This window comes from Sorex fumeus, unplaced genomic scaffold (assembly GCF_029834395.1).
Source record: "Sorex fumeus unplaced genomic scaffold, SorFum_2.1 ptg000077l, whole genome shotgun sequence".
Classification (NCBI taxonomy): domain Eukaryota; kingdom Metazoa; phylum Chordata; class Mammalia; order Eulipotyphla; family Soricidae; genus Sorex; species Sorex fumeus.
Genome location: NW_026606134.1, coordinates 349,600 through 493,778, shown reverse-complemented (window position 1 = coordinate 493,778; position 144,179 = coordinate 349,600). Strand labels below are relative to the sequence as shown.

The window sequence follows — 144,179 nt, the reverse complement described above, 5'->3', positions numbered from 1 at the left end:
AATTTCACAGGTGCATTGTTACATGCTACAGGTCTCCTTGCAGAGAATGAGATCTGGCAGGAAGGAGGGGACAAAATATGGTGGTGGAAAGGCATAATGGTGGTGCGATTGGTGTTTGAATATTAAATGTAATCAAATATTGTGAACTGGGGCTGGATCGATAGCACAGCGGTAGGGCGTTTCCCTTGCATGCAGCCAACATGGTCGACTGGAGTTCGATTCCTCCACCCCTCTCGGAGAGCCCGGCAAGCTACCAAGAGTATCTCACCCACACGGCAGAGCCTGGCAAGCTATCTGTGATGTATTCGATGTGCCAAACACAGTAACAACGAAGTCTCACAATGGAGATGTTACTGGGCCTGCTCGAGAAAATCGATGAACAATGGGAGGACAGTGCCACAGTGCCAATTGTGAACTACTTTATAAAAGAAAAAAATTTAAAGGAGAACCTGGGATTCTCCTTGGGTGAAGAGAGCCCCTACACACACCCCAGCATTAGATAGAAAAGTCCACATGTAAAGAGGAGAGATCCTGGTAACACATGTGCCCGGGAGCCACATATATGCTCAGCCATGTGGGCACAAGCAGCACATGGGCTGGGGCAGCATATGCCCGCCCTTTATTTGTTCAAGGTGGAATTTTATTTATTTATTTTATTATTATTATTATTTGCTTTTTGGGTCACACCCAGCAATGCTCAGGGGTTATTCCTGGCTCTGTACTCAGGAATTACTCCTGGCGGTGCTTGGGGGACCATATGGAATGCCGGGGATTGAACCCAGGTTCGCCACATGCAAGGCAAGTTCCCTACCTGCTATGCTATCACTCCGGGTTTCTCCAACCTGCCCCCACATGAAGCTTCTACCTGGGTCAAAGTCTGTTGCTAGGGAGGGTGCCAAGAGAGATAAAGTTGGGAGTGATCAACGGTCTTCGAAATTCCTTTCCTGGCCTTTTGTTCCTGGTGGAGGGGGTCCAGCCTGTTCTGGGTCTATTGCTGGTGCCAGGTGAAAGTCTCATCAGGCCTCAGTTTCATTTTGTCACAGTTGGTTTTTCTGAAAATTCAGGGCTACTGATATTGTTATTTCCCAGGAAGTTCATTGCCATTGCTTTGAAGAGGGGTGGGGGTGGGGGGAGGTGTTCCCTATCTACTTGCCTACATCACTAAGAAAGTTGGAAATAAATATGCCAGAATTCCAGGTAGCTCACAGTTGTTAGAAATTGATGATCACTTTATGGTGGCCACACCCCACTCTCACCAAGACCACACGCAGGAAAGCAGCCCCCAAAAGGGAATTGTAAGACTGTCATTTAGACCACATCCAGCAGTTTGAAAATAAAGCTTCTTATTTTCGGGCTGCCAGCAGAATTGTTCTGACTCTGCCCTGCAGTTTCAGTACTGGCCTTGGGCTCTAAAATCCCTGGCCCTCAGAAGAAAACATTTACATTGGAAATGCGCCCGAGGTCTTAAGACTATTCTGTCGTGGAATATCGGAGGCAGGCAAAAAGTTCAGAAGCAGCTTTTCCCTTTCTTCCAAAAGGCCTAATCCACAGGGTTTTCACAGGGACAAAATCAAACTCTTAGAGGTAATTGTGCATGGGTTCTAACTGTGAACTTGCATAAAATCCAAAATTTCACACAACCGATCCTGTTGGGGGAATTTTACACTGATCACAGAGAGCATTCTAGAAGGGCTTGTGGAAATCAGATTGTGCAGGCCCCGAGGCTAGCTGACTCACTAACAAAATGCCTTAAAAAAGCATCCTTTCTTCCTCATCAGTGCAGCTCCATGCTTTGCTTTGTGGGGCTGGCTCTTGAGAACCATTGGCTTGCCAACAACATTCATTTCAGATTTCTGAAGTCAGCCTTCCCCTGCGCTCTCTTGCTCTCCTATTATTCTAGCGTAAAGATGCAAAAGAAAACACACTGGCTGGAGAGACAGCACAGTGGGTAGGGTACTAACCTGGCATGTGGTTGGACCTGGTTTGATCCAGCAGTCCAGAAAGACCCCCTTTCTCCACCAGGAGTGATTCCTGAGTGCACAGCCAGGAGTAAGCCCTGACCACCACTGGGTGTTGCCCAAAAGAAAGAAACCATGCAAGGTGGCTGGATGACTGAGCCCTGATCTTTAGAGAGCATGGGTGTAGGGAGGGGTAAACCTGACCCAGAACCCAAACCATAATTAGCTGTTCACAGAAATAACTCCTAAATGCCATGGCTTCCGGTTCTAGACTTTTTCTATAGCACAGTGGGTAGGGCGTTTGCCTTGCCAACCCGGGTTCCATTCCTCCATCCCTCTCGGGGAGAGCCTGAGAGTATCCTGCCCGCATGGCAAAGCCTGACAAGCTCTCTGCGGGGTCAGTAACAACAAGTCTCACAATGGAGACGTTACTGGTGGCCTCTTGAGCAAACTGATGAATAATGGGAGGACAGTGCTACGGTGCAGTATAGTTCCCTCTGCTGACTCTAGGCTTCTCTCCTTTTCCTCCTGTGCCTGGCAGTGCTACCCACCAGAACCCGTTATGTACTGGAGCTCTATTAGTGAGGTTGCAAGTGCCAGGGAGAATGCATCCTATAGTCTTCTCATCAAATCTCAGTCTTTTAGTGGGCCTTAGAATTCTCACTGCCCAATCATTTCTCCAGTGGCCCAGCTGTTTTCCCCTTGGTCTTGTGTCCTGCTTGCTGCAAATGTTCCCAGCCTATTGCCTTGAAACCCTGTTCCCTAATGAAAGTAAGTTCTTCCCTTCAAGTGGAGCAGGAGGATGGGATGAGGAAGGATTGTCTTCTTCCATCTGCAATGAGTCTCAAGCAATATCTGTTCCTCAAATTGCTGCTCGTGGAACTTACTTCTTGTGGGTCACTCTCCCTTTCTCTGAAGTGAGGGCAGCAGGAGGGTTTACTCAGCTCCCTGCCTTGGTACTTGATGAGACTCCCTGAGAGAAACCCCAGTACAGTTTGGGCGCTGCACAGATTGATGGGTCCCAGCCGTTTCGCACTGTCCCACAAGTGCAACCTCCATACCTGGTGATTTGTTAAACTCCAAGTGTGTCAATGGTCCCCCTCTGATTTATGACTGAGAAGCTTTGCTCCCAGAAAGCAAACTTCTGCAAGTGCCTCCTTTCTATATGAAGTGATGATTTGCCCAGCTTTTATGCCTCGCTAACGGGTCCAAGCTCAAGGCTCTGTTTTCTGTTGAGACTGCGGGGAAAGTCGCTGATCAGCTTTTCAGATGAACTCTTTCTTCTAAGAATAGCGATGGCATCTGACTTCTAGGTATAACTGAGGGTTGTTTTGTCCCGACATGACATTTTTTTCCAAAAGGTGTTGCTTTATTAATGCATTTATCAGACATTACCTACGATTCACAGCCATCTTCATAGAGCTGAATTTTCTAGTGTGAAAGAATAGGTGAGAGTTGCGAGCAGCAGTATCTGTCCACCACTGCAAAGGAATAACAGTGTCTGGCCTCCAGCTGTACCGTGCCTGTCTTGCTTTCTAGCCTGGAGCTTTTGACAGCCCTTGACTCCTCAACACCCCTGAGGACCCACTCAACACTTTCAAGCAGCCTGCAAGCTAGAAGTAAAGGAGCTTTAGGCTAGAGACTCGCTTGGACTAATAGGAGAAGGCAGACAATGAATAATTTTTATTTTTCCTTTCATAGCCTCATGAGTCAAGAATTTCGAAAAAGCTCTCAGAAGATCTTAGTGAGATTATAACACCGGCCCTGCAGCAATGGCCAATTCAACAGCTCCTGCTTCTACTTGCTTCTGAGCTACTCCCCAATTTGGCCTCCCCAGCTCCACCTCTGGAATTACTTCCCAGACAAAATAAACCTAAAGACAAGTCTGTGATGTTTTTAAGAACCCAAGCTAAGGTAGAAATCATTTTAAAGGGGGATTCTGTAATGCATTCACATAGGTAGAGAAACAATCCTTCGCCATTCAACTGATAACTCTGCTTCAGTGACTTTCCATGACTTCTCCACCTGCCAAATGTGTTTTTCTCTCTGCTTCTTCTTTCCATCTTTCTTCTGCATTTCAGTAACACCTTGTCAGTAGCATGCAGTCTCAGCTCTCAGCCACCTCTCTGTGTTTTGACAAATTGAGAAGAAAAGAAAAAATTATAAAGAATGTCTATTAACCCATAACTCACAAATACCATGGTTAATATGTTGCCATACTTTTATGAATTGGAAAATCTTCAAAATAATTTTGAAATAATATACAATATTTAAGCCTAAAGATTTCAATTCCTTTCCCAATTCCTAGACACTTATATTTCCCCTAAGATAATTTTTTTGTTTGGAGGCCATACCTGGCAGTGTTCAGAGATTACTTCTGGCTCTGTGCTCAGAGAGCATTCACCGCAGAATGCAGGGGAACGTTTGGGGCGATAGGTCTTGAATTTGCATTGGCCACGTGCAAGACAAGCAGCCTACCTGCTGTACCAACTCTCTGGTCCTCAAAATTTTTATAATTAGTAATCTTTATAATTACTCCTTGTTCAGAGTTCTTGGTTTTGACTTTTCCACGAATATAGGAAAAGTTTAGTAGTTTGATGTGTTGGGGGAAACAAACAGAAAGGGAACAAAGTAAGCAATATCAGTAAACACTGTTGTTTTCACTCTTGAGATTTAAAAGGAAGATTATGTATTGGGGGCCAGAGAGATAGTACAGTGGGCAGGGTGCTTGCCTTTCATGCAGCCGGCCAGAGTTCAATTCTCAGCACTTCATATTGTCCACTGAACTCTGCCAGGATTGATCTCAGAACACAGAGCCAGAAGTAATCCTGAAGCACCACGAGGTGTAGCCCAAAAACAAACAGAGAGAGAGAGAGGAAAAAGAGAGAATATCAAGAATTTAAAAATTATTACCTAAAGTGTGGTTTGCAGACCAACTATTGATCTGCAAACTGCTTTTTCAGCCTAAAGCCAAAAGTTTTTGTAAGGCAACAAGCAACGGTTTGTTTAATTGACTTTTACATTTTCTAAATTTATACATAACTTTTCATTAGCATAACTGTCTTGATGGGGGGGAACAATACCCATTTGACATTCTATTGGTCCCTTTATCTCATGGTGAACTGCATTGAATTGGGTATAAAAGAACTGGATATTTCTTAGTATATACAGTGCACTAAGCAGATTTCTATGGTTATTATTTAGAGTTCTATTGAATCTCAAAAAAATAAAATGTGGTTCTGAAATAGGATACAGTGACAGGGTGCTTGCCTTGCATGCAGCCAACCTAGATTAGATTCACAGTATCCCAAATGATCTCCAGAACCCACCAGTAGTGATGGGCACAGAGGCAGGAGAAAGTCCTGAACACTGCTTTGCCCTAATACAAACAAAATAAAATAAAAGCTGTCTATGAGATTGGCAACACTATCTTCATTTCACAGGTTGTAAGACTGTGGTAGCACAAGCCTACAGCAAGCATCATCCTCAATGGGGAAAAACTGAGAGCCTTCCCTCTAAGATCAGGGACGAGACAGGGATGCCCACTCTCTCCACTGCTGTTCAATATAGTACTGGAAGTACTTGCAATAGCGATTAGGCAGGAAAAAGATATTAAGGGCATTCAGGTAGGAAAGGAAGAAATCAAGCTCTCACTATTCGCAGATGATATGATACTCTACTTAGAGAACCCAATAACTTCCACCAAAAAACTCCTAGAAACAATAGACTCGTATAGTAAAGTTGCAGGTTATAAAATCAATACCCAAAAGTCCATGGCTTTCCTATACGCAAACAGTGAGAGAGAAGAAAGCAACATGAAAAAAACAATCCCGTTCACAATTGTGCCCCAGAAAATCAAGTACCTAGGAATCAGCTTAACTAAGGAAGTAAAGGACCTGTACAAAGAAAACTACAAAACGCTACTTCAGGAAATAAAAGAGGACATGAGGAAATGGAAAGATATCCCCTGCTCATGGGTCGGGAGACTTAACATTGTCAAAATGGCAATACTACCGAAAGCATTGTATAAATTCAATGCAATCCCTATAAGGATACCCATGACATTCTTCAAAGAAATGGAGCAAACACTCCTGAAATTTATATGGAACAATAAGCCCCCACGAATAGCTAAAGCAATTCTTGGGAAAAAGAAAATGGGAGGAATCAACCTCCTGAACTTCAAACTGTACTACAAAGCAGTAATAATTAAAACAGCATGGTACTGGAACAAAGGCAGAACTGCAGACCAATGGAACAGGGTTGAATACACTGACATCTCTCCTCAATCATATGCTCATCTAATCTTTGATAAAGGTGCAAGTAATGTGAAGTGGAGTAAGGAAAGCCTCTTTAATAAATTGTGTTGGCATCACTGGACGGCTACATGCAAAAAAATAGGCTCAGAACTCTGCCTAACACCATGTACAAAAGTAAGATCAAAATGGATTAAAGACCTCAACATCAGACCAGAAACCATAAGGTACATTGAAGATAAAGTTGGCAAAACCCTCCATGACATTGAAGCTAATGGTATCTTCAAAGATGCCACGCCACTGGCCGAGCAAGTGAAAACAGAGATAGATAAATGGGACTATCTTAAACTAAGAAGCTTCTGCACCTCCAAAGAAACAGTGACCAAAATACAAAGACAGTCTACAGAATGGGAAAGGATATTCACCGAATACACATCTGACAAGGGGTTGATATCAAGGATATACAAAATACTGGTTAAACTCCACAAGAAGAAAACATCCAACCCCATCCAAAAATGGGGCAATGAAATGAACAGAAACTTTCTCAAAGAAGAAATCCGAATGGCAAAAAAGCACATGAGAAAATGCTCTACATCATTAATCATCAGGGAGATGCAGATCAAAACCACAATGAGATACCATCTCACACCTCAGAGACTGGCCCACATTCAAAAGAACAAAAGCAACCGATGCTGGCGTGGATGTGGCGAGAAAGGGACACTCCTTCACTGTTGGTGGGAATGTCCACTGGTTCAGCCCTTCTGGAAAACAGTATGGACGATTCTCAAAAAATTAGAAATTGAGCTCCCATTTGACCCAGCAATACCACTCCTGGGAATATATCCCAGAGAGGCAAAAATGTATAGTCGAAGTGACATCTGCACTTGTTTGTTCATTGCAGCACTCTTTACAATAGCCAGAAACTGGAAGAAACCTGAATGCCCAAGAACAGATGACTGGTTAAAGAAACTTTGGTACATCTACACAATGGAGTACTATGTAGCTCTTAGAAAAGATGAAGTCATGAAATTTACATACAAGTGGTACAATATGGAAAGTATCATGCTAAGCGAAATGAGTCAGAAAGAGAGGGATAGACATAGAAAGATTGCATTCATCTGGGGGATATAAAGTAACAAAGTATGAGATTAATACCCAAGAATAGCTGAGATCAGCACCAGGAGGATTACTCCATAACTTAGAGGCCAGCAGGGTATCCTAGAGGAAAGGGCAGTTCAGATAGAGAAGGGAGCACCAAATAAAGGATGTTTGGAGGATCCTCCCAGGAGGGGAGATGCATGTCGAAAGTAGACTATGGACTGAACATGTTTGCCACTCAATGCCTCTTTTGCAGACCACATCACCCAAAAGGAGAGAGAGAACACAGGGGATTGCCCTGCCACAGAGACAGGGGGGATGGGGGGATGGGGGTGGGAGGGATATTATCCATGGTGGTGGAAAATGGGCACTGGTGGAGGGATGGGTATCTGATCATTGTATAATTGAAACCAAAGCACAAAAATTTGTAAATCTACAACTTTAAAAAAAAATAAAATAAAATAAAGGGAAAAAAAGACTGTGGTAGCATGAAGCTAAACATTACGCAGTAATAATTGGTGGTAGCTGACTTCAAGGGGGCCTCTGGGTGACATCTAATGATGCTGACCTCTGAGCATTCACAACTGTATGTGGTCAGCTTCCATATGGTTTCAGTGTAGATGTATTTGACCAACGAATATGGCAATGGTACTCATGTTTTACCTTCAAAAGTGTTATGGACTGAATATTATTCCCTCCCCTTCCCACCCCAAAACATCAGAATGAGAAAATCCCAATTCCCCCTGGGGAATGAGGTGATGAGCCTTTGGGAAGTCTCTGTGTAATGAAAATAGATTCCTTGTATCTACCAAGAAATCATTACTTTGAGAAGATATAGACACATATATATTGATTGAAGCATTTTGGTACAATAGCCAGGAAACAAACCAAATACCCAATGACAGACAAAGAAGCTGTGGTCTATATACACAATGGAATCCGATGCAAAGAGAAGACAAAATCACCCCATTTGCTGCAACATAGATGGAACTGGGAAGCATCACATAAAGTAAAATAAATCAGGTAGAGGTGGACAAATACAGGATGACCTCACTCATCTGTAGAATATACACTGTAGCACTGTCCTCCCTTTGTTCATCGCTGTAGCAGGCACCAGTAACTTCTCCACTGTGATACTTGTTGTCACTGTTTTCTGTCATATCGAATACACCACGGGGAGCTTGTTAGGCTCTGCCGCGTGGGCGGAATACTCTTGATAGCTTGCCAAATTCTCCAAGAGAGATGGAGGAGTCGAACCCAGGTCGGCCTCGTGCAAGGCAAACGCCCTACCCACTGTGCTATTGCTTCAGCCCATTTGTGGAATACAGAGAAACTAAATAGGGCACAGACAGTATCAATTTATACTGGATTTTAGAACTGAGAATACCAAGCATGGGGAACAACCTTTGGGGGAACTGTATGATATTGGCATCAAGTAACCGCAGGATATAAGGGCAGTTTTGGGGGTTCTTTTGTAGTGGCGAGATGAAGAAACATAGGTGTAACACTACTGAAAACTTACAGCCTAAACCGTAAGCAATAATAGCAGGGGGTGGGGGGGGGGAATCTGGAAACAAAGCAAATGAGTGGAAGAAAAAAAACTACTTTGTTAATAGGTTAATGCTCACAAAATGACTTTCCAGGGACCAATGGTGGAACACATTCGACATAGTAATGTATTGCAATGCAGTGGACCTTCATTTCTGTGGTGTAACGCATGACCTGCATATGTGAGGCCATCAGTTTGCTCCCAACGCCACACACACACACATACACACACACACACACGCACACACACAATTCTTTAAAAGATACTCTACTTTTAAATAAATAAACCTTGAAAGAGATCAACAAGTTGCAGAGATGCTTCCAGACCCTGAGTCAGGCTCTGTCATCTGGGTTGCCCAAAGTCACCATCTAGTTAAGAATTTAACTCCAGGTGTATCACCTCATTCAACATTTTTTGGTTCCTGGAGGGCGCAGCTGCAAATGCAGCCACGCAACATTTCAAACTCTACACCACTGGGAAACAGGAGTAGCATGCCACGTTGGATGGATAAAAGGTAGAACTGGGCAAACAATCTTGATTAAGAGAATCTAAACACATGAGGCTTAACCGATAACTACCTGTTAGTAATCTTTTCTACAAGAGTTTAATGGCTCCACAGTGTGATACAACAATATTCACACACCTTCTTCTAAGAAAATATTTTTTGATCATTTTCAGGCTGGAGCGATAGCACAGCAGTAGGTCATTTGCCTTGTGCACAGCCTGCTCAGCTGAGCGGGGTTCTATTCCTCCGCCCCTCTTGGAGAGCCTGGCAAGCTACTGAGAGTATCTTGCCCGCATGGCAAAGCCTGGCAAGCTACCCATGACGTATTCAATATGCCAAAAACAGTAACAACAAGTCTCAAGATGGAGATGTTGCTGGGCCCACTCGAGGAAATCGATGAACAATGGGAGGACAGTGTTTGTTTTGTTTTGTTTTAGCAAATTATAACAAGCAATAGAAAATAAATTATTCAAGGCCTGCTATAGGGGCAATCTTGAGGGGTGGTTGGGAAAATTGGAAATAATGGTGGTGGGAAAGTGCACTGGTGATGGGATTGGTGTTGGAATATTGAATGTAATAAATCATGAACAAATTTATAACATAAGTAAATAAATATTTAGAATAAAAAAATAAAATATACTTTATTGAGGTCTTTGGTGGAGAGAAGTCAACACTAACGGTGGGGTTTGTATTGGAATATGTACACCTGATATTCAACTATGAATAATTATGCAAATCACAGCCCCTTGATGTTTAAATAAAAATGCTTTTAAAATACACTCTGGCAAGCTCTCCTGCCCTCTTTCCATGATTTGGGGACACAATGAGAAAATGATGGTTGCAACTCAGAATAGTCACCAGAGATGGTCCACACAGTCCTGACCTTGCATTTCCAGCCTACGTTCCTATTAGACACAAAGGTCTCTCTTCAAAGCCACCAGATGCGTGGTATTGTATTACAGCACCCCAGTCTGACCAAGACCCAAGATTAGGTCACCAAAGATTTTGGTGCTTCTGCCTACCTCTCTTTGAGCATGCTGCATTAGGATGCAGCTCCCAGGAGATGTCAAATGTGAACACTAATTTAGCTCCCATCAGAGTGGGAGTCCTATTAGAAGATCCTCCATGCCATGAGAGACTTAAATCAGGATATTCCAACTTTGCTACTCCCAAATTCTGGAGCAAGAGGGCATTTGCCATGCACATAGCTGATCCTGGATAGAGCCTGAGCATCCCATAAGGTTTCCCAAGCATTACCAGAAGTAATTCCTGAGTGCAGAGCCAGGAGTATCCCCTGAGCAATGCCTGGATAAGACTCAAAAAGTCAAAAACAAAACAAAACCCAAATTCCTGACTCTTACAATCCTCTGTGTAAGGTAATGAAATTGTATTGGTTTGGGCTAATCTGTTATACAGCAGTAGATAACACAGTAGTAGAAGCATCTGACTTTGGAGAATGTTTTATTGTTTGTTCGTTTTTTTTTATTTTTGTTTTTTTTTTAATTGCTAAGAGAACTAAAGATGGAAAAAGAAATGACTTCCTTCTTGGGTGATGCAATGTGACATTAAACCAACTCTGTGTACAACCTACCTTCATCCCAGCTAACCCTAGTGCTATGCATTCCAAATGTGGGCAACCAGCAACACAGGGGCACGCGAGGAAGCAGATGCTGGAGTAAGATATGCTCTGGTCATGTTTTTATTCTGGGCATGTCCAAAAGAAGAGAGCACCATCAGTAGAGACAAATAAGAACTTGCAAGTCCAATCTCTTTTTAAAAAGAAAGAGAAAAGCTAAAAGTCACTCAACTATATACATATATTGGAGACAAGTGGAATCCAGAGATGATTGGATTTTTCAGAAGTAGGATATTTCTAGACCTTGAGGTGTGGGTGCTGTGTGACATTTCTCCCAGCTCGATGCCCTTCAGTAGTGTGGGTGCTGGTGCAACATGGTTATTGGTCAATTAGGAAGGGTTTGAACCTTGACCTTTGATGGCAAATGTGAGAGCACTACTTCATGAGGGAAAGTAGAAGGAGAGGAAGGAAGGGTAGAATAGAGGTCCATGAGGACAGAAATGGAGGGTCCAGGGCACTTTGATGGTGAGGAAGGTATAGTAATTTTGTCCATTAAAACTATGAAATGACATGGAATGACAGTACCATGAGTAGGACACTTGACTTGCATGCAGCTGACATGCGGCCAATGCATGCGGCTGACCCAGTTTCAATCCAGCCACCCATATGGTCCCCCAGAGCCTGCCAGGAGTGATCCCAGAGCATAGAGAGAGCCCAGAGTAAGCCACGAGCACAGTTGGATGCCTCCCAAAAATCAAAACAAAGGAAAACTATGAATGTGACATTTATTTTAATCATATTACAAATTAAAAATAAAATAGCAAAATTCAAATAATAAGGGGCCATAGAGATAGTTCAGAGGCTCTCGCCCTTGCCCTGCATGCAGCGTGATCCCAGGTACGGTACATCGTCCCTGAGTATCACCAGGAGTGGCCCCTAAGCACAAAGCCAGGAGTAAATCTGGTGTGCCTCCCTGCAGAATATTATAATAAAGTAAAATGATGAAAACCAGGCATGGTAATGACTTGCTACTGTAGTCAAAGAACAGTGAAGCCTTTCCTCAGAAATAAAGGGACATCCTATTCTTAAGGCATTTCTCTTCAGTGTTCTAATTTGCAAAAGAAGAATTCAGATATTGGGACAAGCCTCCTATTTATTCACTCCCTTCTATGGACTAGACTGTGCAATTACTCAACTCAACAGGTATCATAAACAATAAGGAAGTGGATGTGATTGGGTGCCAATAAAATTTTATTTGCAAAATAGACGTACACTATATTCTGCCTTTGGCCTATGGATCATAATACGCCAGTTCAATTCTAGATCATCTTTGGTACAAGTTGTAGGATGTTCTTTCTCCTCTCCTAGGTTTTAGACTGTTCCCTCGATCCACAAGATACTTTCTCCTACAATCCTTTTCTTTCTAGTCATCTTTTAGCTCTAATCAGGGGAAGCATTCTACCCACACCTCCTGCTTCCGAAATACATTTATTTTCTTCTTCATACCCTCATCTCCCTTTATTGTAGTTTTGTATTAGCTGTGAGTTGTTGGGAAGACAGGGCCTAGATTTGGCTCATGGACCCTTTGAGCCCAAGGCCAGGCCTGGCACACAGTAGGTGCTTAACCAATGAGATGGAGATAAGAAGACGAGAGCCTCTAAAACAAATACCATCCACCTCACACTTCTGCTGTCTTGCCATTTTTTCCTTCAGAGGCTTTATGGCGGGGAAATGAATTCTACTCCTGTATATTTCGTTAAACTCACAGGCAATTTTAGCTCTATTTTCTAGTGTAAGACCTTCACAATGAGGAAATGTCTGTGAAATCCATGTCTCATGCACTTTCATTCTCCTGCCACTATTTCCCCAGCAATGGCGACCTTTAAATTCAGCCTGAGTGTAAGTGGGGTTGTCAGAACATCAGGTTACATTATGCAGTGCAGCTATTTGTGCCTTTTAAGGACGAGTAAGTTCCGCTGCGAACTGCACAGCGGGAAGCGACTCTGGCCACGTTCTCGAAACCGCAGTGCCCAGGGTGGAATCCGGAAATGGGTCAAGGCAAACACAAGCTTCCTGGAAGACACTTTCACTCAACCCGGCTCCAGAAAGCAAGAGATCATTGGTGTCCACACGGCTTTCCCGCTTTGCTCCTCTCCACCGCTGGAGGGAAGTTTGTGATCGGAAAGCATGGCTTCCGTTTTCCAGAGCGCTTATTTTCGTCTTTGGTGGGGATGGGGTGTGTCTCCGGGCAGTGGAGTCAGTAAATTACAGGTCGCAACTGCGCATGACCTGGGGCTCCGAGGGCCTCGGGCTGGCCCACAGTTACCCCTCCTGTTTTGGTTTTATTTTTTTATGTTTTGCAACTCTTTGACTTAGCTGCCCCTACTATTTAGCTGCTAATATTCAGCTTAGAAATTGAGGAGCCAGGGCCAGAGCGGTAGCACAGCGGGTCGGGTGTTTGCCTTGCACAAGGCTGACGCGGGTTCGATCCTGGGCATCCCACATGGTACCCTAGCACCACCAGGAGTAATTCCTGAGTGCAAAGCCAGGAGGAACCCGTGAGAGCCGCTGGGTGTGGCCCAAAAAATAGCAGAAGAAAAAAACTGAGGGGCCAGAGACATAATACGGCAGGAATGGTGTCTGTCTTGCAAGCGGCCCACCCAGGCTCCATCCCGCCTCCTCCCGGGCACCACGCACGGTCCCCGGGGCCCCACAGAGTGATCCCCCAATGCGGTCCAAAAGCAAGCCTACCACAGAAAGAGGCCGAGCAAGGCAGCTCCGACGCTTCTTCCAGAACTTGACCACTTCATCCAGGTCGTTGCAAAAAGTGAGCGGCTTGAGGGAGGGGGGGACAGGCCCGGAAGGGTAAAATCAAAGCTTTTCTGTTCCGCCCCAGGCCCTAAGGTCCCACCTCTGTAAGGGGCGAGAAGCCAAGGCTGCGACCCGGGGAGGCGACTTAGCCGCAACGCCCAGTCTGCTCCTAGGAGAGGGCCATGTGGCCTGGAGGGACTGTGTCCTGGAACCCAGACCGTTAGTCACAATGAGTGACGTCATCCGCCCTGCAGTCTCGAGGCACGAGCCGGCGCGCCTGCTTCCTTCCCGCGCTTGGGTGGCGCCCGTGTAGCTGCTGTCCCAGACAAACGGGACTTCCTAGGAGCCGCGTCAAGCTTCCATCTGGCATCAGTCTGGGCTTCTGCGACCACCCCGACCCACCCCCATCCTCCAGAGGCCGCCTACTTCTGTTGCAAGAGGCTCTGGCTCTTTGGGGCTGATCCTGCAGCAATGTGCTCCGCGGGACCCGGGTTTCCTTCCCAGTAAACTGGGGCCAGTGAGAGGAGAGTTTCCTAAGGTCCTCGGAACAGGGAGAACAAAGCAGCAGGCGCGTGTTCCCTGAGAGCCAGCCTCGATCCCCAGCTCCCGGGAAGCGAGTAAATCCAGTTACTCACATGCTCCCATTGCAATTTCCTTCCTCACCTGACAGGGACTGCCCCGCAGCTGGCCTTCCTAAAGCTCCCCCGCACTTCCCCCAAGCCCCTCAACTTCCAGTTGATTCCCTTTCCAAACAAAGAAGGTGTGTGGGTGGGTGGGGTGGGGGCTGGGGGGGTGGTCTTGGTAGTTTAGCAGATTGTTGACAATTTGATTGTGAACCCAAAGTGCCTTAATGCCTCTATTGCTGCAACCCAAAGAGCCGAATGTAGGAAGCAGGCACTTCTAGCCTAGTCTTTCTCTTTGTTTTTGTCTGGGGGCCACCCCCGGCTGTGCTCAGGGCTTACTCCCGGCTCTGCACTCGGGGATCACTCCTGGCCAGCTATTCTTTCTCTTAATGAAACTAGGCAATATAGACTGATTCTCCTTACACTTTTGTTTCATAGCTCTGATTGAAACTTCTCTCCAATAGTAGGTTGTCATTGATCCCGTTTCCCATCTACGGAAAATGAAGAGGCAGCTTTTTTGCCGGCGGCTGAGCCTCCTTAAGCCAGGCTCTGAGTCTCTGAGACCGGGAATTCTAACGTGTGAAGTGGCTGTGGTTTCACTGTCCACCACCAGGGGATCCTGAAAACCCAGAGATGTAAACTGGTTGAACATGAAAAAACTACAGAGTTGCGTTGATCGAAACATGCTATTACTCCTTTTTGTTGTTGCCTAACTTAAGCCGTTTGTTTTCCTTTTGGCCTCACAGTAATACAGTAATATCAACTTTTAAATCAAAGGTTTCCCTCCCCTCCTCAAGACTTTTTAATTGAATCACTGTGAGATAGACCCTTACAAAGCTGTTCGTGATTGGGTTTCAGTCCTACAGTGTTCCAACACCCGTCCCTCCACCAGGGCACATTTCCCAGCACCAGTGTCCCAGGTTCCCCACCCTACCAGTCTGTCTGCCTCTATGGTGGCAGGCATCTCTCTCTCTCCCTCTCTGTGTCTCTCTCTCCCCACACCATCCCCCACCACCCTCCATTGGGCATTGTGGTTTGCAATGAAAGGCTGTGATGTATATCCCTTTCCCTACCTTTAACACTCAGTTCTCATTCAGCTTGATCATTTCCATCCAGTATTGCCATTCATACCGGTCCCTTCTCTATTTTACCTACTTTCTGCCGCCCTCCCCATGGGTTTTTAAATGTAAATCCCAGCTAATGGTTACGAACTTGAGATTCTTTTTCTGGAAAGCAGTGTCATCCCTCAGTGGATGTGCCCATTGCCCTCTTCCTTGCCAGCCCCAGGAAACTTGTGTTCTCCGCTTTTCTGATCAAACTGAGAGCTCTTTTCTCTCCTTTCACTCTATTCCCTGCCATTTTTCCCCACCTTGGAGCTCCCCAGGAATAAATATGCACATCCTTAGACGGTTTTTAGCAAATTAGGGATTAGAGCCGATTTCCCATTTCAGAAGTGAAATTCGAAAGAAGGTTTTCCAAAGTCTACTGAGCATTATATAGAGAATAGCAGAAATTGTGAAATCATAAATTTTATTTTCAAATGCCAGTGTTTTTTAATAGACAAATAATGCAAGGGATCAGAATGCCACATACTAGCAAAAGAAAAAAAACGTATTTCACCAGAATATTCTCATTGGACCATAGTGCCATCTTGTGGACTCTTTAAAGAGGATTTGCCTTCTAGTTGTAATTATATTATCTTTACTAGCCTTAACGATGAGAAGCATCAAGAGATTTCCTGATAACTCAAGAGAAGTGAGCAATCAATCAGCCAATCACACCTGGTAGAAATCATAGTGGTTGGGGTCTCTTCTTGTAAAGAACGGTAGAACCAAGACTTTGTCCCATTTGGTTCTCATCTGGAAATTTCCTTCCAGTCTTTTTCACCAAATCCACTTCATCTGTGTCACTCCGAAATTATATTCGTTGCTCTTTCATTTTATGCATGATTGCTCTTTACTTTTCACATAGATTGTGTAACCCAGACAGAACCAGTGAGAAGCCATAGACCATGGTCCTCTCCAGAGAGCAGTACTTATATGATATTCGACTTCACACAATTCCCTCTCCCTCTCCCTCTCCTCTCTGTGTCGCTCTCTCCTACACACACACACACACACACACACACACACACACACACACACAGAGCACATATTCTCTATGTGGATTCAGTGTCAATCAGAATCATCTTCTGCCTGAAACTATTGTCTCCACACACCAGTATGTCAGCAAGTCCTTGCTCATCATCTATTTCTGATTTAATAAAGAAAAAGATTGTAAAGAGGTTTCACCATTTTTACAATGGAGACACACAGGGGAAGCTAAAAACAAAATTTCATTTACTTTAAATAAATAGTTAAGAAGTCTTTTTGTGTTGGAGTCACACCTGGTGGTCTGGGGCTCAGGGACCAGATGGTGTACTGGGGATCAAACCCAGATCATCTAGGTGCAAGGCAAGTGCCCTGCGCATTTCTTCAGCCCATAAAGGAAAATATTTCAAGTAAATTTAAGTTAGATTTCTGCCCAAGAAAAACTAAGTAACCATAGAAAAATTGGGACATTGATAAATGATAGTTTCCTACACACGGTTATTATTGAAAAAAAAAGAGTGTTAAAGAGCCACAGATAGAGTGTTTACTTTTCCTTTTCCTCAGCATTAAGCAGGTAACGTTTTCTGTGGGTCTTCCTCCTGATCTAACGCACTTAGAATCCCGTTGTGTGGAAAGAGCACTGGGCCGGAATGTTCTAAATTTTGCTTTTCCAACTGAGTCACCTCTAGTAGGTCACGGGCCTGCATTGTTCCTCTTCATCAGAACAACAAAACAGGGGCTGGAGCGATAGCTTAGCGGGTAGAGGGTTTGCCTTGCATGCGGCCAATCCGGGTTTGATTCCCAGCATCCCATATGGTCCCCCGAGCACTGCCAGGAGTAATTCCTGAGTGCAGAGCCAGGAGTAACCCCTGTGCATCGCCGGAAACAGAGATAGTACAAAAGGTAAGACACTTGCCTTGCATGCAGCTTACTTGGGTTCAATCCCTGACACCCCACACCTGGCCAGGAGTGGTCTCTGCACAGACCCAAGTAAGCCTTGAGCACAGCTGGGTGTGGCCCCCACACTAAAACAACAAAAACCAATAAAAGACTAAAACAAAAACTCAGATGCTTAAGAAGTTCATTCATGTCTATCGAAGAGTAGAAGTAGATGCATCTTAGGTCAGTGCCCAGACCTCTGCTTTTATTTTTCACATTTTGGTTTGGGGGCCATGTCCAGCAGTGCTCAAGGTTTTCTCCTGGCTCTGTGTTCAGGGATCACGCCTGTCTGCGTGCTGAGGATTCAGCCCAGGTCAGCTGCATGCAAGGCAAGCGCCTGACCATCTGGACCGTCTCTCTGTCCCCTCAGCTTCCCTTTTATTGTGATGTTGGGTGTCCTGAATCTCAGGGCCTGGCCCAGGCACGCTGTCTGCTTGCGTCCGGTGTACAATGATCTGGTCCCTTCCCTGAACCGTTCTCTCTCCTGGTCGGCAATCGCAGCTGGAATTCTGTCATCTGTGTCTCCTTGTTGGGTCTGCTGCTCTGGGGGTCTGGGTCTGGGTCTCTAATTGTGTGCCAGAGGCTCCCTGTCCCCTGAGCTGCCCTCAGTCTCCAGCCAGGGCCACTGGGTAAGATACCCATATCCTGTCATCTGTCTGATGTAGGTGAGGGAGGCAAAGAGGGCACTGCCTCACCTGGGGCTTCCTTTTATTTGCATCCTTCTATCTTCCACCTCCAGTTACCCCATTTAACTGGATGTCTTCTCAGGGGGCGAGCTTGAAAGCTTCCAATGAAATGAACTAGTTCACCAGGCAATTCAGCCTTTGGAACCACTGTTTCTTTTTTTTTGGTGGGGGGGGGGGGGTCACACCCAGCTATGCACAGGAGTTACTCCTGGCTCTGCACTCAGGAATTTCTCCTGATGGTGCTTGGGGGACCATATGGAATGATGGGAATCGAACCCAGGTCGGCCGCGTGCAAGGCAAACACCCTACCCACTGTATTCCAGCCCCGAGGCTCCACTGTTTCAATATTAACTCCTGGGTTAGGCAGTGCTGGCAGGTTTCCCTACTACCCCGCTCTTTTCCCATTCTCTGGCTCTAATCTTTGGCTACCATCTGGCTATAGTCTTGGGCTACAATCACTAACTCTAACCAACTCTCAGTGGTAGGTCCTGGGCGAGGTGGTAGTTTGCAATTAAGCTCCAAGTCTTGAAGGCAGCTTGTATGATTACTTGTATGATTTGGATTCTCCTGTATTGTTTCTCTTTTGGTAAATCCATTGCACTGTTTTACTTGTTTTCACCATACACCAGTGGAGTGGAACAGGGAGCCCGTACCAGCTCGGGAAAGTCTATTGAGAAAATTCCAGAGGTTTTGCATGTTGACATACACAGGCAGCCTGTAATCAACCCCAGTGGAAATATTTTCCAACACAGGTGATTGGCAAACATTACAAAACAGGGCTTACCCACCTCAAAGAGCTGGCTGTTAAAGTTACCAACACACCATGTAGGGATATAAATTAAAGAACCATAAAATGCAAAATGAAAAAAAAGGAGAGGGGGCAAAGGAATATTAGATATTATTATGGGTCTTCAATTTACTTGTTGATTGAAACAATAAAAGGAGTCAAGATATTCTCTGTCATCTTATGATTCCATCACACACTATATACATGGCTGTTATGAAGGGGCTCTGTTATAAATCGAGGTCGTCTCAGAGTTGCCATCCCCTCCCCCCATCAATGGATAAAAATATAGCAATCCTTCCCCTACCAGCTGGTAAGTTTTGATATACATGTTTATTTCAATTGTTCTGGATTCAAACATGAGATTTCCCTCTCCAGGCTGTCTTTGTTTTTTGTAGCAATATTGGCCTCTGCTGCTCCCCATGTCCCAATTCTCCCTTTTGAAGAGGTGCTTGAGAATCATGCAAGAAGGCAGAGTTACTAATCTCACTGGGAAAATGCAGAAAATAAGAATCCAGGAATGCCTATACACTCTGCTTCCATTTCAGAGACAGGAAGAAAATCTAAGCTCAGAAACTCTCTCTCTTTCTCTCTCTCTCTCTCTCTCTCTCTCTCTCTCTCTCTCTCTCTCTCTCTCTCTCTTTCTCACACACACACACACACACACACACACACACACACACATCTTTGGGAAGAAGAGGAAAATAATGGGGATTTTACTCTTTAGAATGTAAGAAAATGTCTGGCGTGGGGATGACAAGACAAACTGGAGGTTGTAACCAAGGTTGTGTGTTTCTTGATTTTTTTAAATCCCCCTTTGAGATGTAAACAGAGTTAAATCAAAATCCTTCCTGGGGTCACTTGGCTATTGTATCATGCTTTAACTTCCCCTGCTGGTTCTTTCATACGGGCCCAGATTCCTCCACTCTGAGAATCCTAACAAAATATTTTCTCTACTCTCTCACACTGTCATCTAGTAGAAGGTGGGAGCAGCACAAATTCCAAAGTTTTATTTAATAAGAACTTAAAAGGAGAATAAAATTCCTTAACTATACCCAGACGCTGGACTCTTGAATCTCCTTTTTGCTTTTTGGGTCACACCCGGCAATGCACAGGGATTACTGGCTCTGCAGTCAGGAATTACTCCTGGCGGTGCTCGCGTAACCATATGGGATGCTGGGAATCAAACCCGGGTCAGCCGCGTGCAAGGCAAAAGCCCTACCCGCTGTGCTATCACTCCAGACCCTCTTGCATCTTCTTTTGTTAATAAAATACCAGTGTTCAAGTTTTATCAAAAGAGAAGAAGCAGGCCAAACTCGTGGGGACTAACACTGAATACAGAGTTTTTAAGGACATTTTGAGGTTGTGTCTCAGAGATATAAATAGTCAAGTCTTCCCTGAGAGAATGGTAAGCGCTGCCTTAAGGAAGTCTCTCTTGGAAGCTGAGCAAGGTGAGGGAGAAGCCCTCAGAGGACAGTGACTCTCCAACATAGTTGATGGCCCCCTAGCTTCCGTGCCCTCTGGCGACCTTCTAAAGTAGAATCACTGAAACTCCTCTTCAAGGAGTCACTGTTTTTCACAGGTTCCCGGGGAATCCTAAAAAGCAAACAGGTTTGGCATTAATGGTAAAGTCAAAAATGTGCAGGAAGGGTGTGTAGCTCCACCTAGAGGTGATATTAGATTTTGCAGCAACTCAATAGAAACACCAGAAGACAGGGTGGATGGCCAGTAGGCACATGAAGAAATGCTCAGCCATGGAGCAGCTCTCCAGCATGGCCATGGCATCGAAGACACACAGACCTAATCCAGAGCCCAGAAGCTTGTGAGCTTGTGGCAGAAATGTGAATCCCCTCCCCACCCCCGGCAGTACGGTGGCCACCTCCTCAGAGCTTATTGGACAGCCAGGTATGAGCCCGCGGTGATGGGGCAACTGCAGCCTCATGGGATGGGGGACAGAACCGGCAAATCCTTCACCCCCTACCGAGGCCATGGGTTGCCCCCCACGAGCGGCTCTCCAGAATGGCCATAGCACCAGAGGCACACAAACCAATCTTGTAATTATCTGGCTCTTGGCAAAAATCCCTCCAGACTTAATTAGTAAAATATCATGGTCACTGTCACTGTCCTGTCCTCCCGTTGATCATAGATTTGCTCGAGCGGGCCCAGTAACATCTCCATTGGAGACTTTGTTGTTACTGTGTTTGGCATATCAAATACATCACGGGTAGCTTGCCAGGCTCTGCCGTGCGGGCGAGATACTCTCGGTAGCTTGCCGGGCTCTCCAAGAGGGGCAGAGGAATCGAACTCAGGTCGGCCATGTTGGCTGCATGCAAGGCAAACGCCCTACCGCTGTGCTATCGCTCTAAATCCAAAATGGACATCAGATGGTTTTTATAACCAGCAATAAAAAACAAATTATTTCACAATGTATTTTCAGCAGTTCTGATTGTTGGGGGGAAATTCCAAACAATAATGGTGCATCTTTGGTAGAAATGATGCATGTAATCAGAGTAGAGAGAGAGTTAAGTAGAAATCATCTGCCTCACAGGCATCGGGAGAGGTAGGAGGGGGTACATTGGGGTTCTTGATGGTGAAAAATAATTACTGGTGAAGGGATGGGTGTTTGACCATTGTATGACTGAGACTTAAACATGAAAACTTTGTAAGTTTTCTCAGGGTGATTCAATAAATAAATTTAACAACAACCAAAAAATGACCTTCTTATAGTATCAACAAAAGTCATGATTAATATTTTTGTCAAAACCGTAAAAGAAAATGGAGAGGATACTGCCTTCCCCCATCAAAAATGTACAAGGATGAGAGCTACATCTTGGGAGACCATTTGTGACTTTGAATATGACAATAGCTGTCTCTTTATAGTCTTGAGCTGTAAACAGCTTAATAGTCTATTAACATTTTGATCAATAGTTAGTCTTGCCCTTGCAAGTTCCACAGTTATTTATGTTTTGGTTTGGGGTTCATGTTACTTGAAATGAACAGATGTTGTAGCACTTGAATCACTTCCTTCGCTTTGGAAAAAATATTTTGAGTAAAATAATGAAATTTCTAAAATCACTGAGAAACATAAAGTAGATAAAAAATGCTCAGTCACTTATCATCATAGAACTCCGTATCAAGACGACAATGAGGTACCATGTCCCACCAGTGAGAATGAAACTTATCAAAAATAGTAGGAACAATCTATGTTGGCATGGCAATGGTGAAAAAAGGAGCTCTCCTCCACTGCTGGTGGGAATGTTGCATGGTACACCCCTGGTGGAAAACAGTATGAAGAGTTCTCATTAAACTTAAAATCGAGCTTCCATGTGACCCAGCAATTCCACTTTGGGGTATCTATTTCCAGGACATAAAAACACTCTCTCTCAAAAGGACATATGCACACCATTTTTCATTGCTGCACTCAGTACAATAGCTAAGATATGGAATCAACCTAGGTGTCCAATGACAGGTGAATGGATTATGAAGATGTGGTATATATCCACAATGGAATATTATGCAGCTTCCAAAAATGAGGGAATCATGAACTTTTTTGCAACATAGTTGGAAATCGATACCATTTTCAAGAAGAAAGCCAGAAGAATAAAGAAAAACACAGGATGATCTCACTTCTCTGTGGTCTATTACTGGTTGAGGTAATGCAGTAAAATGGGGATACCTAAATTACTCTTGATCCCAGTGTTTAGGGGGAGGACAGAGAAGGAAAGAAATTAAGCTGGGGAGAAGAGAGCAGGAAGTAATGGGTGAACAGGCATCAGGACTTCAGTTACACTGGTGATATGGGTGAGTGATAAAGCCATATATCCAAAACACAGACTCAAAAAATCTGAAAACATGAGATCTAAACTGCAAACACTGAAACTTTATATGGCAAGTTGACGGGTGGTGGAGGAGTGGAGTTGGAGTATGAGAGAACATAGGAACACTGATGGAGGGAAGTTGACCCTGTGGAGGTATTGGTATTAAAATATTATGTGCCTAAAAAAAAGTATAGTCGAAGTGACATCTGCAATTGGTTGTTCATTGCAGCACTCTTTACAATAGCCAGAATCTGGAAAAAACCTGAGTGCCTGAGAACAGATGACTGGTTAAAGAAACTTTGGTACATTTACACAATGGAGTACTATGTAGCTGTTAGAAAAGATGAAGTCATGAAATTTACATACAAGTGGTACTACATGGAAAGCATCATGTTAAGCGAAATGAGTCAGAAAGAGCGGGATAGACACAGAAAGATTGCATTCATCTGGGGAACATAAAGCAACAAAATGGAAGACTAACACCCAGGAGTGGCTGAGATTAGTACCAGGAATTTTGCTCCATGACTTGGAGGCCAGCCACACGTGCTAGGGGAAAAGGAAGCTCAGATAGAGAAGAGAGCACCAAATAAAGGGTGTTGCGAGGATCCTCCCAGGGTGGGAGAAGTATGCTGAAAGTAGACTATAGACCAAACATGATTGCCACTCAGTGCCTCTCTTGCAAACCACAACACCCAATAAGAGAGAGAGAGAACAAAAGGGAATGCCCTGCCACAGAGGCAGCGTGGGATGGGGGGATGAGGGGTGGGAGCGATGCTGGACCCCATGGTGGTGGAGGATGGGCGCTGGTGGAGGGATGGGTACTTGATCATTGTATAACTGAAACCCAAGAACAAAAATTTGCAAATCTATAACTGTAACTCATGGTATTTCACAAATAAAAAATAAATTAGAAAAAATATTATGTGCCTAAAGCTTGGCTATCAATAACTTTGTAAATCATAGTTCTGTAATAAATATATATTTTTAAAAAGAAACACGGGTCTTCTTTTCCATAATCTTTGCTTCAACCATACTCTTTTGAAAGTTCTTCGAAACACTTGATGGCTCTCTTGACCTGATTTCGTTGTTTTCTAGACATGTAATTTAAAACTCAGACTTAAGCACAACTGAAATTTTAACTTCTCTATATCCAACTCACTGCCACCCAATCCAGGTTGGATTGGTGACTTGAGAATAGAATATAATGAGAATAGAATTTGAGGCCAGCATGACCAATTCATTCCCAAATCCCCTGAAACTGAAAGGAAAGAAATGTTCATCCCTGAAACTCAATTCCTTTTCTCCTCCCTCTTTAGTCTTTCTCCCTTAAGGTAGAGGGTAGTGGGGAAGAGAGATACTAGAGGAGGAGTTGTCACTGGGGTCCCCAACCTTCAGCGACTAGAAGTGAACATTCTGCAGGATCACTTGATCACTTGACTTCCCGTTACTCACTGATTTGCTCGGGCAGGCGCCAGTAATGTCTCTATTCGTCCCTGTCATGTGCTAGTGTAGCCCAATGGCCTCTGTTCGTTCTAGGAACACAAAGAGCCTCAAAGCGATCGTTCAGGGTCTTGACGAAGAAGTCTGACCATCTGGTAGGTGGGTGGCCACGTGATCTTTTGACGTCCTGTGGAATCCAGTCAGTAAGGGCTCTCGTCCAGCGCTGGTCGTCTCCAAATCTCATTACGTGTCCAGCCCACCTGATTTTCGACGCCTTGGCAAACAACACAGCAACCCTGATTCTTGACCGTCGGAGGTCAGAACTCTGGATTCTTTCTCTCATTTGAGTGAAGTGTGATATTCCAAGAATAGGTTCTTTCAATTCCTCTTTGGGAGACCTGAATAGCGTTCTCATGCTGTTTTCATAGGGTCCAAGTCTCTGAGGCATATGTTAATGCAGGAAGAACAGTGGAACTGAAGAGATGTGCCCGGAGCCAGAGGTTCTTAATCTCTTAGCTATTTCTTTGACGCTCTTAAAGGCGTTCCAAGCTGCTCTCTTCCTCTTGCACAATTTCAGGTGCCAGGTTATTCATCATGTTGACTTCTCGACCTAGGTACACATAACTATTGCATTCGGAGATGTTCATTCCACTGAGAGCAGATGGAATGTCAAGAACGAGACTGTTTCTCATAAACATTGTCTTCATGAGATTCAGCTGTAGTCCGAACTTTCCACACTCATGGTCGAAGTCAGCCAGCATTTGTGCCGCTTGGCTGATGTTTGGTGTTATTAGAACGATGTCATCAGCCAAGCGGAGGTGATGTAGTTCCCGACTGTCTATCTTCACTCCAATTCCTTCCCATTCCAGTCGTCGCATGACGTTCTCGAGGGTGGCACTGAAGAGTGTCGGTGAGAACAGAGGGGAATGCCCTGCCACAGAGGCAGAGTGGGATGGGGGTGATGGGGGCTGGGAGGGATACTGTGATCTGTGGTGGTCGGAAATGGGCACTGGTGGAGGGATGGGTATTTGATCATTGTATAATTGAAACCCAAGCACAAAATTGGTAAGTCTACAACTGCACCTCATGGTGTCTCACTAATAAAAATTTTTTTTTTCTTTTGGCGTCACACCTGGCGATGCACAGGGGTTACTCCTGGCTCTGCGCTCAGGAATTACCCCTGGCGGTGCTCAGGGGACCATATGGTATGCTGGGAATTGAATCCGGGTTGGCCGTGTGCAAGGCAAACGCCTTACTCGCTGTGCTATAGCTCCAGCCCCACTAATAAAATTAAAAAAAAAAAAAGAGTATCGGTGAAATGGTATCAACCTGCCGAACGCCTCTCTTGATGTCAATGATCACCTCCCTGTAGAATGGTGAAATCCTGGTAGTGAATCCGTAATACAGCTCACAGAAGAACCTGATGTATTGAGTTTGAACACCCTGTTTGGCTAGAGCTTCCATGACCGCTTCCGTGTCAACAGAATCAAAGGCCTTCTTTAAATCAATGAATATTAGACAGAGCGGCATCTTTGAACTCCCGAGAAACCTCAGTGAACTTGGTTATTGTGTAGATATGGTCGATTATGCTGAATCCTTTTCAAAAACTGGCTTGCTTGCATGGTTGTCCTTCATCTAGTGTTCTACCAATCCTACTCAGGATGACTCGAGTGAACAGCTTGTAGATGACAGACAATAGGCAGATCGGTGATAGTTGCCAATGTCGTGGATGTCCCCCTTCTTGGACAGTAGTACAGTCCTGCTGGTTTTCCACTGGGATGGAACCTTGCATTCAGAAAGGTAGCGTGTGAAGAGCCAAGTCAATGTATTGATGAGTACCAACTGCAGATTCTTCAGGTGTTCGGGTCTGACCTTGTCTGGGCCAGGTACTGTTCGCTTCTTTACTGATGAAATGGCGTGTTGAATTTCAGAAGGGAGAACGTTGGGAAGGACATATCCATCCTGCGGAATTTGGTATGTGGGCAGGTGGACGTGGCTATTGAAGAGATCCGAGTAGAAGTCATGGATAATCTTCTCCATTGCCCTTCTGGAAGATGTGATAGATCCATCAGGACATCAGAGGGCAGTCATCTTGGTCTGCCAGCACTGCTGCTCTTCTCTCTTTGAGGTCTTCTTTTATTGCTTCTCTCCACTGCTTTGCAAGCTCAGACGTTCACTTGCAGTTGACTGAGGCTTGCGCCAAGCCACATTAGCGAATAAGCTCAGGAGTTTTCAAAGACAGGTGTTTTTTTTTGTGGCTATCTCTCTCTTAGCATTCCTCACACAATCATGGATGTGCTGAACCAGTCGATTGTATTCTTCGTCAATGTTGTCAACGACGGCATCTTCACATGTTGCCACAATAGTGCCAAAGAGCTCCCAGTTGGTGGTCGTTCTGGGAGTTCTCTTCTTAAACTTTTCAGCCCTTTCTCCCCACTCTGTGAAGTAGAATTTTGCACGAAGGATACGGTGGTCCGATCCCGTTTGAATTTTGGGACAACAGCAACATCGGTCAGGCAAAACCATCGATTGAATATGATGTGGTCAGTTTCGTTGTGGAACTGTCCACTGGGAGACTCCCATGTCCAACGTTTAGATTCGGCCTTCTGGAACTGCGAGTTACCATGGATGATCTTGGTCGACATGATGAACTCAGACAGTCTTTCACCCTGTTCATTCTATTCTAGACCATGGGTCCTGATGTGGAGTTCTTCGGCTGATCTTCTCAGTCCTATCTTGGCATTAAAATCACCACCAATGATCTTTTAGAAGGTGTGGTCTTCTTTATAGAACTTCTCCAGCTCCATGTAGAACTTCTCAATTTCTCCTTTATCATAATTGGATGTTGGTGCATAGACAACAAAGATAGTAACTGCCAGCAGTGAGACACATCTATTCAAATGTAAACGTCCGATTCAGGTTGTTAGGCATTAAAATGAACCAATGCTCATGGCCAAGTTCGTGTTGACAAGGACACCGACACTTCTGACGCCTCTTTTCTGCAGGATACTCTGGGGAATATTATACTCTTCCAATTTAAAAAATGTACATAAGCAAAGCTTCTACCACCATTTTCTCCTTCTTATTTTGAATGTGCCATGACTAAGCTATGGCAGCCATCTGTGCCCATGAGGAAAAGACCCAAAAGGATTCCATTAGATGTGAAATCTGACGTTGAAGTCCTGAGTCAATACCAAATATAAAGTGAGGAGAACAGGCCCAATAAGCACTATTTACACTGGTAGTTTGGGAATTGTTTGTAGTTAAAAATCCTTTCAATCTGGAAGCTAATGGGATCATTCAAAGGAATGAAGAACATACTTTGCATTTGAGTATCCCACATTTGATCCCAAACAGTCCATGGTACCTGATCACATAGGGAGCAATACCAAATCACTGAGCCATAAGTAATTCCTATGTACAGCCAGGTGTAACCCCAAAACAAACAGCCCTGCCAAAAATATCTCTACTTATGATAATCAGTTCCATTTATATAAAATAGAGATTTCATAATTTGTAAGGACAGGTAAAGAATTTAATAAGATCCTACATATCACTATAAAGCCATAGAGTTTAATAAATTTTAGTGTCAAAGACTAATTCTTTGCCTTTTCTCTCACTTCTTTCCCCTGAATATTTAGTGAATTATATATTATCCAGTAATTAAATCAGCCACAGATTTCTCCTCATGAACCCCAAGAGCATTTTATGTAACATGAAGTGGTATAGCAGAATGGGAATGAACAAGGCAGCAGATCTTGCATTAACAAACTTTGGGTTCAAACTCCAAGTATGACACTTACTAGCTATATGACCTTGGATAAGTTGTTTAACCTTTGCTGTGCATTGATTTTCTCGCCTGTAAAATAATACCAACGTTAAAATATTGGAGTATTATCATTAAAAAAGTAAACAGTTTGTTTAGCACGGCATCTGGCATGCATCAGCAGTGATGGTATTTGCTATTGGTTGTTATTCTCACTAATCAGTAAGTGACAAGGGGCAGATACTGTATCTGACTCTCTTACCCACTGATATCCAAGGTCTGGAAAACACCAAGGACCCAACACAAATTACCCAAATGAATGCCTGAGATAAGAGGTTGTTGGATGGTAGTGAGAAAGACAGATCAAAGAACTCATGCACAAGTTTTGTGTGTTCTCGGCCCTGAGTTCCATCCCTACCACACAGACTCCTGAGCACCATCAAGTACAGTCCTGCTAGAGCCCTAGAGCACCACTGGTGTGACCCTGGTGGCCCTCAGCACCACGGAACCCAAGTATTGAACCACTTGGCTCAGTTGGCCAAATTACTGACAAGGCGCCCTAAATTTTGGCTGGAAGGCCACAAACACACACACACACACACACACATACAGACACACATACACACACATAAACACACACACTCATACAGACACACATACACACACACAAACACACACACACGAGGTTGCTGGATGGAAAGTAAATCCTATCCATCTTTTCTGCTGCTATGTCCTATCTAAAATAGTTCCTAACAAATCATGGCAAATCAGTAAACATTTATGAAATGAACGTTTGGTCTTCAATCAATCAGCGTCTCCAATTATACAATGACATGAAGTGAAAAATGAAATTCAATATAAGGGCCAGGGTGATATCTCAAGAGAATGCTCTGCATGCTAGGGGGCTATGTTCCATCCTAGCACTGCTCCAAGTCCTTGGAACACTGAGGTAGAAATAGTTACTGAGTACCATTGGGCATAAATCCCTTCTCCTTCAAAGTCAATATAAGAAACTAAACTTTATAAAGCTTTCATAAATAAGTCTATTTCATTAGTGATAATTTCATTGATTGTCCAATCCTGACAACATTGCTCTTTGGAAAATATATGTCAATGAAATTCTTGTTTCTTTTCTTTCTTAGAAATGGACTTCAAATATTCTTTTCCTTAGGTTTTCAGCCAAATCCTCAAGGAACTGTCTACAGCATAAATTCCAGTTTAGGCAGACACCTTAGGTTTTCAGCCAAATCCTCAAGGAACTGTCTACAGCATAAATTCCAGTTTAGGCAGACACCCAGTTTAACTGTCTTCAACTCTAGGCATTATGTCATTGCAGTCTTCTGCCCCCGTGCCTGGCTCTTCCTCCCTTGGAGGGGAGCTGGTTGAGCTTTCCTCCCCGCCCCGACCAGGGCTCCGGCAGCTGAAGAACTCCAGGACCAGCCACCACCATGCTGAGACCACTCTCCGCACACATGAAGGTACTGGCAGAGGGACAAAGCCATGCGGGTTCCGGGGCCGAGATCTCCAAGCCTACTCGGATTGGAGTCGAGCATCTTCCACCCAGATCCTCCAAATTCCAGTAGGTGGGGGGTCACACCCACCACCTGGCCCTCTGGCGCTGTGTAATCCCATCAACAGCCAAGACTCAGAGACTATAAAATCCAGCTCCCAGACGAGAACAGTGCAGTCTTCTGCCCCCGCGCCTGGCTGTTCCTCACAGGGGCCCCTTGGATATCTTATCAGGACATCTTTTTATGACATCTTATTATCTCATTCCTACTTTGGACAAACTTGCAGGCTATCGAATGTAGCCTGCCCACAGGGCAGAGTCTGGCAAACTCCCCGTGGAGTACCAAATATGCCAAATACCAGTAACAATGATGGGTCTCATTCTCCTAAAGAGCCTTGAATATAATCTCAGGGCTAGGATGAAAGAGACGTTACTGGGGCCTGCTCGAGGCAATCGACGAATAACAGGATGATGAAATGAAAAATGAAAATGAAATGAAATTCTTGTGCCTCATTTATTTCTCATAGTTAATACAACCTACAGTAGAAGACATTAAGTTATGTTATTTTTCCCCTTTTAGCTTAAACAGGTATCATACAGACTGAATTTTTGGACCTATATTCCAAACACTTGAATTTTTGCACTAAATGATATCTCTGTTTTTTGTGAAGTTATATAAAAGGTTTGTGAAGTTATATAAAAGGTTTCTCAAATTCACTATGTTTTCTTCTGTTTTTTTGTTAATAATTTGTTAATAATAAGTGTATTATATACTATTACTAGTTATTAGTGGGTGTATTATGTACTTTTAGTAATATATACTGTGTGATAATTAATATACACTATTATAAACTACAATTCCTCTTCAGATTCTATTATTTCTCAAACATTAGAAGGACCTCATGTGAGAGGTTATAGGACCTGTTTGTACATCACTGCTCTCTGTTTATTTGAATTAAAGTATTGCCAATGTAAAACATATTATCTTAATGTTTAATTTTCTACTATCATATCTTTTGTTCTAACATAACTGATTTTTCTTTTCTCTAATTTGCCAGAAATCAGATTAAAATTTTGTCTTTAGTTGTTCTGAATTTAGAATAATATTAACAATTCCCTTTAATATTTTATGAGAATAAAAAGGACTAATATATTCATGGTTTTTCGTGTTCACATTTAGCCTGAAGTGGCAACCATTTTTTATTTAAGGAAGACTGTTGCTGTCATTACTTCTCAGTAATAATTTAAGAAGCTCCTTATTAATAAATATAAAATTTAATTAAACCTAGATCTCACTATATTTGCAAAATCTAGTATTTAATACCACTTCAGTCAGAGCTCATATTTATGTATCTTTGAATTTATGAAAACTTTTTCACATATATTGTCAAATTCATCCAACATTGCAACTCTAGGAGAAGATTTTATCAATTTGGGAAAAAGAATCTGAGACTTGAACACTAGATGTAAGCTGAAAGAGCCCATTTGGACACCCACCCTGTTTGGACAGCAAAGAAAAGGCACAGCATCACTTCTCAAAAAAAAAAATGATCACACTGAATCTTCCAAGGAAGACTAGTCAATGCTGAGTGCTCTCAGAATGTGGGTGGGAAAATTCCTCTTTCTGCCTTGGTCTCAGCAGCCTGAAGCCATAACCAACATCCTCCCACATAGAAGCAGCCCAGGTCCACAAGTGAACCCCATCAAACTGCCAAGAGACCAAATTATTCCAATTCCATAGCTCCTGGACTGCGTGGCCACATGCAGCCGTGCAACACCTCAAAATTTCATAGAACTGTCAACCCAGTTGGACCATGGCAAAATCTCATTGGAAAGTTGCATTGGAGACTGTCAATGGGCCTAAACCATTACACGGAAGACCCCGCTAGCACTAACCAGCACAGCAGGTCCTCAGACAAGGACTTTCATAACATCATTGTGTGGTATAATTATCAGCAATGAAGTCTTATTGATCCAAATGTTGATGATACCATTTGCCATTGTGCTGTAACGAACAATATGAAGTCTATTTATTTGTGCCTGCAAGGGGCAGGCTGGGACAGTTCATGGGACAGTGGTGACTTTGGTGGAGGGAAGGGTATGCAGGCGGGAATTGGTGTTGGAACATTTAATGCCTGAAACAACGTATGAAGACCAACTTGGTAAATCACCGTGTTATAATTTAAAAAAAAAATCTTATAAAGAGCCAATTTGACACCAATTCTGGAGCTCATTCTTTGTTATTCTCTCTGCAATTACGTCTTGGAAATCAAAGACCGAAGGGAGTTTAGAGACACATTGATGAAGGGGGAAATGGCCATAATGGAAATAGACCCAAAGCTGAAGTTTGTTTAAGCCCTGCACAAGAGTTGGTTGGAGAGAATCTCCTTACCCTGTGCCAGGCTGTCTTTACCAGGGCACCTCGGATGGGGGCAGGTTGAGTCTCCCTCCCCACCCCAAGCAGAACCCCGGAAGTCGTAAACTTCTAGAACCCAACTGCTGCCATGCTCAAGGACACTCTCCACATGCTCAGACGAGCCTCACCCAAGGGGGACAAGCCTCACTCAAGACGGGATGAACCTCACTAGAGAGCAGACCAGCAGGAAAACCCAGGTACGCAGAAACCCATGACTGAGATCTCCAAGCCCACTCGGATAGGAGCTGGGCCTCCTCCCCCCAGCTCCCCAGTTTTCCAGTAGCGTGGCAGTCACACCCACAAACTGCCCCGCCTCTGGTGGCATGTAATCTGATCAGTGGCCAAGACCCACAGACTATAAACTAAAGCTTCTGGAAGAGAGCGCCACAGAATTTCCAGAGCATGCAGCCACATTATACTCTACCTCACTTACTTATCAAAAGTATCACACATTTGTTTGGTTTCTAAAACACTTGCTGGTATTCTCTTATATTCGGGCTTAAATGGCTCCAGAATGAAATACAACATCCTACACACATTTACCTCTTATTGTTGATGGGAAGGTGCTCACTGGTGGGATTGCTGTTTGAATATTATCTGTAATTAACTATTGTGAACTACTTTTATGAAAATAAAATATATAAAAATAAAATTTTAAAAAAGAATTGGTTGGATGCCCAATAGATTCCATATCACTCTAGTTTTGTCCTGGGATAAAATTTGAGCCAAGAGATGCAGTCATCAGTCCCCCATGAATCTCCTTTCTAGTAAAGAAGAATACCAAATAAACTATGCCAATGCCCCTTACTGAGGACTTGAAGAGTGGGGTGTCATTTGCTTCTGTCATCTTAGCCCCATTCAAGGCATCCTCTAGAGAGAATCCTGTTGTATTATAGGAAACCCCCGATGATGGCTGAGCAGTGCTCTCTTGAAAGGCCCAGACTCAAAAAGTCAACACCCCAGACAAGGAAGTGTCACAACAAATGGGCCTGATGAGTTCTGGGGAGAAGAGGTGGGTCTGTGCTTGCCTTGCTGAGGAACCAGTCTTTATTCTGAGGTTCGTGTGGACCAGGGAGGAAAGCTCAGGAGCACAGAGATGCATGAGGTTGTTTTTACTAAGCTCCAGATCTCATTACATGACTTTAGCCAAGGGTAGAAATGAGACAAAGACATAAAACAATTGAGCTTGTCTTGAGGCAGGTGTTCAATAAACATGGGTTTTGCCTCCAAGTCCAGCTTACGTCTCCATTCTTCTTCTCACTTGCAAAATCAAAACTGAAGGACATGATGGGGTCAGAGAGAGAGGACAATGGGTAAGGCACTTGCCTTGCGTGTAGCTGACCTTGGTTCAATTCCTGACCTTGGTTCAGTTCATGAACAGAGCTTCTGAGACTACAGAGTGTGGCTCTAAACAAAAATCAAATACTAAAAATTGATTATAATAATAATGCACGTGATTCTGACAACATAACGCTCAGCTCACACCCACAGTGGTCAGAGCTCCCTAGAGAATATTAGCAATAGGACAAGTGTATATGCGTGTGTGGAAACCCTAGACCACGTTGGGGCAAATTTGACTTGTGTTCTTCCCAATCTCCAAGTCTGCTGCAGAGTGAAACCCCAGTTTCCTTTGTGGTTTCTCACTTCCCTGTCTCAATGATTTAGCCCCACCTTGACAATTGACGCTTCCTCAAATCAGCTAGGGATCAGTTAGCAGCAATGCCAAACCAGAACACAACGTGTTTGGGAACCTGACATCACTCCCAGAGTGCTCCACCTACAGGGTTGTCTGAGGGCTTTTTCCTGCTCCCCAAAATACAGGGATTTCGGATTCCCCCTCAAATCTCTCCGTGAGACAGTCTTTGATTCCTATTCCATTTCCCTTGCTAGCTAACTCAGCTGTCAGGTTCCTAGCTGCCCAGCTGTCTGCCTCTAGCTCGGGCAGTAGACTCCTCTTGCACTCTGGGAGCACTTTATGCCAATGCCCCTTACTGAGGACTTGAAGAGTGGAGAATCCTCTTAGGAATTAAACAGTTCTGATTGCAACAGTTCTTCATGACCACCATGTCTAAGCAGCATCAGAACCTCTAGACCCCACCCTTCTTTCTTTACCTGCGTTCATGGTATACCTATTTGTGCCAAGACTACAGATAAGAGGATGAAACGGGCCAGAGCGATAGTACAGTGGGTAGGGTGCTTGCCTTGCTTGTGACCAACCCAGTTTGATCCTTGGCCCCTCATATGATTCCCCAAGTCCCACCAGGAGTGATACTTGGCCACAGAGCTAGGCGTAAGCCCCTGGGCACAGCTGGAGGTGACCCAAAAACAAACAAAAGGATGTAAGAGTCCCTGTTTATCTCAGCAAATGATCATACCCCAGATGCACATAGTTCTTAATTAGGGTATGTGTGTATGTGTGTGTGTGTGTGTGTGTGTGTGTGTGTGTGTGTGTGTGTGATTTGTGATGTGTCCTTTATATGGCACTCAAAGGACCACCCAAAACTTTCCTATTTCTGAAATCATCAATGATTCTGTTGCATTTCTCTCTGATGTTCCTTGTATTTCCGGTAAGGTTCAAAATGTTTCAGGTATGCTTAGTAAACTAATTCCAACGTACATAGCTGTGACTTTATTCAATTTCTTCTGAACCTCTAGCTGTTTAGCCCTAGAATTTTCTCCCTGCTTTCCTTCTTTCCCTTTGTCTGATTCAAGGCTTCTCAGAGATGTTTGAGGAACATCTTTCAACCCCACACCAAGTGTTCTATAAGTTCAGATCATCAGTCTCCTCGAATTTCTCTGTTTGCCTCCCCCTCTTCACTATTAAACTCACGCTCACATAATCTGCTAGAACCATCTCAGCTCTTACCAAGGATCTCTCTGTACCAGTCTCCTCATTTCAAACACTGTTGAAAAATTCCATCTTGAAAATTTTCCTTTGCATGTGGCATCACACTATTCTGCTTACTTTCTCTCTCCCTCTCTCTCCCTCTCTTTCTACCTCTCTCTCTTTCCCTTTTTTCTCCTCTTTCTCCCTCTCTCTCTATGTCTCTCTTCTCTCTCCCTCTCTATCTCCCTCTCTCTTCCTCTCTCTGTCTCTTCCCCCCCTCTCTCTCCTTCCCTCTCTCTCCCTCTTTTCCTCTCTCTTTCCCTCTCTCCCCCTCTCTTTCATTCTCTCTTTTCCCCTCTCTCTCCTCTCTCGCCTTCTCTGTCTCTCTTTATCTCTATCCCTCATTTCTTTTAAGACTGGGGGAAGACTTGAGTCACACTTGGAGATGGCCCAGGGGCTTCCCTTGCTCTGTGCAGTGCTCAGAGTACCATATGCAATGTGTGGGATCCAGAATCAAACTAGTGTTAACTGCATTCAAGGCAAGTGATTTACCATCTATACTATTTCTCCAGCCTCCAGAATTCTTTGATTTCATTTTGTTTCATTTTATGACCTTGACATGCTGAGGGATTAACCCTGGTTCTGCACTCAGGGATCATTCTTGGTGGTGCTCAGGGGACCATATGGAGTGCTGGGGATTGAATCCAGATCAGACAGGTGCAAGATAAATACCCTACCCACTGTACGTTGCTCTGGTCCCAGTCCCAGAATTACATCATCTTTAACATACATAGGAATGGCAAGATAGTCGTCATTTACATATTATTGCTTCTGTTTTGGTCACTACAGAACAACTAAGCAGCTGTTAGAGAAACTGAAAGCCTGAAGAAACTGAAATATTTATTATTAGTCTTAATTTTACTTAAATGCTTTCCCATTCTGGTGTTAGTAAATCGCAAACAAAATGGAGTTAACAATGATGCTGCTGATGGCCATTTTATAGATGAGGAAACTGGTACTCAGATAGATAGAATGTTTTAACATGCAATCATTGTCAATAATGGCTTAACTGTACTTGACTCCATGCCTATATTCTTTGTATTATACCATCTTGCCTCAAATAATAATAGGTGATTTATATGTGTCTACAAAAGTGTGTGCATGTATGCACATGCATATAAATGAGTTTGTATGCTAAATTAAATTGGTTGAGTCAATCCTTCCCTCCTATGGGGGAAATTATTGATTAATATTTTAATTGCATAAAGGGTTCTTGAGACTTAAGGACTTTGTTCAAAAGAATGCTTTTTATAAATTAAAAGTCACATTCTCATTTTGTTTTGTTATGCAACCTCTAGATTTCCTCAATTACGTTTAGTTCATTTTAAGCAAATTGCATACACACATATACAAAAAGTCGTACACATAAACAGAGACATAGATGCTTCCTTTTCTTTGATAGGAAATGACACTTATTGAGACTTTATTTATCATCTTGGAGAAGGGAGGAATTTAGAAAGGAAAGGAGGACACGATGGGTAATGTACAAATTTAAGGCTGTTAAATTTTTAAATAAGATTTCTTTAAGCCAACAATGTTTTCAGCTTAAATTGTTTTTTCCACCGCATGAGTGGTTTAGAAACTAAAAATATATTAGAGGAAAGACAGTAGAACAAATAGAAACGCTGGTGAAGGTAGTGACCATGAGTGTAGAGGGAGTGTGTTACTGTATTACTTCCTTAAATCTGTCATCTGGCAAGGTTTTACATGTGATTAATGAGAGACCATTGTTACATCATTACCAGAAGGGAAACAATTTCAATTACCAATAGAACTAAACCATAATTATTATGCAAATGATTTCAGTAATGTAATAGAATGGGATGGCTGGTCATTACAGGGCAGACAATTCAGACAATGCTAATTGGGGTTAGTCTCTTTTCACAAAGTAAATAATATTAACAGTAAAATGAATCCAAACTAATATTAGGTTTGATATTACTTATGATCAAGGGGAATGCTCTCCTCTTGAAGCAGCATTTAAAGTTAAATATCAACCATAAATAAAATGACTTCAGGTAAAAAAATATTGGGAACAAAATGATATTGAGATGATATTTGGGATTTGAGTGGAGAGGTCAATATTTAACAAGTCTTTGAGTCAAAAAAACAGACATATAAGTAGACCATCTTTAATTCCTCAATTGCCCATCTAGACTTCAGTCTAGATCTAAAGAATGGGGTTTCTGTGGGGAGAAACAAGGATGTTAAATAAATATGTAAACTGGTTAGTATCCAGTATCTGTATTGTAAACCATACTGCCCAAAAGGGAAGAAGAAGAAAGAAGAAGAAGAAGGAGGAGGAGGAGGAGGAGGAGGAGGAGGAGGAGAAGAAGGAAGAAGGAGAAGAAGGAGAAGAAGGGGAAGAAGGGGAAGAAGGGGAAGAAGGAAAAGGAGAAGAAGAAGAAGAAGAAGAAGAAGAAGAAGAAGAAGAAGAAGAAGAAGAAGGAGGAGGAGGAGGAGGAGGAGGAGGAGGAGGAGGAGGAGGAGGAGGAGGAGGAGGAGAAGAAGAAGAAGAAGAAGAAGAAGGAGGAGGAGGAGGAGGAGGAGGAGGAGGAGGAGGAGGAGGAGGAGGAGGAGGAGGAGGAGGAGGAGGAGCAGGAGCAGGAGCAGGAGGAGGAGGCTCACCACAGAGCCAGTCAGGGGATGTTGAGTGGGGGGTGATGGGAGGGAACCTGGGAACATTGGTGCTGGAAAATATACACTGGAAGAGGAATGCGTGTTGGGACACTGTGTGATGAGACCTAATCATAAACAGCTTTATAAGGGTCTATCTCAGTGATTCAATTAAAAAAAGTTTAAAAGAGAGAAAGAGATGCATCTGAGGGACCAGAGAGATAGCACAGTGGATAAGGTGCTTGCTTTGCATGCAACTGACTCAAGTCAACACCCTGAGCCCTGAGCACAAAAGTAAGCCCTGAGCACTCTGGGTGTGCCCCCCCCCCCCACATAAGAAAGGAGGAAGAAAATGCCCATCTGAAACAAGACCAATTCCAACTTTCTCTGTAGGGCACACTCCAAAAGTAAAATTGGCCTCTTATCTGAAGCCTCAAATGCTCAGGTATAGTATTTTTTTCCCTTTCTGGATCACACCCAGAAATGCACAGGGGTTACTCCTGGCTCTGTACTCAGGAATTACTCCTGGTGGTGCTCAGGGGACCATATGGGACGCTGGGAATCGAACCCAGGTTGGCCGCGTGCAAGGCAAACGCCTTATGTGTTATCGCTCCAGCCCCAGAAATAGTTTTTATTATCTTTCTTTTTGCATTTTGCATTTTAAAAAACAATGCAAATAATTAGAAGTACAGTGCAGATATGCACATGTCAAAACTAAACTTCTCTTATCCCAGCCCTTAAGCACCTTAAATATTTTTATGGTATTTATTTTTCCATTTTTACCATAATTTTTTTTTGCAGTGCTGCGATTGAACCCAAGTGCTCTACCACTGAGCACCACCACATCCTGTCTCCTCTCTATTATTTTTAAAATTTTGCCTTCCCTCACACTGCTCTCTAACTATTCAGAAGTTCCTGGGAGCGAACAATATCTCTTTAGTACTGATCCAACTTGAGATTCGAATCAAACCTGAAAGCTTGGAAAAGATGGGGGAGCTCTTTGGGGGGTAGCACAGGGCAGGGCACTCGGGGGAAAAGTTGTAAGTGCCAGTTGAGGGCCCCATGGAGTGGCACAGGGCTTAGAACACCATTTGGAGAGTCTGTGAGCCTCCGCAATCTAAGAGACTTCTAGGCGTGTGAAAGCGCCAGTTCTCTGGGACTACAGAAGGATGCAGGACCTGTCGAGCAAGTGTGAGCCCCGCAGCGACTCTCAGCGAGCACCATAGCCATAACTTATGCGCAACTGTCTTATTTACCAGTTGGTAAAAAAAGAAATACACCATAGAGCCTCACCCTTAGTAAAAACACCCCGTTTCTACTTGACATTCCTTCCGTGTTGGTTGACACATCTTGAAAACGATGCTGTGTCGTATACAAGCAGAACTCCTTTCTGGAGAATCACTTATGGCTGTGAAATCTTTATCAAAAACTTGGACCTAAAAATATATATATGGTAGATGGGAACAAGCTACCATTTTTTGTAATATTAAGCATAAGAAGAGTGATTTATATACACACATACACACACACACACTAACACACACGCGGTTCAACCTTTAACAACATGTTAGTGATCTCTTATAGAAGAGCTTAACAGCCCCTGGGTGAAATAAACAATCTTCAAACATTTTCCTCTAAGGAAACTTTTTTGCATCATTTTCAGCGGATTATTCACAGAGAACAATACAAAATAATTATTTTGGTTCTGCTTTGGGGAAGGTGTAATGATGGTAGAATTGGTGCTCGAATATTAAATGTTATCAAATATTGTGAACTACTTTATAAAAATAAAAATTTAAAAATCTAAAAATAAAGAAGAGTGATGAACTGTTCTTAGGAATAGACTAATCTTAATATTGCTAAACCAGCTCAGTTTTTCCTTTTGGTTTGCAGAGCCGAGCATATCCCCAAAGCCTAGAAGGTGGTTTGGACCCTCTTCTCCAATCCGCTGCCAGCCACGTGTGGCATGGGAAGGCAGCTGCTCACCTCTAATTTCAGCAATGTTTCCCCTGGCCTGGCACCCGGGAACGGGCACAGCAGGGGACAGGCAGGGGTGGCTAAGACTCCATCAAGAGTAACATCTTCGTTGACTGCAGAACATTCCAGATATTCACTCTGGATCGCCTTCTGCCAGCTCAGTGCGGCCCCTCTCCCCACTTTTAACTCCCCAGCCCTCTACAGAAGGAGCATGTGCGAGCATCAAGGACCCTCCAAAGTCAACAAGACACTTGAGCTCCATCTCAGCTTTGCGCTGAGAGGCTCTGCGACCCGGGTAATCACTCCGGGCCCCACCAGGCCAGATACCTTCCATCAAGCAAGGAGCCAAGGAACTTGCTCCCAGCTGAGGTCCCGTTTAGCTGATTCACGTACTGTAAAGTCTGTATCAGGACACTAGGTGAATGTCTAAAGGGGACTGCTTGCCATGTGTTGGGAATTTCAAATACTGGGTATTTTTTTTTTTTGCTTTTTGGGTCACACTCAGCGATGCTCAGGGGTTACTCCCGGCTCATGCCCTCAGGACTTGCTCCTGGTGATGCTCAGGGGACCATATGGGATGCTGGGAGTGGAACCTGGGTCAGCAGCATTCAAGGCAAACACCCTACCTGCTGTGCTATCGCTCTAGCCCCTTCAAATACTATTTAGCTGAAAACAGCAAGAAAAACATTGCCAGATCTGGGCAAACTATTCAGTGAAGGAAAGTTGGGAGCATGGGTATAGATAGGAGAAAAATAAGAGGCGTGGGACGGGGCTGGTGAGGTAGGAACACTTTTCTTAAATACTGAAGAAGATTGATGAGATTTCTTTCCCAGGAAGTTCCTTTTTTCCCTTTTTGAACTTCATCTATCTGGAAAAAGTAAACTAAAAAAGGGCCTGAGATTGCACAGTGGGGAAGGGGCTTGACTTGCATGTGGCAGAGTCGGGTTCAATCCCTGACACTGCATGTGGTTGCCCAAGCACAGCCAGGAAGGATTCCTGCGCACAGAACTAAGAGGAAGAGTAACTAAGCTGTGAGCACTGCCAGGTGTGACCAAAAAGAAAAAATAAATTAAATTAACTATTGAAAGAAGGGGCCAGAAAGAAAATAGTACAAGAATTAAGGCACTTGCTCGGCATGGGGTAGATCTGTGGATCATGGCAAGGTAACCCTAAACTTAAAATAAATACACAAATTAAAAATGTAATGGAATATGATAAGTTTCAAAACAAAACAAGCTATATGCCAGGATAAAATAATATGCCATGATAAAATAAAATCTGCTTTTGAATTTTGAGTCCACCAAGAATCTGATGCAAGAAACTGTCTATCTAAAAGTATTATTATCATTTTTTATTTTGAAAGACATTTGATTGATATAAATTCTAGTAGCTAGAATTGCATGTCTTCATTAAAAATAATACAGACTTGAAACAAATGTAGAAATAAAAAATTCAAAGCATGCATATTGTATAGATCTCCTGTCTCCTGGGAATTCTTACTTCAACTAGTACTTTCCAACGTTTGGAAGAATCATTAATAAGTCCCAAAACTCAAATAGAAAAAGCACAAAACTACTATCACCAGCACAGACCTGCTATTTCACTAGGGGGCAGCATGTAATTGCAAATAATGATATTACAGATAATAAATAATAAGCTTGAGCAATGCTCCTGAATCACAGCACCAGCCTCACCAAGATCCTAAAACAACAGAAGGAACTCTAGGTGCTTTTTCACCTTAACTTGAGCAGATATATTAGCCCTGTTAAAACATCCTTTTTATTCACACATGCACACACTCTATTTTAATTTAAAAAAAGCTGACGTTCTGGACAAGAACTGAGTGCTGAAATGAGGCAAAGTGATAGACATGATAACCTTTTGGCAACAGTATTGCAAACCACAGCGCCTAAAAGGGGAAGTATCTGACACAGAGGCAGGCTTGGGGCAAGGACGGAAACTAGGGACATTGGTGTCGGAACATGTACACTGGTGGATGAATGTTGGAAAATTGTATGTCTGAAAGCCATTTATAAACACTTTCTATCTCACAGTGATTCAATTAAAATTTTTTAGTCTAGGAGCATGGTTTGTCTGAACAAAGTGTGTGTGTGTGTGTGTGTGTCTGTGTGTGTGTGTGTTTACCGTGCACATGCAAACCTCTTCTCTGAAAAGGCATATGGAAAAGTGTTCGTCATCACTTACTATTAGGAAAGTGCAAATCAAAACAGATGAGGCATATTATCCCAGTGAGAAGGGCATACATGGATAAAGCTGGGAACCATATTGGTAGGGAGTTGGTGAGGAAGGAACTCACTAGTTGGTGGGATTATCTGGTTCCACCTCTATAGAAAACAGATCGGCGATTTCAAAAAACACTAAGCACAGAGATGGAGTTTCCAAATAACTCAGTTAGCATTTCCGCTCTTGGCATCTACTTCAAGAACACAAAAACATCAATTCAAAGAGATATACACTCACCTCTGTGTTCATAGCAGCACTCAATACAGTAGCCATGACATGGAACGGCAAGCATGCAGTGGGATGTGAACCATGACCTGCCACAGTCACCACCATGAGTTGATACAGAACAACACCACGTGAGGGGATTTCAGAATCCTCTCTCCCACACCTGGCTCAACGTCAGCTAGCTTTTTTTTCCCTTTTTGTAATGAGAATAGCGCTTAAAAGAAACTGAACTCTTCTTTTGCATGTATTTCTACCAGAACTGTGAAAAGTAAAAACAGCCTATAATTTGAGGGGGGTAAACAATCCTACATGCTTCAAGAAGTTCATTGTTGAACTTATTCAAGTAGACCCAAGTAAGTCCCTTGATTGATTTGCCAGCCATCTGGCCTCTCTGGGAGATTGCTTGTGCGTCCCGCTTGAAACCGCAGTGCCAGTGTCAGACCAACCGTTGGCTGGCCGTTTGTGTGATGCAGGTGTCTGACAAACACTGGTGTTGAAGTGGCTCCTTCAAAGGTCGACACATGGCACAGGACTGGATCAACTGAAAGCCTGCTGCCCCTCCCAGTGAGCCGCGTTTGTTTTCCAAGTCCTGGACTGGCCTCCTTCTTCCTGCACTTTAAGTTCCTGCTCTGATGATTGAGGGTTTTTTATTTGTTTCTCTTTTTGTCAGTTTTGTTTTGTTTTCTCTTCTCTGCCAAGATAGAGCCCAGGTGTCACCCATGCAAGACAAGTTCTCTGCAACTGAGCCACATCCTGGGTTCTGCTCTTAGTGCTTAAACCCCCAGTCATCAACTCCCTCCTGACTCACAGCCTCCATTAGAGTGAAAGTCCAAGGCTGTGTTCTTTTCTCTCTCCATCTGTGACCTCACTATGATCATGGAAGAAGGACATCCTGGCTGTCCTAATAAGAAGCCCTGAGATGAGGTTAGTCATAGCACTGATAAACTGAGACCTGAGTTAAACCCTCGCACCAACAAGCACTCCTACTGCAAACAAATGCAGGGGCTCTCGAAACACGCCTTGGATGACTCTTGCTCCCCACACGTACGTCTCCCTGCACCCTGGATTTTGTAGCTTAAATCTTTGAGGCTCCTCAAAATGAGTGAGCGGGATTTTCCATACCTGGGCTTCTGAGACTCTCTGTGGTGAGGAAACTTCCTTCCCAAGGTTACAGATGGGTGCCTTTCTGAAATGTGACCAAAATAAAAGAGGTTCATTCGCTATGTTCTTCAGTGGTGGGGCAATATTAAATTGCTCTAAAAGAGTTCAAGTTTCATCCCATTAGAGGCTTGTCATGGACAGCCATTTATCTCAGGAAAAAACACAAGCTAACCATGAACAAAAGGGAATGCCCTGCCACAGAGGCAGGGTGGGATGGAGGGGATGGGCGGTGGGATGGATACTGGGACCCGTGGTGTGGAAAATAGGCACTGGTGGAGGGATGGGTACTTGATCATTGTGTAACTGAAACCAAAGCACAAAAATTTGTAAGTCTACAACTGTACCTCTTGGTGTTTCACTAATAAAATTTTTTAAAAAAAGCTAACCATGACCAGCATCAATTGTATTTCAGTCCAGTGACTTGCAGCATCAGATGATTATATTGCTAGTCATAATAGATAACTTTACTTTCAGATTTTTTATGTGCCACAGACAAGCATTTTTCTAGTACTTCAAATATTTTACTACTTTCATTGTAAAAATACGCTTCCTAAAATGGTTGCTACAATTATTTTATCAGCATGAAACCAGCACATTTTTACAGTGGTCATCTATATCAGTGACTTTTATGTGGCCACAAGTAGTGTTAGAAATTATGTAAAATTTGGAGTCAGGAACCAGAACTCCTCCTCCTCCTCCCAGATGCATAACAATGGTTGAATTAATTAGCATTTCTTAGATTCACTGCCTTTTCAGTGAAGTTCAGCAATATGCTATGCAACTCACTGCGATATAAGAAGGAAGAAAGAGCTATACGATATAACTCACTCCTCACTTATGACGCAGTATTTCCTGGAGCACATGGCCTCTGTCCACCTCGGAGCTACCAAGGGTATCCCGCCTGCATGGCAGATTCTGGCAAACCACCTGTGGCGTATTCGATATGCCAAAAACAGCAACAATAATGGGCCTCATTCCCCTGACCCTGAAAGAGCCTCCAATACGACAGCGTTGGGAAGGATGAGTAAGGAGAGGCTGCTAAAATCTCAGGGCTAACTTTACTTACTCAGGGCTGGGACGAATAGAGACGTTACTGGCACCCACTCGAGCTAATCGATGAACAACGTGTTGACAGTGACAGTGACAGAAAATATTATTTGAGGCACCATGACTTACAACACTGATAATGATGTGGTTTCATGACTATAGCACTCCAACACGACACCCTCCACCAGGGTCTGCTTCCCTTCACCCCTGTCCCCCTGCTACGATAAGTTTCATACAGAGGAAATTGCAGAGTTGATGGAAGAGTTGAAAACAGGGTGGAAAAATGACCTGATGTTCTGTATCAGAGTTCCTTCCACTAGAGAAACAGAGTCAGGATAGATGGACGATGATAGATAGAAATACAGAAGAGGGAAGGAAGGAAGGAAGGAAGGAAGGAAGGAAGGAAGGAAGGAAGGAAGGAAGGAAGGACAAATGAATGAACTAGAGGATGCCTAAACAAGTCAAAAATACAATGGGCAAGCAATCAAAAGTAGTCTTGGACAGAAGCAAAAAGCTGCAGCCAAAGCAAACTTTCTTCTTCCTCAGAGAACCCTCAGTTCCACTCTTGGGACCATGCCCACCCACTTTACCGCTAATCATCTTTTCTACTTGATATCAGCTGAGTGTAGAGTCGAGTCACATCTACTAAAGAACCCTCTCATCACCACCCAGATTAGCGTTTGAACAGCTGGGTATAAGTTGATACACAAAATTCACTACCACATTACTGATTGCAAAGATTGGCACCAGTCCCTAGGCTGGAAGAACACTGTGGTGATGTGAAAAGGATCACAGGGAAACTGCCAGGCAAGAGCTGGGGCCGCAGAAGGAACAAAGAGATGCCATATGTTCTGGGGAGGAAGTGAAGAAAGATAGAAACTCAGCTGACCATTCTTCTACCCTCCATCAATGTTTCCCCTTGGCCAAGCCTTTTGAGAATTAGATCAGGAAGAAGCCTAGGAACTTCATTTTCTGTGAAACAGAACAGAGGGTACAAAGGAGTAAAGGCTAATGGGACCAGTGCCATATCCTATACCCAAACAATCCAAGAAGGAGGTGGGAGGGAAAAGGATGCAACACACCCTTTCCCTGGAGAATCCAAAGTTAAGGTGGCACTCTTTAGCTTCGTTTAACGTGAAAAAAAGTCTCTTAGAAAACAAAATAGGGACTGGAGAAATAGCACAATGGATAGGGTGTTTGCCTTGCACGTGGATGAATGACACCCCACCAAAAGTGATTCCTGAGCACAGAGCCAGGAGTAAGCCCTTAGTACCCCCTCCCCCTCCCAAACACGGAAAGAAAGAAAGAAAGAAAGAAAGAAAGAAAGAAAGAAAGAAAGAAACAAAGAAAGATGTTCTTTTCATCTTTTTTTAAATTGAAAATTGAATCACCTTGAGATACACAGTTACAAAGTTGTTCATGATTGGGTTTTAGTCATCCAATTTCCAATTCCCATCCTTCCACCAGGTACATTTCCTATAAAAACTGTTTGGTTTCCCTCCTGCCACCATGCCCCCAGCACCCCCCTGCCCATCCTCCCTCCCCTTCTCTCTTTGGGGAAATTATGTTTTGTATGGTCTGCAAGGTAGATACTAAAAGGTTATCATTTCAACACTCAGTTCTTGTCCAGGGTGATCACGTGCAGCCATCATTGTTGTAGTGGTGTCTTCTCTGTTCTAACTGCCCTACCTCCACCCCACCCTGATCTTGTGGCAAGTTTCCAACCATGGGCCAGTCCTCCTGCCCCTCATTTCTACTCTCCTTGGATATTGGTCTCATACTATGTTTTTATTTTAATATATCCCACTAGTGAGACGTAGAATGATGGCACTCTCCCCATCTTCCTTTGCAAAGGCGAACATTAAAACTTTTTATGGAAGAAATGAAACCTCAGAAGAGGAGTTATGTGCAAAGTTGGAGTCTGGGTTGTTTAGTTTAGTCTGAAAGTCAAAGTGTCATGGTGGCACCACCCACATGTAAATTATTCTTGTAGTGATAGAAATAAAGATTTCTGAGTCTCATCTCAGACCAATGGACTTAGAAGCAAGAGAAGAAAACGCAGACGGTGCGTGCATTGAATGGCACCAGTATCCATGGGTCAACAGAGGTCCAATGCTAGGCTTGGGAGAAGGATTTTCCACTGGGCGGGATTAGCAAGGAAGAAGCATGGTAAGATTCTAGTTTCAGAAAATAGGCCATAGAAACATGCCCAAGCCGCAGCTCCTGACATGAGATTCCGGACAGTGACTCACCTCTTGGAATCAAAGTTCTGTCTAATCCTGTCAATGTCATCTGCATGTTTATCTTCATCATCATCTTCACTGTTATGATCCTTTTCCGCCCGAGAATTTGGTTCCCCTTCTCCCCACTGGTGTTTTGGAGAATTAGCCTGTTCCACTAATTTTCCTGAGGCTAATTCTTCTTGGAGTCTTTGGACTTTCAGTGTTCATTTTGCTAGACCCACTTTGGCATATTTTTCTACAATTTTCATGTGTTCCTCTGGATTGTAGCCATTCCACCGATCCCGCTTTCCATCATAATCAAACATCAACTGAGGTTGAATATGTTCATCTGGAGCTATATTAGTCCCTGCAAATTTCGCTCCAACTCACCTCAGTCTCTCAAAGTAGTCTTTTTTTTTTTTTTGGTGTGTCATGGCCTCACAGTTTTCACATGCTCCCTTGCAGTATTTGGTAGTTATGGAATTCTCTTTTACACCCCTCTTGTATCATTCTCCAGATGAGCTACGCTGCTTCAGTTTCTCTGGCTGTAGTCTCTGGTGCTTTAAAGTAGGTCTTTTTGATGAATCAATGTATCATGGCACTGAAGATATATACTGAGGAAGATGAGGGTTGATGTCTTTTCCTTCTTCAACAGCTTCGGCAGGAGCATTACCCAGTTTCCATCGTTCTTCCAGCTCCTGCTTCTTTCTCCAGACCTCTCTCATCATTTTCTTTGGATCCTGACAGTGGAGCAGCCTCATATTCCTCCTGGTCACTGTCCCCATCGGTGGTGAACGTCGGTGGTGAACAGGTCCAGGGTGACCAGGCCACTCTGGCTCCCCTGCAGATGCTCTCAGAGGGACACGCTCAGAGGGATGCTGTGTAGGAGGAAAAAAAATATACACATACACTCACACAGTCAGACAGACCGACAGACACAAAGACAGACAGACACTCACACACACACATACATGCATTGTCAATGTCTGGGTGTGTGAGTTTGGAGGGGCAACTGTCTTGTGTCACTACTTACTCATTCTCCTTTCCACTTTAACATTTCACCCTGAAGCTTGTCCTCAACAGCAGCCAATTTGCAACCTTGGCAGCTCTCTCTTAGAAATAAATAAGAACCAAAGGGTAATCTTTCTTTACATTGCCTTGATATGATAGTTGATAAATCAACTTAGTGGGGCCACACTGCACAGGTAATTGGACCAACAGTATTTAGTATTTTCTGCAAAAGTGATTTTGGGGAATAGATGAGCATTTATGGTGAGCTTGGTGGCAAAGTGGATTGTCCTCTATCAGGTGGAAGGCCTCCTCCAATCAATTGAAAGTCTTTGTAGGTAAAGACAGAACTCACCCAGGCAAGAGGGGATTCAGAGAAAACTCTCTTTAGTCTTGAACCACCATTCTTGCAAAGATCTGCAGTCTGGCTGGCCTACTCTGAAGATTTTGGACCAGCCAGACCTTCATAACCATATGAGCCGAAGCCTTAAAATAAATCTATAGACAGACAGCAGCAGGCAGGGGGTGTGAGGGGGTGGAGGGCAGGAGATATCCTGGAGGCTCTTTTTCTCTAGAGAACACTAATTTATACAGGAAATAAATAGTTCTTCCACATAAATTATCTAGTAGGTGGAGTATAAAAGTCATAAACGTCATTTGTGCTAAACAGCTTCCACAACCGTCTCAAACTTCCTACACTCGGGAAGGACCATAAACATTTGTGATCTCTCTTCCATTTCTCTTCATTGACTGTAACTTGGAAATTTCAAACCCCACAGAGGTGACTGATTTTTCATTACATTAAGTTTTCCATTCTAGATCTTAAAAGAGTTACCTGTACATGTGAAGTCTCTACTCCCCACTGGCCTTCAAATCAATGGTTTGAATGCAAATAGTTCATGTCAGAGTTTCTGACAAAACAAATGCAATTATTATTATTGCTAAAGCATATTTGAAATTCAGCATTGAATCTGTTGAGAATTCAATGGTGAGAATTTTGCTGGAATAAATAATGTAATGTCAAAAGCAACAGCAGTTAGAGCTGATATAATCGTGAACTCACCCATGAGGTTCCCAAAACAGCCTGCCCCCCTATTATGGATCTCTGAGAGCTTAGGAGCACTCTTCTGCTGCTATGCCTCTGGATCTTCTATTAGACACGATTCATTGACACATGATGGTTTTCCAGCAAAGACTGTCTGTCACTGTCACTGTCACTGTCCTCCCATTGTTCATCAATTTGCTCGAGCGGGCCCCGTAATGTCTCCATTGGAGACTTTGTTGTTACTGTGTTTGGCATATCGAATACATCACGGGGAGCTTGCCAGGCTCTGCCGTGCCGGTGAGATACTCTCGGTAGCTTGCCGGGCTCTCCAAGAGGGGCAGAGGAATCAAACTCGGGTCGGCCATGTTGGCTGCATGCAACCGCTGTACTAGCGCTCCAGCCCAAACACTGTCTAGTTTGTGTATTTAGGATGGGAGGTGAATGGAAGTGTACAGAGGCTGTATTCTCTCAACTTTAACTGATACTTTCAATTTAAGTAGTAGGATTTTGTTGGTAAGGGCAGAGCTTCATTAGACTGTCAAGACCAGCATAGACAACCCAGATGTTAACATAACAAAATTAGTTTTTCCCAGTTTGGAAACAACTGTTATTCCATGCTAATTCCTCTTTCTCACATTCACATGCTTGTTGTTGTTGTTTTGATTCTTAGTTGGGACTCCTCCAAGAACTCCCTGTAATTTCTAACTAAAGAGATTGTATTTGGCATTGTGCAGTTGGCACCCTATTCAAGAGTTACTTCCCATCTTACATATTCTAAACAACATACCTGAGAGGTACACAAATTTGTGATCATGTCCTTTACACACAAAAGTTGTGTTTTTTTAAAAAAAAATCTTATTAAAGAGCCATGATTTAGAATGTTACTGATAGTTGAGTTGTAGGCATATAATAATTTAACACCAGTCCCTCCACAAGGGTCAACTTTCCTCCACCAGTGTTCCCAGATTCCCTCCCCACCCCAAACTCCACTCCAGCCAGCCTGTCAATTTGACAGGCACCTTTTGAAGTTTCAGTGGCTTAGATCTCATGGTTTCAGTTTTGTTGAATCTATACACACAAAACTTTTTAATGGCTTCATCTATTTTAATCTATTATTCATCTATTGAAAATAAAATAAGAAATAGAAGGGGTGTTTCAGTCTACATTTGTTAACCTTTCCAACCCATTAGTCCAACAAGTATTCATGAGGCCCTGCCATGTGTTAAGCACAGAGACGGATATTTACACTCATATATGCTCACACATCATCTACTTCTCATGACACCATGTGGCTTAGTGGTACTGTAAAAATTTTACAAATCAAATCACATTGATATTAGCAAACATTGTTCTGTGTGGGCACCATGAAAACCCCTTTGAATGGATATTCTCCTTTAATCTCTAACAATGTAATTAAGTACATGCTTTTTTCACCTCCGATATCAATGAGTTAACTGGGACTAGAAAATATGAAGTAATGTCTTTAAGACTGAAGAGCTGATAGGAACAGGAAAAACTCTATGATCTCTGATCTTGAGTAAGGGACAACTTTTTCATCTTTTTGTGTCCTTATCTGTAAAATAGGAAGGACAATTCCATTTCTTAGGATTCTCCTAAGATTAATAAAATAACCTATATAGTAATTAAATATCCTAGTCCTGGGTCAGCACTCATCAAAAATTCATGTACCTGAATTATACTTTTCTCTTTCAATTGCCAGCACATTCATTCTAAGGGCATCTGTTCTAAGGCAACCAAACCGCAAGGGTCTTCCAGTGTACTTGCTCTTTCAAACTCTGGAAGTCCTCTTCCCTGTACTCTGTCCTCACCTGCCCTCTCAGGCAGCTTCAGCCATCCTCACTTCCTCAATATTTTCCAGGCAGGAAGTAGCCAGTCTCTTGCCGGGAGTAGTCAACTTTCTGTTCTGACTTTCCCCTCTCCAGGCTTGTTTTGAAAACCACCCTAACCTACCTTAAGCGGGGGGACCCTCTTTTCTTCACTCAGAGTGAATATCAGGGTAACCCACAATCTTCTCACACCGTTCCCAAGTTATTTATGCAGAGTTGATGGGCAGTTGATGATGCTGGCAAAAGATCCCTTCACCTTTCAGTAAGTTCTAGCCCTGAAGAAATATGTCTAGTATTCTTTATAATCCAGTGAATTTGTCTAATACTGTAATTAACTTTCAGCTTTAACCAAAATTCAATTGGAATATCCTGTTTCTTATCAAATACAACTTAAAGTTTCATTTTTCTTAGTGCCAAATGCAAAAACCTTTTATAATTTTCATGCTACTGAATACTGATCCATAATTCTAAAGTCTAATGAGATTTCAGATGAATGACTGCAAAATGCTGCTGCTTCTCCCTGTGCATTTAGGATATTGGATTACAAATCTGGAGAAGACATCAAAAGCTCCACTCCAGAGAAGTTTGTAGAAAAGACCATCTGTTTGAGCTTAAGCTGGGATGATAATTCACTGCTCCATCTCTTCAGAGTTCAGAAGTAATTGAGAAAAAGAGTCAGAGGCATAAAAGCCAAAACATCAGCCTGATAATTCAGAAATATTAAACTGGAGAATTGCAGCTTGGAGAATTGCACATACAGTTGTCCCACCACACCTTCACTCCTGTCTATAACTAATTTGGAAAAGTGGGTTACAACATCCAGAAAGATTAAATAAACTTTTTTTGGATCTCTACCCTGCAGAGGGAGGAGAAGTCATAAATGCAGGTCATTGTGGGTGGACACATCCCAGAGAGACAGACACCTGGTCTAAATGGAAGGAAGAGATAAATAATCAAAGAAGCTGGGACAAATGGAGATTCAGTCTTCCATGCCTTCCAAATAAATGCAGAAGAGGAAGAGATATAATTTTTCCCGTCCACACTCCTTTAAGAGCAAGTAGAAGATGGATATAAGTGGCACCTGGATGGAAAGAACTGAACTAAATGTCCTAAGTATGAGAGTAAAAAAGATTGCTGAGAAGAGGGGAAATCCAGGGAGAAAAGAGCCATGGCATCTTTTTACTGCAAGGCTGCCAGGAGTGAGCTGCTCAAGGAAAGGTATGCAGGAAGCAAGAGAGAGAAGGAGAGGAAGGGAAGAGGGGGTGAGGAAGAGGGAGAGAGGGAGTAGGGAAGACAGAGGAAGAGAAAGACTGAGAGAAGGAGAAGGGGGAAAAGGTGGTTGTACTCATGGAAAAGGGGATGACCTAGCTTGATCACCGAGAGCTTCAGTGAGGTCAGAGGAGGAAAACAGTGGAAAGGCACTCTGGGGTTAGTACAGAGAGGGTCTTGGTTACAAACCAAGGCATATGTTTATTATTTGGGCAGGAACTGGAGGCATTTAAAATGTTTGAGGAGGCTGAGAAAAGCATCACTTAGAGAAACATCTTAAGAAAAACAAGAGGTGGGACCAGAGAGATAGTACAGTGAGTAGGGTGCCTTGTGAGCGGTACTCCTGACACCCCATATGGTCCTCTCCAGAGCCCACAATGAGTGATCCCGAGCACAACTGGGTACGGCCCAAGAGAAAAAAATTAAAAGAGTAAAGGGGTTTTAAGATGGAGAAAATATGAATTGGGAGTGTCCGGAAGCAGGAAGATTAGTGAGAGTCTCCTCTATCTAGCTTGGGAGGAGAAGCCGCTTTCATTATTGCAATTGCAGAAGGACTGGAAGGAACATGACATGTGTATAGTGCTGAAGAAGCAAGAAAGTTCTTCTATCTTTAATCACCTCATTTAATACCAGAAATTAAGGGCAGTAAACAGCTCAAAGAGAGACTCCCGATAAGACAGACAGTTTGCATCAATATACGTTAATTAAATTAACACAAGGAAGACTGCGAAGGACTTGCTGGCTATACACAGGCAGGCAAGGGGAGAGTCAGGAATGAGTCATAGACTCCAAGAACCAGATTAATTCACTCATCAAATATTGATTGAGCTCTTACAATAATGCCAGAAACTGTTCCAGACTGCAGCAAAAAAAAACTTGGTAGGCAAAATCCTTATCCTTGGGGGCTTCCTAAGCCAGTGCACCGGGATGCTCCCTTGCCATACAGATAAGCAAGTGACAGGATAGGCACGTGCAAAGGCAGAGACAGAAGAGTAAAGGGCCAGTGCGAGTTGTCCCCAGTCTGAGGTGCAGTCTGAGGGTGTCTTCTTTCTGCCAGAGACCAGATGTAAAACAGGTAGCAAAGCCACACGCAGCCCTGACAGAAAGGGCCTGGGGTCTTTAACAGGGAGGAAAAATCCCTGAGGGGACACCTATCTGTTGTATTTTAGGAGCCACAAGTAGGCTAGTGCAGGCAAAGAACCTCCACAGGGAAAGTGGGTAAAATGTATCCCCAGAAACAGCCTTATGAGCCTGGTGAACACCTCCGACCACGGGGTGGAGAAATTCTTTGTTAGAGGGTCAAGAGCGATCACTGGAGCCCAACAAGAAAGTCCTACTGGTGGCTGGACAAGAGATAATGGTGGTTTGGAAGATACTAGAAAGACAGGAATGGCCATATTGCCAATATGTGATAAGATAATTGGCATCAGATTTCTTACTGGATTTTATGTGTAGTGGAAGGAAAAGAGAAATTAAGAACTCTTTTAAAAGTTTTGGTCTGAGTTTTTGGGTCAATATTTGTGCCCTTGCTGGGATCAGGAATGGTGGAAGAGGAATAAGGGCTTTGTTTAGAAGCTACTGCCTCGGGTAAACCTGCTTCATTCAAGGGGAGCTGCACCATGCTGCAATAAGAGAATATGATTCTGGGTTTAGAGAAATCAGAGTTAGAAATGGTAATTTTAAATGGCTTCACTATCACGAAAAATAGAGAATATGGGAGGGAGAAACTGGTTCTTTCATGTATCAATATTTATGAAGTTTTCTTAACCTGTGCCAGACCATTTCTAAGCTCTGGGAGACCAAACCAAAGACATTAACTCCTTCTTTGCAAAGTACTCAATGGTTAGTTAAGAATCCAAGCAAGAATCCAACCAGAACACTATTCTATAATCAGTTCTGGAACAGAAACACTCAGGGTTTGTTCCAGGAAACAGTAGAGGGGTATTAAATTTAGAAATTCAGTGAAGTCTTCCTAAAGATGAAGAGAATTTTTATGGAATGAAGAAGGTTTGTCTAACAGAGCTGGAGAAGGGGATGCCTATGGAACGCAGCTGGAGATGAGACTGGAAAGGCAAGCAGAGGATCTATCTCAAAGCCCTGATGGGTCATGCCCAGTTCTTTCACAGGCAACAGGAAAGTTCTATTTTAGAGAATGCAATGAAAAATACAAATGCACTTATCTAGAGAGTACAGAAAATGGAAGATTATAACTCCAAGGCAGGTCTTTATATTTTAAATAATCTTTAGTAGTACAGATCTTTCTCCTTCAGAAAGATCATTGCTGAATCCACAGACATGAACTCAGGGCTGGGGAGAAAGCTCAGAGGGGTGGAGTACGTGCCTGGGATTCACAAAGGCCCCAAGTTGAACCCTTGGTCCCATATGGCTCCCTGAGCACACTAATAGGGAAGCAACTTTCCCCTTCACCCCTAACCTTTCACCTCCCCGCCACCAAAAAAAAAGAGAAGTGAACTAATTGGCCAAGATATCAGGAAACAGGAAGTGCAGACAAAAGAGAAGTGGGAAGAGAATAAGGTGCAGACAGACCCACAGTTCAAGGACTAGAAGAAGAGGGGAGCTGGCATGGAAATCAGGGGCAAGACAATCAGGATAAATGAAAAATGGAAAAGCACAAGGTCACCGGGACCAAAAATAGGGACACTCCATGAAGGAGACTGTGGCTGGCAGGTGAGACACTGAGTCAGGTGAAGGAGGTAGAAATGGAGGGAGACCGACTTAGAAGGACCATGAGAGAGGGAGCAGAAGTGGAGAGCCTTCATTCCCAAGCCTGTCCTATATTTTTGATTAATACCTACCTTGTGTACTCGACCTTCACTTGACCTTTCCCCCTAACTTTCTGTCCTCTCTCTCCGAGTCACAATGTGAGCTCTTTCAGAATGACAAGATATCCTGCCAGCAGCAATTCGAACATTCCTCCAACTTGTAAGCCCATGAACTGAATCACCAAGATTTTATCCATAAGCAAATGGGTCAAAGCTTACCTTGATGGAAGAGATGCTGCCATAGTTACCTATGACCAAGATTCTCTTTAAGAACCCCCGTGGCTTGGAATAATCCTCACTAATTTGGCTGTGACTACCACCATGAAACTGGCCAGGAAGGGGGGTAGGGGGGTTGTACAATTTCCTGCCTACTTTCACCATATACAGTTTATCAGTTTGGGTTATTGTTGTTTTACAGGAAAAAAAGAAAAGAAAGGTGTTGGTTTTTTATTTTAAACATTGGTTCAAAAAAAGAAAAAAAGATGAGTCTCCTTTCTTCTAACCTGTAGAGGTGTCATTTGGCTAAAACCATCTATATATCATCTTTTCCTCTCATTTTCTGGCAGCCAGAATTAACTCAATGGAAATGCTGGCAAACTTTTGAAAGAGACATTTGTTTTCTTTAATGTCATGGCCATATCTAAATTGATTGATCTCTGGCTTTTAATATAATTGGATCTTTGAATATCCAAATGTCACTAATGCAAATTAAAAGCAATGACCCTACTCAATAAACTGGAATGATATCCATAGTTATTATGTAATAAGTGATGTTAATCAAAGCTCCATCTTCATAATTTTATTTTTCAAGACCAATTGTTTAAAAAACATGTGGAAGCAAGAAGGGAATAATTGGCCAATTACTCCAATCCCCACTATTTATAATGGTAGCAAACAGCACAAATAGCAAGCAAATTAAGTACATTCCCCTTGAGCCCATCAACTACCAAATGATGAGGGCTTTACCTCCCACGATTTGAATCGCTTTTTTTATTGGCTTGTTCTGGACCTGTTCCTCTCCCCTGGCCCTTAAAAACAGCCTCCCAGCTTTTATTCTTGCTCCTCTTAATGATATCCTCCACATTGGTCGTAGAATAAGCTCTCCAATGCAAAAACCAAACCAAGAATTCTCAAATATAAAAACCAAGTTTCAGGTAGCACCTGTTTGTGGTCTGTAAGAGCAACTGTCGTTGTCACTGTCACTGTCACTGTCCTTCGATTTGCACTGTCCTCCGATTTGCACTGTTCATCGATTTGCTTGAGCGGGCCCAGTAACATTGTGACACTTGTTACTGTGTTTGGCATATCAAATACGTCACAGGGAGCTTTCCAGGCTTTGCTATGCATGTGAGATACTCTCGGTAGCTCCCTGGGCTCTCTGAGAGGGGCGGAGGAATCAAACTCGGATCGGCCATGTTGGCTGCATGCAAAGCAAATGCCCTACCTGCTGTGCTATTGCTCCAGCCATGCATCTATAAATTCTTGATCATCTCTTACAGGACTGCTGGTTTCCTGGTTCCTACCTGTGGGCCCTGTTAGCCTTAGGCTCACAGAGTGACAAATGGAGCATAAATGCCTTGGAGGATTGTGTGGAAGTCAGCTCCTGTTTGACTCCACTTTCTCGTGGGTGAATTTCCTTTGGGGAGCTTCCAAGTCCTTGTCTGTCACCTCAATCAAATCACACCTCAGTCCTCCATGTCTGGTTTTCTAACTTCCACATTTGGTCAGAGGATGTGGTGACCCACCTTGTCCTTTCTCTATTTGTAGGATCCTTGTGCAAATTTAGCCAATCTTTTTTTCAGACCTCTGAAAACTTCAACAAATTACAGGATCTTTCTAAAAGGGTTTATTATTTATCATTTCCAATGTCAAGACATGCCTAAATTCTTATGATTATATAAAAGTGAAGCTCCATTATGCCTTTTTATGGTCACCCCTAAGTAAAAACTACTCCTATACCAGACACTCTATTATACATATATATTTTGAATTTGTATAAGATTTAACTCACTATATTTATATACACAATAATTATGGATATTAAATCTTTATATCTCAGTTTGCAAAACCACTTTTGAAAAACGATTATTGATATTATTGTTGTTTACAGTTCACTATTGGACAACGAGTGACTTAGAAAGGAAATCAAAGAGGAAATCAAAAGATTCCTGGAAACGAATGAAAATGAGGACACGAGTTACCAAAACTTATGGGACACAGCAAAAGCTGCATTGAGAGGAAAGTTTATAGCTCTACAAGCATTCCTCAGGAAGGAGGAACGAGCACACATCAGTAACCTAACCTCCCAGCTTAAGAGCTTGGAGAGGGACCAAAAAAGGGAGCCCAATCCAAACAGAAGGAAGAAAATAAAACTCAGAGCAGAGATTAACAAGATGGAAACCCAAAAAACAATCTGAAAGATAAATGAAACCAAGAGCTGGTTCTTCGAGAAAATAAACAAGATCGATAAGCCTCTAGCAAAACTCACAAAATAAGGGAGAGAGAAAACCTCAATAAACCAAATCAGAAACGAAAAGGGGGTGATTACAACAGAAACTACAGAAATTCAAAGGATCCTCAGGGAGTACTCTGAGAAGCTTTATGCCACGGAACATGAAAACCTCGAGGAAATGGATAAACTCCTAGATTCCTATAGCCTCCCAAGGCTGAACCAAGAAGACCTGGAATACCTGAACAGACCTATCACCATCAAGGAAATTAAAACGTTAATAAAAAGTCTCCCTAAGCACAAAAGTCCTGGCCCAGATGGATTCACCAGTGAATTCTTCCAAATCTTTAAAGAGGACTTACTCCCAATCCTCTTTAAGCTTTTCCACGAAATTGAAATATCAAAAACACTTCTGAACAGTTTCTATGAAGCAAATATCACCCTGATATCAAAAACAGACAGAGATACCACAAAGAAAGAGAATTGCAGGCCGATATCCCTGATGAACACAGACACAAAGATCCTCAACAAACTATTTCCAACGACTCATCAGAAAGATCATACACCATGACCAAGTAGAATTCATCCCAGGGATGCAAGAATGTTTTAACATTCGGAATTGATCAACATAACCCATCATATCAACAAAATAAAAGATAAAAAACCACATGATCATATCAATAAATGCAGAGAAAGCATTTGACAAGATCCAGCACCCGTTTATGATTAAAACTCTGATCAAAGGCATTGAAGGAACTTTCCTCAATATAGTCAAAGCCATCTACCACAAGCCCACAGCAAGTATTCTCATTGGGGAAAAACTAAAAGTCTTCCCTCTAAGATTGGGCACAAGACAAGGTTGCCCACTTTCACCACTCCTATTCAATATAGTACTGGAAGTCCTGGCCATTGCAGTTAGGCAAGAGAAAGGTATCAAGGGAATACAGATAGGAAAGGAAGAGGTGAAACTATCACTATTTGCAGATGATATGATACTATACTTAGAAAACCCTAAAGATTCTACAGAAAAGATCCTAGAAACAATAGGTTGGTTTAATAAAGTGGCAGGCTACAAAATCAACACCCAAAAGTCCATGGCTTTCTTATATACAAATAATGAAAGAGAAGAAATAGACATTAAAAAAAACAATCCCGTTCACAATAGTAACTCAGAAAATCAAGAATCTCGGAATCAGCTTAAACAAAGTGGTGAAGGACCTATACAAGGAAAATTACAAAACACTACTTCAAGAAATAAAAGAGGACACTAGGAAATGGAGACACATCCCCTGCTCATGGATATGGGGGATTAACATGATCAAAATGGCAATACTGCCCAAAGCACTATACAAATTCAATGTGGTCCCTCAGGATACCCATGACATTTTTCAAAGAAATAGACAAAACACTCCTTAAATTCATATGGAACAATAAACCCCCACGAATAGCTAAAACAATTCTTGGGAAAAAGAAGATAGGTGGCATCACTCTCCCCAACTTCAAACTGTACTACAAATCAGTAGTAACTAAGACAGCATGGTACTGGGCTAGAAACAAACCTGCAGATCAATGGAACAGAGTCGAATATTCTATCACAGACCCCCAAATATTTGACCACTTAATCTTTGACAAAGGAGCAAGAAATGTGAAGTGGAACAAGGAAAGCCTCTTCAACAAGTGGTGCTGGGAAAACTGGATAGCTACCTGCAAAAAAAAAAAAATGAATTCTGACCTCTGTCTAATGCCAGGCAAAAAAGTCAGATCAAAGTGGATAAAAGACCTCAATATCAGACATGAATCCATGAGGTACAGAGAGGAAAATATAGACAGAACTCTCCACAACATTGAAGCTAAAAATATCTTTAAGGATGAAACAGCACTGACCATGCAAGTGAAAGCAAACATAAACAAATGGGACTACATCAAACTAAGAAGCTTCTGCACTTCAAAAGAAACAGTGACAAAAATACAGAAAGAGCCTACAGAATGGGAAAGAATATTTACCTAATTCCCATTTGATAAGGGATTAATATCCAGGATATACAAGACACTAGTAGAATTGTACAAGGAAAAAACCTCCAACCCTGTCAAAAAATGGGGAGAAGAAATGAATAGAAGTTTCCTCAAAAAAGAAATACAAATGGCCAAAAGGCACATGAAAAAATGCTCCACATCGCTAGCCATCAGGGAGATGCAAATCAAAACAACAATGAGATATCATCTCACACCACAGAGACTGGCACACATTCAAAAGAACAAAAGCAACGAGTGCTGGCGTGGATGTGGGGGAAAAGGGACACTATCACTGTTGGTGGAAATGCCCACTAGTCCAACCTTTCTGGAAAACAATATGGACATTCCTTCAAAAACTAGAAATTGAGCTTTCTTATGACCCCCCAATACCACTTCTGGGAATATATCCTGAGGATGCAAAAAAGCACAGTAGAAATGATATCTGTATCAAATGTTCATTGCACCACTGTTCACAATAGCCAAAATCTGGAAACAACCCAAGTGCCCTAGAACAGATGACTGGTTAAAGAAACTTTGGTATATCTACACAATGGAATACTATGCAGCTGTGAGGTGAGATGAAGTCGTGAACTTTGCTTATAAATGGATAGACATGGAGAGTATCATGTTAAGTGAAATGAGTCAGAAAGAGAGGGACAGACATAGAAGGACTGCATTCATTTGTGGAGTATAAAACAACATAACATGAGGCTGACTCCTAAGGACATTAGATCTACAGGACAGATAGATTGCTCCATAGCTGGAAGCCTGCCTCATGAGCAAAGGGGAGAAGGCAGCTGGAATAGAGAAGGGATCACTAAAAAAAAGATGGCTGGAGGAATCGGTCAGGATGGGAGATGTGTGCAGAAAGTAGATAAAGGACTAAACATGATTAACCTCTCAGGGTCTGTATAGCAAACCATAATGCCCAAAAATAGGAAGAGATTATGGAGAATCATATCTGCCATGGAGGCAGAGGGAGGGTGGGAAAGGGGGGTTATACTGGGGATATTGGTGGTGGGAAATGTGCACTGGTGGAGGGATGGGTGTTTGATCATTGTGTGATTGTAACCCAAACATGAAAACTTATAACTATTTCACAGTGATTCAATAAAATTAATAAAAATATTATTGCTGTTTGTAAGTTGTCTCGATGGACCATTTCTTGGGGTCAGTAAAATTATAGACTTCTCTAACTATAACCAAAATCCAAATGAATGAATACTCCAATGAACTTGTTACTTGTTCTGTAGCCAACTCTAATAGATAATTAGGGAAAGAAACTAACATTTACAATTCTATCAGAGTACATTTCAGGAGTTACTAAATCATCTATAGACCACAAGCATACATATGCACAAATAACATGATACCTCCATTCTATAATCTATGGAAGACAAGATTTTCAAACTTGGCCTAGTTAAGCCCTTTCATCACTTATAGCCCAATTCTTAGAAAATCTGAAAAAAAAATGTATTCATCTAGAAAAAAGTACATGAAAACCAAGTTTTACATAGGACCGAGAAGATCAGCTGAAGAATTCCACATCAGGACCCATGGCCTAGAATGGAAAGAACAGGGTGAGAGACTGTCTGAGTTCATCATGTCAACCAAGACCATCCCTGGTAACTCAGTTCCAGAAAGCCGAATCTAAACATTGGACATGGGAGTCTCCTGGTGGACAGTTCCACAATGAAATTGACCACATCATATTTAATTGACGGTTTTGCCTGACCAATGTCACTGTTGTCCCAAAGTTCCATATGGGATCAGACCACCATCTCTTTCATGCAAAATTCTACTTCACAAAGTGGGGAGAAAGGGCTGCAAAGTTTAAGAAGAAAAAACTCCCAGAACGACCACCAATGGGGAGCTCTTTGGCACTATTGTGGCAACATGGGAAGATGCCGTCGTTGACAACATTGATGAATAATACAATGAACTGGTTTAGCATCTCCATGATTGTGTGAGGAACACCGAGAGATAGCCACAAAAAGACGCCTGTCTTCGAGAACTCTTGAGCTCATTCACCAACATGGCTTGGTGCAAGCCTCAGGCAACCACAAGTGAATGTCAGAGCTCGCAAAGCAGTGCAGAGAAGCAATCAAGGAAGACCTTAAAGAGAGAAGAGCAGCAGAGCTGGCAGATGTGGCAGAAGCCGGAAAAAGCATTCGCAACACCAGCCTGTCCTTCACCAAATACAAGACCAAGATGACCGTCCTCCAATGTCCTGATGGATCTATCACATCTTCCAGAAGGACAATGGAGATTATCCATGACTTCTACTTGGATCTCTTCGATAGCTACATCCATCTGCCCACATAGAAAATTCCGCAGGATGGTTATGTCCTTCCCCGTGTTCTCCCTTCCAAAATCCGATACACCATTTCATCGGTAAAGAAGTGAACAGCACCCGGCCCAGACAAGGTGAGACTTGAACACCTGAAGAATCTGCCATCGGCATACATCAATACACTGGCTTGGCTCTTCACACGCTACGTGTCTGAATGCAGGGTTCTGTTTCAATGGAAAACCATCAGGACTGTACTACTGTACAAGAAGGGACAACATTGGCAACTATCGCCCAATATGCCTATTGTCTGTCATATACAAGCTGTTCACTCGAGTCATTCTGAATAGGATTGGCAGAACACTAGATGAAGGACAACCATGGAAGCAAGCAGGGTTCCTAAAAGGATTCAAAACGATCAACCGTATCCACATGATAACCAAGTTCATTGAGGTTTCTCGGGAGTTCAAGATGCCACTCTCTCTAATGTTCATTGATTTAAAAAAGGTCTTTGATTTTGTTGAGACTGAAGTGGTCATGGAAGCCCTAGCCAAACAGGGCATTCAAACTCAAATCATCAGGATCCTCCATGAGCTGTAGTACAGATTTACTACCAGGATCTCACCATTCTACAAGGAAGTGATTATCCATGTCAAGAGAGGGGTTCAGCAGGGTGATACCATTTCACCGAAACTCTTCAGTACCACCCTCGAGAACATCATGCGACGACTGGAATGGGAAGGAATGGTAGTGAAGATAAATGGTTGGCAACTGCACCACCTCCGCTTCACTGATGACATCGTTCCATGACACCAAACATTAGCCAAACAGCACAAATGTTGGCCGACTTTGACCATGAGTGTGGAAAGGTCGGACTACAACTGAATCTCAGGAAGACAATGTTTATGAGAAACAGCCTTGTTCCTGATGTTCTGTTTGCTCTCAAGGGAATGAACATCTCCGAATGCAACAGTTATATGTACCTAGGTCGAGAAGTCAACATGACGAATGACCTGGCACCTGAGTTGCACAGGAGGAAGACAGCGGCTTGGAACGCCTTCAAGAGCATCAAAGAAATAGCTAAGAGTATGAAGAACCTCTGACTCTGTGCACATCTCTTTGATTTCACTGTTCTTCCTGCATTAACATATGCCTCAGAGGCTTGAGCTCTATGAAAACAGGATGAGAACGCTATTCTGGTCTCCCAAAGAAGAATCAAAAGAGCTATGGTTGGAGTATCACACTTCATTCAAATGAGAGAAAGAATCAAGAGTTCTGACCTCCATCGACGATCAAGAATCAGGGATGCTGTCTCATTTGCCAAGGCGTCGAAAATCAGGTGGGCTGGACACATAATGCAATTTGGAGACAACCAGTGGACTAGAGCCGTTACCGACTAGATTCCACAGGATGTCAAAAGATCGCATGGATCTTTTGACCACCTACAAGATGGTCAGACTTCGTTAAGACCCTGAACAATCAGTTTGAGGCTCTTCATGTTCCTAGAACGAGCAGACACCATTGGGCTACTCTAACACACAACAGGGGCGAATGGAGACGTTACTTGTGCCCACTCGAGCAAATCAATGTGTAATGGGATGTCAGGTGATCAAGTGATCATCTAGAAAATTCAGAAACTGAAATTTTATTGAAGACAAGATGGTAGAACACTTTAGAAATATAATGCTGAGCCCTCTGACAGCAGTAAAAATATCTGCAGGCCCCACAGATAGGCAGCTAGCAAGATGAGAGCACTTTAAATATCCTTCCCTAGGTGGAAGTGCAGTACTCACTCCCAGGTCTGCCTACAGGCCTAAGTCTGGAGGCTGTGTGTTGAAAGTTTAGGTTAAAGCATACCAAAAAATCTTTAATCACTTCATAAGATTTAAGGAATCTATTTAAGTAAACATCACCTCAGAGAACAGTGCTAATTAAATTACCAAGGAGTCTAACCCATTTGGCCTGAGATGAAGAAAACTTGAGGTCCTTTTTCACAAGACGGTTCCTCTTGTTCCCAAACAGCAAGTGCCTGACAATTCAGCACTCTTTCTGCCTTTGCTCTCAGAAATACAGAGCCCAACTGAGCTCCCTGCTGGAAGCACTGCCTGCCCCCCAACACCCCACTGCCACTGCAGGATAACCTTGACTTGTTGTTTCTACCTGGCCACAAGGAGCTTAAGTGTACTGAATTACAACCATCAGAATCTCCTGAAGCACTCCCATTCCTCTGTGTTTATCTGTCAACTATTCTGTACTCTGCTTCCCCAACCAGTTAGTCACCATTTTCCCCTAAGCAGTACCTGTGACTCTTAAAGTCAAATTCCTCAGAAATCTCTGGATTTGTATTTGTAAGTGACATACTGCTTTTCTCCTTCCCTTATTCCTTTTGCATATTTTACTTCATAGCAATGTCCTTTTTGTATAGACATAGGATGACAATTAGTTCTATGCTTTTGTAATTTGGGAGTTAATTGACTCAGAATAATATTCACTCCTGGGCATCTGTTTCCTTGACTTAAGCCTCAGTTGCCTTAGTTCCTAGCACCCCAAAAGCAGGGTCCTGACGAGGAACTGGACGGACCCAGGGCACACTGTGAGCTACGCTGGAATTGAAACGGGTCACACCAAGTGCCATAATACTTAACTATAAGTTACAGCATGCTCATGAACAAATTCTGTCATGATCCAAAAACAACTGTACAAGGACCCTGCTAGGGTTAGGAAGGGCTCATCTGGCCTGAGCACTGCAGTATGGGATCTATAGCAAGATGTCCCCAGGAGAGCCACCTCTAAGCTTAATAGTCTCTTACTGTGCCCATACAAGATGGACTAATATTATTAAGAAGTAGAATTAAGATAAATGGTTAAATGGTTGTTGGACTAAAGAAAGGAGAAACATACCCCCAGATGGTATTTTACCCTTGAGTGGATCTCCTGGCTTCAGGAGATTTTTGTCTTGTCAGAAGGAAGGGCTTTCATATGTTGATTGATCTACCTCATCTGAGTGCAGTTTCTACACGGAAGTCTTGGAGGTTGGGCAAGAGACCAAGGCTGGGAGATGGAGCTGGAGAGACTAGCATGGGGGACAGGAGGAGACGGGAATGAGGAGCAGGGTGAGACTGGAATGGGGCTCTTAGTTAGATTGAAACACGTGTGTGGGGAGAATGGAATAAACGGCAACTGATCACCAACTATCCTGGAAGCCCTGTTCCCTCCTTTACGCGTCCGTTGGCAGCAGCTGCAGGTCCCAGTGGGGAAGTGACACATGGTCACCTAAGGCACGTGGCGGGCAAGAGAGACCACATCGCTGCCTCCACTGCTCACTTATTTATTTTGTGATTACACACACCACCAGCTACAGCTCCAACATACGTAAAGGGCATGACAACAGCCACTTCTTTTTGCCAATTGGCTCCTTTTAAACTTTCTAAAACCAAAGTGGAAATTCTACATAGACTGTAGAAAGTAATATATCACCACATTTCATTTCAGCTAGACCCAGATATGAACCTAACACAGTTATTCCTTTTATTATTATTATTATTGTTGTTGTTGTTATTATTGCTTTTGGGTCATACCCAGCGATGCTCAGGAGTTACTCCTGGCTTTGCACTCAGGAATTACTCCTGACGGTGCTCGGGGGACCATATGGGATGCTGGGAATCAAACCTGGGTCAGCTGTGTGCAAGACAAATGCCCTACTATTGCTGTACTATTGCTCCAGTCCGCTCCTTTTATTATTTTTAAAAATGTCCTCGGGGGCCTCTCAATCAGTGCTCAGAGGCCGACAAGGCCAACTTCTGGCAGTGCTCTGGGAGCCATGCAGTGAAAGGGATCAAACTTGGGGCTTCGCACACACAAGGCCCATGTTCCAGCCCTTCGTGCATCCTGGGCCCCTTCTTAGACCTAAGGCTTTTTAAGCTATCCCAGGCTTATTTAGAAGGTAAAAGTCTGTTGTTCCACCACTGTTAAGCCCTTTGGAGCTCATGATTCTTTTTTTTTCTTTTTGGGTCACACCCGGCAATGCACAGGGGTTACTCCTGGCTCTGCACGCAGGAATTACTCCTGGTGGTGCTCAGGGGACCATATGGTTCCCCAAACCAAGCTGGGAATCAAACCCAGCTTGGCCGCGCGCAAGGCAAATGCCCTACCCGCTGTGCTATTGCTCCAGCCCCTGGAGCTCATGATTCTTTAACTATCCTCATACTAGATACCACAGAAAATTTTGCAAGCGCCTTCCCCCAAACAGGCATATACAAACCAGGCTGCACATGCTTTCTTCTTTTTAGGAGGGGTGGAGTGTTGTGGGCCTCCTGGCTATTCTCAGGGCTTATTCCTGGTGATGCTCAGAGAACCATAGAGGGAGCCAGGGATCAAAATCGGCCTGGCTGCATTAAAGGCAAACACCCTATTCTCTGTACTATGGCTCTACCCCGCGTGTGTTTTCCGCCCTCCTTCAATCTCACCAAGGTACCCCAATGAGTTTGCACGTCTAGGAAACAACACAGCCTCTGAATGCTCTTCATCCTGTCTTTGTTCCAAGCTGGCTGATGTAATGGATGCAACAGGTGCCTCATGCAAGAGATGAGATGTCCTCTGGCCCCCCTCAGAGAGTCTGGGCACTGTGACTCACACAAGGTAGGGGTGATAGTACAGCGGGTAGGGCGCTTGCCTTGCACGCAGCCAACCTAGGTTCAATCCCTGGCATCCCATATGGTTCCCCAAGCACTGCCAGGAGTAGTTCCTGAGTGCAGAGCCAGGAGTAACCCCTGTGCATCACCGGGTGTGACCCAAAAAAGCAAGAACAAACAAACAAGCAAACAAAAACCCATCCCCTTGCCTAGAGTGGGGACAGGCCCTGTGGTGTAATTTACACTCCATGGCTTCCCTGGGGTGAGAGCCAAGATCACACCTATGCTGATATTTTTTCTTCCTCCTCCCACCCCTGCAATTTTTATTGAAACATCATGATCTGTAATAGCATCTAATGTTCCATCACCACACCTACCAGGCCACAATGTTGGAGTCCCACCACCAATATCTCAAGATCTCCTCTCACCCGGTTTACACCTCCTCTACCACCACTGCTCAGAAAATTCAGTTCTGAGTTTTGGCCAGCTTTTAAAGTTCTGTTACCATTGGTCATTAGTTCTTCCCTTACTAAGTTTCTTTAGATGCCACACATGAGCGAGATCATTCTGGAACTGTCACTATCCTTCTAACTGACTGTACTTGGCATGCTACGTCTGGTTCCATCTTTGTTGCAGTGGATGGCAGGATTTTCATTTCTCTTGCAGCTGAACAGTATTCCATTGTGTGTGTATACCATTTTCTCCATCCACTCATCTGTTCATGGGCTGCTGGGTCATTTCCACATCTCAGCTATTGTGTATAGTGTTGTAATGGACACAATGCTTCCTCAAAGAAGATATCTAGATGGCCAATAGACAGGTGAACATTTGCTTTTCATGACTTACTATCAGGGAAATGTGAATCAAAATAACAATGAGATATCACCTCACAGCGGTGAGATTGGCACGCATGAAAGTGAAAGCACACAACCAACCAGAGCTGGTGCTGTTGCAAGGTCAAAGGAACTCTTCCACCTATTGGTGGGATTGTCAGCTGGTGCCATCTCTACAGCAAACAGAGTGGAGACTCAAAAACATTAAGCTCTGAGCTTCCATCTGACCCAGCAACTCCACTGTTGGTTTCTTCTTCATTCTCCTCCTCCTGAGGGCAGTCCCTCAATACAACACTCTCTGCCAGTCCCCTCACAGGCACTGCTCTGAGAACTCCAGTCCAGTTTCAGGTGGGGTTAGCGTTTGGTTATTTGTCCTGAAGAGAAATGCTGGTCAGTTATTTTTGTGTTGTCCTGTGGTTAAAACACCAAGACTTAAGGAAATCAAGCCCAGGACCAAAAAAAAAAAGAAAGAAAAAAAGAAAAAGCAGTTTTTGGTGTCATATCTATTGCAGGGTTTGATCCTCTTGTCAGAAGAGGCTGGTAAGTCCTAGGAGGAGCTTGACACGGGTGGCTCAGTTCCTCAGGCTCCCTCCCTCACATTCACCCCTCTCACTTTCTCTCTAAAATGCCTTTCCTCAGACTAAGGAACACCCTTCTGGATTCTTCTAGGACCTGTAGCCAGTGCTCCACAGAGGGCTGTGTGGAGGGGAGGAGAAGCAGCAGGGTACAGATAGGTAGCAGGAGGCTTCAGCCACAGCCCTGGGTGGGCGGGGACTAGATGGAGTTTGAGGGTTGCAAGCACAGCCCCCAAGATGAGGTGGGCACCGTGAGCACTGACCGATGCCTGGAAGGAAGAGTAGGTGCCGGGTGGAAAATGCCGGGCCAAGAGCCACAAATGGAGAGCCAAGGACCGAGAGGGTAGTGCCAGGTGCGGGCTAGCACTGCTGCCTGCCTGGGGAGATAGCCCAATCCACCTTGGCCAAATCCAGAGAACTGCTGGGAACGGCTCCAGCCAGCGGCACTGGCTTTGTTCCTTTGCACAGATAAAGGCCGGTCTGCCCCACCAGCAGGGAAACAGATTAGAGAGACACAGAGATGACGGGAAAGGTGAGGAGGCAGAGAAACCAGTTGGGAGGCTTTTGCAACCATCTCCAGGCCTTGCTTATCACATGTCAGCACTGCTTGGAACGGTTTCCACATCTGAAAACGTGGGATGGGCATGGGGGGCTATTCATGGGGGCTGTTCAGGAAGCCAGAGCTAAGATTTCCACTGAGGGGGGCTGGTGTCAGAGTCCACACGGCACATCCATGCTCCCCTGCATGGTCTCAGTGCCCCTTCCTGAGACCATCCAGAGGAGGCACTCTGGGCTCCGTCCTTGTGCAGCCAACCGGAGTGGATAGAGGCGAGGAAACGAAATGAGCAATGTTTGCAGGGTGAGCACAAGAAACGGGAAACTTATTAAATAGGTTTACAGGTCACACTCTTCCCCTTGGGCAGGGCAGATTATCTGCCAGGAGACAAAGCGGTGAGTACAAATAACTGAGGTTTCTACTTTCAGAGAATCAAAGGAATGGGAATTAGAATTAAGAAGGGAGGATGCCACTTCAGGGGTGAGAACTCGATCTTCGTGTGAGACACGTGGAATATGTGGAGACCAAAAGACAGCCTAGGGAAATGTCTGAGCATGTGTATTATTGGCCGAGTCTCTCTCTCTCTCTCTCTCTCTCTCTCTCTCTCTCTCTCTCTTTCTCTCCACCTTAGGTAATAAATCTCCCTCCTCTCTGTCACTTGTTTTATCAAGATCTCTTTCTCTGTCTCTCTGTCTCTGTCTCTCTGTCTCTGGCCAGAGAGATAGTACAGAGGAGCTTGTCTTGCATGCAGGCACCCCTGGGTCGATCTCTAGCACCATATGGAAGTGCTATCACTACTGGGACTGACCCTCCCCACCCCAAGCAAAGAGCACAGAGCTTGGAGTAGCCCCTGAGCACTAAAATGTGGCTGAAGAAACAAAATCTAAACAGATTGTTGCCACCGCCAACCACTCCTACTGCCCCAGTTATACTTGTTTGTATTAAGAGGCAGCCACCAATAGACACAGAAGACTGTGTCATTTATAATAACATATTGGACACAAGTCAAACATCTATTAACAAGGATCACCACGGAAACCTTCCCCAGGGTTCTGTATATTGAGCCTCAAAGAAAGAAGATTCTCTGTGTGGATATGGCCACCAAGATCATTCCTAAGTGTGAAACTCGGGCGAGCTGCATATTTGAGTGTGTCAAATCTGCATCTTCCCCTCTGTGCAGAGAGAGCCATGGGAAGACGAGGCCTGGACACACTGAGTGTCTGGCCAACAGCCCGGACAACAGGGCAGGAGTCCCAGTGGCCTCTGTTTTGTAGTCTCGTAACTGCTACGAATGCTTAAAAAGGGAAACTCAATATGAAGGAGCGGAGGTGTTTCCTCAGGAAGAAATGGAAGGAGATAGTTTACAGACGAAACCCACAGTGAGAGGAAAGACCCAGCAGCGCCTGCTGTCCAAGCCTTGTGCCTGCCCCACAGAGGAAGGCGGCTGACGGCAGGAAGGGACACGGGGATGGGTCAGGAGAGCGGAGTCAGGACAGCACAGAGTAAGACAAGGCACCACCTCCCTTTCGGTCGAGCCAGAAATTAGTGGAATTTGCCAAGTACTTTTTTTTTTAAATCCTCAGTTAGAGCAATAGCACAGTGGGTAAGGTGTTTGCCTTGCACGCGGCTGACCCGACCCACCCAGGTTCAATTCCTCTGCCCCTCTCGGAGAGCCCAGCAACCTACCAAGAGTATCTTGCCCGCACACGCCAAAGCCTGGCAAGCTCCCCGTGACATATTCGATATGCCAAACACAGTAACAGCAAGTCTCACAATGGAGACGTTACTGGGCCCGCTCGAGAAAATTTATTACAACGTTATGTACAATAGTTAAGTCTGGAAACAACCTGAGTGTTCACCAATAAGTGATTAGTTAAAGACGTGGGGTATAGAACAAGCCAGGAGAAAGACAAGATGGATGAGTTAACTTTCATGTGGAATATAAGGAAACAAAGCAGAGGAACAAGCAAAATAAAAATGAGGGTGCAGGGTCATCATTGGTGATTCACACCAGGGAGCACGGCACCCACGCTGGCATCTCATGCTCCGACTAGGGCTGCAGGTCCGCCCCCGTTCCCGTGCCTGGGTTGCTCCCACGCTCTCTCCCACCTGGTCCCCGCACTTCCCCGTGCCCGCAGCCCCTCGCTCTCCCGCATCAGCCCTTGGCATGGCCCAGGGCTTCCCCTCACCATGGCAGCAGCTCAGCAATGCATGCTCGACTTCATGCTTGACACCAAAGCTGATGGTGATACCATTCCTGGTCCATTTTCCAGGAGCAGGGCATGACCGAGTCAGAGCACACCGGGCAAGACCATGGCTACTTGGTGACATACATGAGCAAAAAATGGCAGCTTCTTTGCTAATTTGAGAATTTACCCACCTGGATTGCTGTTACTGAACCTTCAGAGCTACAACGGGGACAACGGACGCATGAAAGAAGTGGACAGCCTTTTGAACAAAGTAGAAGAAAGAATGAGAGAACTGAGTCAGGACTGCCCTGAGTGGGTGAAGCAACTACCACTCACAGTTCGAGGAGGTGCCATTGACAGGTACTGGCTCACCGCTGATGGCCGCCTGGTTGAGTATGACATAGATGAGGTGGTGTATGATGAAGACTCACCTTATCAGAACATTAAAATTCTGCACTCTAAGCAGTTTGGGAATATCCTCATCCTGAGTGGGGATGTCAATTTGGCGGAGAGTGATTTGGCATGCACCCGAGTTGTCCTGGGCAGTGGCAAAGATGATTATACTGGCAAAGATGTAAGGTGGGAGATGGAGACGGGAGCATATTATGTGAAACAGTCAAACGGAAACCAAAGATGATCACTGTGATAGAGATTGACCAAATGGTGATTGATGGATGTAAGAAATTCATGCGAAAAACGTGTGATGATGTCTTAGACAATCTTAAAAGAGACCGCTAGCAGGTTCTCACAGAAGACTGTACTCCAGTACTGAAGAGGTAGGCCACAGAAGGGAGGGAGTTTGACTACTGATTAATGATTTGACGGTTGTTCCCATCTCCACGACTCCCAAAGAAGATTCCACGCGGGAATTTCTGAGACTGATTCTTGACCTCTCCATGAAACAAGCACCGAAACAAGACAGGAAATATTTCACAAAGGGCAACTGCGTCAATTTGATGGAAGCCCTGTCACTCTATGAAGAGCAGCTAGGGTGCCTGTATTGTCCTGTGGAATTCTCAAAGGAAATCGTCTGTGTCCCTTCATACTTGGAATTGTGGGTATTTTACACTGTCTGGAAGAAAGCTAAACTTTGAAGAGCTTGACCCTCAGAGCACGTGTGCTGCAAATAGCCTTTCTGAACTTCCTATGCTGTACATGCCATCAAAATGAGTCAGGCAATTGACTGTGAATTCCTTCAAGTTTTTATTGTACTTATTTTTAATTAAAAAAACATGGAAAATGTCTATTTTGATGAGCTAGGGTGTTGTTTTTTGAAAGTCAGCTGAAGGATGCTTAAGCAGCGCCACAAGACCCGCTCATGCACTGAACATCTAGAATGTGATTTTTGTTACTTTTGTTCTGTGTGGGTTTTTTTTTTCTTTTTGTTTGTTTTGATAGACTTCAACTTTGGTTGTTCGGAGGAATGAACATTTTTTTTTATTCTGGAGGAAAATTCTTGATGGTGTTCCCCCACTTCCCCCAGCCCTTCCCCCCGCCGCCCAAATTGACTTAGATGTTAAAATTTGGTGCTTTTTTTTTTATTAAAAAAATTTTTAATAGTGAGACAACATGAGGTACAGTTGCAGACTTACACATTTTTGTGCTTGGGTTTCAATTATACAATGATCAATTGATGTACTATGATTTACTGTTCTTTTTTACAGTAACAAGTCTCACAATGGAGACGTGACTAGTGCCCGCTCAAGCAAATCAATGTACAGTGGGAGGAGAGTGCTACAGTGCTACTATGATTTACAATCTTGTCAATTATGGGTGTCTGTGTAAAGCATTTCAGCACCACACCCATCACCAGTGTACCCACTTCCTTCCCCCAAGGTCTCCCCCTTTCTTTTTTTTTTTAAATTTTTATTAGTGAAACACCATGAGGTACAGTTGTAGATTTACAAATTTTTGTGCTTGGGTTTCAGTTTTACAATGATCAAATGCCCATCCCTCCACCGGTGCCCATTTCCCACCACCACGGATCCCAGTATACCTCCCACCCCCCATCCCCCCCATCCCACCCTGCCTCTGTGGCAGGGCATTCCCTTTTGTTCTCTCTCCCTTATTGGGTGTTGTGGTTTGCAAAAGAGGCAATGGGTGACAATCATGTTTAGTCTATAGTCTTCTTTCCGCATGCTTCTCCCATCCTGGGAGGATCCTCCCAACACCTTTATTTGGTGTTCCCTTCTCTATCTGAGCTCCCTTTTCCCCTAGCATGTGTGGTTGGCCTCCAAGCCATGGAGTAAAATTCCTGGTACTAATCTCGGCCATTCTTGGGTGTTAGTCTCCTATTTTGTTACTTTATGTTCCCCAGATGAATGCAATCTTTCTATGTCTATCCCTTTCCTTCTGAGTCATTTTGCTTAACATGATACTTTCCATGTAGTACCATATATGTAAATTTGTATGTAAATTTCGTGACTTCATCTTTTCTAACAGCTACATAGTACTCCATTGTGTAAATGTACCAAAGTTTCTTTAACCAGTCATCTGTTCTCGGGCACTCAGGTTTTTTCCAGATTCTGGCTATTGTAAAGAGTGCTGCAATGAACAGACAATTGCAGATATCACTTTGACTATACATTTTTGCCTCTCTGGGATATATTCCCAGGAGTGGTATGGCTGGATCAAATGGGAGCTCAATTTCTAATTTTTTGAGAATCGTCCATACTGTTTTCCAAAAGGGCTGAACCAGTCGGCATCCCCACCAACAGTGAAGGAGAGTCCCTTTCTCACCACATCCACGCCAGCACAAGTTGCTTTTGTTCTTGTGGATATGGGCCAGTCTCTGTGGTGTGAAATGATATCTCATTGTTGTTTTGATCTGCATCTCCCGGATGATTAGTGATGTAGAGCATTTTCTCATGTGCCTTTTAACCATTTGGATTTTTTCTTTGAGCAAGTTTTTGTTCATTTCGTTGCCCCATTTCTTGATGGGGTTTGAAGTTTTCTTCTTGTGGAGTTCAACCAGTACCTTGTATATCCTTGATATCAACCCCTTGTCAGATGTGTATTCGGCGAATATCCTTTCCCATTCTGTAGACTGTCTTTGTATTTTGGTCACTGTTTCTTTGGAGGTGCAGAAGCTTCTTAGTTTAAGATAGTCCCATTTGTCTATCTCTGTTTTCACTTGCTTGGCCAGCGGTGTGACATCTTTGAAGACACCATTAGCTTCTATGTCATGGAGGGTTTTGCCAACTTTTTCCTCAATGTACCTTATGGATTCCGGTCTGATGTTGAGGTCTTTAATCTTGAAAATTCTTGATGGTGTCCCCTCACTTCCCCCAGCCCTCCCCCCGCCGCCCAAATTGACTTATATGTTAAAATTTGGTGCTTTTAAGAAAGATTTTTAAAAAATAAATAGCAGTGCTTCAATTAAAATTACAAGAGAAAAAAAATGAACCAGTGGGAATTGATTTAAAAAAAAAAAACTGAGTTTGAGACCCAAGAATGTCTATAGGAGATGAGCCTCTGGCCTTGTACGTGGTAATGCTGGTGCAACCCTCAGCACCATGTGAGTCCTCTGAGCACTGCCAAGAGTGATTCCTAAACAGAGAGTCAGGAGTAACTCCTGCGTATAGCCAGATATAGCCCAAAAATCAAACAAACAAAAAATAAGAAAAAGAAAAATGAAAAAGAAAACTGAGGGTACCCAAGGAAAAATGGCAGAGAGGGAACACTGGTTGGGGGCAGCAAATCTATCATGACAGATGCACAAATAAAGAGAATAAATCAATTAAGTTTTAATGAGCTTTCATTTAGTCAAATCTATATTGAATATTATAGAAAGAAAGAGGAAGAAAAAAGAAAGAGAAAGAAAGGGAAGGAGGAGGAAGGAAGGAAGGAAGGAAGGAAGGAAGGAAGGAAGGAAGGGAGGAAGGAAGATTTTGTTTCTAAATGTTTGGGGATAACTGTATGTGATCTCACAATAGTATCTCAGGAGATTTAACAAGGTCTCCGAGTGTGTCCTTCCTGAGCCCCCCCACCCACCAGAGTCCAACTCACCTCTGTGCCCATGGCCTCAGGGAGCCAGTGCAGAGCAGAATGGACCTTCCCTTTCCAACTCCTCGCCCCACCTCCTGCTCTAGGGAAAACTGGGGAAGGAGAGAAGGATTTTTGGGGTAGAGAACCATAGGTTCACCTATCAGTCCAGAGAGGGGTAAACTCAGACTAGGAGGGAGCATGGACATCCTGGACCCAGTGCCAGACTCCAAGCAAGACAGGGAGACAGAGCGACACTCCCTGCACGGAGGGCCCGCACAGAGGAATGTTCAAGACACAAAGAACTAGTGTCACCCACCCCATTATTTGCCAGGGAACATAGCACTGGTCAGAAGAGTCCAGGCCCTGAGGTGGTGGTGGTGGTGGGAAGCTCTCCTTTCTTCAACAGCTAATAGCCCATGGCCAAGAATTGAAAGAGGATGAAACTGATGAATCAACTAAGCAAAAGCAAAAGCAACCATTGCCCATAGACAACAGAATTGAGGAAAGGAGAATTGAGGAGGGGGTGGGAGAAAAGTGAGGGAAGTGTGCTAAAGGGTGGTGGAATTTAGCCTCTATTTTTATTTATTTAGTTATTTTTAACTTTTTTTAATTGAATCACTGTGAGACAGACCCTTACAAAGCTGTTCATGATTGGATTCCAGTCATAGAGTGTTCCAACACCCGTCCTCCACAGTGTACATTATACAGCACCAGTGTCCCCAGGTTCCCTCCCATCACTGTCCACCCCCACCCCCTGCCTGCCTCTATGGCTCTATGGCAGGCACTTCTCTCTCTCTCTGTCTCTCTGTCTCTGTCTTTCTCTTTCTGTCTTTGTCTTGCTGTCTCTGTCTCTCTCTCCCTTTTGGGCATTATGGTTTGCAACATTGTAGTAGGTAAAGGGATATTCTTGATAACCTTTCTGTATCAAGACCCTCTCTTTTTAACAACAAAAAAAGAACTGGTAACATTATTAAATAGTTTTACAGATCACAGTAATGCATTTCTTGTATACTTCAATTTGGCTAAGACATGCATGTCCAATTTCTCATTCTCAACCGGATCAGACTTGCTTTGAGAATGCCCGGGTGTAGGCATAAGTCTCTCTTTCTTGGCTTCCTCCCATCAGGTCAAGGCTGGGATGGAAAGGCAGTGACTTACAGGTGGGATGAGAGCAAGGAGTTGCAGAAGCTAGAGGACAGGTCAGGAGAAGCTGAGAGAAAGCACTGCTCAACTTTATTTTATTTCCGTGCCCAGAACTGAATTCCCTAGACGTCAGACAGAGAGGTTCAGTTCAAGAAAGGTCAATAAAATTGTCCTGTGCCTTGACCAGAAGGGGAAAAAAACCCCAAATGTTGAATCAGAACCAGACAGTGTGGAAGGGAACAGAGGCTAAATAAATAAAGGTGTTTTAAGATAATGCCTTTCTTCAATGTTTGTGGGGCTCAGAAGCTGACTCAGGTTGCTCCTGAAGGAGACTGGTTTTCTTTCATCCCAGACTTGGAACCTAACCGTCTTCGTAAAACAAAGGTAACCTTTGGAGCTGGGTGAACTGGCAGGTGGAATGATTACATTAGGATAAGAGAGGGCTTTACATACATTCAATTAACCTCATAAAAATGTTATAAATTCCACCCCCCAAGCCCCACCAAGTTCAGCGATAAAGTTAATGAAGTCTATACACATGTAGATTTTCAACGTGCCAGAAACTTAGGCTCTGTCATAATGCAATGTTACTTCAATAAAAATGAAGAGAAAAAAATCAATTAAAGACAAAAACAGTCTTAAGGCTGGACCAAGAACTCAAAAGACTGAAATTCAGACTTTGCACGCAGGAGGTTCACCAAGAGTAGCCCCTGAATACCACCAAGGAACCTGAACCTGAATAGCACCAGGGAAAATAGACAGGGTAAGAATAGATTACCGAAAAAATAGATTATTGTTGTTTCTCTTGCCTCTGAGTGATGGAGTAATGCCCCAGCTCCAAGCTGAATAAAGCAAATCAAAGCTTATCTGATATTGTAGGCTATGTCTGGAGGCAAGACATTCTCAAAGGCAGGGGGAGAGTCAGTGAGAGAATTATGAACCGAGGGGCAACGGATGACACGCTTTTGGTTGAGGATTGTAAGTGCAATACTAGCAGGAAGAGTAGAGGGGAGTGAGTCCAAGGGCAGTAAGAAATCAGATTACCTGTGACACTGAAGAAAAAGCCCAGTTGGTGCATCGATTTACGATGGTTGCGTCTAATAGGGCAAAGAGTGGATGCTGACTGGCTGATCCGAAACTTTAGAGGTTGAGGTTGGTGTTGACTCTCACCCCTAGAAAGGCCTAGAGTCCTGGAATGCTCTTTGGGGACCTCCCCCACTCCAATATCCACCTGTTTCGTCTTCTCGTTCTCCTGGTTCAGATCTTCATCTTGATAGAAACTAAAGCCCATCTGTATTTGCCGCCCCGCTGCCCCCACTCCTGCACTTCCCTTACACTCCTTGTGAGCACATCCGGCCATGTGCCGCTTTCTCCCCAGGACCTGGTTCACAAAGTGTGGCTAAGCCCTCGAGGCATGTTTCATATCTGTTCTCAGTCCCCTGAGGCAGCAGTATCCACCACTCCTCCTCCTTGACGTGGTCCCACGCTGGTGCTCTCCTGCCCTGCCTCTCCTGCTCATCTGGTCACTTCCCTCCAGAATACTGCACTTTTCCCAGGCTCTCCACCTTCCTTTAAAACATCACCCCTTTTCTGGGCTACATTATCCAGCTGCAGATAACTCAGATCCATAGCTGACTCCAGATGTCTGTCCACATCAGCTCACACCAGTATGCATGCTCTAACTCGCATACATCTTCCTCTGATGAATACAGCTGGGAGCACCTTGATGATGAATGCATCATGGTGGCACCTTGAGTCCAAGGATCAAAATCTGCTAACGATGAATTGCTGACTTGAGAATCACATGTGATTCATAAACTTAAAAACGAAAAAAAAGTGTTTTCAGGAAATTATTATGCTTTGTGTGAAAAACAAAAAGTAAACTATAGCTGAAAATAGCAAAAACAGTTAAATGGTAAAGATAATGAATAGGGGTGTGAAGAGTTGGGTCACACTTGGTGTTTAGGAGCTACCCCGAGCTCTGCGCTTGGAATGACTCTTTGTGATACTTAAGGACTCATATGTAGTGCCAGGGATTGAATCTGGTCCGCAGATCTCTCTGGACCAATGGCAAAGATTATGATTGCTTTGAAATGGATTAAGGGCTACTCAACAAGTGGCTTAAGCCATGGTCCCAGAGACTCAGAAACAAATCTAAGAACCCAGTGGCTTTTGGCAGAAATGCGTCCAGACTCCACATTACGTTACCGGCCCCGGGCCTCCCTAGGTGGGAAACGGTGCCAATCCACCACCTGTTCCCCCTGGCAGCTCGGGGGCGGCCATCTTCCAGAGGCCAATGGACAGCCAAGTAGGGGCCCACAGTAAGGAGACACATTTGGCCTCATGGGATGGGGGTGGAGCCGGCCCTTTCCTCCTTCACTCCGAGACCCCAAGTCACAGCCCATGAACGGGACCTCTGGGTACTCAACAAGCTGCTTAAGCCATGATCGCAGAGACTCAGAAACAAATCTCAGAACCCAATGGCTTTTGGAAGAAATCCCTCCAGATTTATTTATTAAGATTTCAGAATTCCAAAATTGTGTGACTGCTACCATGGCAGGGTGACATAATATGCTATTCATAATCAGCAATATAAAATAAATTGTCTAATGTTGCCTTTTCAATAGATGTGAGCATTGGGATAAAGTCCCTAGTGGTGGGATTAATGGTGGATCTGATGTCGGAATATTGAATGTAATCAAAGTAGAGAGAGTAATGTGGAAATCATCTGCCATACAGGTAGGGGGAGGGTGTGGAATGGGGGGTATACCAGGGGTTTTGGTGGTGGAAAATGTGCACTGGTGAAGGGACAAGTGTTTCATCATTGTATGACTGAGACTTAAACCTGAAAGCTTTGTAACTGCTCTCACGGTGATTCAATAAATAAATTTATAAAAAGAAAAAGAAATGGATTTTTAAAAAAGAAATATCTGGTAAAAGTTTACATGTGAAAACTCTGACTTGGGAAATTTGATATGGTAAAAATAAGTATATAATGAGCCTGAAAAGAAATCACCCATAAAAAAAGCTACAATCTTTATAAATTGGACAAAGATAAAAAGAAAGAAGTTGAAAAACCCAACCTTTGTAGTAAAATATACACAAGAAATATTTTATCCTGATGGAAATACTGTTATAAAGTAAAATGCAAACAGATAAAATATAGCATCTTGAAAATGGAGCAAGAAATTAAATTGCCTTAATGGAGTTCACCCTAAAATAAATCTTTGCCACAAAATTCATCAGTGTTGATATCATCTTAATGGAAATGTTTATGTTCAAGAACAAAGGAGAAAAATACAGCAGGGTCAAAACAGACTGGAATTTAAAATGATGAAATTAAATGTGGGTTTTCAGGGGAACTTCAGAACCTCCCAACCTGGACTAATTCATTTGTTTGTTTTGGGGCCACACCTGGAGGTGCTTAAGGCTTGACTCCTGGCTCAGCTCCGGGCAGGCTCTGGGAACCATAGGGGGTCCCATGGCTGGAGCACATATCAGCCAGGCAAGCACCCTATCCACTGTACTACCTTTCTCGCCTAAATGGAACTCACTTTATAGCCCCCTGAATGCTCACTTATGGGTGAGGTATCTCACCATAATTCCTTGCTCATCACCTTCCTGTTTTCCATGTCAAATCTCATCTTGCCTTTTCTGATTCCTTATGACCTCCCAATCCATTAGTCCCAGCCCATTTCCACAGCAACTCCTGCCATCATCACTTCTAGACACAGCTTTCTTTTTTTTCTTTTCTTTTTGTGTCACACCCAGCGATGCACAGGGGTTACTCCTGGCTCTGTACTCAGGAATTACTCCTGACAGTGCTAGGGGGACCATATGGGATGCTGGGAATCGAACCCAGGTCGTCTTCATGCAAGGGAAACGCTCTACTTGCTGTGTTATTGCTCCAGCCCCTAGACACAGCTTTCTTAACAGGTCCCACTATCTTCCTGATTCCAACACACTGCCGAGAGAGATCTTTCAGAAATATTGAACTCTGATCAACAATTCTTCACAGAATCACAGGATCCCTCTGCCCTGTGCCAGGTTTGGAAGTCCATCATGGTACTTCAACCTCCAGCCTCAGTCACACAGTCATTGCTATGCCCTGCCTCTCTGAGTCTCCACTTGCCATCCTCTCTCTCACTCAACAGGCCACACCTACTTCTTTCACCCTACATCCCTACAGCTACCTTCACCCTGATTCTGAATTTACTAGAACCCTATAGTAAGGGATTCCTATCCACACCTCCCTCACTAGTATAGCACTAGTCTATCTTGTCTATCTCTCACACTAAATGAGGACATTTCCAAATGAGGACATTTCCAAAGGAAGACCATGCCTTCATCACCACCATATTCTCTATTTCATGTACAACAGTTTACCTCATGTGTAACAGGACCTCCATGCATTTGTTAACTAATGAACAGATTTTATTTAATTTTCACAAATATCCTGCAGAACAGGCACTACCCTCATTTAAAGAAGCTCAAAGAATTTAAGTGACTTGCTCAAGTTCCCGTATCAAGTAAGTAGCAGTTAAGATTTAGCCTACACCAGTTTAACCATGAAGGGTATGTTTGTTCTCTCTGATTAACCATTCAGTGCTTCTCCAAATAACAGAGGTAGCAGACGTGGTTCCTATAAATGTGATATTGAGAGTCAATAGGGGAAAGTGATAGGCAAAATTATAATTACAACATAGAGGTCTTGAAGTTGTAGAGGCCTGGGCAATGAGTAAGTGCAGAGAAGGGAATGCGGGTGGAAAGATAGAACGGGGGTAAGGCCCTCGCATTGCATTTGTCCTGCCTAGATTTGATCCTCAGCGTCACATATGGTCCCCTGAACACAACTAAGAGTAATCCCTGAATACCACTGGGTACAGCTCCTCCCAAGAAAGAACGAAAGAAAGAAAGAAAGAAAGAAAGAAAGAAAGAAAGAAAGAAAGAAAGAGAGAAAGATTAAGAGAAGGTGAAAGAAGGAAGGAAAGAAAGAAAGAAAGAAAGAAAGAAAGAAAGAAAGAAAGAGAAAGGGAGAAAGAGAAAAAGAAAGAGAGAAAGAAAGAGAGAAAGATTAAGAGAAGGCCATGGGGGAAAGGGGGCAGGGGGAGTGTGAGCATTAGGTTTAGGGTCCAAAGGATGAGAAAAAGCACTTGTCAATGTTGGGAGGCATACCCTGGGCAGAAGGAAAAAATGAGTTCAGTTTCCTTATACATCAGACACTGCATCGGAATAAATTTAAGACATTAATATTCTCTCTGAGTGTAGTAAAGATGACAAAGAGGCAAATGCCAATTTTTTGACATTTCAAAAACACTAAAATGATTAAATGTGTAAGAGTCCAAGTGCCAGCGCGGGTGATTTCTCAGAAGCATCGCACATTATGCTAAAAGTGCCTTTCTTAGAGGCTGCCAGAGGCTCTGGCAGGCCATTATGGACGTATTTCTTCATGTCTTCTACCTCATCATCCTATTCTGCTGGCTTCCAAGGGCTAATTAAAATTGTACACTGACTGCCAAAGTAAATGCGCTTATATTAAAATAATAAGTGTTTAAATTAAATGGCTCAGAACGGAGTTTGATTCCAAGTTGACACACAGTTCTCTACCTCACCCCATAATTTTGGGAGGGAGAAGACTAAAGACCTAGCTGTAAGATTTAATAAAGAGTGAGTTCTTCCTGATATCTGCACTGATTCAAAATAATCTTGAAGCTTTAAAACTTACAAAAAGCATCTTCCAAGTCATTGTTCCATTTTATCCTTTCAATAGACTGAAATAAATGCTCTGAAATACTTAGATGAATAACCTATATGTGAAGAAAACACTGGTTGTTATTAAACCTGTGATTCCCATCAATTTCTAATTCTTTGTCTTAGAAACTGACAAAGTTTTATATTTATACTAAGATTAATGAAAAAGATATTGGTAAAAGTCATGAACTAGATAGACATTGGACTTGTCCCATTAAGAGTAAGACTTACTACCTGGTAACTTCTCAATAAACAAATTAACCTTCTGATTATTATACCTAACACTTATATACAGAAGTGTAAGCATATATTCCTGCTTGTGAGGCTCAAAGGACTGACTTGTTCTTCGTCTTGTGAGGAAGGTTCAGAGGAATCTTCCAGTTCCTTTGTAATGTGCCTGCCAAGTTGAGGGCAGGGGCTGGGAGTGGAAGGGAATATGGGGACACTGGTCGAGGGAAGTTGACACTGGTGGGATTGGCACTGAAATATTTTATGCCTAAAACTCAACTATCAATAACTTTGTAAATAATTGTTCTTTAATTTTTAAAAATTTATATCAAAAAAATCTTCTCATTCCTAATTCTTCATTCTGCCCCCAGACCAGTCTAGTCAATGCCCTGCATCACTCACTGTTTATTTCCTTATGATTCAGCCCTGAAAACTGAAACTCAGTCCCGAAGTTCTACTCTTCACTGGAAAGCACACCTTCCTGCCTTCCTCACCCTGGACTTGCACCCACTTGCATGGCTTTCAGTGACGGTTCTCAGCCAACCCATCTTCTGAGGCCTCATCAAATGCCAGTTTCTTTGAAGCTGTCCTGGCTCCCTTCACAGCAGAATGATAAATCTCTTGGTTGAATGGCCCTGCCACTTTGTCCATTCCTCTCGGGGGTACTTAACACGCAGCATTACAATATAATGGCTTGTGGACGGTAAACATATCTCACTTACCCTTGTCACGCTCGGGGTTTCTACAGTACCTGACACACAAAATACAGTCAACAAATGCTTCTTTCATAAAAAATACTAATGGCTGTTGATTAAAGTGGAGCAATTTCAGATAAATGTTACATGTAGAATAAGGCACTTAAGCTCACTGGATAGAGAATAACATTTCAAGTTGAGGCCAAGTCAATACCACTTAACTTAAAATAATCTTAGGGGTACCCCAGCCATTATATTGTAATGCTGCGTGTTAAGTACCCCCGAGAGGAATGGACGAAGTGGCAGGGCCATTCAACCAAGAGATTTATCATTCTGCTGTGAAGGGAGCCAGGACAGCTTCAAAGAAACTGGCATTTGATGAGGCCTCAGAAGATGGGTTGGCTGATTTGAGGGTCTAGCCACAAATAAAGATCCTTTCATCATTTGAGACTGACTTGAGGTTCTAGCCACAAATAAAGATACTGCCCATTTTGGCACAGAAACAATTTTTAAAAAAGCCAAAAACCCAATACCTCCCTGCAAAGACATAGCCTAGTTGAAAACAGAAATAGAAAAGAAGTTCTGGGCCAAAGAGATACTATAGCAAGTAGGGTGCTTGCCTTGCATGTGCCAAACTAGGTTCAATTCTCAGTACACTCCTGATGATTCTCAAGCACCATCAGGAGTGACTCCTAAGCCAGGAGATTCCTGAGCTTTCAAGAGAAAATCCAGTTCTACTATTCATAAAATAAAACATTACCTATATGATACCAGTAGAGAGATGATATCATACCAGTTAGACTTGCTTTGTGGAGCTCTACTAAACTGTGAAAAGAAAACAAAGAGCAGAAAATTGAGAGTGGAACAAAATCAATGGAATCAACTTATTTTCGTACCCTTTAACTACTTAATGCGACTTTCATTGCCTACATTAAGATAAAGTAGAAACTATGCATGAGGCATATCAAGATTATAAAAATACCAAATCAAATTGAATTACATTTAGTGCTGCTTAGAACAAAGAGTATCTAGCTAGCCATGTTCAGATCACGCACTTTAGTACATAATAGTAACATGGAATATAAGAGGCTTACAGCTCCAGGAATTTTTTTTATCAATTGGTGCTATTATATAGCTAATGATGTGGACGAAAGGCTAGAGGGAAATTTAAGAGGTAATAGTGATTAGGATCTGATTTAATCCCAATTTTCTTAGCAATAAAATACTTACTTGCAGATTATACATGCTAGATTTCTTATTTTTGGGCTTTTGAAGACACCTGGCAGAACTCAGGGCTTACTCCTGGCTCTGCGTTTAGGGATCGCGGATCACTCCTGGCAAGTCCAGGGATGGAAACCAGGTCAACATTGCACAAGGCAAATGCCTCACTCGCTGTGCTGTCACTCTGGCCCCCGGCCTAGATTTTAACTCCAGCATCTATTTGTTATCAATGAGCATATGCTCAGGGGAAAGTGAATAAATGTTATCACCAGGTGAAGACAAAGCATAAGATCGAAGGATAAAAATATCTTGAGAAAATATTTAAGTCATAATCTCACAATGGAGACGTTACTGGTTCCCACTTGAGCAAATCGATGAACAATGGGAGGACAGTGCTACAGGACAATGCTAAGTCACAATAAATATTTTTATTGATATTTTGAAGAACCAATCGCCATTCTCCACGAAAATGTTCACCTTAGTTATAATGTGTAATAAGCACCCTGCTTAATCTGAGGTAAAAGCTTTTCATGACTTGAAATCGATACTAAATTAGAAGTGTCAGAAACAACAGGAGGCTTTTACATCCAAATATAAATTTAGAGTATTGAAGACAATGGAACAGATACATATAAAAAGAGCAGTTTAAAAAAAAATCTTTTAAGCTAGAAGGCAGAAACCTTAAAGAGGATTATTTGGTGATTTTGAAAATCTACTGTGCATTTACTGTATGAAACCAAAGAGAGAGAAAGAAAAAGAGATATGGCTTGCATAAGAGGAGATGAAACTTGAATAATAGATCTTCATACAACCCGAAGAATATATCCACTTTTAACAAGCTCCAGAACCAAAAGGAGAAACAAAAGAAAAAGGTGTTGAGAATGGAAACACTGAATCCTGAGCAGAGTGAAAGCTAATTACAAGGATGCAGGTATGTGATCACAGCCCAGTGGTAACCCAACAAGCACAGGAGATGAAAGGAAAGGAAACTCAGTCATCTTGATCTGAGAAGAGTTCAACCTTCTCACCAACGGGCGACTCGGCACCAGGGAATGAAGAAAACGGAAGAGCAACGGGTTTGGGAAGACAAAATTCCAAGGGGTGAGCAACATCAGTGAGGTGATAAATAACATCTCTGACTCCTAAAGTCTAAAATTAAAACCTTTGCTAGCTGAACTCATAAAGAAAAATTTGTATAGTCAGCAACAAATTTACTGGAAAATTTGAGCTCATTCTGCAAATAGATTCTTGTTAATTAACTGACTAAATGATGAAAACCATTCTAAACATGACACATCTATTTTTTATACGGATAATGAAAAAAATGTACAGTGTTCTTTCTCCTCAAAATGAGAAATCTGGGATGAAAAAAAGCTTGCTAAGTCATGATGGTGCTTTTCATCTATTATTCGAAATTTCCCAGAAATTTAAAATCTAATATTTATGTAAACCTTATATTGATCACAAATTAAATACTAGATAGCTAATAAAACATTCATTTATGTTCATATACTTTTATTATAAAAATAGAACCTACAGAGCAGAATATCTTTTATAAAATATCCCTTTTAAATAAAATACTCTTCAAAAGGCGTTAGTTATAATGGTTTCAGTACTAAACTTTTGCACCATAGAAACACTTTCAAAAACAAGATTTTGCTCATGATCATTTTGAGATAACTTGTAATAATGGATACATTAAGCGATAGCACAGCGGGTAGGGCCTTTGCCTTGCATGCGGCCAACATGGCCAACCCGAGTTTGATTCCTCCGCCCCTCTCGGAGAGCCCGGCAAGCTACCGAGAGTATTCGATATGCCAGACACAGTAACAACAAAGTCTCCAATGGAGACGTTACTGGGCCCGCTCGAGCAAATCGATGATCAACGGGAGGGCCTTTACCTTTACCTTTCAGAATCAAAGGCACATTATTCGATTTGTGCTACAAAAATCAAGAAAAAAACTGGGTTAATATTCTTTAGAAGTCCATGGAATAAAGTCCCAAGAGGATAGATATAATGAGTATCTATAAAAAAAATGATTGCTGGAGAGAAAATATTGTTACTGAAAGTCAAAGATTCAGTAAGCTCAGGTAAATTTACTGCCAAAGCTTGCTCTGGGCTCAGCAGTATATTTTATTTCTTTAGAACACTGGTTGCAAAGATGTTCCAATTCTTAAAAACAAAAACCACCAAAACCATTAACTCAAATGCTTTGAAGAATGGCAAATGAATTAAATTCAGCACTACAGTTCGAGTACTAGACGTGTGGTAGTTACGGTTTGGAAAACAGGAGTCAGGTACTGCTTGCATAAGTTTTCAATGAAGACATCCTGAGTTAATAAAAACCATTTTGTGGTCGCATCTATACTAGCCAAATAACTGTACAGCAGTGGTCATCTCAGACACAAGTCTGATCACTGTTGTCACAAACTTGGTCATTCAAGAGAAAAGTTTGGAGAACTAGTTGAAAAGACCAAAGGCCTGAGGCCTGGGGTGGGAAGCCCATGGGCAGGGCTAAGAACTAATGCATAGATGGTAAAGATCATAAAGAACCTTTCCCAGTCTCGCATGACTCTGATGTGTCATCAAGGTTACTGCTTTGAATTCCCAGCTTTAGGTTTTGGACCCAATTCCAAGGTCATTATGTGATTCGGGATTTCATACTTTGCTTCAAATCTCCATGGCATAAGCGCAAGTTGCTATTTTTTAATCCAGGGGTTCAAAAATCTGAGGAGTGTGAAAGGATTTGGGAAAGAAGCCAGCGGGGTAATCTAGACAATCCCTCACAGAGAGAGAAGTGAAGTACGGGAGGTTCCCACGTGTGACCTTAGGTCAAAGAGGCTGTAATTGCTGAGTCAGAGTCCAGGCCTGCTTTTGATTCATCATCCTTTCAAATCACGAATGTTCATGACACACTTGCTGCTCAGGAGTATAGGAAACTCGCTTTCAAATCAAGAGGGTGCTATAGCAGAGTGCTAGCAAGAGACAGAATGCTTTATAACGCGAAGCTATTCCATAAATCAAAGGACGCATTCAAAGTCATCACTGCAGGGCGCCTTTTTCTTTCCACTTCTCTGGTAGGACAGGTGTCATCCCACTACCAATGAAAGACACAGTGGGCCAGAGTTTATAGTTTCATAGGATGATTACCTGCAGACTAGATACATGATTCATACACAGTGGGTTTCGTGTACTTTATGTAGTCACAAAATCACAATGATGAAATCTTTAATAAAAGATGAACAATTTTTAAATTGTGCATCTACAGATTTTCCATCAAAATTTTAAATAAAGTTTTTTACAGGGGGGGGGGGCTGGATATGGACATTCCTCAAAAAGCAAGAAATTGAGCTCCCATTTGAACCAGCATTACCACTTCTAGGAAATACAACCTAGGGGCCCAAAAACACGCAGCAGAAACACCATCTGCACTTCTATGTTCAGAGCGGCACATTCACAATATCCAGAATTTGGAAACAAACTGAGTGCCTGAGGACAGATGGATGGATAAAGCAACCACGGTACATTTATGCAGAGACAGAGAGAGAGAAAGAAGTGCCTGCCAGAGAGGCAGTAGGGAGTGGGGGGAGGGGTGGGCAGGAGGGAAACTGGGGATATTGGTGGTGGGAAAGATACACCCATAAAGGGACAGGTGTTGGAATATAGTATAACCGAAACCCAGTCCTGAACAACCTTGTAACTGTGTATCTGTTATTCAATTAGAAAAAATATAAGTGTGTCTGTCGGGGTGGGGTGGGGTAGGGGGATTAAAGTGCTTGCCATGTATGTAACTGACCCACCCCCTGTACCACACACGGTCCCTTAAGCATGCCATAAGTGATCCCTGAGCAGAGATTCATGAATAAGCCCTGAGCACAGCTGGGAGTGGTTCAAACTACCTGTCCCATTATTTCCAGAAACAACAGCTATGTGGTGCATTTTTGCCATGGCATTTTCCTTTATTGTACTCCTGTGTTCCTGAGTCTAAGAATATCTGCTAGGTGTATTTCACAGCAACTGACCTGGTATTTGAGACTGCTGTTCTGCAGTTAATTCTGGGAGGAAAGATTCAGGCAGGGTACACACCTAAGAATACTTGTAGCAATTTACAGCATCCCTTAAATTTGTAGCATCACAGTTAACATGTCTGTAATTTTGAATATATATCCCTTATTCAATAGCTTGTCTAAAACTGGGTGAATTTCTTCTGCTTCACTTTTCTCTACCAGAACTTTCGCCCACACACTGCATGCTAAGGCATAAACTCACTGTTGACCCAGTTCATGCTTAAACTGAGCTGCTATAGTTCATACTTGAAATATTATTTGTCTTAAACAACTCAGAATGCTACAGAAATTGTTATGTTTATGAAATACTTTCTCTTTGTTCCTAAAATTTTCAGAGCCCACTGCGTGGTGCTCAGGGCTTACTCTTACTCAGGGATCAATTCTGGAAGGTTCAGGGGACCTTATATGGTGCTGGGGATTCAACCAGCTTGGCTGCATGCAAGCTAAGCTTACCCACTATACCATAGCTCTGGCCCCTAATATTGGTTTAAAAAATATATGCCGTTTTTCCCCCTTTTTACAATAAACATTATAATTCTTTTTCTCAGAGAAGTGCAGGTTCAATGCTCAATAACAAGACTTCGAGTAACATGACTCAGAAAACCTATTTGTAAAGACTCTTTCCTGAATTCCAAGTCGGCTGCAATAAGTTATCATTTTCATAAATTATTTTATTTTCTAATTAGCAACACCTATACCAAAGAGTGTTCACTGAAAAATAAAATGGACTTTATTATTTTGCCTTTAGGGTTACACCCGGCAACGCACCAGGGTCACTCCTGGCTCACGCACTCAGGAATTACTCCTGGTGATGCTTGGGGGACATATGGAATGCTGAGAATCGAACCCGGGTTGGCTGCGTGCAAGGCAAACACCCTTATGCTATCGCTCCAGCCCCTAAAATGGGCTTTTTAAACACACTATCTAGCACGCTGAGTTTATTATGGTACGGTGGGGATTTGCATGGAATCCCATCGCAGAACTGCAGACAGCAGCTCCAATAAACAGAATCAATGAAAGTGACGCCCCAAGCTCCTGCAGACTGCACTTGCCCACCTTTGCTTCCCCGAGACCTGCACACAACTGCCCCCTCCACTTCTTGGTTGAGAATTTAAAAGGACAGACACAGCCTTTGGAACACGGGCTCTTGGCTCAGGAACGTAATTAGCAAACGAGAGAGAAATCTACACGGGCTGACATAGGAAACAGTGCCCTTCCCTTCAACTCCCAGTTGGCCTAAAGGAAGCTCCCAGAAGCCCAGAGAAGGGCTGGGACAGTAAATGAGAAGTAACATAACAGGCAAGGAAAGTCCACTCCTCTGAGACAGTAAGTGGTCGGGGCAGGAGGGGTGGTTTTGCGCTTAAAAACACACAAGAGTGAGCTAGAGCAAAACCAGAAACACACAGGAGTGAGCTGGAAGAAATCACAATGACTTCTGAAGATCTGCCCGCGTGTTCTGGCCGGCTTCGTCAGAGGCCAGGTTCCATCGATTAACCCGCAGGGGCTTGGGGAACCGTAATCCCGCGGACCCTTCAACCGGGCATCCGCCTAGGGACCCCCGACCCGGCTCTCCGCTGCCCGCCGGGTCTCCCAGCAGCGGCTGGCTGGCTCATGCAGCGCGGACCCAGGGGCCTCCCACTGCGGCCTCGGGAGCGAGCGCCGCATCTTCGCTGGATGGGTGCGATCCGCTCTGTTCGGCCAAAACACAGCACGAAGGGTAAACGGGGCCACCGAGGCACCGGCGGGGGCTAACGCTGGCCCGCCGGGGCGGGGGGAGAGGCACGAGGTGCCGCCAAGTGGAGGGCGCGGACAGCAGCGGCGGGCGGCGGGGGTGGTCCCGGGCCCCGCGGGCGCGGCGTCGCGGCGGCTGCCGGGCCGGTCCCGTCCCGCGCGGTGCCGATGGCGCGAGGCCCGCGGGGCCGGCCCGGTGGGGGGCGGCGTCCCCGCGCCCCCCCCGGCGTCCGCTTCCTGGCCCCCGCGTCCTTGGCACCGGCTCCCGGCCCCCCCGCGGCAGGGACGGTGCCAGGCGGGCCGAGGCGATGCACCGGAGACGCAGCCCGCACCGCGGCTGCTGCCCCGGGCCGGGCGTGGCGGAGCTGGAGCCGGGCCCCGGGCGCCGCGGCCGCGCGGGCTGCGCCAAGGGCGCTCCCGGCCACCGCCGGCCGCCGCCGCCGCCGCCGCCTCCGGCCGGGCCCCCCGCGGCCGCCGCCGCCGCCGCCCCGCCCGGCCCCGCCGCGCCCCGGCCGCCGTCCCCGCGCCGCACGGAGCCCGGCGCGCGCCACGGCGACGGCCGGAAGAAGATGGCGGCGGCCGTGGCGGCGGCGGCGGCGGCGGCGGCGGCGTCCGCGGGCCCGCACGCGCCGATGACGCCAACGGTGCGCGCCGGCCGGCGGGCGGCGGATGGCGGCGGCGGCGGCGGCGGCGGCCCGGGCTCCGGCGAGGGGCGGGGCGAGGCGGGGAGGGGGCCGGCCGGAGGCGGAGGCCGCGCCGGAGGCTGGCGGGAGGCGGCGGCGGCGGCGGCGGCGGCGGCGACAGTTTGCGGTGCGCGGAACATGGCGGGCGTGGGCGCCGGGGCCGCCTCGGGGGAAGGCGGCGGCGCGGACGGCCCCGAGCGCGACGGGCGCGGCGAGGGCGAGCAGCCGGGCGGCGGCCGCGGGCCGGCCAAGGCGCCGCCGCAGCACACCGAGACGCTGGGCTTCTACGAGAGCGACCGGCGGCGGGAGCGGCGCGGCGGCCGCGCAGGTGAGCGGGCGGCGGGCGGGCGGCGGGCGCGCGGGGGCGTTAGGCCGCGGCCGCTGACAGCTCGGCGGCGGCGCTGCCTCGCGAGCCGCCCCGGGAAGGCTCCTGGGCGCGCGAGCCGGGCCATTCGCTCGGCCGGGAGGAGCCGGGACCCTTGCCCCCGAAATAGCCAGGGACCCCTCCCCACCCCGGGCCGGGCCCACGAGTCGCCGCCCACCGCCGCGGCCCGCAGCCAGCGACCCTGCAGTCCAGCGCTCGCCGGAGCCCGCTCGGGATCGCACCGGGAACGGGAGCGCCTCGGGAGCGTAAGCCACCGCATCACACAGTAACAACAACAACAACAACAACAACAACAGTAGCGATCGTGATCACAGAAGGGGCAGTTGGCTGCCCGGGGAAAGATGCGCGGTACTTGGAGAGTTGTGCCGGGAGAGGAGGACTTAGTTCTGGGTTTTCCCGAGGGATTTTGCAAAGTGGCGTGTTTGGGTTTTTTGGGGGGTGGGGGGGTTCACGTTTCTTGCTCACAGTGGGGAGAGAGGAAGATTGAGAGTCGCATGTTGCATCCGACCCGGCGATCACGAGTTTAACTCTTACATAACTTGAGTTGTGAACAGTCACCAAGTCCAGGAAGTTTCTTCCACTGCCCCTTCCCTCCCCCCCACCCCAAATCACCTCTGATGGCCCGTGCCTGCAGGAAAAGGGGTGCCGGTTCCCCGAGCATTGACCGAACTTAGGCAGGGAACATGTAGACTGCTTCCATGCCACGGGGATGGTCAGGTGCTATCCAGGTTCACTTGCGAAGTTTTCACACGGATGAAGAGGGACCCCGTCTCTGAAAGTCAAGCACAGGCTGTGCCCTGTCCAATCCTTTTCAGCTAACTACTTAAAAATTCTCAGCCCTGTTTGATGTAGGTGTCAGTTAACACTTGGTTTGGCCAAGTGTTGACTTTCTGATTGGCAGGATCAGAGTCGAAGTATTACTTCTCCCTTTTGTCCGTTTACTTAGACTTGACTATTAAAAGCATCCTGGTACAGTTAGAGACAAACGTGGCCAGGTTGGATTGTCATTTCTGTCTGCGGCTTCTGAGTTTCAAGAAAGCCTGTAGTTGACAAGCTTCCTTCTGTGGTTTGCCTGCACAGAAAGCCAGGCAGGAGAGCCCAGATGCTTGGGCTCCTGGAGGAAGCGGGTACATCCTTACCTAGCCCTGTGTTGGGGGGCGGGGGGCGGATTCTGGGTGATGGGATTCTGTAGATGCTGTTCAGGCATCCCCACCTGTTTCAGAAGCTCGGATTTCCCGGCCTGGATTGCTTCTCGCGTTCAAAATGGGCTTCGAGCCCATACTTGCAGGAAGCCCACCAGCCTGCGCTGTTAGGGTAACCCTCAGTGCCTCCCCAGTGGCCCCTCTTGGAGAGGAGGACTTGAGTTGGAATGCCAGGAGTATGTTTGGGCTGGAGTGTCCAGGCACTAGTTGTGTGGGGGTGCCAGCTGGCCCCTTGGTTTCTGTCTTGCTCTGTTGGCATCCATCCTCCAGCCTGATACTACCTGGGTGCAGGCTTCCGTCCCAGAGGTGAGGATTCTTCCAACCCTTGATCCCAGCTTCTCCAGCACTGCTCCCTGCAGCATCTTGCAGCCTCTCCTTCCTCGCCTGGCTGTATCTTAGAAAACCCTGTACCCCCTCACTACTCTGGCTGACCGGTAACCGCTTCTGGCGGCCCCCACTGGGTCTGTGCGAGAAGTATTTCTGCTGGCATCCAAGTACGGCACTGGTTACTTGCTACTGTTTTACATTCTGGGGCTGCTTCCGTCACACAGGCCACTTTCCTTTTGAAAGTCGTAATCTGTGAGTCTGGTGGCCTGACCATCAGTTAGTTCCAAAGTCCCCTTTATCATTTCTTGCCAAGAGTGGCGGGCTCTTATAAATAAGGCCTTTATGTGCTCTCCTTACCACCAGGTTAGAAGCTTTCCCCAAACCTCCATTGGAGTAAAAGAAATCAAAGTAGGGGGTTTGGTTCCTGTCTGTGTACATGCATATATTTCGAAAAGGCGAATGAAAGCTGGCTTGTGTTTCTGTAGCTCTCTGTGCCATTGTCCTTGCTTTTCCAACTGTCCTGCCACCTGTGCTCTCTGACTTCTGTGTAGCCTGACAGGAACTGCTGCTGTACCTGGGGCTGGTGTTTAGACTTTGGCACAGCTCTGAGTGGCTGGGGGAACCCCCCCACCCCCGACGCCCATCCTGGTCGTCTCTGCTCTCTCTGGGAATGGTAGTTGTGGGGTCCACGTTGCCTGTGGCCCCTGCTGCAGCCCCCCCCAGAGCAGCACTCCGTCTTTCCCTCCCCTGGACTCTTCAGCATTCCCAACTCCTGCTGTGTTTCTGCACATGCTATCACCCTTGATGCATCTGTACCCATTCTCAGTTGGGGAATAGCTTTTACTTTTTAATTCTAAAAATATTTTTCTTGGTTTGGGGGCCACACCCCCTTGTCCTCAGGGACCACTCCTGGCTGGGTTTGGGAGACTCTCACCCGGGTTGGCCCCTTGCAAGGCCAACACCCTACTTGCTCTACCATCACCCCCACTCTGTCACTGGGAGAATTTCTGCATCGCCCTATACCCTGGTAGGAGTCTAGGCCTAGCAGTCAACTTTGGACGAAGAATTAGGCAACCTGTTCTTTGCTTGGCAGGCCGGATCGCTCTGTAGTCTCTGCTTGTTTGCAGTGCTTGCCTAATCCAGTTGGCTCTTTCATAACTCCACTAGTGAAATATTCAGTGTCTCAGTGGGCTGTATTGGCCCTGGAGACTTAATCGGAAAAGACTGGGTGTCAGATCAGTAACAGAACACCCTCAAGTGGGGCTGAAGCAGTGTTGATAACGCAGGACTAACAGGCAAAGGTGCCGCATGTAAAACAGAATTTCTGCACACAGATGTGGGGAAATGTATCGTTTCTGCTGGGAGCTGCACCTGATTTTCCTCTTCTTTTTAATGACTTCACTTTTTTTCCTATGCTTTTTGGGGTCACACTCGGCAGTGCACAGGGGTTACTCCTGGCTCATGCACTCAGGAATTACTCCTGGCGGTGCTCGGGGGACCATATGGGATGCTGGGAATCGAACCCGGGTTGACCCCGCGTTTGATTCAAGGCAAACACCCTACCCGCTGCACTATCATTCTGACCCCTGACTTCACTTCTTGAACTTGAACTCCAGTTTACTTCTCTGCCGCTACCCTTTAGGCCTCTTGCCCTCCCTCCGTCAGAGAAGGAGCAGCTGTAGAAGAGTGAAGCCTCATTCGGCCAACTGTTCTCTGTAGCAGGTTCCACTAAAACAGTGAGTGTGGGCTGTGGAAGCAGAACAGGGGTCCGGGCACGCGGTGCAACAGCCCAGTGGCATTTCCAGCCCCCGTGTTGCCCACGTGGTCCTGGCCCCGCAGAACCTGAGCATCGCTCTTAGCTGCCCAGCCAGGCTGCCTCCTTGCGGCCAGTTAGGATCAGGACAGAATTTGAGTGGAACACCTGGCCGCCTGAGTGTGCCTGGTATTCGTGCGATTGAGAATTTTGCTTAGTTCTGACAGATACTGTTTTTACTCAAAGATGTTTGCCTTTCACTGGTCCTTGCCTGCCACAGAACCTTTGTCACGGCTGTCCCGGAGGCCCCCAGCTTTCCCCGCGGCTCTGACTCTGAAATTAGACTCGAGAGTCAAGTAATTTCTCATTTACAGAGGGAAATAAAAATAACTGTAAAGCTGGCTGGGAAATTCCTTGGAGTAAACACAATGCTAATGATCCAGACAAAATAAAATTAGTCTCTTTTCTGACAAACTGTTCATGACTTTAAAGATTCTGACTTGCTTTGTTTGATACTTCTAAACCAAACGAGCCTTGGAAAGTCCTTCACTCTGGTCTTCGACCAGTTCAGTGCCTCACTTTTAAAATTGTTTAGCTTCGATCTGTTTCGCTCTACAGAACTCCGCCCACTGTGGGGAATGCTTGTGTGAAGAGTTAACGCTGTTAGGTCAGGGGTAGTTTGTGCCCGTTTTTAGTGGGTTTTTTTTTCTGAAGTGGGCTGGTTTGGGCTACACCCAACTGTGCTTTACTCCTGGCTCTATGCTCAGTGCTCAGAGATCACCCGTCAAGGTTTGTGAGTCAAACCTAGGTCTGCCACATGCAAGTGATATGGTCCTATCCAGTATATGATCGAAAAGTCCTATCCACTGTATAGCCTCTCTGGCCCTACATCATAACTTTGTAATCTGGTGATTGTTGGGGGAATATTTTTCTTTTTATACCCCTTTCATCTAAAACTTTATAAGTATATGAATATTCTGCCTATCCTTGACTTCCCTAAATGAGACTCTGACTGGTCGTATCTTAAAAACTGGAAGAGTCCCTTTGCTGTTGTCATGATTCTTAGTTGGCTTTGTACAATGGTGAATTTGGGAATAAACTTAAATTTAATATCTTAGTGTAGCCATAGTATATTATTTTTATATTACTTAAGACTGGAGCGTTTCATGTTTCATAATATTTTCTTAATAGCCAGTGTTACTCTCCAGTGTTTTTTTAATGGTCTTTACTATTTTAAGAATGATATATTTAGATGTATTCCTGAACACGTAAATATATACGCGATTACTCACTACTTTTAATTAATACTTTTTTTATCCTGGGTTCTTATTGCTCAAACAAACTCTCAGAAGATAATTAAGCATATTTCTTTTAGGGATGAGGAAGAAGCAATTCATAACTATACTCTTTCTCAATTTAAGATAGAATCAGAGCATTTCTATGAGAGATGAATATTGATTAAAATACTGTAGAGGAATTGATTTGGGTTTGTGATTGGTGTTTGCTTATCATTTCTCATTACTAATTACTAATTGATTCTTTTAATGATGACGCTCTTATTTATACTAGAATTAGATTTTCAGTTTTAAGAGTGAATTATACTGCTTTTTGGTATAAATGCTTACTGGTATATTGCTTACTGGATAAATGAACTGAAATTGGTTGACATGTATAAGTTTGTATAAAAAATAAACAGCTGGATCATTTTTGGAGAATTTGCTCTTCAGTTGTCTAGGCAAATATGTGGCAAAAAACATGAGAATGATTCTTGCAAAGCAGTAAAATACCAGCAAGACATGGAAAACGTTAAGGTGAACTTGGCAAGCAGATTTCTTAAAGAATGGTACCCCCCGCATCCCCGAGTTGAAGAACAGTAGCTTTATTAAATCCACCCTACAGCACAGAACATGTTAGTTGAGATAAGTCTGTCGAATGCTGAGTATTGTTTCAATAATCAGAAACCTTGAGACAGCCACTTCCTTCCTTACTTTGCACTGTGAGTTGCATTTTATTAGGGGCTGGTGCATCTCCCGCAGACCCTATGTTGGGAGGGCGTCTGCAGAGTGGGCCTGCGGGGAGAAGTGCGCCTCTAGTGGATGGTGGTGGCCACCCCAGCTGCTGGACCGGTGAAGCTTCTGCTCTGAACGTGTGGTTGCTTCTCTGTGTCTACAGGATGAGTTTCTCCCAGCTCTGTCCATCTCTTCCCACTCGGAAGGCGGATTGAGTGTGATTTTATTTTGTTTATTTATTTATTTTTGGTCCTTGCTTTAGCTGTGCTTGTTTGCAGCTCAAAAGGGGTTTATTTTGTCCTTTTCAAACGGCCGATCATGTGCCGGGTCAAGCCCGACTACAGCATAATTAGAATGCTCCTCACCCAGACTTTCACTCTGCATGGCTTTGCTTGAATCCGAGCATCTGTGAGCACCGTGATCGGAACACAGACGTGAACACTGAACCACCACATGTGGCACCCACATATGTATACGTGACTTGGGCCCGAGTGAGCATGCGGAGAGTCTGCCTGCCAGGAGTGGCTGGGGGTGAGCTCTGCACCCCCAGTGCACTTGTGGCACGTCAGCTCTCCGCACCATCCTGAGTCCGGTAAAGAAATACATGTGGGATTCCTTTTTCCTTTTCAGTAAACTATACCATATGCGTATGAGCAAGCCGCCTGACCCAGTGTTCAGAAAACTGATGATCTTTTTCGTTGCTTGTACTTCGAACCTAATAAAAGGAGAGTAAGTCTGCTTTTGCACTTTCAAGTTCATTTTTCACTGCCTGCCCTTTTCCATACTGCAGGCTCAGTCCCGCTCCTGAGGTACATGCCCACTGCCCACAAGGCTAACCTTTCTTCTCTTGCACGCGTACTTTGGAGGAACCACCACCATTTCATTTGGTCAAAGGGCCTCGAGGCCAGCTCAGAACCGGGACGCTAGTTCTACAGACCTTAGGTTTTCTTCGCTCTGTCAATCTTCGTTTATTTGTTCAGAGAACCCGCTCTTGGTTTTCCGAATCCTGGTAGGAAGTTGGGCGTGCTGGAGAGGAGGTGCTGGCAGGTCAAGCTTGTGAAGTGGGGGGTCTCTGAAAGGGGGCAGGGGTGACTGGTGGGAGTGAGGCGTTGGGCTCTGTCCTCATGTCCTGTACAGAGTCTCATCTCTCTCTTTGACATGGCCCGGTCGGGGGATTTTCTGTGGAGGGTCGGGGGGACAGGCAGCGAAAAACTCCCCAGAGAGGTGTGTGGGGAGACCCTTCTCTCCAGGGGAAGATGGTGAGATGGTGTCTCCTTGCTCGACTCAGTGATCCACATAACCCTGATGAGCCTCGACTGGGAAAGCGTCTTTTAGGAAGATGATGGCCTCACTGGTTCTCTGAGGTGGCCGAGAGAACTGGTAGGAAAAGCCATACCGCTCCCCCAGGCTGACTCTGGGAAGGTTACAGCCCCTCTCGGTGTGTCTCAATATTTTAGATTCTTCACCTAAAATACTCCTCTTACTGAATCACCAGCTGAATGTGGTGCTGAATAACCCATCAGCCTCCTGATAACTGATTGGGAGGCAGAAAAAAAGTCGATTTTCTGTATTCCTGATCACTGCCTTTCTGTTGTCTCCCCGTGTCTCTCCCTCAGCTCAGTCCTGTGTCACTTTTGAGACCCTGAGAACTTGGACTGGATAGGACAGTCCCCAAACATTGACTTTTCTGGTGTATTGGAATGAGCCTTTCAGTTTACACATACTAGCAGTTTCCTCGTCAGTCTTTGCTGGTGGTTTGGTGGAGTTGTTCAGAGTTATACACTTTTTGGGGGGTTTGATTCTCTTGTATTAGTCTGACTTGGGGACCCCACTAGTGTCCCCTGGTAAATATTGTTCTTTTGTTTTGTGTCTTCTTTTCCTGTAGGGCTTTCACTGTTGAGATTCCTCAGTGCTGAGCTAACAAGAGGATACTTCCTGGAACATAATGAGGCCAAATATGCAGAAAGAAGAGAGAGAGTGTACACCTGCATGCGAATACCAAGAGAACTGGAGAAGGTACTGTTTGTTTTTATTGCCATCGTGTTGAATGCTGTCATATTCTGTTACTTGAAAGTAGTGAACAGTGTCAGTTGAGCTGTTAAAAATATGAGAAATAGGGGCTGGAGCAATAGCACAGCGGGGAGGGCATTTGCCTTGCACGCGGCTCGACCCGGGCTCGATCCCCAGCATCCCATATGGTCCCCCGAGCACCGCCAGGAGTGATTCCTGAGTGCAAAGCCAGGAGTAACCACTGAACATCACCGGATGTGACCCAAAAAGCAATATATATCTCAAAATACTGTAATGATAACTAAAAAAAACAGACGGAGTAACATTCCCTTACAGGGAGAGACTATAAAATAATGTATTTTTTTTCCTTATGTCAGCTCTAGTGATTCTTAATTGTGCTGCTTATTTAGCCTACTGTAGTTTTTTTTGTGTCCCACCCAAGTAAATACTGTTGTATTTATTTAAACATTTTTTCTCAGGAATACTTCACTTTTGTACTCTCAGTTCCCTTCAGTTATGTTTTAGTATTTAGCACAACACATTATTTAATTTCAGCCTTTTGGAAAGTTTAAGTTTCTCAGAAACCCTCATGTAGGAAACGCTCAATGAGATTTTTCAAAGAAGAGGCTAGTGTGTTTCACCTTCAGAAGACATCCCACAGTGTAAGCGTGAGCACAGTGAGCCGAGTCATCCCTGAGTTCTCTCCGTCTAACGAGCCCAGATCAAGCTGTGCTTGTGGCTTGTTCCTGGCTCTGCCCGGGGCTCACCTCTAGCAGGGCTCAGGGGACTGTAATAGGTGTCGGGGGTGAAGTTGAGTCTGCTACAGACAAGCCGGCGCCCTCCCTCTGCCCTCTCGCTCCAGGCCTTCCTGTCATGTTTTTATAGTGATCTAAAATTTGCAACATTCCCATCACTTTTACTTTTGTTTGTGTCTGGCCCACACCTGGTGTGCTCTGGGCTTCCTCCTGACTTTCTAGTCAGGATCACTCTTGGTGGGCCCAGGGCAGAGGCGCTGCAGTTCCTGGGACACGTGGACCACCCTGCAGAGCCGGGCACCTCCAGGGCTTTTCTGCGCCCTAATGGCCCCCGACTCCTCCCTCCACCCCCACTTTTGGGTGGTGCTGGGGTTCTCCACACAACCTCATCCTGGGCAAGCCACCAAGCTGCATCCCGGCCCGCTGGGACTTCCTTCAAGCACTCTCGCATGGGTTTGAGAATCAACTTCTTTTCTTCCATTGATAACTACCGTGTCATACCCAGTACAGTGCGGGAGACTCCCCATCTCCAGGCAGTAGTGGGACACCAGCTGAGTGTCCCACCGTCTAGTCAGTTCTCACTCTGACCCAGAAATAGCATCAGGGCTTTACATTGTCTACCCAGAAAGAGCGTCCAGTTCTTCTCTGTAACCCAGAAATAGCCTCGCCTCCAGCCAGCTGACAACTCACTCCAACCTACAAGATTCCCCCTTGCCATGTTCAGATGCCCCTTTTAGGTGGGGGTCGTCACCATGCCTATAGTTTAGCCATCCCATGAGCCTGTCCTTGCCGGAGCCACCCACTGACCTCAGGAGCAGATGCTTTCTCCCTGCAAGTTTGCTCCCAGGCCTAGTCAGGTAGCAGACTTGCACAGGCCAGTGGCAAGTCGCTGCCTCCCGGCCCCTGCAGCCCCTGCCCTCTCCCCCAGGGGTGCTACCAGCCCTCGGGCTCATGTTTTGGGGAGGTTTTCTTCCATGGAATGGTTTGATGAACGCTTTGACCATTGCCTACTGATCTGATTCAAGCCCCTTTGCAGGTTCCACTCTCTGTGGGTCTGTCCCCTGGATTCCAGTCCCCATCTCTTGTTGAGGTCCAAAAGTCACCTGTTTGTATAGGAAACCCAAGACACCGTTGTCTTCGGTTTTGAAATCCCAAGGCTGTTTTAGGAGCAGTGCCAGGGAGCAGAATTCAGAGCAGATCTTTGTGTTTCTGAGTGCCTTGACAGAAAGCACCAAGCTGGCATTGTGTGGACGCTATTCTCAGGACAGGCTACCAACAGCCCTCCACGCTCTGCTCCCTGTTTCCTTCTAGGGAGAATACAGTGGGATTTGCCCGCACCCCACGGCCAAAAGCGGGCGCACCCCGGGCGTTTTGTCAGCTGGGAGGTGTCTTTCAGGAGCCTCTCTGGGCAGAAACCAGCCAAAGCCACATAATTCCATCCTGTCCTCTGTGGAGCGTTCAGAGTGCACTTCCTTCTCATGACCGTGACACTGACACAATGAGCTCTCTCACAGAAACGTAAACGTTTGTCATGAGCATGCCATTGTTTTCTTGGCAGGAGACCCACGGGCCTAGATGAAAAGTTTTCTGACAGGTCCGTGTGTCCGTTGATGGGTTGGTGACCCTAAGATGCATATTTTTAAATATTCTTATTGATCAAGAGTAGAAGTTTGCATGTATTGACGGTGTTAGGGGTTAGGATTGTTCTGTGAAACTCGTTTCATTTGTCTGTTAACATGTAAGGCAGAAAGATTGAATTACCATTGCTCATAACACAGTTACAATTTTTATGGGAAGGACCATGCCCAGTGGTGCTCAGGCCTCACTCCTGGCTCTGTTCAGGAGCAGACCAGGGTGCTCAGGGACCATATGTGTGCCAGGGCTAGAGCTTGGGTTGACCGTGTGCATGGGTTCCGCATGGTACCATGTCTCTGACCCTACGATTCTTTCCTAAACCTGTTTCCAGGGAGAAGGGATTTAGGCTTATAGGCCTATTTCAGATGTACTTACTTAGACTGTCCCTTGGAAGCCTTTTTGTGTAAAGTACGCACAAGGATGTCAGATTTCTCTGTTGCTAGAGCTGTTTCTGAGACTAAGGTACATCTTTGTAAAGAAATGAAGGGTGAGATTTCAAATTTAATTTCAGACCTAAATATCCCGTAGGACATTGTGAACGCAATCTTGTGTTACAGAGACCTGACAGTGGGCTGGGGGCATGACACCTGAGTAGTGCTCCGGGCCTCAAGGGCTCACCCGGGGCCCAGGAGGGGGCCGTGTGCGTTGAGCTCCGGTCCCAGGTCTGGGAAGGGGGTCATGTGCGCTGAGCTCAGGCCCTGGGTCCGGGGAGGGGGCCTTGTGTGCTGAGCTGAGGCTGGCTTTCTGCGTGCTGGCTGGGCGTCCGTTCTAGTCCTGTGCGCTCTCCCCAGCCCCAGGCCGGCTTGTCGTGTGAGTCACGCTTCAACTCAGCTTTCTATTAGAGCTGAGTTGGCTATTAGATTAGTCTGAGTTCGTTTTCGTTGTTCGTGTGTGTGTGTATCTTTATAGTGTCTATTTCAGTGTATAATACATTGCTCTTCTTTCTTGGTTTTGGGGAATGCTGTGATATTTCCACCTAACCTTTACAGGAAGAGGAACTTGATAATTAAAGAGCACGTTGCTTGGAGAGCAGTGAATCCCTTACAACATGAAACGAACGTTTGTACTTTAAAATTAAGAGAAAGGTCAACTCAGTATTGCTCACTGAACCTGTTTACTAATGCATAGTGTTGTCAGCTGATAAACACATTGCACCTGCCATCCAGGAAACAGGAATTGCCTATACACTGCATTTCACCTTTGGACCTGTTATTTGAATGTATGGATGTAAAAATTTGGAATGCTTTATTAACTCTAAGGGATATTTCTCTTCTACCCAAAAATCTCTTTCTCTTTCTTCAGCACCCACCCAGTCCCCCAACTCCTGTGCCCACACCTCTCGTGGAGCCTTGTCATGCACCTGCTTGTACTGTGGATGTGGTTCCCCGGGTGCAGAGGGGTTAAGGGCAGACATCTGAAGCCAGCCTGCCTCGACTTGAATCTTGCTCCACAGCGTATTAGCTATGAGGCGTTGAGCTGGTCATTCTGGGCCTGTGCCTCAGTTTACTCATCCATAGTTAGTGGTGTGGTCAGCCTTCTGTAAGTATTTCTAAATCTTTTACACCCTTTACTCAGCAAGCTGGTTGGAGCATGGTCTGCCCTGGAACAACAAGCAGGACTTTTGGGGCTTGCTTGGTTGGTTTGTTTCTGCAGCTCGACCAGCGGTGCTCAGGGATCACTCCTGGTGGTACTCAGACCATTCGGGATACCAAGGATTGGGCCTAGGTTAAACTTGAACAAGGCATGCACTCTCCCCGCTGTCCCCTTTCGGGTTTCTTGTCCCTGGTTTGCATTTCCACGGCCTCTGCAGCTGGAGCAGCCAGCATTTAGGGTGTGACGGGGCAGCCCTGGCTCTTTGTCCTCTTTGACTCTCTGGTTGGTTTGGGGGTGGAGGGGGCGGGGGGAGGAACAGGGGCAGTCACACCCAGCAGTGCTACTCCTAGCTCTGCAGTCAGGGATCCCTCCTGCTGGGGGCCGGGGGACTATCCGGGTTGCAGGGGATGGAACCCAGGTTGGCTGTCACTGTCTATCCCTCCAGCCCCCAGGAATGCCTTGCTGCTTTGACTCCTCCTGTGTCCTTGCTGCTCCTTTACTTCCTTGTTCGGGAAGGCTTCTGGAAGGCAGTGTCCTGCCTGCCCTGTCAGGTGCAGAGCTGGGGAACCCCTGTAGGGGGCGGGGGCTCTGCTTAGCCTGCGGGGCTGCTGGCTGTGCAGAAAGAGCTGGGGAAGGTGTGTTCTCCCTCTGTGCTTTCAGTGTGTGGTCAGAGAGTAGATCTCCTGCCTCCTGCCGCCTCTCCCACAAGGCCCTCGGGCACACGGGCACGTGGCAGGGGCTGATCCTTGGGCTGATAAGGAGGGGAAGGAGAGACCCCTTTCCTAGAGAGGGCGCACCTGCAGAGTGCTTGCTCTCTGCTCTGCACCAGGGACATCTCACCTTTGGCATCCATTTCTGTTTGAGTCATCAGGCAGGTAGCATTGGCACAGAAGAATTAGGTGCCAGGCAAGGGGCTCCAGCACTTCAGAGAAATTGGCATTAAATTCCTCTGCTCGCCTGCGTCTGTTCAAGCTCCCTTCCTCCCTCTGCCCGTGGGGCATCTCATCCAGACACCTCTCACCCTTGTGTGGGACCCATGCACCTGATACTGCAGCTTCTCATGTGACCCTTATCACTTCCTCGTTAGTCCTATATAAATCCAGAACTGCTGAAAATGGTCAAGAAATACACACTGTTATATTTTCTAAAGTTCCCTAATATCTTTAGCACTGTCCTGAGTATATTTACATCTTAACTTAGCTGCAGGTGAGTCACTCAAAATTAGTGATTTTCTCAGTCTGTATTCCAGATACTTTTATAATGTGGAGGCAAAGATAAACATAAAACCAACTTTGAGCCTGGTAGAGAATACAAAGTATATATGATTTTAAGAGAAGACAGAGTGGTAGGCTGTTGAAGAGTGCACTTCATCTTAGCAGACTGCTCTTGGGGGAGTGGAGGCACTGCTGGGAGCTCAGGAGATAGTGGGGTTAAGGCACACGCCTGCCTGGCATGTGGCCACCCCGTGTGACCCTCAGCACAGCCTGTCTGCCTGCTAGCTTCAGATAATTTCTCTGCTCCCTGTAGCCCCCTTGCTCTCTTTGTGTGTAGAGGGATGAACTTTGGGATCCAGATGAAGAAAAATGATTTTGGGAACTACACTCAGAGGCAGTCATTTACAGGCTTCCTGCTCGGCCAGACTCTCGGGCCGTTGTTCTTCCCACAGTGGATGCCTGCTTGTCACTTTGTTGAGAACTCCTGGAACCGAGAAGAGCGTCACAGGCCCTGTTCACTCACGCCAAGGCTTGCTGCCCCTTCGCCCGGGCCCTGTGCCCACTGCCCTGTGCGTGCACTGCTCCATTCGAAACTTCTCCCTTGCCCAGGAGAGTCTCCAGGAGCAGGCATCCTTCAGGGCGGCTCGCCCCTCCACCCTGCCCTCCCTGTCACCTGGTCTCACAGAGCTCACCTCCCGCTCTCAGCAGGTGCCCTTATGCCCCTCGGGGTAGAATTGAGCACGGTCTGATCCCTGCTCTCAGGGTAGACCCGGGGCTCTGGAGAGGGAGCCTCAGAGTGGTTCAGATGCAGTCGGGGTGCTGCTGGGTGAGCTGGGAGGCACAGGGCAGGATCCCTTCGTGAGTGTGTGACTTGGGGCACCTCCGAGTCATTGTACTGCTTTAATTTTAGCCATAACATTTCTGAAAGTTTTGAAACGTTTTGCTATCTTAAGATGAAAGCAAGAGGTAGATATTCAACCCAATGGGTAGCAGATTTTTCTTGCGTTTGTTATTTAACGAGAGAGATTGCCACAGATGGAACCACATATATGAGCCACCTCCTGGACCCAGGAAATAGATTTCAGAAAAGGGAAGAAACCTTGTTTGGGGCCATAGAGTCCTGACTAAGGTGTGTGCTTTACCTGCATTCCACATTTCTGGTAAAGCCCTGGAGCCCCCCTTAGCTCCCCAGTTCCCCAAATTGGCGCCATTTGGGAGACAGCCCCCTTCTCCCAAATAAGCCTTATTACATTGTCATCAAAGAAAGGCAGAGCTTTTGGTTTGTTCAGAACCTAATTATTTTTCAGGAGAATGTGAAAGCCGGTTGTGGACATTTTCAGAAGCTAATGATGGCTTGGCACACCACGTGGAGGATCATGCCTCCTTGGGCTTTCTTAACTTGGGGATCAGGTATGGAAAGTTTTGGGTAAATCTAGTTTCCTGTGGCTCGCATGGTGACAGCTGTCAGCAGTGGAACTGCTGTTTATGTGTTGAGGCTGAGTGTCCCCAGACTGGACAGGACCCTCCTAATGCTCAGGAGCTGGGCCACCCTTTGGGTGTCTGGGGGACCCTGTGATGGGGCAGTAATCCTAAACTGTTCTGCTGTGATTACTGCCCTGTCATAGCATCCCCTGGAGCCAAGAGGGTGGCCGGGGCCTGTGCAAGGCCCTGGCTGTTGTCAGGCTCTGTTGCTCAGAGCCTGAGAAGACCCTGAACCCTGGTGTCCTTCCCCAGACCTGTAAGACGTACCTGGAAATGTTTCATTTCATCAAAAAGTAAGAGCTGCCTTATTGATGGAGATGATGATGACTTTTTTAAAAAAATTACAAGTTCTCGGGAATTTTGATCAATCTCTGAGAATGAATTTTAAGCAGAAAGCTTGCGGTTTGCCACTGGGTGGTTTTCAAGCCTGTATGTGCACATGAAAACCTTCCCCATGGTTCTGGGAAGATGCCCTGAGGACCTGCCCCTCCTGCTCACAGTTCAGGCTGTGTGCCTGGAGCCTCCTGCCCCAGCAGCAGGTTCAGTCTGAGTTCCCCATCCCCACCCCCACCCACTATTAGTGGTGAAATTTAGTGAGACCAGCTTTGCATCTTAGAAGGCAAATAGAAAATACCAATTTCTGTTCCATGGAGTAAATGACTTTAACGACGCACGTTTCTTCTGGGTTTGGGGAGTGTGCGAATGAATGTTCGTGTTGTGAATTGCCACTGAAAGTATATTTCTTTTCTTTCTTTTTTTGACTTTTTGGGTCATACCCGGCAACGCACAGGGTTACTCCTGGCTCTGCACTCAGGAATTACTCCTGGCGGTGCCCAGAGGACCATATGGGATGCTGGGAATTGAACCCAGGTCAGCCGCATGCAAGGCAAATGCCCCACCTGCTGTGCTATCGCTCCAGTCCCTGAAAGTGTATTTCTGATACGACTGTGGTCAGCTTTGGGTCATGAAACTCCTTTGCAAGACTTGGACTTTCTTCAGACAGTGACCATGTTTTATTCAGCTATCAATCACAGTCTCTGCGGCAGTAAAGATGTTCAATAAATATTTCATTGAACAAGAGAAAGTGAGTCAAGCCGTGGGATGCGTTAGGCCTGGGAAGCCTGTGATTTGCTCACAGAGCGGAAGCGGGAGAGCCCAGCCCTTGTGGCTGAGTCCTGGGGAACACTTCCACTCTCTCAGCTCTTAGTTGGTTGTTTGGTTGGCTTTTTCAGACAGAAACAGTCGCCCGGCGTTTGTTGTCACCTGGCAATAACAGTGATCAAACACTATGAACAAACACCTCAGAGGCACTCCTATAGAAACACCCAGGAGACAGACAGCAGTGCCTTACCCGCGGCCTTGTGCCTCGCTACCACCCGGAGACGCCCCGGGCCAGAGTGACAGTATTAGTCTTCTCTGGCCCCAGCCGGCCCAGTCGGCTCCTTGACATTGTTTCTGAGTGGTCTCTCCGGCCCCGTGTCACCGAGGCCCACACACCCACCCAGACCCATGTTGCAGCCCTCTCCCTGTGTCTCCCCGCACTCAGCCATGCTTGGAGCCGGGAGCGGAATGTGAGGTTGCTGGGCGCACCCTGGCCTTGTGCACTAACGGGCCCTGCCATTTCAGGCCTGTGGGGAGTTCACAGGGATGGCACAGACCCGCTTGCCAGCATGGAGGCCGCTTCCCGAGTCCTGAGCTCCGTTCTGCTCCAGCCCTGTCGTCCACGTTCTGGTTTCCTCCTGTTTTGGTTACTTGTGAATCGACAAACATTGGAAGTGAGGTCTGTCCTGGGGCCTGGTTTTGCTCAGGCTCCCTGAGAACTGGGGCCTGTGCTCCCCACCACAGGACCTGGCAGCGGACCGAGGTCCTGAGGACTCCCGCTGCGGGGCAGCCCAGCCTCTTCAGGAGAGCTTTCCAGGATGGCAGCTGGGTTAGACCAGGCAGCAGTTTCCTGAAAGGGGGATGAAGGCACTCCCGAGCGAGCGTGTGACTGTAGAGCAGAGGGACCGAGCTCTTCCCCGTGGCCCTGCCTCCCCTGGGCTGCCCCCTAGGCCCACGGGAATGGGGCCATCCTTCCCGCCCAGCTCATTGCCCTGCCTGGCTGCGTGCAGATCTGGTGGCCCCATCCCGCTCCCTTGCCACCGTGCCACCAATGGGAGAGTTAGGGCGGTCTCTGTCGTGAGGAGAGGCCCCCACTTCCTCTGCGATTGGCTGTCCAGGATGCTAAACTAGAAGTGCTCTGCATCTGGGGGTGAGGTCTGCGCCCTCCCAGCCATGCCTCTGGCCAGGGCTGACTTTCCCCCAGGAGATGGTGATGTGGCCGCCTCTCGTGGGCGCCCTGTTTTCTGCCCCCGTTGTCCCAGCGCCATGGCTGTGTCTCCACAGGGGTGGTGATCCCGGTGCAGAGCTGGGGTCTCTGAGCTAACCTGGGAGTGGCACGGAGGGCAGCAGCCCCCTGCTGCATCCTGCCCGGCACCTCTGGGGTGAGCGTCCTCAAGGAGCGTGTGGTCCGAGGGAGAGAGCCTCTCTCCCCTTGGGCAGCCTTGTGTCCACTGTACACGCTCGGGGGCTTGCTGGCAGCATCCTATTTGCCGGTAACTGGGAAATGGGGCCCAGTGACAGGTGGCCTGTCGTCGGCGTTTCTCCGGCATTCCTCCCTGTCCGTAACAGAGGAACTGCAGAAGTGCCTGCCGACACAGACAGATAGATAGATAGATAGATAGGTGAGCGGGCCAGGGATGTGCTGTGCTCCCATCTGGGTATGGAGCCTGGCCTGTGAGGCTTCTGGCTGTGCGCACAGAGAGATGGGTCTACTTGAAATGGTTTTGCAAAAACAGTCCATCGTTGCCCTTCTCAGAAGTGGGCCCCTTTCGCTCTGAGTACAGCCCAGGTGCAGAGCTGGAGGCGCCTGGGGCAAGTACCATCAGGGGTGGTGGCCGTCCTTACTTAATCTGTGAGTTCTCAATGGTCACCTTGTCTCTCATCTTCTGTCTGCTCTCTGCTGTATCTGTCCACATTTAAGCGCATCAATGCCCTCTTAAATCGGATGAGCACCCCCCACAGCCCCATGACGTGTCAGAGACTTACATTCTGGGGGCCTCAGGGTTGGGACCGAGGGAGAGGAGGATGCAGTCTTGCCCCGACTGCGTGGCCCAACTGGGGGCCCTTTTCCCTGAAGCACACACAAGCACTGTGACTGGATCCCCACAACCGGAAGGCTCCTCCTCTTCTCCCAGTGTGGCTCTAGATTATTGGGTAGAAGTGTATCATTTTACACACAGGAAAATGCCACATGGACATGCAGTGAAAGGGGAGACCTACAGATGGCAGCTCTGCCTCCTGTTTGCTAAGAATCATGCCCCCTTGTCTTGTATCATAGAACTTCCATATACTAATTAGATGGCAAGGACAGGTGAAATGGTATTGAAATGAGTCATTGCCTCTTTTTAGCACAAGGAAACTGTATTTAAAGTCAGAATATACTGCAGTATTTCCCACCCATGAATCAGCTGATAGAAAATTAACAGCACAGTTTGAAGAGTAAAGTCAGCAAAAGTCAGTAAAGTCAGTTAAACAGTGACTCGAAAGTTTTTCTATAATGCCTGAAAGTCGGAGGAAATATCCCGATCCATATCAGCTGTTTTGAACCTCTGGTTTTTGAGAGAAACTTCGAGAGAGGATAAGCCGGCCACTGGAAAAAGACCTTCAGACTGGCACCTTTTTTTTTTTTTAAGTGGGTGGTTTGTTTTTAATCAGTGTAGACTCAGACCTTCTCACGTAGGTTTCATAGCTATCCTACAGCCCATAGCTAAGTTATGAGAAATGGATTTCGCACGAAGTTTAGAAATTCCTTGGTTATGTGAGTTTTTGGGTCTGTGCTTATTTAAAGACTGTTTGTTTACGTTGTACCCTCCAGCTCATGATCTTCGGGTTCTTTCTGTGCCTGGACGCGTTCCTGTACGTGCTCACCTTGCTTCCTCTGAGAGTCTTCCTGGCACTGTTTCGCCTCTTCACTCTCCCCTGCTACGGCTTAAGGTAAGTTCAAGGTAGACCATGAACCCTTCACCATCATTCCCAACTGAGTGATCAGGTAGGTTTGGCAGAATAGGGCTGATTCATTCATGCTTTCCGTTAGCCTTTGACCCTCAGTGCATTAACTCAAATGGTTTATCCTTCCAGCACTATTGCACAGGCTTCCTTGAAAGCAGGAACCTCGGGAACATATCATTAGCTGAAGGGGCCGAAAGCAGTCATCATCTATCATGTATTTGCACGGAGGAGTGTTTAGCATTCCAACCCCTCAGATCACCTGCCACATCATAGCAAACACACCGTGAGATCCGAAGTAACTCGGTAGTGCAGCCGGGGATGGCACACGTAGTCAGTGTCAGGCAGTTCTCGGGGAAGGTCGCACGTGCTGTTGTTTCTAGAGTGGCTCTTGCTGCCGGAGGCTAACCACAGTGTTTGCTTTAGTTGTGGAAGCTAAAAATCTTCCCTGAATTTCCTTTTTCAGTTAGTGGAAGTAGGGACTGTGTCAGTCTTCTGAAAAAGAAAAGTGTCACGACACTGGAGCTGAGCAGGGCAGAGCTGTCTGCTTCGTTTGTGGGACCTTGGTGCTTTCTTTCCCCGCGTGGCTGGGAGCCGCTTTGGCCCATGACCCAGGGCCCCCTTCCTCTGACTGTGCCGGCTCATTCTGGCCCTCGACTTTCTCCCAGCCCCTTTGCCGCCGCCGCCGCCTGGCGTCATCTGGATGTGAGAGCTGGGAGTGGGCTTAGGCTGGGAGAGGGGGCAGTGCTGTCAGAGTCTCCTGAGGAGCCCGGGCTTTGTCAGCCCTCCGGTCCGAGGAGTATGTTGGTGTCCCTGGGGCCTTGGTTTCGGTGAGATCCCTCTGATTCGTGGACTGGGGCAGAGCGTGAAGAGGCTTGCTCCTGGGGAAAGGATCCGAGCGCCCGCCCACCCCACCGCATCTCCGCAGGGAGCTGCCTGCCCGATTCCCCGCTAGCGCACAGGGAGGTTCTCCAGAGTCCTGCATCTTGGCAGTGAGGGTTGGGAGACGTAGGAGGAGTTCACACGGCAGAGCCGCATTCCCTGCCCAGTGAGGATCAGAGAAGAGACAGAACCAAGGGAGCAAAAGCCTGGGGTCAGGGGCTCACAGCCTCAGCGACTTCCCTGCTTCGGCCAGTAGCCATCACAAGGCGAACGTCCTGATTCTTTGGTCAGATGCCAGCTCTCTCTAATCTCTCTGGGTTGGGCTTTGGCACATCCGGGCCTTCATGTGTTGGAGGAACATCAGTGTAATGGGCTTTCTCTGGGGGAGAGTCTTCTGGGCGAGGGAGCCAAGAGAGTGTTTTTTCACAGGACCCCCGGGCAGCATTTCGCCTTCCTGTACCAGCATTCTGGGTTAAAAGGTCCCTCAAACTCCCTGTCTCCTCTCTGGCTCCTTTATCTCTGTCTCTGCTGCCAGTCGTGTAGATTCTTTAGGATGGGTTTTTTGGGTTTCTTCTGCATATAAAGGCTACCCTTTTCCCACATTATTTTAAAACACAGTCTGTATTTATGTAATATTTTAAAACAGAATTTCAAGTCTTTTCTATTTTTAACTTTTTTGCGGTGGCGGCGACAGCGTGTGCACCCTGAGCTTATGTGTTTGCTGTTTCTGTGACTAGATAATCCACAAAATTATACTTTATGTGAACCCTGATGAATATATGATGGAGTTTTAGAGAAAGCACACCAAAAATCACTGTCATGGAACTGAAGCGATTTCAAAAATTCAAGAGTCTAGGCCAGATTTTACAGAGTAGGAGAATACTATCTGCATGTTTGTGCCATAAGTGTGCTAAATCGAGTAATTCGTGCTCACAGGAATATGGGTTACAGTATTCACTTTTCCTCTGAGCTGTTTAGAAAACAGTATCTTTTGAGTATTAAAAAGAAAAAACACCAAACTTAAACTATTTGAAGCTTGAAGAGAACAGTGTGATAACGTGGTGTTAGCATAGCAAATACATTTCACTTTGAAAGAATTGTTCATCGGAAGCGGCCAAATTCTGCCCTCTTATAGTCTTTCTTGCAGTGATCTTGTTAGAGACGGTTTTGTTTTTGTCTTGCCTAAAATGTACCGTGCTTCATCTTTGTCAGCAAGCAAAGGGTGCTCTTGCCTTCCATCCTGTTTTATTTTTTTCCAAAGGGAGGAGAAATGAAAGACAGCAGCACACAGGTTGACTCTGTCCTTTTGTGTGTACTCCTGGCCTCCTTTTTCGTGTGGAGTTGTCGAGCGAGTCTGGGCGTCCACGCGTGGAGCTGCTCTGTCCCTCTGGTGGGGAGTCGCTGCCTCAAGTCCTCTCAGTGTGTTCTCTGAACCTCTTTCCAGGGCTGACACCTGCAGTGGTGCCTGGTTGGGTTTGGGGTATTTTGGCAGTGCTGGCGACTGAGTACATAAAGGTTCTTGGACTTTGGATCCGGCAGGGCCCGGGTGAACCAGGCCCCTGGGGAACCAGCTCCCTCTCCCCCTGCCGCCGGGAGCCCTTCTGATGGGCATGCGTTCAGCTGGGACTGGGTTTCTGCTTTTGTTTCTTATAATGAGGACACGCTTAGCTTGATTATATGTGGCCTATCCTTGTTTTTTAGAAGAAAAGTTTTTGTTGTTGTTGTTCGTTGTTTTTTTTTTTCTTTTTTTTTTAAGCAAAATTCTGTACCATGCTCAGGAGATGTTAAACATCATTTACCCCACCCTCCAAACTTATGAAATATAGAATAGGTCTATTTTTGTTTGTGTGTTTAGTGATTTTCTGTCTGTCTCTATCTGCCTGTCTTTCTTTTTTGTAGGTTTCTTGGCGTTTTGTGAATCTTCTTTCCTTCAGTTTGCGTAGGTCTCGGTCACATTTGAATCGAGGGAGACTTTGGAGAAGGTTGGTGCCTGGTGCCTCAACAGTCATTTTTGAAAACTCCTTGGGCAGTCAGCTCAATGTGGAGCGCTGCTCTCGGGCCGGGAGCAGATGCAGTACGTGAAGCCGTTTCTGACCCCACCTGTGCTTTTGGCATCACTCTCCCGCGAGGTTTAATTGGTAGATTTTATTTTTGAGAGGCGTGTGATGTCTTTTATTTATTTTATTTCATTTTTTTAGCATTCACCCATGAAAACTTTAGGCCCCTGCGCAGTGATGAATTCCAGATTTCCGAAAGTCGCTCGGTTTCCCAGGTTTGCCATATAACCCGCTGCGCAGACGTGCACGCCTGCTTCTCTTTCTTGCCGCCAGCCTTGCTCTGCCCACAGACCCAGCTGCTCCTGGGCAGCCAGGGACGCTTGGGAACGCTCCCGGGAAATGTCTGTCCTTCCCTCCCGCCACACCCACCCCTGCGTGTCAGTGGAGACTCTCGGGTTTTGTGGTCCCTGATTTCTCACCTCGGCGCTCGAGTAGCATGGCCACATGATAGCGCTCTCTCTCTCTCTCTCTCTCTCTCTCTCTCTCTCTCTTCCCCCCTCCCCCTCTCTCGCTCTCTCCCTCCCCTCTCCTCCCTCTCTCTCCCTTTCTCCCTCTCCCTCTGTCTCTCATCAGACTGCAGGGCGGAGCACTTCCACTTCCTGGATAGAATGGAGTGTGGTGTTACAAGCACTCCTCGTGGTTTGGAAACCCTGATTTTTCCTTCTGTTTTCTGACCCAGCAGACACCAGTACAGACACATTCTGATTTTTGTGAGAAAGAAAACCAGCATCGGCAGGCCGAACTACCCAGGGACAGGCTGTGCCTCAGGAAGCATGATTCCCTGCGCTTGGTCTTCTGGCTTGAGCTCCGCTAGTGCAGGGTTTGGTGATGTCCCCCATCATGGGAGGGTCAGCGAGGTGCTCTTCTTTGAAGGCACGCGGGGGTCTGAGCGTGTCATCAAGCCCCTCACTCATCACTCCCAGAGCTGAGCACAGCTTTAGGAGACCTGGGGGTTTTCTGTGCTAGTGTTGGAAATCGTTCTGAAGTCCAAGGCAAGGCTTTAAATCAGTCAAGCCTTCCGTAGCTTTTTCTTTTTTTTAAACTGTCAGGAAAGCAAGATTTAAAATCATTTTCCTACTTAAGGAAAACCTCTGTCCATACTTTATTTGAATTCACTAAAACGGTGAAGGGGTTTCTCTTCAAAGGTCGGAGCCGGATCTAGTGTTGGGTTTGTTTCAGTTGTGCTTGTTTCTTCGTTCTCTAATGGACCAGACGTTCCTAGCCATGGTGGGAGTCGGAGAGAGGCCAACTGACCAGCCTGTGTGTCCTGCCATGAACTGTCCCCTGCTGCACCCCTCAGCCCCCTGAGTCCATGCAGGCCACCCAGGCGGGCAGTGGCCTTTCTCTTGCCCACTGCACTGCCTCTTCTTCCTTCTCTCCTGCTGCTGCCGGTGTGTGACTTGAGCTGAGGTCAGTGTGTTCTCCATCCCGGGAGGAGAAAAAGCCGCTCGCCTCCCGTCTCTGCCCTATCCTCTGTCCGTCAGCCTCAGGACCCCCGGAGCTGCTGGGGCCCCTGATCCAGGTCGGGCATTCCAGTGGGCCAGTGATGAAATTGAGGAATCGAGACCTTTTGCTTTCTCTCAGAAGGAGTTCGTGGAACAGCTGTGCGGTGCGGGGGCTGGCGAGCAGCGTGGGTAAGGCAAACCTGGCTGCAAATGACCTGTGTTCAGTCCTGGGTAACGCTTACAGTTCCCCGAGCAGAGCCGGCTGTAGCTCCCCAGCCCACCCCCCAAAACAAGCCTGTACCTTTACAAATAACGTTTTGTTTAATACTGGTGAGAGCTCACAACCAAGACTGTAACTTAGACGAGCCGCTTTCTCTTTTCTGTTTTGAGTTTTCGGGGGAGGGGTGGCGGTGGGAGGGTCGTGCCCGGCTATTCTCAGGGCTCACTCCTGGCAGGCCTGGGGCTATGCATGGGGTGCCAGGGGTTGAACCCAGGTTGCGCACGCTCCAGCCTAGATGAGGGGGTGTCCCATTTCCCCTCCCAGCTTGCTCTACTCATTTATGTATTCATCTGGGATTTTGAGCGTTTGCAGAATGAATTGCCAATCTTAAGAGGCACTTATCAGGAAGAATGTCAGCCTGAGAGGCTAGTTCAAAGTTGATTGGCAGGATTGTGGATAATCTGCTTATGGAATTGGAAATGCTTATCAGATAGGCATCTAAAAATACCCTAGCCCATAAGGAAACAAATCCTGGGACCAGTTCAACTTGTTCTGTCCAGGGAAGCTTAATATTTTAAGGTTCAGTCTTTTCTCACTCAGAAAGCAGTGGCATGTACAGATGTCTTTTAAGGTTCTAACTTAAAGCAGATTTGATTTCAACTTTTCTTTCTCACTGAAAAGGATGATTATATAAAAGTATGACCCATTTCTTACAAGTTGTGCTTGTTTTATTCTTTGAGTACTACTACTTAAATTTAAATTTTAAAGCCATAGTATCTATGGAGCAAGAGCAACCATGTCTGTTAGCAACTGGAAAGTTTTCCCCAGAGCAGGGGCTGTAGAGAGAGCAGTCCAGGATCCAGTAGCAGGTAGTCCTGTGGTTGTGTTTTCAGAAATAAAGAACAACAATGATAAATATGTTTTGTAGCACAGTCATCTGTCTAATTAAAAAGACGGCACAGTGATGAAGTGTGCGGTGCCTGGGGAGTGATAGAAGAGCGAGTGTGCTACCTGCATGTGCCCTGCTCGTTCAGTCCCTGCCACCAGCCACGGCCCCGGTGGCCCTGAGCATCACGGGGCCTGGCAGCAGCGTGTCCTCGAAGCCTGGCATTCCGCCATTCAGTGGGTTGACGGCATTACAGAAAGCCGGCCTGAGGGGCCTCAGAGCTCTGCTTGGGAGCCCCTCAGCCCCCGCCCCCCCGAAAGAGACAGATTGTGAGGACATGGCCTCTGGGGCTGGACCGCCCAGCTCGGGAGCCCTGCCCCCGCTGTCGCCACCCTCGCCTGTCCCTGGCTGTCCGCTGGCATCCAGTGGGAAGGGCAGTGGCACCAGGCAGAGCGCTTGCTGCCTGCCCCGTTACCCCTGCGAGTTGCTTTGCTGCGTAGGGCAGACGCTAGCAGCTCCCTGTCGCGTGAAATGCAGCTCAGTCCCACGCGAGGCAGAGACGCTGATGCAGCTCGCATTTAGTTTCCAAGAGCAGATTCTCTCTTCAGACTGTGTGGCATTGGGTTCTTGGGGAGTCTCTATTTCAGTGCTTGGTAGCATAGATTTCTCACGCTCCTTTAACTGAACATGATATTCGTTCATAGATTAACACGCTGTTCCTGTGTGGCAGATGCTTATTAGGAAACAGTTTAAGCATTTAGAAGAAGCCCTCTTCTCTTGATTTATAGCCAGTGTAGATGACTGACATTAAAATTAATTTTAATGTCAGTCATCTACATTTAATTCGGTAGATCTAATACTAAGTCTTCACCTTTGGTTTTCAAAATCACAAATTAATAAGATCCACACTACCCTATTTTTAATTTTTACCTTTTTTTTAAGTTAATAAACTGTGTCATATGGTTCTTAACTTCAGAGGCCAGGATTGTTGGTGATTAGTGATTTTCAGCGTGTGCTCAGCTCTTCCTGCACTTGGAGGAGATTGGATGGGGCATTGTGGCCAAGGCATCCGCTTGTCCCTGGCCTCGGCTGGAGACAGCCGCGCTCCGGGCAGGAGCTGTGCCTCACATGTCTCCTCTCACTGTTTGGATTAAAAATAGGCTCGGCCACGGCTTTCACAAGTGTCATATCTCACTCTCGAGTAAGATAATGGACCTGTGTTCCAGATCCCAACTCTCGGTTGTGGTCTGGAAGACAAGAGGTGGTCCTGACGGGCTTAGTGAAGGGGCAAAGGGCCGGAGTCGGCCAGGGTCAGGGGTGCTGGAGCTGCGGAAAGCGAGGCAGAGAGTGACGTGGGCCTGGGTTCAGCACTGCCCAGAGTGTCCACCTAAGAGGAGTTTCACTTGATGCAGCCTGTCTGGCTCAGTCTGACTTGGACAAGTTCTGGTCCGTCTTCCGGTTTAGGTTCATTAGGTTCGGCCCTGGGTTTGCCCGCCTTCTGCTCTCTTCCTTGAGCTGGCATACAGAATTTGCCTCTGTTCCGGACTTGCTCAGAGCCATGCCTGAGTTCAGCCCTGGACTGTGCGCTTTGTAGAGAAGAGGAGTACGTTTTGCGTCAGCCGGCCACTGAGTAACCAGCGTTCTGTTCTGGATACCGTCTGGGAGATGCGGCTTTGTAGAAGGAAGGAGCCCTCCCTCAGGGCAGACCAGACCCTCAGCGGCCCTGCTCGGAGTTACTGGGTGTCGGGATGGGGATTCCGTAGCTTGGGGGTTGCAGTGCACGTGACAGCTGTCAGCATAGGAGCCGGAGCTTTTTCTGTCCTGAGAAACCAGCTTGTAGGGACAGGAAAGCATCTTCCCAGGCTGGCATGGAAACCGAGACCCAGTGAGAGAACACTTACATTGCTTCTTCCGGGGTGTTTGGGGCAACACCCAGCAGTGATCCGGCCTTACTCCTGGCTCTGCACTCAGGGATCACTCCTGGTGGTTCTTGGGGTACCATATGGGATGCTGGGGATTGAACTCGGGTCAGCTGAGTACCAGACAAGTGCCCTACTCACTGTGCTATCGCTGTGGCCTACCTTGCTTTTCTTTTCCTAATACATTTTCACTTAGATGACTTAGTAAGAGGCTTCTGTTCACAGTTTAGATTTAGCTCAAAATAAAGATGGATTCTGCTCTTACTAATTAGGGAAAACATTTTCAGTTCATGTCGCAGAAAACTAAAGCACAGGGAAAGGTGCTTGCCTGATATGCAGCTGACCCAGGTTCAGTTCCTACACCATAGACGGTCTCCCAGACCCCACTGGAGAGAGAGGAGAGTTTCTATAATAAAGACTCTGCCCTATTTATTTTATTTTAGTATTATTTTTTAATTGAATCACCGTGACATACAGTTACTAAGCTTTCATGTTTTTCAGTCATACAATGATCGAAAACCCATCCCTCCACCAGTGTCCGCATTGTACTCCCGCTTTCCACCTTTCCCCCTGCCTCTGTGGCAGAGTTTCTCTCTCTCTCTCTCTCTCTCTCTCTCTCTCTCTCTCTCTCTCTCTCTCCCCCCCCCCCCCCTTTTGGGCATTATGGTTTGCAGTACAGATACTGAGAGGCTATCACGTTTGGTCCTTAGTCTACTTTCAGCACATATCTCCCATCCCGAATGAGAATCTGCCCTATTTAGAAAAAGTCAGGGTAGAATTCGTGGAAACCATGAATGTGTAAGATGATTTCCTAATGAGTGAATGTAACTTTGAAACGCCACATGGTAACTTCTTCACCAAGAGGTCCATCGGACACTGGCCTGACCTGTGTGGGCTCGGGGCTGTCTCGCCCTTTCCTCAGGAAGTGCCATTGGGTATGACCCCTGCAGGAGCAACTGCTTGAGATTGGTTTTCAGAATCTCTTCTACACATACACGCATGTCACTAGCACATGTGTATCACACCAGGCTTGTGGTTGTGAAAGATGAGAAGCCTGGTCGGACCCTGTTGAGTCGTGGCCATGCTGCCACCCAGTCGCTCCATTGCTGTCAGATGCTTCCCAAAGGAGTGCAGCCCGAGAGAGCCAGTGTACTGTCGAATAGACAGGACAAAGTGCAGACAGTGCTTAGATGCTTACAAGTGTGAAAGGACTAATGGGAAGGCTTAGTGGGCCTCAGAAGGTGAAGCTCTCTCAGACTCCTGGGAAGCCTTTGCTGAGCAGCACTGGACGCAGATGGCCGCCCGCTGGATCATGGCTTCAGATTGCCCACTTATAACAGCAATTCTCATTTGAAAATGTTTGTATTCAGGGCCAGAGTGATAGTATATTGGTAAGACCTTTACCAAGGCCTTTAGCATGTGGCAGACCTGATTGGATCACTGGCACCTGATTTGGTTCCCCAAGCACTACCTGGAGTGATCCCTGAATACAGAGCCAGGAGTAACCAGTAATTGGCGCCAGGTGTGACTCAGATACAAACACACAAACAAATAAATGAAATGTCTCTGTTACTGCTTTCAGGCAGAGCACGACACTCTAGTGAGTAGTCATAACTTCCCTCATTGAGTTGAAATTTTACAGATCCAGACCAGTGCCCATTGCCCGTGTACGCCAGTGTTTGTCCACTGAAGATCGCTTACTTCCAGAACACGTAAAGTAAGACTCAGACTGTCCTGACTGTTGTGTTCCAGGGATAGACGCCTGCTCCAGCCCGCCCAGGTGTGTGACATTCTGAAAGGGGTCCTTTTGGCTATCTGCTATTTCATGATGCACTACGTCGACTACTCCATGATGTATCACCTGATACGGGGGCAGTCGGTCATCAAGCTCTACATCATCTACAACATGCTCGAGGTGAGGTGGCTCCTAGGCCGCGTCGGGCACGGGGCTTCAGACCTTGGGTATTTTGCGCAGTCACCCCAGTGACTGGACTCAAGGGCGGGCCAGGACTTGGGAGCTTGGGGCTGGAGAGGCTTCCTGAGAGCTGTGCCTTTGCTGCTGGCCTGGCGTCGTCCAGGCGGTGGCTCATCGGGCTGTCCCATGGGCTGTGCCCACTGCAGCACCCTCGTGAGGATGGACGTCACAACGCTGGGGAGTCTGTCTTGCAGATCCATTAGAAACCCCTGTGCACCTTAGCCAAAGCTTTAAAGATTCTGAAGAAAACGCTAGTTGTGTTCTTATGTTTGCTGTCAGGTGTTAAATTGTCCTGAATTTTTTACATCGAACAGACAAATACGGTTTCTTCGTTGCTCGACATGCTTAACAATTGCTATGCGTTCTGTCACTTGAAAGCAGCCTATGAAAAAGATTGCATTTCTACAGAAATCAATTTAAGCAGTTATAGAAAATGATTCCACCTTATGGGTGGAATTTTAAAAAATTTTTTAAATACAAAGGGTTTTGGTTTTGGTTTTTTAAATATGCTCTTTTAAATATGAAGCTACCTTGGGTTCTGTAATTAGCTTTTGGGATGCAGGTGGCATATTCCTCTGTTGTTATCTGGGGACATAGGTCTGGGGTGCCTCTCAGCTTGGTTGCCCGTGAAGGGATTGTTCTAATGAGGAGGCAGAGGCAAGGGTGTCTGGTGAGGGCTTTGTGCCTCATCGCAGAGTCCTGGCCCTTCTACGACTACCCATCTCAGCTTCTGACTTGGGGCCCATTGCCCCTCAGGATGCTGACGGGGATGGGGGTGGGGGCTGGTGTTTGAGTAGCAGAGTAGCCATCCCGCTGAGGGAGGCGCGCCAGGCCTCCTCTCCTCTGCTGGCCTGCTGCCCCGGGACACTGTTTACAGACTCAGCTACCAGGTCACAAGGGGAGAGGCCGGAGGAGGGGCTCCAGTGCCTGCTGACCCAGGATGCTGTCTAGTGGCATCGAAGTGTCACACCCCTGGGATTGGAGGTGCCGCTGAGTTTTAGAACTGTACTGAAATCGACTCGAAGAAACCACTTTCTGTTGATTTTTCTTTTCTTTTTAGGTAGCAGACCGTCTGTTTTCATCATTTGGACAAGATATATTGGATGCTCTATACTGGACAGCCACAGAGCCTAAAGAAAGGAAAAGGGCCCACATCGGGGTGATTCCTCACTTTCTCATGGCTGTTCTCTATGTCTGTATCCTTTCAGACTCCCAGGAGTCCCAGCAGTCACTGTGTACTCCACACTCTGAACAGAACACGTCCTCTGGTTTGTGTAGCTGCCTCGCAGATTTAGAGAGCGAGAGTGTGTGTCTGTGTGTGTGTGTGTGTTTGCGCCCGCACGCGCGGGCCCTCAGGAGTGCGTCATGCGATGATTTCTCATGGTGTCTCTGAATGTAGGAATGTAGGAATGTAGAGAATGTAGGATTAATGGTTGAAAAGTTAAGGGAATTTGTGGAATGATTAGTGTGAGAGTCAAGTTTGTGTGAGTGCAGTGTAAAACAGTTGCTGTTCTTACGTAACTCATATGAAGCTGAATATAATTCAGCGACTTGTAGACACTTTAGGAAAGTAACAGATGAACCTATATTTATCACAATTCATTCCACTTTTTAAAAACTTTCTGAGGGCCTCTTTCCCAAGCTTTGCCTTGGTACGGGAGGTTCCGGGTAGCTGTGTTCTGCAGTGACCTTGGGGATGGCCTGGCAGCAACCCCCTCCCGTGCATGGTTCCTGTGGATTGCCGCCCCCCTGCTCTGCCAGATGTGTCTAAGCTACAGCCAGTAGGGAAGTTACAAAACTAATGGAATGCTTAACCAAGAATCGATTAAAAGCAGACTCACCTTTTGTTCCCACCCTTCACTTTCAAGATTTTGTAAGCCCTCCTGATAGCGTATGAAAGCAGACATTGGGTTGGTTCCTTGACATCGCTTTCTGCTAGTTCTGCACGCGATTCTTATTCTGGTTCAGGCAACAACTCTCAACGTAGCTTTTAACTCACACAACAAGTCACTGCTCACCATCATGATGTCTAACAATGTAAGTATGAGGTTTCAGTTCCTGTCTGTCAGGTACATGAGCACCTGTCCCGCAATAGTCTGACGGGGTAAAGTAATGTTTTCTCTCTTATTTATTCTCCAGGACACAGTATATCCTTTTTTTTTTTTTTGGAACTGTTATAATGATGAAAATATTTCTGTTTACTGTTTCAGTTTGTTGAAATTAAAGGAAGCGTTTTCAAGAAATTTGAAAAGAACAATCTTTTTCAAATGTCAAATAGCGGTATGTAAATTCAGTTCTACTTGCAGCTTCCTACAGTAGTATTTTGCAGTTCATTTCTAAGCTCTGACATCACTTTTTATGCAGGCTGTTGTTTCTTTCCTTTTCAAGTTTTTTTGGTTTGGGGGCTACACCCAGCCCTGCGTAGGGCCTGCTGCTGGGGACCAAACCCAGGTCAGCTGCCTGCGAGGCAGACAAACGCCCTGCCCACTACATTGTCTCTCCAGCCCCCGAAGTGGTGTTTCTTTGATATGAGCTGTGCATTCTCTCACTCAGCATCTTTGCCGTCTCCTTATTATTCTGGTTACTATCACAGCATGCTTAAAACGATTAAAAAAATTGCGAACATTTGTCCAGCAACATAGCATACTTCCAGAAACTTCTCATCAGTACAGAAATTTCTTGGAAGCAGGTGTTGTGAGTTCATCTTGTGAAGGTGGAAACAGAAACATGAGTTTGACTTCCACGGGGTCATTCCCGTGGTGACAAGCCTCACCTGCCTCTGTTCTGTTCATTTAGTTTTGCTGTGCGGTTCCTTTCTGATCGTAGGTGTGAAGGCGCAGAACTTCCTGTGGGAACATTGCAGTATGTGTCTGCTAAGGAGCACTGTTCAGCTGTTAAGGGGGGAACAGAATCGCTGCTATTTTTAGCTATAGAGATGAATCGCAAAAACATTATGCCAAGCAAAAAGGAGGTCAGACACAAAGAAATAATTTTGTGTGATTCCATGAGTTTTATCATCAAAGTTAATTCATGATGATAAAAGTAAAAGAGAGTGATTGCTTATGGGGATGAGGCCGGGCTGGGAAGGAATGGATCCAAGGGACCTTCCTGGAAGTATGGCGTTGTTCCTTACCTGATCGTTTTGGGCGGTGCACACACAGCAGTGCTCAGGGGCCCCTCTTGGTGGTGCCAGACGTCTAGATGCAGCTCCTGCGTGCAACGTGTACTTCCTCCTGTGGAACCTGTTTTATATTTTAGTTAGCAGGAAGAGTGGCCCAAGTTAAGCACCATCCAAACTTAGTCGGAGGTTCACTTAGAAAGCGGTCACTTCACTGCTGAATACTTCAGAAAAGGGGGAAAGTAGTGGCATCTGCAAATGTTTAAGCAAAGTAACACTTGGAATCACTGAACAGACACAGGCTAGATGTGAACAAAAAGAAGCATGCCCAACAGAATCCAGTCCGGATGAGCGTCTAGGGCCAGGTGCCTCTTGGTTCTCAGCACTCTTACCGAGGTCTGTGCTGTGGCGCCGTGCATTCATACTGGCCATGAGTGCCACCGCGTTTTGTGTGGGGTAGAAACTGGGGGGGGGGGGGGGGGGGGGGAGGGTCAGGAGGTGCTGTGATCAGGTAGGGCATGCTGGATCGCCGGAGAGTCAGGCGTTTATTCCAACTTACAGCGGTCTGTAGGCCGCCCCACGAGAAGGGTTTCCCTTGGCGAAGGTAAAGCACTTGGTGCTGCAGTGCAGTGTCTCTCCCTGTCTCCTTCAGCTTTTATAGGCATTTGATGCCGTTGCAGGGAGTTTTGAAAACCTTTCTCTAATTTTTGAAAAAAAAAAAATCTGGGGGCTGGAGTGATAGCACAGCGGGTAGGGTGTTTGCCTTGCATGCAGCCAACCCGGGTTCAATTCCCAGCATCCCGTATGGTCCCCCGAGCACCGCCAGGAGTAATTCCTGAGTACAGAACCAGGAATAACCGCTGCGCATTGCCGGGTGTGACCCAGAAAGCAAAAGCAAAAAAAAAAAAAAAATCTGGCCTAACGTTGCTTGTGGTGCTTAGACAGCCCAGGGCCAGGTCAGGCCGGGGGTCACTCCGGGCTGCTGTGGCGGCTGAGGGTTTGCTTCCTGGACAGGCATTGGCGGCTGGGCATGCAAGCGCATCGCAGACGCTGCCCGTCACACAGCAGCTGCTTTCTTTTCTGTGAATTTGCCTGTTTATCTCTCTCAGGAGTTGAGCTGCCGAATGCATCTTGTAAGTTTCACTGCCTCATGCCAGTTTAATGTTGAAGACTGCATTTAGACGTTTTAGAGTAACTTGATCCCTTGCTGTCTGTGAGTTGACCATTCGGGGAATTGGCTTGAGGACAAAGAGAGTGTAGTTTATTCAACCAGACTTGGAGCTTTCATCCTTTCCCCTGCATCTGAGTATAGAACTGTGGACTCTGTCTGCTTCATGTTCGTTTTGGATCACTGTAGTGGTACTCAGGGCCTGCTCCCCAGATTAGCTCTTATGGGTTGCTTTGCTGTGCCCAGGGAACCGTGTGCAAGAGAGCAAACCTGGGCCCTTCGACATGCAGTGTGTTGCCTTCAGTCCTTTGAACTGTTCCCTGGCCCGGAACCTAGAATGTTCTGACTTAATATTTGTGACATGAGAATGTTGACCGAGTGGTTTCATGTGAACTCTGCATTCAGAAACATCCTATAGGAGGTCTGTTGATGCGGAATAAGGCTCCAGGGCTTGAGAGAATAGCCGGTGGGTGAAAGAACTGGCTTTCCACGCGCACCTGGTAGATCCCTGGCACCAGGTGGTCTCTTCGAGCACCACCAGGTGTGGCCCTCGAGGCTCCTAAGCCCCTCAAAGATGGTCCAGCTTACCCCCAGCTCCGCAGTCCGAGCAGCACCACGTCCTCGGATTGAGCAGTGACCCGCCGGGAGGGGCCCAGCTCAGGGCCAGGGCCTGTAACAGACCACTTAAATGACAGTTGGAAACACAGCAGCCACCTGTTTTACATGTAAAACGTGCCTGTAAAATTTTTTTATACCCTGTTAATGCTAATATAGTAGGGAAAATGGGACCCAACATCCTAAATATCAGAAATGTTTTTAATGAATTCATCTTTGTCTTTAAGTTCCTTGATTAAAAAGAATTCCCCAATAGTACAACAGGTAGAGCGTTTATCTTGCTTGCTGCCGGTCAGATTTGATATCAAGCACTTAGTATGGTCCCCTGAGCACAGAGCTAGGAGTAACTCTTGAGCACCACCGGGTATGGCCCAAAAAGCCAAACACACACACACACACCCCCCTTTTGGGGCAGTTTTAGAGTTTAGTTCAGTGTTAACCATGGTAACAATCTATTCTTCTCAGAAAGGTGATTATTTACCTGTGTTATATTTTATTTAGCTAAAATCTGTTTTTAGATGTGATTGCAGTATTAGTGCTCTCTTAGCTAGACGAGGGGGTTTCATAAGGTTGATGCTTCTGCTTGCAGTTTTACTGGTTACTCAAAATTTTATTGGTGCTACTTTTTTTTTCTTTATAAAATTTAAACATCTATCATGTTCCCAGAAAGTATTGGAATAGATTGATGATTTGAATACTTGTGAAAATGTATTTAAAATTTTTTTTACATAGTAGAGTTACTGATGAAGTCAGTGTCTTAACCAACAGATCATCCTATATAAAAATACACCTGTCTTATGTGAATAATATATTGATTTTATCTATTTGAACATAATGTCATTAGGTTCTAACGATTTTTATCTGTTAATTCTTTTAGATATTAAGGAACGATTCACAAATTATGTGCTCTTGCTAATAGTGTGTTTAAGAAACATGGAACAATTTTCTTGGAATCCAGGTAACTCTCAGCAAATACAGTGCTTTCTAGAAAACTTTACTCTCCTTTTTTTCTTGGCAGCTGTGAGTTTCGGGGAGGGCTCTCAGTCTGTGCTCAGGAGGCTGGAGGAGCCCTGCCAGCCAGGCGGTGCATGGGTTCGTGGGGACCCCTCAGAGCCACCCAGGCAATGTCAGGGCCTGCAGGGCTGCACCAGATGGGAACTGTGTGGTGTGGGGGATGTGACCCTGTCCGATACCTTTGCACCTGTATCATCTCCCCAGCCCTCTCCTCTTGAACAACAAAAAAAATTATTCCTGTAAACTATATGTACTCACTGCTGGTTTATAGATACTTGTGAGAAATCAGAACAGATGTAAAATGTAATCCATGATCTTGGGAATATAGTTAAATACAGTTCCAAAAGTTATTTTCTGGCAGGGGCCCCGTAAGATCAAATAATCTGCCGTACAGTAACAAGTTCTAGTCTCAGTCGCTCCCAAGACCGTGTGTCTTTGGACAGCCAAGCCCTTCTCGGTCCACATCCTCTGGCCTCTGGCTTCTCGGCTCATCCTACACCAGCTCACGGGCTCCACCACGGCAGTCCTGGGCCAGTGTGACTGCAGAGCTTGGGGGTCTGCAGGCCTTTGGCTGGGTGGTTGTGCCAAGTCGGGAACCCAAAAGTCTCCTGACTGCTGGATGTTTGAAATTGTGTCTCACCTGTTTGATGTTGACTTTGAACCCATCATCCAGTGACTGCGTGTCAGATAAACCAGATGTGAAATCTGTTTATCATTCTTTCCCAGCTGAGAACATTTTTTATGAACATTTTTTAAATGAAATTACTGTTTCTAGAAGCTTGCCCTAAATGCCCAGGATTATAAGTAACAAAAACAAGTCCATGCTGATTGCTCCACACATTCCACACTTCCCTCTTGTGACTCTTACCACGGTGAGAGAGATACTTTTTCGGGTAGATACGGAACGTGGAGTGCAGGTAATTAAGGAAGCTGCGCCCCCAGGTCCCAGTGTGTGACAGGCACCACCGCAGACTGCCCCGCGCTGCCAGGGCCTGAAATGCTGTAGGTCTTTGGCAGGCGCTTGGCACAGAATTGGCATTCTCATACATGTAGCGAAAATACAGAAGAGCAGATCTGACAGAGTACACCCCTGTGACCGGAAATAAAGGATGGCTCTTTCTTTATCTAAGTCCCAGAGACCAAGGTCAGAGCCTGTCCAGTGCCGGCACATGCTCCTGACCGGTTCCTACGGCAGTTTACAGCTGGGGAGTGTGCCAGGAGCCCTGCTCGCCGGGAGGGTCCCTGTGGGCTGAGGTCTCCTTCGGCCAGATCAGCATGCCCTTCGCTGCGTGCTGCCCTCTAGTAGAATCCTGCTCTCACCTCAGGGAGATTCTTGAGTGTCTACGCTGGTCTGTGAGTGGTGAATTCTGAATTTTGGGTGTCGCAGATTCTTTTCATGTGAAAGTTAATTGTCTCTTTCCCCCTGTACTTTGTAGATCATTTCTGGGTGTTGTTTCCAGATGTCTGTATGGTAATCGCATCGGAGATTGCTGTGGATATTGTGAAACATGCCTTTATCACCAAATTCAATGACATTACTGCAGATGTATGTATTACACGAAGCAGCCCAGCGTTAAACGTCTCCCTTAATACAGAACAAGTAACAATTTTAGGTTTCTTGATTTTAAGAAGATAATAACAGAGTACTACTACTTGAAAGTTAGAATTTCAATTCAGATTTCTAAAAATTCTACTAATGAAAGTATTTTTTCAGCTAATCAGTCCTGGTTATCAAAACTTTTCTCTCTAGCTAGAGTTGTAAAATCATTTTTTTTAAAAAATTGATTTCCCTATAATTTTGAGTAGGTTTCTGATAAATCCTAGAAGACAAAAGCCTGATATATCTCTGGTGAAAGCAGTTGGTGAATTTTTCAGTCTTTAACACAATGGAGGCAGTTACATTGTAGAATTTCCAGAGATACATTCATTATATAAAAACATGCGAACCAGCATTACCCAGCACATCCTTCCCTCAGGCCCAAAGTGAATGGTAATATCAACAGTTTTCTAGATTTTATTGGGGTTGTCATTTGCCTTGCTGGATACCTACTATTTTATTTCAGAAGACAGATTTAAAGTGCAATGCAGCTGTAGCTGCTGCAGTGTAATAATTGAATGATAGTCTTTTCAGGGCTTGCTTTGTTGTTCCCCTTCTTTTAGGGGCCATGTCCAGAAGCGCTCGGTGCCACTGCATTGCCAGGGGTCAGACCTTGAGCACCACAGGCAGAGGATAGCCCAGTTTCTGGACCCATCTTCTCAGCCCACTTTTCTGAATGCAGAATATACTTGAATTTTAACTTTTTTGTAAAGCACTATGAAATAGTTATTTCTTTTTTTAAATTTTTTTGGAGGTTATTATTATGGTCTTTTTTTTTTTTTAATTTTTATTAGTGAAACACCATTAGGTGCAGTTGTAGATTTAGAAATTTTTGTGCTTGGGTTTCAGTTACACAGTGATCAAGTACCCATCGCTCCACCAGTGCCCATTCTCCACCATCTATGATCCCAGTATCCTTCCCACAACCCCCATCCCACCCTGCCTCTTTTTTTTTTTAAATTAGTGAAACATCATGAAATACAATTGTAGACTTACAAATTTTTGTGGTTGGGTTTAAATTATATAATGATCGAGTACCCATCCCTCCACCAGTGCCCATTTTCCACTACCATGGGTCCCAGTATCCCTCCCACTCCCCCACCCCCCCCATCCCACCCTGCCTCTGTGGCAGGGCACTCCCTTTTGTTATCTCTCTCCTTTTGGGTGCTGTGGTTTGCAAAAGAGGAATTGAGTGGCAGTCATGTTCGGTCTATAGACTACTCTCAGGATGCATCTTCCATCCTGGGCAGATCTTCCCAACACCCTTTATTTGGTGCTCCCTTCTCTATCTGAACTGCCTTTTCCCCTAGCATGTGTGACTGGCCTCCAAGCCATGGAGTAAACCACCTGGTACTTATCTCGGCTATTCTTGGGTGTTAGTCTCCTATTTTGTTACTTTATGTTCCCCAGATGAATGCAATCTTTCTATGTCTATCCCTCTCTTTCTGACTCATTTCGCTTAGCATGATACTTTTCATGTAGTACCACTTGTTTGCAAATTTCATGACTTCATCTTTTCTAACAGCTACATAGTACTCCATTGTGTAGATGTACCAAAGTTCCTTTAACCAGTCATCTGTTCTCGGGCACTCAGGGTTTTTCCAGATTCTAGCTCTTGTAAACAGTGCTGCAGTGAACAAACAAGTGCAGATGTCACTTCGACTATACTTTTTTACCTCTCTGTGATATATTCCCAGGAGTGCTATTGCTGGGTCAAATGGGAGCTCAATTTCTAATTTTTTGAGAATCGTCCATACTGTTTTCCAAAAGGGCTGAACCAGTCGGCATTTCCACCAGCAATGGAGGAGGGTCCCTTTCTCGCCACATCTGTGCCAACACCAGTTGCTTTTGTTCTTTTGGTTGTGGGCCAGTTTCTGTGGTGTGAGATGATATCTCATTGTTATTTTGATCTGCATCTCCCTGATGATTAGAGTTGTAGAGCATTTTCTCATGTGCCTTTTTGCCATTTGGATTTCTTCTTTGAGAAAGTTTCTGTTCATTTCATTGCCTGATTTTTGGATGGGGTTGGATGTTTTCTTCTTGTGGAGTTCAACCAGTACTTTGTATATCCTTGATATCAACCCCTTGTTGGATGGGTATTTGGCAAATATTCTTTCCCATTCTGTAGACTGTCTTTGTATTTTGGTCACTGTTTCTTTTGAGGTACAGAAGCTTCTTAGTTTAAGATAGTCCCATTTGTCTGTTTTCACTTGCTTGGCCAGTGGTGTGACATCTTTGAAGATACCGTTAGCTTGGTTTTGCCAACCTTGTCTTCAGTGTACCTTATGGATTCCGGTCTGATGCTGAGTTCTTTAATCCATTTTGATCTTACTTTTGTACATGGTGTTAGGCAGAGATCTGAGCCCATTTTTTTGCATGTAATTGTCTGGTTTTGCCAGCCTAATTTGTTAAAGAGGCTTTCCTTGCTCCACTTCACATTTCTTGCTCCCTTATCAAAGATTACATGATTGTATGTTTGGAGGGAGATGTCAGTATATTCAACCCTGTTCCATTGGTCTGCAGCTCTGCCTTTGTTCCAGTACCATGCTGGAACAAATTATTAATTGTTACTGCTTTGTAGTAGAGTTTGGAGTTAGGGAGGTTGATTCCTCCCATCTTCTTTTTCCCAAGAAGTGCTTTAGCTATTCGTGGGGCTTATTGTTCCATATGAATTTCAGGAGTGTTTGCTCCATGAAAGAGTTATTTCACCATTTACTGTTTGGGCTTTCTCACATGACAGCCAGAGTGAAGTCCTTCTCCCTTGGGTCATTTTCCCAGCATCACAAGTCAGATTTCATAGGAACTACTGTAGTTGTTAGTGAGAGTGACCCTTTACAAATACCTTTACTGTCTAACAACTGAGTTCTCTAGTTTAGTTTTCTTTTTTTTTTTTTTTTTTGGCTTTTTGGGTCATACCCGGCGGTGCTCAGGGGTTACTCCTGGCTCTGCACTCAGGAATTACCCCTGGCGGTGCTCAGGGGACCATATGGGATGCTGGGAATCGAACCCGGGTTGGCTGTGTGCAAGGCAAACGCCCTACCCGCTGTGCTATTGCTCCAGCCCCTCTAGTTTAGTTTTATATCTTGCTTAGCATCCACTCTTTAAAGGAGACCTCATTATTGTTAGATAGACAGTAGTAATAATCTCTAAGTGAGTCATTGAAGTTTAAAATCTCAGCATTTTTATATGTACATTATTCTCTTAAAAATAGTCATTCTTGGGGATGGAGTGATAGCACAGCGGGTAGGGTGTTTGCCTTGCACGCGGCCAAGCTGGATTCGATTCCCAGCATCCCATATGGTCCCCTGAGCACCGCCAGGAGTAATTCCTGAGTGCAAAGCCAAGACGTAACCCCTGTGCATTACTGGGTGTGACCCAAAATTTTTTTTAAGAAGTGATTCTTTTAAAAATTTTAAGCTCCAGAACCATAAATCATTGACTATATATCCTTCTCGTGCACATGCAGATGGGGGAGACGCACTTTAGGAAAGCAGAGACATGTAACCCAGATGTCTGCTTGATTATGTCATTCTTTTCCCAGGTTAATTCCTGAGCATTTTATCTACAAAGACTAATTTTGTTTTTGTTTTCTTATTTTTTAGTGAGACACTATGAGGTACAGTTGTAGACTTACAAACTTTCGAGTTTAGGTTTCAGTTATACAATGATCAAGGAGGTAAAGGACCTCTGCAAAGACTAAATCTTGACTGTTGTCTAGTCGTACCACAGTTTGTAGTACATATTTTTGTAGTATATGTATTTTGTACTTACGTAATTCATATTTTTTCTTACTTGTCTCAGGTCTACAGCGAATACAGAGCCAGCCTTGCTTTTGACCTTGTTAGCAGCCGACAGAAGAATGTAAGCATTGTATTAAGGATTTTCCCCCTTTCATAACTGAAAGGAAATCAACAGTGGCTTCATTAAGCATGGGGTGCTAGTTCAGGGTAGCAGCATAAATGTACACTTTTTCCAGTTATCTGCTTTCTCAAAACTAAATGTTTACAAGTCCACAGAAATAATACTAATCATCCTAACAGCTAAAGTGAGAATGTTTTTTGCAGTGTTGTAAAACTCCTGCAATTTTGCGTTTCACAAACTTCTAAACTTGTAGGTTTTCACCCACAGTAGCAGTTTCTCTTCTTGCTCCCAGCCGCCCCCTCCTTAGAGCTTTCTCCTGGGGGTGATGGATAGTACTTTCGTGGTTGGTTTGGTTTGGGCTTGGGCGTGTTGTGTGGGGCCAGTTCCCCGCCACGGGCTGCTCCTGACTCAGTGCTCAGAGGAACCGTGCAGTGTCAGGAATCCAAGCTGGGTCTCCTCTGTGCTCAGCGTGCGCTTCCAGCCATCAAAGCCGACTCTCGGCCATGGGTGCCTGCGTGGGAACCTTTCAACCTGTCACCTCCTCTCTCTGCAGGCGTACACCGACTACAGTGACTCCGTGGCCCGCAGGATGGGCTTCATCCCGCTCCCGCTGGCTGTCTTAGTAAGTCGCTCCTCTTTGCCTTCCATCAGATGACAGGTCACTTGGGATAATAGAGTGTTGACAAGTAGCTCTCAGACAGTTTCCTTCCAAAGGATCTAATATAAAACCGGAGGTCAGTAACTGACGGCTCAGGAAGCTGGGTTTTAAATCCTAGCACTGCCGTTTGGTTGTTGAGCCACCCAGAAGAGGAGAGGTGATAGGAAAGAACTCTGCAGGCCGTGGCTTGGCTAACACGAAACGCTGTTGGTTGCTTGTTTATCTGGGGGTGGGTGGGGCAGTCCCCACTCAGTGCCAGGTCTGGCCCAGGATTGATCACGTGATCCCTAGGCCAGACCCCGCCGTGCTCCTGACAGGGTTTGCAGGCCAGTGCTCAGCTCTGGGAGCTGCCCGCTGGGCCCAGCATTTTTCTTTTGACTGTCAGTACCCAGCAGTGGGTGCTGCCGTGGCCACTGGTGGAAGTGGGGGACACATATCAGCAGCAGTGGACATCTGGGGGACATGCAATGCAGCAGCATTCCCAGGGGGAAGCGGGATGGAAGAGATGCAGCCAACATGCTCCAATGAAGAAGTACTCTGTGCCCATTACAATTGCCCTCAAAATTCCAAAGTATTTACAGTAAGAATTTACATTCTTAGATTCAGGGACTGTACTGCTTTCTGAATCCAATAGCAGCCTTTTTAAAGTCATAAAGTCAGTGAAATCCAAGAGTACTGGGGTAAGATGCTTGCCATGCATGTTGCCAGCCTTGGTTCATGCCCAGCTCGACATGGACCTCTGAGCACTGCCAGGAATTGCACCTGAGCACCGCCTGGTATATCCCCCGCCCCAAATAAATACCATAGCACCAGACTTTACTAAACAAAAAAAAAAAAGAGACAGGTCATCAACCTTGAATATTTAAATGAATCGTTCAAAACAGCTTTGCAAATAGTTGCTAACCACATCTGGCTATAATAATGTTAATATTATTTGTATTTGATTATATTCCTTACTGGCTACATAATCTCACATGAAAATAAATGAAATCTTTTTGCCAAACAACATTTGGAGTTGTATAAAGCGGAAGTCAACTTAGAGAGGTAGAAAGAAGTTGTCTGGCAGACCAACTGTATTAATGGACTTACCTGACTTTCTAGAGGACGAATGATCATTAGATTTGAAGTTATTTAATTTTCAGTGTGACTTTCCAAATAGAATCCTAAAATAGATATGGGATAATATCCCAAGTTTTATAGTTTTTTTGTTTGAGTCCATACCTGGCAGTACTCAGGATTTATTTCCGGATCTGCACTTAGGAATCACTCCTGGCAGTGCTCAGGGGACCATATAGGCATACCAGGGATCGAACGTGGGTCAGCTGTGTGCAGAGCAAGCTCCCTGTTTTCTGGACTATCACTATGACCCCGAAGTAGTTTGTTTAAGGTATGAAAAACCAGAATTCTGGGGAAATGAAATATTTTAAAGAAAAAGTTTAAAAGGTTGGTGTAAAATGAAATAGTCATCTTTTTCTAGTCGTTTCCTGCAACTAGGAAACATACTACATACAGTGTGATGACGAACCTACATAATCTGGCTGATTTTTTATCTTGTTTTTTGGGTCACAGTATCAGTGCTCGGGGCTTACTCCTGGCTCTGCACCCAGGAAATCACTCCTGGCAGTGCTCTGGGGACCATATGGGATTCTGGGGAATGAACCCAGGCCGGCCATGTGGAAGGCAAACAAATGCCCTACCCGCTGCACTGTCGCTCCGGGCCCCACCTGGATGACTCTTTTTTTTTTTTAAACTGATTAAATAGGATTTTCAGTGGTCCTCTTCTGCTGACTGACTTGCTAGAAAGCTCTCTGTATGATTTTTTAAAACACAGCATTTAAAGGATTCCCTCGTCTTTCATTCTTTAAGTGAGCTCATATTTATATGGAGCCCTACCAGAAGACTTGAACTCGCGTCGTACAGTCTGTTATCGGCCATTGCTGGCGCCCTCCTGCTTCCTGGACAGGAGCTCGAATTGTGGGATCTGGCGAGTTTCTCCTGCAGTGCAGAGTAACAGCAGGGAGCCCTATGAAATGTGTCCAGGCCTCCATAATCAAGTTAATTTTTAATTAAAAGCCCAGGAGTGGCAATATTTCCTTCTAAATGTTACCTTAAGTCCTAAATGAATTTGTACCCAAAAGTAGTTGACAGAGGTCCTCCATAAAGGTTTCATGGAAATAAAGATAGTTACTAGATAAAGATACATACTAGATAATAATAAAGTCATGTGATCCTGATTGTGGTCATTAATGACCTTTCATGAGTAACGTCCTGGGGCCACCTTCATCTACATCTCTAGTTTCTGTGCAGCTGTAAGACCTTCCTACCCCTATCTCAGAGTAAGACTTGATTGAATATATGACAGTTCATTTCCTTTATATCCCATTTTTTTATTGAAAGCATTTTTAAATGTTTAAAATATATCTTACGGTTTTTCAGACACTCCAACAAGCTCTTCCATTTCATAATTTAACATAACTAGATAAGATGTATTTTTCTGATTTTCAGTTTCCAGGTAGTAGTCCCTCCTACGCTCCAGTATCTGGGCATGCAGACCTGAACCAGTAATGCATAAAAATACTTTTGATAACACATCGCACTGGGTTTATTTAGCACACTTCCAAGGACCAAGCTATTCTCTGTAAGAGTTAATAAAATACTTAACTGTTAGCTATTCAAAAGAGACAAATTTTTCTTTACAAAAATTAATCTTGGGGCAGGAGTGATGATAGTACAGCAGGTAGGGAGGCTTGCCTTGCATGCGCCAACCGGGATTTGATCCCCAGCATCCCATGTGGTCCCCTGAGCCCACCAGGAGTGATTCCTGAATAAAGAGTTAGGAGTTACTAACCCCTTGGGCCATACCCTGGGTGCTCAGAACCTTCAGGACTATGGCAGATGGAACTTTCAGGGGCTGTAGGGTGATGGGATCAAACTCAGGTCCCTGCAGGTTCATGGCCTGTGCCCCTGACTCTGGCCATCTCCCTAGCCTCTCATTTATTGAAGCAACACAGACCACCTGCAGCTCCCTCTCCACTGCTTCTTGTGAGTTGCGGGGCATTCTTGAAAAGACTGAGAACCAAGGTCAGCAAAAGCAAGAGGAAGAAAAGTGCCTGGCAACCAGCTCTAGCTCCAGTGGGAATGCAGTGAGCGAGATGAATTTATTTGGCTTTCCAGAACAAACACATCTTTGTTTCGAAACTCAGCTGATACCCATTTCTCTTTTTCTTGTTGTTTTAAACTTTGGGGGTTTGGAGCCACAGTCTGCAGTGGTTGGGGGTTACTCTCAGCTTTGCACAAAGAAATTATTCCTGACAGTGCCTGGGGGACAGTTATGGGGTGGTGGGGATCGAACCTGGGTCGGCCATGTGGAAGGCAAATGCCCAACCCGTTTCCCATTGCTCCAGCCCGTTTCCATTTCTCTTAAAGACAAGTAGATATCATTCACGAACCTGACATATTGTCTGACTGCAGAGTTAGCAGTTGAGTGTGTCATCAGCATAGGTACCCTTGATTTGTGGGAACAAATTCAAGTCTGCCACAGAAATGGCAGAGAAGTCCCATCTTGCTAGGAAATGACAAATCTAGAACAGCTTCCTTAGATTCAGACTGAAGCTGCCAAGAATATTAGAATCCTTGTGGGAAATCTTAATTTTAATATTAACTAATAACTCTGGTTGTTTTGTTTGTGTGTTTTTGTTTTGGTCTGTTTCTGGCTAGCTCATCCGAGTTGTAACAAGCTCAATTAAAGTGCAAGGAATCCTGTCTTATGCCTGTGTCATACTCTTCTATTTTGGGTAAGATGAACTCTCCTGAATGTTTGGGGTTATAAAGTAGATCCTACGTACAAGATGTAATGGAAATTAAGCGCCACCGGATCGCATCACACCCATCTAAGTGCCTAGAGCCTCCCTTAGCCGACTCTGCCGCTAAACGTATTTGTGATCGGATTAAAATCCAGGGAAATTGAATGTGTTGCTACTTGGTACTTGTATTAATAGAACTTTACATTTCATTCTGATTGCTAATGAAATAATTTACCTAAGTCCCTCTTGCTCAGAATTTATTCCACCCCTGTTTTCTTTTATGATACGGTCTTCCATTGTTACCAGAGACTTTTCTGCATTTAATAGTATCTTTGCATTTCTGTTGTGTTTGCACGTGAGTATTTAGCACTTGGCTCTGTTTTTGCTCTAAGCCACTGTAGCATGAGCCCAAAGGAGATGCAGAAGTGTCATTTCTCTCTGTGACTGGCTGAACTTTTCTCTGCAGCCGTTGTTCCATGCAACTTGCTCTCTCGTTGGGGGTGAGTGTTCACCTCAAGGAAATGCAGACTGTGCATCCCTTCTCTTCATCAGGATGCTTGCTCTAGAAGCACAACCAGGGAAGTGACCTAAAATACAGAATTGAAGGGCTTTGGCGGCCTTTGTCATATAATAAACCCATTCATTGGACATGCTGTAAACTCATTAAAATAAAATTATTGGGGAACGTGAACTGTTAGGGCAAATGTCTGTGATGAGTGGTCATCTAAAACACGGCAGCTGAGCTAGCGACGCAGCTTGATGGGCCGAAGTGTGCGGGGCTTGCCAGGAGCCTGGGTTCATTCCCTGGATCCTCATGGTCCCCAATACCTCCGGGAGCAATCGCAGGCACAAATCCAGGAGTGGCCCTGAGCACTGCTGCTGACCCACAAAAAAATAAAAATAAAAACACTGATAATAAAATAGCCAAATTGGCTGCCATTTCGCCGTGCCAAGTGTGATTCTGGGCGCTTGCTGAGATCCCGGCCTGGTCAGACTCACTGGACAGGAAATGAAGAGCTGCACAGGTGCTCATTCAGCAGGATGAGTCAGGGTTCGAACTCACACTGTCCCTTATTTGGGGCAAACTATACTCCATTCCACCTCTAAGTGTCCATTTGTAACCCAGATAACTGCAAGATAAGGCGTCATGCTGTCTGTCTCTGGGGTGTGGGATTTTTTTCTTTTTGTTCATCAAATGTATGTTTTGTGGTAAGAAAATAACGGTGAGCGGTGATACGTCAAAGCTGTGTCATGGCTTCTCACTATCAGAAACGTGTCTGGGAAGAAGGTTGGGGACCTGTGCTTGCTTAGGGACTCACCCTCCGAGGTGGCGCCAGGACCTGACGGACAGCAGTGGTTTACATTTTCTTTCTGGTTTTAGGTTGATATCCCTGAAAGTGCTGAATAGTATCGTGCTCCTGGGGAAGTCGTGCCAATACGTCAAAGAAGCCAAAATGGAAGAGAAGTTGTTTCATTGTCCCCCAACCAGCACTCCAGGCAAACCCCCCACCTCCTCGCAGAGCAAGTGTCCGCCCTCCCAAGGTAGGAGCGCAGCTTCTCCTAGGGGGCCTCTCCCGCCTGAAGCCCCACCGGAGGCTTTCATTTGTCTTCACTGTGTTCAGATGTTCCTGTTTCAGTTCTCAGCCCTGCTCGGCCTGGCACAGGCCCGAGGATTACACTCCTGCACAGTCCAGTTAATGATCCTCAGTTCCGCTCCCACAGGGCCCAGGGAGACATAAAGGCAGGAGAGCCGGCTCAGGGGGCGGGGGGACCCCAGCAGGACGGGCACAGCACAGAGCAGGCTGGTGGCAGGGACCCCTGCTGGGAGCGCCGCTGACTGGGCTGGGCTGTGGCTGGGACTCCTTGGGGAGGGGCATGCTTGAAGTTTTCCCAGGGGAATCTCAAGCCTGGGAAGAGCAGGAGGCGTGTGGACAGGGGAGATGGAGCTGGGGAGCACAGGCCATCCGGGGGGCAGGGGGTGATCGTGCAGCGAGGGGGGGGTCTCTGAGAATCCCAGGGGTCCTGGCCTGGAAGATTTGGGGGAAGAACTGGGAGGTGGACTTCATTTTGTCATTAGCAGGTTCTCACCATGGCGACACTTCCTCGTGTGACGCTTAGGTGAAGGGGTGAAGGGCTTATTCTTTTTCTTAAATTTTATTTAATGAATTTTTGGTGGGTTTTTTTGTTTTGTTTTGTTTTTTACTTTTTTTTTCACACCCAATGATGCACAGGGGATACTCCTGGCTCTGCACTCAGGAATTACTCCTGGCGGTGCTCGGGGGACCATATGCGATGCTGGGAGTCAACCCTGGGTTGGCCACGTGCAAGGCAAATGCCATACCTACTGTGCTGTCACTCCAGCCCCGAAGGGCTTATTCTTACATGTGCGGAGGGTGGTGAGCACCTGTTGGGCGTCCTGGGCTGACAGGAATGGTCCCGGCAGGTGAGCGAGGGTCCCACAGCCGAGGTGACTGAGTAGGCGAGGGGCGGGGACATTTGCAGAGCGGCGCCCATGGGGCCTGGACGAGCAGCCCCAGAAGCAGCCTCTCCGCATGCTGATGCTCGTCTGGGCGGGGGTCCCGTTTCAGGGGGCAGCGCCCCCGTTGTGTGGCTCTCCAGGGAGCTCCAAGAAAGCCAGCCACCCACGGGGCAGGTCCCTTCTCGGTGTCGGTGGTGGCTCCCGGCCGCTTCCAGCTGACCATCTGCTCCTGCGGGCCTGCCCTGGCCCTTGCTCTCTGGGAGTCTCGGCTGTGGTGGGGCAGCAGCCCGTGGCCATCCTAGCGGGCACACCCAGGATTGCTATTCGGCGGGGCACTGGCCGGCACTCGCCCAGTGAGCCCTGGTCAGCGGTGCATGTCTCCTATGGGGCTGTGCTGAGAAGGACTGAGCAGGGCCCTCCGAGCTGCTGGTCTCGAGGCAGCGCAGTTTTACAGCAGACCCGGGTTTTGTTCCCAGGAGGTGATCCCTGAGCACAGAGCCAGGAGTAAGCCCCAGCACCGCCGAGTATGACAAAACTCCGCTCCTCCCAGAATAAAACAAACCCCAAAAATGGTGGGCCTGGGTCCCAGCACAGCTGCCCCCAGGGCCAGGCTCCATGGTCTCGTGGTCAGAGCACACGCTCAAGGTTTGTTTGTCGCTGCTTTCTCTCCTCCTCTGGACCTGGAGGTGAGATGCTAAGCTTTGCTGAGCGGGCCCGTACCTAGCACCTCGGTCGTCTTGGTCTGCTGAGCTGTGTCCTGAGCAGAGGGGCCAGTGTTGGTGTTGGTCTGACCTGACTCCTCGAGGGGCATTTGTCCAGGCTCCCATCCTCGCAGAATTGTGCCGGGCCATTACTGTGTGGCATAGCTACATAATGCCCCTTTAGATGGAAGGCCTGGAAGTGGCATTTAAGTCCTGGCTACTCTCCAAAGCTCACTTGGCCGACGTCTGCATGGGAAGGAAGTGCAGGCCAGCGCGGGTTCCGGCCTCTCTAACGATCCCCTCTCTCCACAGAGGAAACCCTGTCCGCCTCAGTTGCCAGCCAGCCCCTTCATCCCAAGGAGAATGTCGTTCCTTTACTCGTGACCAGCAACTCCGACCAGTTCCTGACGACACCGGACGGCGATGAGAAGGACATCAGCCAGGAGAACTCGGAGCTGAAGCACAGATCGTCCAAGAAGGACCTGCTGGAGATCGACAGGTTCACGATCTGTGGGAACCGCATCGACTGAGCTCCGCCAGCGCGGGCTGCGGCCAGGCGCTGCGATGCTCCAGTGGCACTTAAATATTTATTTAAAAACTTAAGTTATTAACGGAGAGCAAATCTAAGTATCTACCTTCCAGGCATGTGGTCTGGCCGAAGGTCAGGTCGGAGAGCGGCGGGACCTGCGCCCGGATGCTGGGCCGGGGGCGCCCTGGCCGCCAAGCGGCAGAGCGAGCGGCTCGGCTTCCCAGGGCTCCGGCCTGCGCCAGACCCTCCGCCCAGTCACTCGAGCTTCCGAACACTGAGCTTTGCCTTGTGGCCTCTTCAGTATAAGGATGTACCTGGAAAACTGTGACGCTTTGCCCGCGACACACGACATCACCGTCCAGCCTCCTTCTGTTCCCATCAGCAGTTTTCAGACTTGACTTCATCTGCCAAAGCATTTAAAAACACAAAAGTAAACTTAAGATAAATGTTCCTTCCACCAGAATGATCTTTGGAGACGTATCTGAATTAATCAGAATTAAAAAGAGAACAGAAACTCCCTTGAAGAAGACATGATGAATAGTAGCATTTTATAGGGGGGGGGGGGGGTGAGGGGTGGGAGATACCCTAAATCCCTAAATCAGTTTGTTTATTTAAAAAATATTAATGAAGGTTGCGCATCTCTAAGAACATATTTCATCGTTTTTAAGTTTACTCCATAAAGCAAAATGTGAGCTGTGTTTTAATTGCAGTAGATAAAATAGAACTCTGATAAAAAAAAAAAAAGGCACTTTTTATACTGAATAAGCAGAGAGCAGTGTTAATTTGAATGTATGGGTAACTGGTTTCCCTTGAAAACTAATCGTTTCATCAGTTGTTACACGTAAAGGGTTTGGGTTGTTGAATGGGCTGAAGAATCGTCCCTGGACAAAACTCAAAGGGATACACTTTGACTCCGGGGTTCTTAAAGCGAACGAACGTCCTAGGTGGGTTGATTGGTCAACGTAGCCTTGCCGGGGGCACATGCATTGCACTCTGCCCTCCCTGCCTCTCCTCAGGGGGATGTCCAGGCGCGCCCGCGCGCTGTGTGTGTGTGTGTGTGTGTGCGTGTGTGTGTGTGTGTGTGTGTGTACACCCCTCCCTGACTCTCCTCAGGATGTCCAGGTGCACCCCTGCTGGGGGGCGGGAGGTATATGTGAATGTGTGGGGGCAGGCAGGGCCGGCTGGAAGAAAACGGGTCTCTGGGGCGGTCTCTGTGGCAAGTGTCTGGGGGAGGGGGCCTTGTTTGATCCTGCCTCCATTTCTGCTTACGCTCTAGTTTGTGGCCCACAGCACAGGGCAAATTATTCACACCACCTTTTTTTTTTTAATTTCTCCAGAAACCTTCCTTTGTTTCCATGAAAACTTTCCAGTGTCCAAAATTCAGAATGTCCAGATGTTGCTGATGAGTGTTTTTCCTTTGATGTTTTCATGTTGAAGTTCAGGCTTTTGTACTGATGTTTCAGGCGTACGATAAGCAGGTGGTGAATTTTAGATGGTTTGTGTATTTCCGGGAGGAGTGTAAAGCGAGCTCCAGTGCTTCGTTCTGTGGTTTCAGACACAAAAGTGAATGTTAATGTTTTATATGAACTGAGGAAGCCTTGGAGATTGATGTCCACTCACATAGGGTGAAAGAGCAGCGTGCAGATATGCATCTGTGCAACTACCAAGTATTTTAAGTTAAAAAAAAAGATTTCTAAATTGCTCAGTGTACGTTTCAGTGAAACCCCATTTTAGAATCACTCTTCTTTTTCCATTCTCTCTTCACTACCAAAAACACCAGTCCACGGTGAGTGGGAATCATTTGAGGCAAACCTTGTCAAACACAGCCCTAATCAGAGCAGACACATGGTTGGGGCTATCTCTCGGTTCCGCTTGAATTATTCTGCTATTGTGCTGTCATTTTCAGAAGAATTTTATTTCCTTTGCAGGATACATTGGGAGTTTGGAATGATGTTCATTTCTTCTGTTACAATGGCATTCAATACTAATTTTATAAGTGCATCTTGTGTGAAACTCAATAAATCCAATTTTGTAATCTTTTTTAAAACGGTCACTCCTTTTATTTTAATAACGTTTATGGTTGTTTCAAAAAGAAATGTTCACCACTGTAGAATAAAAGTTTATTTCTAGTCTAGAAGTGACAGGGCCATCTAATTTAAGTAATTTGGGGGTGGAGGCCAGTGGTGGTAAATGTTTGGTTTTTGATTTAAGGAAAAATGCAGAGTGAACCTTGATCAAAGACCATTCACTGCCCCTTGGCTAGTGCAGACCCTGGCATCTCCAGGCCTTTTTCAGTGCCACACTTTGAGGCTTTTCGTGCCCAAGACTCAAGGCCAAGAAGTGCTCCGCTTTAAGAAGTTAACCTGGGAACAACCTCTGTCAGACGCCCTGTAGCTATTCCTCTGGAATACACCAAGGGTCATCCAAGGGCCTGGCCTCACTTTCTCAAACACTTGGGCCAGCAGAGTGACTTTTGTCCTCAGTGTAACGTGCTCAGACAACCTCCCTGTGCCTGTCCATGGAAGAGACATTAGGATCACATCCCCAGATTTCTTCCTGCCATCCTGTTAATTGCAGAGAAGAAGGAAGACTTTCAGGAAGGGTGGAGAGCAAACAAGTTAGTGAAGTAATGTGCTGGGAAAGGCCACCTGTCATCCCAAGGTGGCAGTGGCGTACCGCTGGGATTGGGATTCTGGGTCTGAGACGCAGTGCTGGGGATCCAACTCACTGCCTCAGGCTTGCAAAACCTCCAAGCTATTATCCCCAGATCCCCACTTTTACATAAAGTCATGCTCGCCTTTTGGGTCTGATTGATTCAGATAAAGGCATAACGCTTTCATAGTGCTGCTGTGGGAGAGAAAAACTTTGCATGGAGTGTTCCCCAAGACTGAGCTGCAGCCCCAGCCTTGATGTGACCATGAGGCTCCGCTCAACAAGGGAGCATTAGTCTGTGGTCACAGGGTGAGACCACATCCCAGTACACTCGCAGAAGCAGAACTTCCTGAGGATGACAGAACCGTGAGCAGAAGGACTATGGGTCCCAATGACCTGCAAACACCTGTGCTCAGTTGTCTGCAAGAGAGAACAAGGGGCGCCCCAGAGGGGGGCTGGTGAGAGCCCTCCCCGCCCCAATGGACCCAGCCCTGGCAGCTGCCCTCCACGCGCCAGGCCACTTCCCACACCCTTGGGCTGGGCCTCACTTATCGTGAACATATTCCTGGACACATCATAAGACACTCCCTACCCATTCTCCATAATTACCACACGATATTTGATGGGGTCAGATAGTAGGCAACAAATCAGAGAGGGAAATATATATATATATGCATATATACATATTTTCAGATACATATATACCAGAGCTCACATCACCAAAGCTTGAACAACACATTAGTGATATCCTATAGACTGTCTTAATGGCTCCTGCCAAAATAGAACAATCTTCACGCTGTTTCCTATATGAACTTTTTTTTTTTTTGTAAGCATGTTCAGCATTTCTTCATAACAGAAAACACAAAATACATTCTTTCGATTGTGTTTTGGGACGGGGATTGGGGCTTGGGACGGAAACATCCTGAATTTGGTGGTGGGAAGGTGTAATGGTGGTGGGATTGGTGTTTGAATATTAAATGTAATCAAATATTGTGAACTAGTATTTAGGAAAAAAGAAGAAAAAAGACCGAGCGCAGCCCTCGCTTCTGTCCCCTGAACTGCGGCCGTTTCAACGATTCACCAGGAAACCCACAGAGGCCCATGGGATGCCTCGACCTAGGCAGTGACATGTTAGGCCTGTTTCTCAGACACGTTTCCAGAAAAAAGAGTTCCGTCGGCTGCTGCTTGTCTGCAGGGGAAAGCCCCCAGTGATTGGGGTCCCCACACGTTCAGAGGCCAGACTCCCAGCCCCGCTGACAGGTGTGAGCCGAACATCAAACATTAAATGAATGGAACATCAAACGTCGTAAGTGGCTAAGTCCTGTTTGTCCATCTCCTTAGACAAACAGTGGCTTGCCCTTATCTCTCAGGAAAGTGCGCATGTGCCCACGGGGAGATAATGAACACACCCCAGCAGCTTGCAGAAATGGAAGCAGGGCATCGAGTTTAAAAAGCAGCCGAAATGCCGTCCTCAGGGACCCGTTTGAAGTCAGTGGAGCTGTGAGGTAATCTTGGCACGTCTCCCCTGAGGTGGGTGGTGACCTGGCACTCCTGCCTGCCTGGAACGCTGGGGGGGGGGGGGGGAGGTTGCCTATGCTGGCCAGGACTGAGGGGCAATGTGTAGTGGAACCATGTACTATCGAAAGGGAATGTTGGTGAGAGGAGAAGCGGCCTTGGGGAGCTTCAGTCTTGAAAGTAGACTCAGCGGACTGCTAGTGCTGGAGTATGCAAGGCACTCTTCCACCCCATGAGAGTGTCCCTGAGGGTCTTCCACACTCAGGGGGGCAAGCCCACAAAAGATGGATTCGGGGGCTGGAGCGATAGCACAGCAGGTAGGGCATTTGCCTTGCATGCGGCCAACCCAGATTCGATTCCCAGCATCCCACATGGTCCCCTGAGCACCGCCAGGAGTAATTCCTGAGTGCAGAGCCAGGAGTGACCCCTGTGCATCTCTGGGTGTAACCCCAAAAGAAAAGAAAAAAAGCAAAACCAAAAAAAGGTAGGCTCTGGCATGCTGTGGTACAGTTGTGGCTGAAGGTGTTTGGTATTTCAAGTATTCAAAGGGTACCTGTGCAGGGTAGCCCTGTAGCACTGTACTGCCCTCCCGTTGTTCATTGATTTGCTCGAGCAGGCACCAGTAACATCTTCATTGTGAGACTTCTTGTTACTGTTTTTGGCATATTGAATGTGCCACAGGGAGCTTGCCAAGCTTTGCCAAGCTTGGCAAGGTGGGATACTCTCGATAGCTTGCTGGGCTCTCCAAGAGGGACAGAGGAATTGAACCGGGGTCTGCCACGTGTACCCTGTGCAGGGTACTTTTTTTTAATTTTTTGCATTTGGGGAGGAGGGCAGGGCTTATGAACTCAGAGATTATTCCTGTTAGCCAGTGCTCGAGGGACCATATGGGGGTGGCCAGGGATGAAATATGGGTCGGCCACATGCAAAGCAAGTGCTCTATCTGCTGTACTATGACTCCAAGGTATTTGGTTTTTAATATATGACTTTTTCTGATAGATGAAGAAGCTAGGGGGCTCTTGAGAGACCACTTGGCACCTCTCTAATTAGGTGAGGAATTAACACATTAGGTCATAGAAGGGTGAGTCTAGTGCAAAATGGGTCTTTTTGACACTGCATAGCCTCACACACATGTATGTTCGAGGGGAGGGCAGAGATAGCTCAAGTTTGGTTCTCCAGATAAGCCCAGTGCTGGGGAAATGCAGACACATCTCACTGGGCTTCATCAGTTGCAGTCACTACCCACCAGAATGGTCCATGAAAAAAATTAACTTGCTCCCTGAAGCCGTGGGGTGGACATGGCTTGCTAAGCTCGGCCATCATGCTGTGCCTGGTGGGGCAGGGGGAGCCCCAAGAGAGCAGTGCTCACACCTTTCCACTCGGTCTGCCTGGGCCGCCTGGGGGAAGGTCAGCATGTCCTGCACGGTCACCCCACGCTGGATCAAACACTGGCAAAACTGCACATTTTTGAAGCCTTTGGTTAGCTTTGCTCCTCCAGGAATATTTGCTAATGAAGGGAAGGTAGAAAAAGCTTCAGGAAAAAGTGGGGGTGGGCAGAGGAAGGCATACCCTTTCCCCCCTAACTCTGGCCCGTTCTTTCCACCATCTCTGACAATGTATGCATATGTCAACATGCGTACATGTGTATGTATATGTCAGTGTGTGCATACATACATCAATATGTTTCCCCAAAAAGCCTCAACAGAGTTTATTTTCTTTACAGCATGCTTCATTTCCTTTACACGTGTGTGCATTTTTTTCCACGTGAACCTTTGAAAATATTTTAATGGCTGCACGTTCCATATGTAGCTGTATCACAATTTGATGAATCACTTTTTTTTTGTTGGGCATTTGATTATTATCATAAACTAGAATTATTTGGACAAGACTCCAAATGCTCATTGTATGTATGTGGTGCCAGGGCTCAAACTTAGGGCAAGACAAGTGTTCTACTACTGAGCTATGCCTCGAACCCCCCATATTATCTTTGCTGTGTGTTATGAGATTGTCTTCAGATGCGGGGGAGGAAGGGGGGGGACACCTGAAATCAAAGTTTGTCTGAGGCCCACACTTGACCGGCCCCGGCTAGAGGCTGGCCTCATCCTTGCCAACCTTACAGCACATTCTAGAAGTGCACCCCTGGTTTTATGGTATGATTAAAGACTATTGGTATATTTATCAGCTTTTTTTTTTAAATTTATGGAGCAGCATTGGTTTATAGTGTTCTATAGACCTCAGGTTACAGTTTCATAATGTCCACTACATTATCCCTCACCACCGCCCATTGGACCCCCTTTATCTGGCTCACCTGCCTCAACCCCCTTTCCCTTGAAACTCCCCAATCAGATAGTTGCCTTTTTAGTGGCATAAAAATTTCTATCTAGGGGCCGGAGAGAGAGCAGTGTGGGTAGAAATCTTGCCTTGCACTCAGCCAATCTGGGTTTAATCCCTCATACCCCACATGGTCTCGCAAACTCTACCAGGAGTGATCCCTGAGCACAGAAACAGGAGCAAGCCCTGAGCACCACCAATTGTGGCCCCCCCAAAAAACAAAATTTGTATTTTTTCTATCATCTCATGCCAGTGAGAATAGTGCGTATAGAAAAGTCTGGAGACAGCCAGTGTTGTCTGTGGTGTGGTAAGAAGGAACCTCATCTGCCGTCACTATGAATGCTATTGGGTACAGTCCCTACAGCAAGCAATATGAAGATTTCTCAAAACAAAAACAAAAAATGAGAGTAGAATTCCTGTATGATCCAGCAATAGCAAGTTTGGCATCTATCCCCAAAACATGAACATATTAATTCAGAAGGATGTATACACACCTCTGATCACAGCTCCGGGGATAACAGCCAAGACATGGAGACCACTCAGATGCCCAGATACACATAAAAGGATCAAGAAGTTGTGGAATATGGACACCATGAATGCTATGCATCTCTGAAAGAGAACAAAAGCCTGCAGTTTGCCAAAACCCGAATGGAAGTAGATCGTCCATGTTGATGATCAGTATGGATCATGTGAGTGGAGGCAGGAGGAAAGGGACAGATTCAGAATCATCCCTCATGTGGTACTTCAAGATATACAGCAAAGGATCAACAAAGGGCCAAAGGCAACACAATGGGAGACCTGATCCACACAACTGAGTTGGTGGCAATTGTGGGGAGGAAAGGAGGTTGAATGGAAGGGGTGTTGGTGGGGTCCCTAGGAGAGGTAGATGGGTGCCATGTTGGAGTTATATGTATGTTATCATTAACTTGATCACTTGATCACTTGACATACTGTTATTCATTGATTTGCTTGAACGGGCGCCAGTCACGTCTCCATTCGTCCCTGTCGCATGCTAGTGTTAGCCCAATGGCGTCTGCTCGTTCTAGGAACATGAACAGCTTCAAACTGATCATCAAGGTCTTGACGAAGAAGTCTGACCATCTCATAGGTGGGCGGCCATGCGGTCTTTTAACATCCCGTGGAATT

At 45.6% G+C, this 144,179-nt stretch overlaps 1 protein-coding gene and 1 pseudogene across 1 annotated transcript; both read left to right on the top strand.

Moving 5' to 3' along the window:
- Nucleotides 1-69,690: 69,690 nt before the first annotated feature.
- On the top strand, nucleotides 69,691-71,149 carry LOC130038533 (spermine synthase-like; annotated as a pseudogene).
- An 18,151-nt stretch (nucleotides 71,150-89,300) lies between these two features.
- TAPT1 (transmembrane anterior posterior transformation 1) lies at nucleotides 89,301-138,582 on the top strand. The gene is made up of 14 exons (XM_056130345.1): nucleotides 89,301-89,524; nucleotides 96,758-96,888; nucleotides 107,478-107,596; nucleotides 116,770-116,932; nucleotides 118,053-118,188; nucleotides 118,932-119,029; nucleotides 119,203-119,272; nucleotides 122,771-122,851; nucleotides 124,344-124,453; nucleotides 128,306-128,365; nucleotides 128,919-128,987; nucleotides 132,741-132,817; nucleotides 134,208-134,368; nucleotides 136,319-138,582. Exons 1-14 carry the CDS (start codon nucleotides 89,335-89,337, stop codon nucleotides 136,534-136,536), a joined length of 1,683 nt encoding a protein of 560 aa, XP_055986320.1. The 5' UTR covers nucleotides 89,301-89,334; the 3' UTR covers nucleotides 136,537-138,582.
- Nucleotides 138,583-144,179: the final 5,597 nt, after the last annotated feature.

Bases quoted from the DNA above. Each gene is read 5' to 3' on its own strand.
- TAPT1 (XM_056130345.1), top strand. From the start codon at position 89,335: ATGGCGGGCGTGGGCGCCGGGGCCGCCTCGGGGGAAGGCGGCGGCGCG. The intron at 89,525-96,757 runs GTGAGCGGGCGG...CTTTTCCTGTAG, and splicing joins GCGGCGCGGCGGCCGCGCAG to GGCTTTCACTGTTGAGATTC. The intron at 128,366-128,918 runs GTAAGCATTGTA...CTCTCTCTGCAG, and splicing joins TTAGCAGCCGACAGAAGAAT to GCGTACACCGACTACAGTGA.